The sequence below is a fragment of the Pseudophryne corroboree genome, chromosome 2, assembly GCF_028390025.1.
Source record: "Pseudophryne corroboree isolate aPseCor3 chromosome 2, aPseCor3.hap2, whole genome shotgun sequence".
Classification (NCBI taxonomy): Eukaryota; Metazoa; Chordata; class Amphibia; order Anura; family Myobatrachidae; genus Pseudophryne; species Pseudophryne corroboree.
This window is the reverse complement of record NC_086445.1, coordinates 1033648268-1033792446: the sequence shown is the minus strand read 5'-3', so window position 1 is coordinate 1033792446 and position 144179 is coordinate 1033648268. Positions and strand designations below refer to the sequence as shown.

General features: G+C 46.7%; 1 long non-coding RNA gene across 1 annotated transcript; it reads left to right on the top strand.

Annotated features, from left to right (window-relative positions):
• Positions 1–57081: 57081 nt before the first annotated feature.
• LOC134988412 (uncharacterized) lies at positions 57082–123497 on the top strand. Its single transcript, XR_010193890.1, has 3 exons — positions 57082–57301; positions 60803–60835; positions 122936–123497. It is a non-coding gene; the product is annotated as an uncharacterized LOC134988412 (long non-coding RNA).
• The last annotated feature ends 20682 nt before the right edge of the window (positions 123498–144179 follow it).

Genomic DNA, 144179 nt, shown 5'->3' with positions numbered 1-144179 from the left:
AGTTTCAGCACCATGGACAGAGCTGCAGCAGTGCTTGAGGCTTCAGCAGCCGTCACCACTGATACAGATTACAAGCAGACCTACAGTATATAATGATGATGCTATATATTTCCCACAGTGCTGTAAGATGCTGTATCCAATGGTAACCACGGAGATATTAGCTCTGCGGTGTTTAATGCAAGTTAGGCTAATGAAATGAAACATCAGGTTGGCTGCTTGTTACAGCGCAGCTTAGTTCTGTGATATGAAATAATAGTTATACCGCCTTTAGCACAAATCTGGTGTTATGAAATATATGTAGGCAGTGCTTAGGTTATAGACCATCTATGGGTATTGGAGCTAAAATATATCTATTTAGCTTTAAATATATCAATGGCACTAGTCTGCAGTGAAAATAATATTTAAATGCTACGGAGAACACCGGTATTTGTTGGGGCTGGGGGTGAAATGAGTCTTTCAGCAGAATAAGAGATACAGAAGAGAAGAGATATATATATATATATGTATATATATATACACACAGTATGATACTATTCTACAAGTACAATGAGCAGAATCTAGGACCTAGAAAGGAGGGCAGATGAGACGCGGGTTCCAAAATCTAAAATGTGAAGATTATGATAAAACCTATTTGTCCTAATTCTCAATGGGGGGTTCTCCAGAAATGTGACTAACAGTCTGCAAATGATACAAGTGATTGCATTATCTATTTTTCTCCTATGTTCCATTTTACAGATGATTTAGCCGCCACCACACAAGATACGCTGCGTCTTACCGACACAGCAGTAAATAGGAAAATTACAAGCAGCGGTATATTCCATTATTACACCATATTTATATGCTACCTGTACACTACATATAAACACACATGCTGACCGTGGAAAGTAACCGGCAGGTGTAACGATAGATGCTCATGAGCAATGGCTGCACGCTCCGCTGATAGCATGCAATCGCAGGCTAAGCCCTTATTACTGCAGGAAGAGGAAGATGGTAGGTACCAGAATAAGACTACAGCTTCTGTGATGGAGGATGATGATCAGCACATCTTTGGATGAAAATGATCTGTCAATCACTAAATTATCTGCAATGTATGGGCAGGGTCGTAGACAGCCTGCTTGGGCCCCAGTAATACAGGGGGTGTGGCCTAGCCATGGAGGTGAGGCCATACCCCTTTTTATAAAATCTTTAAAAAAGTATTGTAAATGCGCCTGCACAGAAGGCTGACGTGAGTCCCTCAGACAGGGACAGATTCAGCGGAGGGGAAGGGTGGGTGGATATGTGTTTTTCGCTAACCCCCCCTGCAGGCGGGGGAGACTGCTGCACTGTAGTGGGAGCATCCTCCCTACACCCACCACAGCTCAGCAAGCAGCGTGTGCTGGGTTGGAAAGAGAGGCTGCAGGGCCTGACAGGTAAGAAGAGGGAGGGGGGAAGCAGACCAAGGACCCCAGCAGGCCCAGGCAATTAGTAACTGCCCTTTCAGCGCCATTGCATAAGGGTATATTGGAGAGTCATTCAATTGGGGAAGAAAACACAGAATCTGTGAATATATTTTTTTTTTGTAGTTGCTGAGGTATTTGCCCCTTAAGTGCTGGTGGCCATTGCCTAGGAAGAAATTATACTCACCAACCAACCGTTGTTGAGTATATGCAATTGCCACATACTTTTACATATTGTATCTAAGCATATTCTAGGACTAAAAAAAAAGAACATCTAAGATTACACAGCACGGGCCTTACTACTATATGCTCCTTCACCATTACTTAAGGATGCAATAATGAGAGAAAACAAATGGCGTGTGTGTGGCAGAGCTGGGTGAAGGGCAATTGCTTTTACAAATGAAGTCTGGTGACAGTGAGTGCGTGATGGGCTTCTCTCAGGTCTGCGTCCATTCAGCAATGCACAGTCGCAGTATATAAGCCAGTGTGAGACCATTACATGTAACTGCGTCCCTGGTGGGATCTGTTTATGGAAATGGGTAGATGGTGATGTGGTACCAGAGACCGCTTACCACTGCTTGCCCACCTTGGCCAATATTGGCAGCAGCCTCTGAATATAAAGGATATCGCACAGGAGGTTGATCAGGTGCACCAATAGGGGGTTGGGGGGCTTACTGATTATCCGGGCTCATCTGGGGCCCTGGATTGGGCCTAGGGCAGCCATGTTTGAGGTGGTACGAGCCCCATCTAGTCACACGCCACTGTGAAGCATATATTGTGGGCAAATGATATGTCTCGGCGACCCTGAGGTCGATACTATGTCTACAGTGAGTCTGTCGACTTCACAATGCTGGAACTGGGATCCCAACATGAGTGTAATGCTAAATACAACATTTAACCTGGGCGGGTGTTCCAACTTTAAACATGTCTGCCTCTGTTTCTCCATCCTGGCTTGTTCTGTTCATCTCTTTCTTCTTAACCTCCCTCCCTGATTCTCTCCCCCCCCCTCTCTCTCTCTCTCTCTCTCTCTCTCTCTCTCTCTCTCTCTATATATATATATATATATATATTATCGCTGCAGTGCACTCATCAGTCCCTGTATTGTTTTCTAATATAATAAATGCTGGAATACAGCTGGAGGATAGGGGATGCTATTTCCGTCCTGACACCCTCTCAGTTATCCCTGTGTCTTGGTACCGTAGCCAGAGGCGCACGCAGGGGAGAAAGAGGCTCTAAACTGTACAACATTATAATAACGGCTGGTGTCCTGGCTGGGAGTAGAACTGTCAATCAGCGCTTCTTCCAAAATCACACAGAGAAGACCAGATCATTAACACCGTGTTCTGCTTCACTCCACCAGCAGGAATATAATATCCGTTATAGCATAATATGCCGTAACCCCCTCAAAAGAATGACTTCATTAGTATACCAGGAACAGTGATAATATTGGGCCTTCTGCAGAGGTGGACACAAGGACAGTGTTTGTGCAGATAGTAACACAGGGGGTCATTCCGAGTTGTTCGCTCGGTAAATTTCTTCGCATCGCAGCGTTTTTCCGCTTAGTGCGCATGCGCAATGTTCGCACTGCGACTGCGCCAAGTAAATTTGCTATGCAGTTAGGAATTTTACTCACGGCTTTTTCATCGTTCTGGTGATCGTACTGTGATTGACAGGAAGTGGGTGTTTCTGGGCGGAAACTTGCCGTTTTATGGGCGTGTGGGAAAAAACGCTACCGTTTCTTGGAAAAACGCGGGAGTGGCCGGAGAAACGGGGGAGTGTCTGGGCGAACGCTGGGTGTGTTTGTGACGTCAAACCAGGAACGACAAGCACTGAACTGATCGCAGATGCCGAGTAAGTCTCGAGTTACTCAGAAACTGCACAGAGATGTCTTATCGCAATATTGCGAATCTTTCGTTCGCAATTTTAAGAAGCTAAGATTCACTCCCAGTAGGCGCCGGCTTAGCGTGTGCAAAGCTGCTAAAAGCAGCTTGCGAGCGAACAACTCGGAATGACCCCCATAGTAATTGAGGTTGAAAATAGGCAAAATGCCCATCGCGTTCAACCTGTATTTTGTATTACGTTGAGTTGATTCAGAAATTCATCCAATACCTTTTTTAAATGCATTTACAGAGTCCGTCATCCTGATTGCCCTAACAGTGAAGAACCCTTTCCTCCGTTGCGTACGGAATTTTCTCTCCTCCAGCCTCAGCGAGTGCCCACGTGTCCTATAGAGTTCTTTTAATAAATAATTCCTCTGATAACTCTGTGTAGTTCCCCTTTACATATTTGAAGACATTAATAATGAGAGATCATTTGCTACTGGGCATGCCTGAAAATCCGATGAAATCCGTACTGCCCACACGAGAACCAAAGTGTGCAATGGCATTTGCGTACAGTGTTGCTGTCAGGGGTATATTAATAGAGTAGGGGGCCCGTGTTCAGTCTCCAACCAGGCCCCCCTCCTCTCTCTGACCGACGGCAGGGCAGTGTAGTCAGTGTCAATCTGAGTGACGACGCCAGGCACAAGTAGACTCTAAAGTAGTGCTAGAGTCTACTGCATGTGTGCAGGACTTCAGGAAAATGGCGCAGCAGCCATTTTCCCGGAGATTCTCCTACTGTCCTCTGGCTGAAATACAGCAAATGAAAATGCTGGTCTTATCGACAGCGGAAGCAGTGTTTAGCTGACTCTGCACACACATTTGTAATTTCAGGCCCAGAGAGGGGCATATTAAGAGGCCTGTGTGCTGTCTCTGTCAGAGTCCCCCCCTCTTTAGCTGGCTGTGCAGTAGACTGGACACGACACTGGCCAGATCCCATAGCAACATTTTTTTTTTTTGAGGGGGGGGCCTAGCAGCACTATTCAACCTTGTTTTCGACTTTACTGCGCTTGGCTGCCCCAGGAGACATGTGTGGCTGCACTGCCGGCTCCAGTCACCGAGGAGAATGTCGGCATTTTAGTGTCGCCCCTCGGAAAGTGACACCTGGGTGAGGCCCACATCCCCCTGGTGATGCCACTGCCGTTACCGTCTGTCTCAATCATTACAACACCTTTGTGCGCACTAAATGAACATCTGCATTGCTTGCGAATCGCATACAGCTCTGACTTATAGAGTGTAAGCTCCAGTGGGGCAGGAATTTGAATGATTAAATATACGTACAGAGCTACATAGCACACGGCTATACAATAATGGCAATGAATAAATTACCGCTGTCCGCCTCACACGCAGATTACCCTGACCTTCCAGAGCAGCTTTAGGAATCGCTATATTCCAACCATAAGGCAACAACAACAACAAACGAAAATGAACAATGGGCCTAATTCAGACCTGATCGCACGCTAGGTTTTTCCGCTGCGCTGCGATCAGGTCAGAACTGCGCATGCGTATGCACCGCAATGCGCAGGCGCGACGTACAGGTACAATGCGGATCGCTGCTGTGCGATGGATTTAACGAAGAATCCATTTGCACAGCCGATCGCAAGGAGATTGACAGGAAGACAGCGTTTGTGGGTGTAAACTGACCATTTTCTGGGAGTGGTTGGAAAAACGCAGGCGTGTCCAAGCGTTTGCAAGGCGGGTGTCTGACGTCAATTCCGGGACCGAACAGGCTGAAGTGATCGCAGCGGCTGAGTAAGTTCTGAGCAACTCAGAACCTGCACAAAACTTTTTTGTACCGCTCGGCTGCACATGCGATCGCACACTTGCAAAGCAAAAATACACTCCACTATAGGTGGCGACTATCTGATCGCAGCGCTGCAAAAAACAGATAGCGAGCGATCAGGTCTGAATTAGGCCCAATGTTTCAAAAATCACCTTACGCTAATCAGATCAGTAAAATCAGACGACCACCTATCGATTACAAAGTGAATTCTGCTCTTTGAAGAGTGTTCATGTCTCCATGATGTGTTTGTATGATTCTTCCTTCCACTGTGCCGCACTGAATCCTCATACAGATCCCAGCTACACACGTGTGATATGCTGCATTGTTTTAATTGCCCGATGAGTCTTTGTGGCCCCATTAATTCTCCTCGTCCCCACTTATGCTGGCTGAATAATGGGGCCTGACGTCCTTGTCTTATTGCTGTTTTAGCTGGGGGAGATCTAGCAGTCAGCGAGGAAGGAGAGAGGCTGCATTCTGTCTTTGGAGAATAGGATTCACTATAAGTTTCCAGTTATTCCTGTTAGATACAGAACACGACAACTGTCATTATCGTCATCATCACTGGAGCAGCTGAAATGGAGCAGCTGAACCTGGGATGTAACTGGACAAGACATGCGGCAACAACAAGCTAAGTGCTGTATCCTTGTTCTACTAGTGTGAATTCCCCCGGCTCAGCATGCACAATGTTACAGCCAGACCAGGAACGACGAGGATACAGTATGTCATGGAACAGTCCAAAAAATGTATCTCCCCCTCTCAGCATGCACTCACACCCCTGATTGCTGACTGATATCACCTCCCCCCCCCCCACCACCACCACATGTGACATCATGGAAGTGAGGGGTCAGGCCATCAGGAGCACCCAAGTGAGTGACCGTCGATAGCTTTAAAGCATCGGTAGAAACCCATCACTGGTTTAGCCATTGATGAACGTGTGCTGTACATACACAGACCTCGGCCATCGGACTAGCACCACTGATATTTTTCCCCCCGAAATCGATGATGCGGCATTGATGGCAAAAACCACTTGCCACCAGCCATGGACTATCGATTGTTGCAAAACCAATGAGGGTCAATGGCTATCCCTAGAGTGTGCCCATCTAAACAGTGGCACAGAACCACTGGAGGAGGGGCGGCGATGGTCAGGGTGATGGGCATACCAGGTTGGGGATTAAATGCTACGAGCGTTTTTAATTTAGATAAATTGAAATGATCGACCGTGCTTACTCGGAGATGCCCATAAGTTTGTGGGTTAGCACACACTTGTGAGTGTCAGTTCTGGACCTGTTCCGTTAGACACACGCTGCACACAGACCGCTAGACAGACCTTACGTTAACGTTTGACAAGCTGTAATGATTTCAAATGGGCTCTCAAGAGCAATTTCTTCATCACAACCTTCCAGCTCTCATCCTAACCCAATGCTCCATGCCCAACGCTCTCTGTCTCCTGCCTCTGTGTCACCCCTGTCTGGCTGCCCCTCCCCTTTAGACTGTAAGCTCTCACGAGGCGAGCCCTTGTGCCTGTGTCCTCCCCACCGTCTGCAATGGCACCTAGCCTTTGGGTTCTGGCCAGAGTTGGACTGGTCCACAGGGGGTAAGCCCCAATGGGCCCCACTGCCTGGGGGCCCTCCTCTTCCTCTAGGGATCAGGATCCAGACTGTGCACTTGAATTATACATATGTTACATTATACTGCACAGGACTATGGTGTATTTTCTATAGCAATCCTGTTAGTAATAATAGCAGTACTTACATATTTATCAAATGGCCCAGACCATGCACTCTCTAATGGGTAGCCAAGCCTCGTCGTTGGCTGGTCACAACCCCTCTGGAGCCTGGCCACACCCATAAGCCCCTAACATGCCCACCCCCCCCCCCCCCCTGGTGGGCCCTTCATGCCCCAGTCCAACATTGGTTCTGGTGCCCTCCTGCTTATTTGGGAATTATACCATATCCATGTCCTGCAATGCTCTGTACTGCAAGTCACTGTTTTCTTGTTTTATTTATTCTGTTTATGTACTCTATATTGTGGCGCCACATAAAGGATAATAATAATAATAATAATAATAATTATAATACTTTACATTTTGCAACATTGTGGAGTTTGCATGAGCTCGGGAAAGAGAATGCTTAGAGTTGCTTATTAAAGTAAAACAAAAGCAGGATTATTCTCTCCAAAAAATGCTGAGATAGTGATAGCGCTTCACCGGCGCGGAGGAGTACCCTGCAGGTGGTCTCTTAGCCGGACCCCCGTGGGTGAGCTAAATTGACAGCTTCTCCATAGTCGCAGCATAAGAAGATTTTCTCTTTCAGCTCTCAGGGCCACTAAATAGGCAGTTATAGTCCTGGAACCGTACAGTGACTGGTGCCACATACAGCTGGCTGGGGGTTCCGCCAACCAAGATTAAGGGGTCTATAGATATCTATTCATGAGAGAGAGAAAGTGAGATTGTATGTGTGAAAGAGAAAGGTAGAGAGAGTGAGGGGGAGAGAGAGGTAGAAACAGAGGGAATGAGAGGGAGAGAGTGGGGAAGAGAAAGGAAAAAGAGAGCATGATAACTCAGAGAAACATCCGTCTCCTTGGCCGATTATGAGAATATCGCTCAGGATTATGACATTCCAGAGGCAGAAAGAATATATAAAGTGTGAGGAAAAAACCAGCAACATTGGCGTACAAGGAAGGTTCCCGTAAAGTCAGCGCCATCTGATCTGAGGCTCCGGCGTTGAATAATGCATCGGCCATAAATCTAGCCGTCTCCTGTAAGCACATCTGAGAAGATGGGAGGGAAGTAATAGCCACTGTCCACACTTATCACTAATAACAAATAGCAGCGCTCAGCCAGGTGGCAGCGATTAATGTAAATCTCACCCCCAAACGCTAAGTAAAATAAATAGAGATTTTGACTTTCCAAAGGGTCATCGCTGCTTCTGCTGAGCTGTATGACAATACTGCTGCTCCTAACCTCTCATGCATGGGGGTAGAAGGATGCCCAGGCCCGCTACACAGGAACCTGGTGGGAAGAAGAACGATCCTCAGATTGACCCACAAAGTCATATTAGGATAATTATATTCATTTAACATTTGTTATAAATAACAGTGCAGAGGGAGGAAGGAAGGAGGGAAGGAAGGAAAGAAAGAAAGAAAGAAAGAAAGAAAGAAAGAAAGAAAGAAAGAAAGAAAGAAAGAAAGAAAGAAAGAAAGAAAAAGAAAGAAAGAAAGAAAGAAAGAAAGAAAGAAAGAAAGAAAGAAAGAAAGAGAAAGAAGGAAGGAAACTAGTTAAGTATGAAAAGAACGCTGTCTGAGCTTTCACTTCCCAAATCACATATAACACCTATCAGTTGTTTTTACTTAATTGCAACAATGTTTGCTTGCACGTTGCAAGACATTAACCCTGAGAAGGAAACCTATAGACCTTCCAAAGAGTGGCGATCTGGGCAAGTGAAGTTGCCCAACACAAGCAGGGATGTGGGGGGTTCCAGTTGCCGGGAAGCAGCCTGCACTGGCCGGATGCTCCGGACAGACTGCTGTACAGGCTGCAGGATACATGTCTGGATGCTTCAGGCAGTAGGCACCACAGCAGCGACACTGGCTACAGGTTGACAATACAGGCAAAAGTTGGGAGTCCTTGGTTATAATAATAGCTCCTTAAACATAGAAACATAGAATATGACGGCAGATAAGAACCACTTGGCCCATCTAGTCTGCCCCTTTTTTACCATATTTTTACCTCAAACCTTATTATTTCTTTGTAAGGATATCCTTATGTCTATCCCATGCATGTTTAAATTGCTCTACTGTCTTAGCCTCTACCACCTCTGATGGGAGGCTATTCCACTTGTCCACTACTCTTTCTGTGAAGTAATTTTTCCGCAAATTTCCTCGGAACCTCCCCCCCTCCAGTCTCAGTGCATGTCCTCGTGTCCTATTGCTTCTCTTCATTTGGAGAATGTTTCCCTCCGGGACGTTGTTAAATCCCTTGTGCAACAACATTTACCTGCAGAAATATAAACGTTAGAGGAAAACAGACATTTGTACAGTAATAAAGCGCAGCCAAGAACACACAGAGGAAAATGGAACATTCAGGAACAGTGCGGCAGTGACGGTTACGCCCAGAGGACCCTGCGGTCTGTGCGACAGCTCCTCTCGCAAACCCCTAGTTACAACCTTGCCTATCATTTTGTGTCATTAATAAATACTACATAGGTTGCTATGGGAAACTTACACACCTCCATTTTTTTTAAAAGGTTTTAATGCCTTTGGTCGTTAATAAAGGCAGCCATTAATTAGTGGTTCTGCAGAAGGCAAAGCACCGTGTCTAGTGCAGCTCTGGGCAGGAATACAGATATTTTCCATTCTCCTCTGTGTTTTCTTGGCTGCGATTATTACTGTACAATTGTCTGTTTTCCTCTAACACGTATATTTGTGCAGGTAAATGTTGCTGCACAGGGAGCTATTATTATTATAACCAAGGACTCCCCACTTTTTATAAGAGAGGATGCCAGATATTTTACTCAGAATTGGACAATCACCCCTATGCCGTGATACATAATACATTGGCACTAGGAAATACTGCAAAGGGTTATTATTGTGTCCAGCCTACGATCGTGCGCTCTTCCAAATAACCCCGGGCCCTGGCGTGCAAGTAGGTGTGTTACTTCTGACCCAGTTCTTCCAAGTGCTGATATGTAATGTATACCGTATCTCACAAATGGCCTCTCATCTCTCTCTGTTTCCACAGACATCTTCCAATTAATTGCTGCCTCTCCAGCAGCCCTTCCCTCGGGAAGCATACGCTGAGAGATGATTTGGCCATTTCATGTTACCTGGATAGTGAAGTGCGTGTGGCCCCCTGCCCCGGTGTAGCTGAGTGGCTGCGCTCACTGCTGCCATGCTGTATTTATAGATGAGAGCGCCGCTCATTGCAGTGGGATGATGTGTACTGGCACCTGGTGCTGTCTCTGTCCTCTGTATGTGACTGTAGCGGTAGGATATAGACGCAGGGAAAGCACTGGGGACAGCTGCCAGGGTGTGGCGGGTGCTTGGGCACCCACAATGTTTGGTATGGCATGTGCATGGCATTTTTGGGTCATATGATGGGTGCAACATGAGCGCTCCCTGGGGCTAATTCAGACCTGATCGCTCGCTAGGTTTTTTTTTTGCAGTCCTGCGTTCGCATAGTGGCCGCCCATAGGGGAGTGTATTTTCACTGTGTAAGTGTGCGATCGCATGTGTTGTACAAACAGATCTTGTGCAGTTTCTGAGTAGCCCAGAACTTACTCAGCCGCTGCGATCACATCAGCCTGTCCGGTCCCGGAATTGATGTCAGACACCCGCCCTGCAAACGCTTGGACACGCCTGCGTTTTTCCAACCACTCCCAGAAAACGGTCAGTTGCCACCCACAAATGCCTTCTTCCTGTGAATCTCCTTGTGATCGCCCGTGCGAATGGATTCTTCGTAAAACCCATTGCACAGCAACGATCCGCTTTGTACCCATGTGACGCGCCTGCGCATTGCGGTGCAGTTCTGACCTGATCGCAGCGCAGTGAAAAAACCTAGCGTGCAATCAGATCTGTATGACCCCCATAATCCAGTTACCCGGTCAGAGGTGAAAAGCCCTCAACATATTTGTCAAACTTTAAACACTTGTTATACAGTGACACTGGCATGTTCCAACATTATGGGGTCTATTCATGAAGCAGTTAAAAGAGCAGAGGTGAGCAGGTGGGTAAGTTGCCCAAGGCAACCAATCAGCATTGATGTAACATTTGTAATTTGCATACTATACAGTTGTACGTAGCAGCTGATTGGTTGCCATGGGCAACTTCTCCACAGGCTCACTTCTCCACTCTTTTCACTGCTTTATGAATAGACCCCATTCTCTGTTATCTCTCCCTTCCCATCTCTCTCTTTTTTATCTCTGTCTGTCTACCTTTTAGGGATAAGTTTGGGGCGCAGGACCCTCTGGGTTGGTGTGATCGGGCTGCTTTGGGACATCACTTTATAATACTTAATCTAGCACTGTTTTAGCACTTATTTTTCTACCTATGTGACACCTTTTAACATTCTAATTATTACTTCTCACCAATGTAACACTTACACTTTAACCTCTCAAAAGTGTGGTGCCTTGGGGTGGTTGGCCTGTGCTGGCCTGTGGGGGTCCCTTGCAGGGCCGGTGCTAGGGTGTTCGGCGCCCCCCTGCAAACTATAAATTTGCGCCCTCCCATATTTTACAAAGGGACAGTGAGCATTGAAAAAAGGGAGTGTGGTTTCAAAAATAAGGTGCATGGCCACACAATAGTACCCCGCCGGAATCCCGATAGCTGACAATGGAAACAGCTGGAATACCGGCGCACAGAGGCTATTCCCACTCATGGGTGTTTATGACACCCATAAAGTGAGAATAGAACCTGTGGCTAGCGTTGTGAGTCACTGAGCCTGCAAGGGGAATCAAAATGCTCACCTAGATGCTGGCATTCTGGCAGCCGGGAAGCTGCTGTCGGGATCTTGACAGCTGGCATCCTGCCCGCCGGTAATTAGTATGTATTCCACATTGTCTATAGTAGGATGGTATCTAATATGGAGGAGGCTACATACAGCATACCTCCCAACTTCTATAGAGGGGAACTTGGGACACCCTCGCACGGTGAAGCTGCGCCCGTATGAAAAGGGGCGCGGTTTATGGAAAATGGGTTGTGGCTTCACTGGAGTACTGCGATCGCGAGCCACGCACCCACATTTCGTCACTATGGGGGCATGGCCAGCGCTCTGTGAGCTGCTGGCATGCCCCCAGTCCCTCTCGTCTCCGAGAATAGACACTGTGCGCATGCGCACAGCGTCTATTTACAGCTGCTCTGCTACGCAGGGCAGCGAGTGACAGGAGCCTCCCAATGCCCCCCCACACGCGGGACACTGCGGCCCGTGGGTGGGACAGAGAAAATCGGGACAGTTGGGAGGTATGCATACAGTACAAGTGTAAACCTCCCTGCATGCAGTAGCAGATGCTGCATTCTCTGCCTGAGCAGGGAAATGAGGACTGGCAGCCATGGATTTTATCCTCAGTCAGCCCCCAGACAGGGATGTTAATAAGTTGCAGGACAACCCCCCTTGGGTGAGTGGTGGGCAGGAGGAGGGGGGTAAGATGGCAGGAGGAGGGGGGGTAAGATGGCACCAGAGATTGCTGTGTTTTTACTACTCCCTCCCCCCCACCCCACACAATAACACACATACTACACACACAAACACCCTGTTTTCCCCCTCTCCTGCTTACAGTACCTCAAAATCAGCAGAGTACTGCGGGGCAGATGTATTAACCTGTACAAGGCATAAGGAAGTGATAAACCAGTGATATGTGCAAGGTGATAAAGGCACCAGCCAATCAATTCCAATATGTAAATTAACAGTTAGGATCTGATTGGCTGGTGTCTTTATCACCTTGCACATATCACTGGTTTATCACTTCCTTATGCTTTCCCCAGGTTAATACATCTGCCCCTGCATTCTGTCCTGTCCTCTCAAGCAGGGCCGGTTCAAGGGCGCTCTGCGCCCCGGGCAGGAAAAGGGACGTGGCTTAATACAGGGGGCGTGGTCAGTTACGCCCCCTGTACATTGCTTGCGCCGCTTGAATGCTGAGCGGTGCGCGATGACGTCATCGCGCACCGCACAGCAAAAGGTCCTCTCCACGAAGGGAAACTAGACGCATAGCGTCTAGTTCCCTTCGTGGAGAGGACCTTTGCTGTGCGGTGCGCGATGACATCATCGCGCACCGCTCAGCAAAGTTACTCTCCACGAAGGGAAACTAGACGCATAGCGTCTAGTTCCCTTCATAGAAGGCGGACGGGGACGGCAGCGGGCAGCGGAGGCGGACACAGCGGGCAGCAGTGGCTGAACATGAACAGTGGCTGAACATGAACCTTAGAGTTAGGGACCCACCAGATGAGGTCAATTGGTCACAGTTGGTGGGTCCATATATTTTTGGCCAAAAATTATGCTAAGCACGTTAATTTTGGTCTATGGTGGTCATTCCGAGTTGTTTGCTCGACAGGAAAGGGGCATTTCTGGGTGGTAACTGAACGTTTTCCGGGAGTGTGCTAAAAAACGCAGGCGTGTAAGGTAAAAACGCGGGAGTGTCTGGAGAAACGGGGGAGTGGCTGGCCGAACGCAGGGCGTGTTTGTGACGTCAAACCAGGAACTAAATGGACCGAGCTGATCGCAATCTGTGAGTAGGTCTGGAGCTACTCAGAAACTGCAAGAAAATATTTAGTAGCAATTCTGCTAATCTTTCGTTCGCTATTCTGCTAAGCTAAGATACACTCCCAGAGGGCGGCGGCCTAGCATTTGCAAAGCAGCTAGCGAGTGAACAACTCGGAATGACCACCTATGTTAGATTGCAGAGATTATGATTATTCTGATTAGCAGTGCTTGGTACTATAGAGTGTGCATCTGCATTTTCTTTTTTTTCTGTGTGTGACAACAAGTCTCAGCATGAATGTACCTATTATTATGTTTGGAATTAGGGTGTGCAGTCCAGGGTCCCTTCACTTCCCCCCATATTGTCTTTATCAAACCCCGGGCAGAAATCACCAGGACACTGGGAACATGCTTCTGATTGGCTGTTGGCCATGGGGTGTCCAGGGGAAACCTGGCCTTGATTAGCAGCAATCGGAGCAAATGTGTATGTCAGCCATTTATATTGTGCTTTATGGGGATCAGGAAAAAAAAGAAGGAAAGAGTAAAGAGATAGGTTAGTTTGTTTGTTCTATTAATTATTTAAAAATTGTGTTATGTTGTGTTCTGGTTTGGTTTCATAAGCTGGGGTCTTAAGCATAAGCTGCAGGGGTTCTAATCATGTAACCTACAGTACCACAGGAGTTCGGGAAGAGTATTTGCGCTTCTCAGCATCAGCTGGTAACCATGGCAGCCACCCAGGGGGTTAGTTGAGGATTTTGCGAGAGTTCCATCCATTTTTTTTTCTAAATCATATATTTATTTTAAACAGTGTTGTTAAGCTCAATGCGGACGTCCCTGCAAGCCTTGGCATGCCTAAAGTGTTTTGTTATGCCGGTGCTGGTAGAACTACAAGCACCAGCATAACAATGATTGCCAGAGTATTCTACCACTTGTAGAATTACAGTATAAGTTCCTTTTTTTGCCCCTGTAGGTTGCAAGCCGTGCACCTCTAGGTCTAGGTGAGTAAAGACATCTAGAATGACTGGAAGAGGGTCTGTCTTAGGAAGTGACCCTATTTATCACATCATATTCATGGGATATTCCCTAACCACACCCCAAATATTAAGTATCTCCCGAATGTACCATAGAGGGACTGGTCCCTCTATTTCTAAAAGCAGCTAATGCCATCTGAAGATAGCATTGTGCTGCTGTAGCCTAGGGGCTGCAGAACCCTCCCCAGCAATGGCCGCTGCAGGTGGGTGGTCAGTAGACCGTGCATGGACACAAGTCACGATAAAGGAGTGAAGGGACTGCTAATGTGGTCACTTCAATCCGGATACATCGCAGGGACGGGCTACTTTCTGGGCGACTGCCCCTGAATGTGTTCTTTGAAACATTTGGGCGGCATATCATTTTTTTTAAATGCCCCTGATATATTTACCCCTACTGTATACAATGAACTACTTGGATCTGCAGGATGTAGGATCATAAACAATATTTCCACATACACTTTTTGTTGGTCGCTACTAAATGCCCTATGGGAGCCTAAACATCTGTGTCTGTAAGGACAACTGCACATGTATAGATGTGTTGCACTGTGCAAGTGTCGCTCTTCAGATGATATCCAACACCTTCCCGTACAGACAGCGCAGAAGGAATATCCAGCGCACACATGGGTGCAGCTAAACTGCCATGAAGGTGCAAGTAACACTATTAAATAACAAGGAACACCGCCATCAGGGGCGTTTTAGGAGAGGAGGAGGAGGCCGGTGTGCAGTCTTATGCATCAGAGGCCCCCTCCACTCTGAGCGAGGCACAAGGTTTTAATACTTACCTCTCCGGAGTCCACCGGCGGTGCCATCCTTCTCCGCAGCGGCAATAGAGGCTGATCACAGACTCTATTGCGCATGCGCAGACCTCCGGGAACACAGAGCGGCGGCCATTTTCCTAATGCGCATGCGCAAAACTTTGGAAAAATGGCTGCCGTGCCACGTTTCCGGAGTTTTCTGCAGGCGCAATAGATTTTGTTCCCCCTAGTGTTCATACTCTATCGTGCTGCAGAGAAGGGATGGCTCCGACAGGGGATTCTAGAGAGGTAAGTATTAAACAAAACGGAGCAGTGAGTGCGGATGGGCCCCCCTGGACCCGTGTGGCCCTCACAAACTGCACCCATTATAGATACGCCAATGACTGCCATGATACACTGTGCACCGCTGCCTACCATACAACACTAATATGTTTCCTAGCAGCTAACGACATGTGAGCCTCTGTATACAGGAAACTAACCCATATACTTACATTCTGCACATGCCTTCAGGTGACCGTCACGTTAAATTGGGTCTTTACCTCCCACTAATTCCATGTGGCACCCAGTGCTAAGTGTTTTGCAGCCCCTCCTACTGTTAGGCAGTACGGATGGTGTAGTGGTTAGCATTACTGCCTCACAGCACTGAGGTCATGGGTTCGATTCCCACCATGGCCCTAACTGTGTGGAGTTTGTATATTCTCCCCGTACTTGCGTGGGTTTCCTCTGGGTACTCCAGTTTCCTCCCACAATCCAAAACTATACTGGTAGGTTAATTGGCTCCCAACAAAATTAACCCTAGCGTGAATGTGTCTGTGTGTACATGTGATAGGGAATATAGAGTGTAAGCTCCACTGGGGCAGGGACTGATGTGAATGGGCAAATATTCTCTGTAAAGCGCTGCGGAATATGTGTGCGCTATATAAATAACTGGTAATAATAATAAATAAATATATGTCTGTCTCTTGTGCTGGTTCTCCTGACAACATTCACACATAAGAGTCTTCCCATGGCTTTGACAGGTTGCACAAAATGGGGAGAGGTCCCCCTGCTCCTTGCTCATCCTATAACATACGTGCGAGATATAATATACTTGGTGCGTCAATTTCCTCACACAGTACATATACTGATGATAGGAGAGGTGGCATAACTTAGACAACGTGTGTGCGTGTTATGCCCCGTTGGACTGGCACCCTGGGTACAACAAGCACCACTCGCACAATCCCTAGTCACAGCCGTGTAGCGAGTGCACACAAGTGTACAGTAGGCTGGGGCCACTAATAGTCACCATTATAGAGGTTTCATTGTATTTCTGCAAATGAACAATTCCCTGGAAATCCTGTTTATTGTCTCACAGGAATATTTCTCATCTCTTAGAGTTCCGTCTGATCCAGATGTATAATTGTTGCATAGCAACTATGAAGTACTAATATATTTGTGAGGATATGATATGATATGTTATAGTTTGGAAATACAGTTGAAAATGAACCCGCCGTGGCTATAATTCTGTTGGGATGGAGAAAAGAACAATGTTAACTAGAGGGAATGATCCTCTGGCGCGACAGCAGGTTCTCCAAATCCCACGACGGGATAACACTCATGAATCTTCCAACTGAGGCCATAGCAGTATATCCTGGGGCTCGAAGTGTGCACTACCTCATCATACAGTCATTCAGTTTCGCACTGCAGTGATCTGCTGTATTCAATGAATGAAGAGGAGGTTCTCCAAAAATATGCGCAAATGATCATGATGTCAAAAAGATCAATTTTTTCTGGCGACAATACTAGCCTACCGAAACGCAGGTTAACGGTCCCAGATCAATCAAATAGGTCAACCATCGATGCTTAGCAGCCATCGTTGATTTTCCACCAATGGTCTGTTTTATTATAGCTTTTTTTTAACTGAAGTCTGAGGTGCGTGCTTTAAGTATCCAGCGCAATGCAAGAACCGTACTGGGGGCATTGGACTTTGGACCCTCTCCAAAAGAAGTAGATCCCTGTTACTCCCCATTACCTAATAGCCAGAAAGCCAATGACAGGAAAAGAAAATCTACAGGTTCCCTCTTGCCAGTGCTCAGAGGAACCCCTTGAGTCCCCGACCCACAGAGCCAAAAGGCCACCTGGGGATCATGGGTCTTCAGGCTTCCATCCGCCGTTAGGCTTGGAGGTCACCCCTTCTTTCCCAGGGTTGGCTGAAGCTTCCCCCTGTGACATAGATTCTTCAGCTCTCCCCAAAGGGAGAGAACCTCAGAAGACTAGAGGAGAGGGTGGCCCATAAGAGAATCACTCAAAACCTCCACAAAAATATAACACACTCACCAGTATTTGTTACACAACATGATACAAGACTGAGGATGACTACATTTGGAAAAACCTGTGGAATGAATCTCAAGTCCAGTGGTTGGGTTACAATTGCAGTGAGTTGGTTTAAAAGGAAAATCAACTATAAAAAATTCAGTATGGGTGTTCTTGTATCTTGTAGAGGCCGCCCACATTCTCATTATAGGTTTACACAATTATCCTACAAACCCAAAGACTGAAGGATCCACCCTCATGCTGGAAATTGTCGGTATAGATATGCAAATCACGTCTTGGAAGCTACAATCCCGGGATTGAATCCCTGCCAATGTTAGGCCTAAATCCCAGGATCCCGCCGATCCCAATCCCGGGATTGGCCACCCTACTTCTGCGTTGCAGAGCTTGGAGAGTACAGTACAATCATCCTGCTGGCTCCCTGTAGCTCACCCTGTAATAATAACAGAGCTATTTTCCAAGCACTATACCACGGAGGCCATTCATCCATATTTTGTCCTGATCACATCTGGCAGCCAAAGTTCTGCATCTCTGTCTATAGTTATGCAATACCGCCAGCTGCCATGTACTGTATACAACACAGGCATGCATTAAGCATGTTCCAGATTTATTTCCATGTTCCATATCTCGTTCCATATATTTTTTTTTTACTTACTTTTCTAGGCTGTATAATATGTATATTTCATTTCATTGATTATACTTTTGCTACTTGTGATATAATGATAATTTTTCAGCTTGGTACTGGGAGACTATGTTGCTATAGAGATCTTTTATGCGATAATATATACAATTATCTATAGTTATATACATTTATTTTACATAAATTGGACTAGGAAATTCTGCTTTGTAGGCACACAGTCAGTCACAGGGAGAGGGAACTTAGCAGTTGCAATATGGCCGGGATTTTAGTAATTAAACATATTTTTGTTTTCTGACTGTTTAGAATTCTGGCGCTACAGTTACTTGGATGACACCCAAACAGCCCGAACTGCACAAATTGCTCACACTTGTGTGTTGCTCCTCATTACACACTGGAAAGATCACAGACCCCTCCGTATATTTTACTGTATGTAAACTGAGAATACATTTTGTTTGGCGGCGGTGGGGAGGGGATCAGCATTTGTTGATTTTATTTGAGCGCCAGCTGCGGTACGGAAACGCGGTCAGAGAGAGGGGAGCGCGCAGTATAATATAAGTGAGTCATATTTGTTATCACTACTTGTGAGGAATGATGCAGGGCTGCATGAGAAGCCACGTTCGGCGAAAAGTTTTGCTACTGCGCACGCGCGGAAATCCCTAAAAACTCCTACGGCGCTGATATGATTGAGATGGACGGTATCAGAATGTCCTGGAAAAGTGACGGGCAATTCTGGACGGTTACTGGGAGGTGTTCTGTCTTATGATCATGTGATGGGTGTGTCACTGAAAGCTTAACGCTTTCAGACGCTTAACCGCTCACATTGGAACTCATACTCAGATGGAGATACTGTACCTGCTCTAGGGATGTCCTCCACTGATGAGTCCATGAGAGATCCCGTTTAGATAGACTGCAGAGAGCCCCCAGCGAATAGGGGGAGAACGCACCGAAAAGAATCTCAGTTTGCAGCCGCCGCACTACTGAGTCCCAGAGACTGCGCAGGTATGTAATGTAATGCTGTCCCATCATTGTTTATGTGGTTATTGCCATTGAAGCAAATGAAAGGAAAGGCTAACCTGATGTAACCCATATGAATATTGTGCTGGAGAGGAGAACAAGAAATGACATGTGATTGTCGGGATAACCCTGTCTGAAATTTAAATAAACTGCTTGCTGTTTGTAATGAGATGCACTGGCGTTCAATGCTTGAAATCACTGACGTTCAATGCTTGAAATCACTGACGGACCTGGCGCTGCCTGGGTATCACAGAGACAGTGTAGAAGTCAGACAGAGAGACAGTCACTGACGCAAGTGAGTGTTAGCTCTTGTGGTGAGAGTTGTAGACCCTGTAGAGATGACCTGGTGATGCGAACAGTACTGTTATACCTGTGATATCCATCATCCAACCTGGCTTTCATGTTTGAATGTGCGAGGTACTCTTTCCACATTTTCCTCACTGAATTTTAGGATGCAGGAAAGACCGAGCCTGGAGAATCCTGGTTAGGTGCATCTGTGGAGAGCACTTAAATCCTGGGCTGCTGAGACATTGGACAGGCCCCGAAGCTGGGTGCAGGTGAGTGGGTGTAGCCATGGCATTTTGGTGGTGTGGTTACCCTTCCCTTGACCTTGCCTTTAGAGAGGCCTATTCTGGGGATTTTATATGGACCCCAACCGTCTTGGTGCGCCTGCTTGCATCCTGCACCGATGTAAAAGGTGCTTCATCTGTATGTTTTTACACAAAATACTGCAATGCGTAGTCTCATCCCCTTCCCACCTGTATTTTGTCTTATTTTTTACATGTCTTTGACTATGGAGCACTTTTTTGCATTTATTATTGAATAGCAGGAAATGACACACAGGAAATGATGTGTGCTAAGCTAGCATAACCTTGCCTACATTAATCATTTTGATCCTGATGAAATGTCGACATGATTAGAATGTCAACAAAATGTTCCTGGCGGTCTACAGCAGATCTAGTGGTGTCTTTTGAGTCTAACAGTAACGTCCCGCTGATTGCTAGCACCTCCTGTGGAGCTTCTGGTGGTAAATGTTACTAGCCCTAGTCACTAACCAAAACCCTCCTGTAGCCTTACCCTACCCCCCACCTAGTGCCTAACCCTCCTGTAGTCTAACCCTAACCTCCCAGTGCCTAACCTAACATCCACGCTTGTAGCCAAACCCTCCTGTAGCCTAACCCAAACCCTCCCCCTAGTGCTTAACCTTAATCCTCCCCCTAGTGCATTCCCCTAATCCTTCCATCCTGCAGTGTAATCTTTACCCACACCCTAGTGACAAACCTTTATCCTCTCATAGCCTAAACCTATCCCTCTCCTAGTGCCTAATTCTAACCCATCACCTAGTGGCCAAAGCCTATCCTTTCTGTAGCCTAACTCTAACCCTCCCCTAGTACCTAACCATCCCCCTAGTGCTAAACTCTAACCATCCTGAATCCTAAACCTAACCCTCTCCTAGTGCCTAACCCTAACACTCCCCCTGGTGTCTAACCCTAACCTACCCTAGTGCCAAACCTTTACCCATGCAAAGCCTAAACCTGAACTTCAGTAGCATAAACCTAACCTTCACGTAGCCTAACATTATCCCTCTCCTAGTGCCTAATCCTAACCCACCACCTAGTGCCAATGCCTATCCTTTCTATAGCCTAACCCTAACCTTCCCCTAGTGCTAAAGCCTAACCTTCCCATAGCCTAACTCTAACCCTCCACTGCCGGTTAGTGCAGAATGTCAAACATTTCACATGTTGTCATTCTACAGGTGCCAACGCGCTCAATGTCAACATTTCAACAATATCAACATCGTAAAATGTCGCCATTGCGGTGTCGGCATTATGACTACATCTCATTGCCAAACAATTATTCCAATCACAGCATCACAGATTATTTCTGTCATGCGCCCATGTGTATGCGGGTCTGTGGCGGCCATCTTGGTATGTGTGATGTGAGTCTCCTGGCAGACTAATGCGGGGAGATTAGGGGGCCACACCGCAATACATTACTATAAGTTCATGCAGCGATTAATAAACTACCATCTACGTCTGGGTCGGCAGAAACAGCGTCTACCCACAATCCTCTGCCCTTCGCTTGGTTGTTTAATTTCACTCATGAAAAGGAACGTTCCTTTCTCACGGCCTCATTTGTTCTGTGACAATAAGACAGATCGCAGCCCATATTCACAGTTCTTGGAAATGAGTTGACAAAATCCGTTTCTCAGAACAAGAAATTAGATAGTCTCAGGGGTCATTTCCTGTAGAATTGTGCAATGAAACTGCAGAACTCCGCGCAGCCTGTGATTAATCTGTGCTGCAGTCTGGCTGGTAACACAAACCCACTTTCTCTTACGTTTCTGGGCTCGGTTCTCACTTTCTCCAACACACAGGAATTGGGGTGCGTTTCAGTGCGTACACATACTCCCCAAGGGATGCAGTAAGAAGATCTACACCGTATAGGTAGACAGTCATTAGGTCAACTAGGTCAAAAGGTTGACAGTGTCAAAAGGTCATGAAAATGGTTGACACAAAAAAGGTCACCCAACGCAGGCACGTCGCAAGCGTTCTGTGGGCACGTCGACGCCAGCAATTGTGTCTTTGTACGACCTGGCATCTTAGTTTCGACGGACATTCTGAGCAGCCGTAGGGTTTGATGGTTCATTCAATTCTGCGTCTTTGTACGCAAGCGGCGGATGAGGGACGCCGTTGGTCGGCATCTCTACAAAATTTAGTGGCTGCGACATTAACATAATTTCTCAGCACAAAGGAGTAGTCGCGACGGCAGATCCGGCCCTAACCAATATGATGCCCTAGGCAAGAGTTTGGCTGGTGCCCCCTAGCACCACCGCTAGTTCCACCTCTGACCCTGTACCCCTTTCCCAGCACCATCACCCCTCACCCATAGCAGTCCTCATTTTTGGTGTTCCTTCCCCCTATATTTAAAATAGGAACAGTGCACACAGTCGGCGCACAGACCAAAAAGGGGCGGGTTCTTGCTGGGAAGGGGCATGGCCACACAATAGTACCCCCAATTCAAATCACGCCACACAGTAGTGCAACTTTACTCACATTTTATCATGCGATAGTGTCCCTAATTCAGGTTACATCACACAGTAATACCACTTTACCTTATATACATTACTAATCACAGTAGTGCCCCTTATTCACATTACACCACACCATAATGCTCTTTATTTACATTACACCACACAGTAGTGCCCTTTCTATACATTACGCCACACAGTAGAGCATCTTATACACATAATGCCACACATTAGTAATGCCTTTATACACATAATACCACGCAGTAATGCCCTTTACACATATGACACACATTATTAATGTCCTTATAAACATATATCGTGGCTGTATCTGCATACAAAATGCTATGTTACAGTGATTACCAGGAAAAAACTGTAACATAACATTTTGTGTGCAGATACGGCCACAGTCACACACAGAATATAGGCATGCCGCATAGCATTAAAATCAACAGAAGCTGCTTGTGCCCCTAGGCATGCCAAATGCCCTATGCATTTGTCTAGTTTGCCTATGCCTAGGGCCGGCTCTGCGCGATGGGATTATCGCCCTCTGTGTTTTATGTACAGTATTACACATGAGAGCGAAGTGTTTTAATAAATGCAAGGCCTGGGAACAATATAGGTGCAACGCTAATGATTACAGCTGGTGAGGTAAGTACATGAACGGCCAATCAGAAACGCCATCATCACCACGCACAATATCTTTACGCAATCCCTCCTACATTTGCCACAGATTTCTCCTAAGAGACACACAGGCGAACTGGCCATTTGGCAAATGCCAGAAGGTCTGATGGTGCATCTAGAGATGGAAAAGCTGCAACGGGCGTCTCAGTTTTCATAAAACGCTTTCCTAGCTCAGGGTGCTATACCTTCCATAGGTCAACCAGGCGTCAGTCGGAGCAGCTGCGTTGACCAGGCACAGCCCTGGCTCGTTATAATCCACGCTGAGACACTGCTGGAAGAAACGTGCTGGTTAACGCCTCATTATTAGTTATATAATAGAAGAAGTACGGTGACATCTGTAAGCAGGCATTGGACAGGCGACAGAGGCTCTCAGTGATCTGCATACATACTGCCGCTAATAAGCCACCGTTAACAGGTTCCGCTGTCTGGCCAGCCGTTAGGAGGCATCTCACCCAGCAGTGGGCAGTGATGGAGGCATATCTATATCCTGCTAATAGCCTGACACCCAGTTAGCAATGCAGACGCTAATTGCAGCATTGAGTGACGAAAAAAGTGAGTGAGTCTCGTGCAATCATTGCTAAAGGGGGAAGAATCATCTCCAGTGGTTGTCTGCTGTACAGAATAACAACAAAATGCTATGTATACGCATGCCAGCTCTGGAATCAGCGTCTCATCGGTAATAGCCCTGATATAATTGGATTAACCATTTTGCTGCCAAGAGCCAGAGAAGGGAAATGGATTATAAGGAATCGCTAAACTAGACTCCAGATTACAACACGATACGTGGCACAAATCTGTTTAAGTGGATCTAGGATGACAGGCGGTGAATTCAAGCAATAAGGCTGAGTCTGCGACATAACAAGTGCGCCGGGGATCAGCGTCGCAGTCTGTGTTGTGTGCGCTACTGAACGCCCTGGGGGTGAAGAGGGATCTATGGGAAGATGCGTCCAAGTCTGTCTGGCTGGGAAACGACAGTGATATTACTGAGGCAATGAAGGAAGAGAAGAGAGTGTAACATAGATATAAGTCATTAGGGGAGATTATTGAACGAGATTTTATAGAGAAGCATTGCAAACACCAGGCCAGGCTTTTAGCGACCGTGCATACACCCACCCGGAGGTGTTAGGAAGCTGGGGTTGGGGTTCTTACTGAGCAGGCACCACCCAGAAAGGACATTAAGCTTTCTGCGCTGTGCAAGGAGGATTCCTACAACTGCCCTGGTCCAATCTCTGCACGCTGTGGTCGTCACTGGATAGGGATAAGCGATAGATCACACACACGCAGGGTTTTGCAGCAGCACGTTCGCCAAGTTCCAGCGACACAGTCTGCAAGTCCTGTTTTTCCCATTCTGCACCATATTTGCTAATTAACATTTGCGAGACACTGTATGTTTAGAGCAGTGCGAAGTGTGGAGCAACGGACCAGTGGAGAAGTTGTCCATAGCAACCAATCAATCAATCAATCAATTAATTAACTGATACATCCCGCCCTATGTTCCCTAACTACGGGAGGGAGCACAATGCAATATGAACCGCTCAGACTCTTCTCAGAAGTGATTTCATTTGCATTTCACATCGGAGGGCCCTCACTAGGTATGGCCATCGACCATCGATGATTCAACATCATCGTTGGTTTATGGCCGATGTAGAATACGTTTGCCATTGATGGGGGAGAACCAGATGGTTTCCCTCCATCGATGGAAAGGTATAACTAAATACTTTTTTCTTTTTTTTTTATGTGGTGCCGGGACACAGAGCTTAGCTCCGCCCCCGCGACACTCGCTAAGCCCCGCTTTTTCATTGGTCCGTGGACTAGCCTGCACCTTTAATTGGTGACTATCAAGTGGTGCAAACCATCGATGGTTTACCATAGATGGTTTGTGTACCATTGATGGTCATTGTCGATGGTACCATCGATGGACACCCCACCGATGGCCATCCCTAGCCCTCACACAGGGCCAGAATAAGAGCCGCATGGGCCTGAGACTGAAATGGGTCAAGGACCTATTGTGAGAAGGAGCTGTGACCAGTGATGTGTGGGTGTGGCCAGTGATGTGTGGGTGTGACCAGTGCTGTGTGGGTGTGGCCAGTGTCACATGGGCGTGTACACCCACTAAACTACCAGCCCCAAATGTCTCCCTAAATATGTAAAACAAAAGTGAGAAACACTGCATCATTTTTTGTGGAAAATATAAATACAATTTAAATACTTAGAGGTAAATTTACTAAGGGCGGGATGTACTAATGGATATCGCCGCCCAGCACCACGGTGCTAGTTACATATGTACTTACATATGCGATTAGCATTGTGGAGGACAGCTCTTCCGAGAAGAGCTGTCCTCCGCCATCCTCAGCGGCTTGCCTGACTTACAGGATTCAGCCCGGAAGTCAGTCTGCACATGTGCGCAATGACAGGGGCGAGCGGAGGCATGCAGGGAGGGGTCCAATCGGATCCCTCACACATCGCTGCGGAGAGAAGCCCTAAAGCTGGCGAACCCATCCACGGCGTTGACCTGCCGGCTGGGGGTTAGTACATTAGGAAAATGCGGTAAATGGGAGTTTACTGCATTTTGGGTTTAGTACATCCCGCCCCAAAGCTTCTGAAACAGAGAATTGGTGATGCTGCCCATAGCAACCAATCAGATGCTATCATATTCTAAAAGGCAATAGAGAAACGATAGTTAACATCTGATGGTTGCTAGGGGCAACATCACCAATTAACCTTAGTGGGTAACCTTAGTGATTTATCTCATCCTTTCCTGGTCTTCCAGTCATCCCGTGCAAAATTTGTTCCCTTACACGGACGCCTCTACCCCACCTTATGCTCTGCAATGAGCCCCGTTCTCCTGAGCATGCTCGCAGGATGCCTCCCCCATCCAGCGCATGTGGCCCAGTACAATTGCGCTATATTACAGACGAGCTACAGATTGCCATCATCATAACATCATCTCTGTCTGTGTCCCCTGCCTAATATCTGAAACTCTGTGTGCTCATTTCATCTGGGAGACGGTTCCCCGCAAGCCGCGCTCCTGCCAGAGAAGAAATTCATTATGCATGCGTACTCCACTTCTTTCATCTTCTGCTGGCTGCATTTAAATAAATGTTGACAATAATAATAATAACTTGCAAAGCTTTAAAAAAAAAATAAACATAGGTTGTGGCTGATGAAAAGCGTTAGACGCTACTCCCATTGCCCCCGACCAGCTGGTGCGCTGGCGGAAACCCAAGGTGGTGCGCGGCCCGGAACAGCCAAGAATCCCGGGGAGGCGCAGGACAGGGAGGGGGGCTCTGTCTTCTAGTACCCACAGTGCCGTCTTAACTTCAGCTTTTCTATGTGTGTGTATATACAGGTGGAGCCATGCTTATCTAGCCTTCTCTGCTGCACCTAGGTGCACCAAGGCTTATTAGCATAAGCATTCATCTATTGTTCTCAGATGCAATACAATACAGAGAGAATAATACAGCAGAGGATTAAGTCATTACAGCAGGGTATTAAGGGGGTAATTCCAAGTTGATCGCAGCAGGAAATTTTTTAGCAGTTGGGCAAAACCATGTGCACTGCAGGGGAGGCGATATAACATGTGCAGAGAGAGTTAGATTTGGGTGTGGTGAGTTCAATCTGCAATCTAAATTGCAGTGTAAAAATAAAGCAGCCAGTATTTACCCTGCACAGAAACAGTATAACCCACCCAAATCTAACTCTCTCTGCACATGTTACATCTTCCTCCCCCTGCAGTGCACATGGGCCCTCATTCCGAGTTGTTCGCTCGCAAGGCGATTTTAGCAGTATTGCACACGCTAAGCCGCCGCCTACTGGGAGTGAATCTTAGCTTCTTAAAATTGCGAACGAAAGATTCGCAATATTGCGATTACACATCTCGTAGCAGTTTCAGAGTAGCTTCAGACTTACTCGGCATCTGCGATCAGTTCAGTGCTTATCGTTCCTGGTTTGACGTCACAAACACACCCAGCGTTCGCCCAGACACTCCTCCGTTTCTCCAGCCACTCCCGCGTTTTTTCCGGAAACGGTAGCGTTTTTTCCCACACGCCCATAAAACGGCCTGTTTCCGCCCAGTAACACCCATTTCCTGTCAATCACACTACGATCGCCTGAGCGAAGAAAAAGCGGTGAGTAAAAATCCAAACTTCATAGCAAATTTACTTGGCGCAGTCGCAGTGCGGACATTGCGCATGCGCACTAAGCGGAAAAACGCTGCGATGCGAAGAAATTTTCCGAGCGAACGACTCGGAATGACCTCCATGGTTTTGCCCAACTGCTAAAAAATTTCCTGCTGCGATCAACTTGGAATTACCCCCATAGTCCGACTGCCCTGGCTCAATTAATCCTATTAAAGGGATAGATGAGCAAGGCTCCATCTGTGTATATATATATATATATATATATATATATATATATATATATATATTGTGTGTGAGATGTTTTCTTGTGTAAAGAGCTTCCTCCCTTCCCCAGGAGGGCTTAGGGCTACCACAAAGGAAAGAGATAATTAATTTACGCAAGTGTTGCTCCTTTGCATTACAATTCCCAATACATTAAGTATTCCCATTAGTGGTGATTAATCGCTGCCTCCACTCATTCATTAGAAGGGATGGTCTCCCCCGTCTTTGCACGGCGTTGTAAACATGTGGAAGTATTGATTGCATAGATGTGCCGTGATCAGTACACTGAACCCGTCAAGAGGCTCGCTCAGCAGTTTCTTGCAATTTGGAGAGCGCCTGTTGCCATACAAGTAGGTGGTTGAACCATGAAAGCAGATGACGAGGGCGATGTGTCAAGCCTTGGGGAGAGATAAAGTCATACTTACCGACTTTGTGGCTGCTCTCTCCGGGAGAGAGCAGCCAGGTCGGCTAAGGGGCAGTGACGTGATGAGCAGAGGGGGGCGGACCAGAGGCGGGACAGAGGTGGGGTGGGGGTGTGGCTGATGTAACGCGTCATTTAAGCCATGCCCCCCCCCTGTGTAATGCCACTATGATGATGCGATTCAATGAGAATCGCGCCATCGACTGCCCGGACTGCCCACTTTACTTGCTAAGTGGGCGCCCGGGCAGGGAGGACCACAGAAATCGTGAGACTTGCCTGCTCTTCCGGGGAGAAGGGGGGGGGGGATTTTCGGGAGCCTCCTGGCCATTCCGGGAGAGTAGGCAAAGTATGGATAAAGAAACCAGCCAAAATAGTGTCTAACAGACATTTTACAGGCTGTGTTTGAAAAATGACAACTGGGAGCTGATTGGTTGGTATTTTATCTCTCTTCACGGTTAGACAACTCATGGCTAATAGTCACAGGGCAATGGGTCAGACAGAGTCAATCTGCAATACTTAAAATGGCCGCCTCTGTTGTGTGTCCTGGACAGACAACTAGACCTAAAAAACGATCCAGTTCACATAAAATAGTTATCATCAGTAGCATTCCCAAACATGCATGCAAAAAACGTTTCAGGAGCTGATTAGAGAAAAAATATCTGAGGTAAATATCTGATTATGGGGAAGACATTTTGATACACACAGCATACTTCCTGTCAGTAATCCCATTGCAGGACACAGACAATTGTCCAACTTTAGCCACTCGTAGCAGAAAATGGATGATATGATAAATGAGAGCAATAGCTTGTACAAAGCTGCACATCAAATATAACTTTGCAGTTATCCAGGTACGCCTTGGTGAATTAAGGGGGTAATTCCAAGTTGATCGCAGCAGGATTTTTTTTTAGCAGTTGGGCAAAACCATGTGCACTGCAGGGGAGGCAGATATAACGTGCACAAAGAGTTAGATTTGGGTGTGGTGTGTTCAATCTGCAATCTAAATTGCAGTGTAAAAATAAAGCAGACAGTATTTACCCTGCACAGAAACAAAATAACCCACCCAAATCTAACTCTCTCTGCACATGTTATATCTGCCTCCCCTGCAGTGCACATGGTTTTGCCCAACTGCTAAAAAATTTCCTGCTGCGGTCAGCTTGGAATTACCCCAATTATCAACAGTTTGTAGCCCTGTCCCCTGTTTTTGATGTTGCGGTTAGTGGTGGTCATTCCGAGTTGTTCGCTCATTGCCGATTTTCGCTATGCTGCGATATGTTGCTAAAAGCACATGCGCAAAGCACATAGGGCGCATGCACATAGTTATTTAACTAAAAACTTAGTAGATTCGCTGTGGATTCTGCGGCGCTTTTCAGTCGCTCTGCTGATCGGTGAGTGATTGACAGGAAAGTGGCGTTTCTGGGTGGTAACTGAGCATTTTCCGGGAGTGTGCTAAAAAACGCAGGCGTGTCAGGGAAAACGCGGGAGTGTCTGGAGAAACGGGGGAGTGGCTGGCCGAACGCAGGGCGTGTTTGTGACGTCAAACCAGGAACTAAACGGACTGAGGTGATCGCAATCTAGGAGTAGGTCTGGAGCTACTCAGAAACTGCAGGGAATTATTTAGTAGCAGTTCTGCGATCCTTTCGTTCGCAATTCTGCTAAGCTAAGATACACTCCCAGAGGGCGGCGGCCTAGCGTGTGCAATGCTGCTAAAATCTGCTAGCGAGCGAACAACTCGGAATGAGGGCCATAGTGCAGTATTAACGCAACATAGGTGTACGGTGGCAAGTAAGAGTCCCGGAACAGTACGCCTGGAACAGTCCACCAATGAGACGACGACTGCTTCTTCCGCTCTCATTATTTCGGCTTCTCTCCAACTTTCACGGAAGCAGACAGCCACTGAATGGAACCATTACTTACATCTGTGTTACTCCCTAAAATACAGTGTGGATTTAGTGGCTAGAACTGCAGTGCCCCCACGCTCCTCTCACCGCCCACTCCTTCCTTTCATACATTATGTTTTGTTTAATTGACTTCTCTGGTGATTTAAAGTAATTACGAATATGAGTCTCTGAGCTAGTGGAGACTTGGGATCCTGAAAGCACCAGCTCAGCAATACTCCCTACTGTACTGTCACGCCGCAGACATGTTCCAGAAGTCCTGACTTCTCATCCGTGTCCCTTCCAGTTTTCTATCGCGCTGAAGTTTGGACCCGATAACTAAGAATATATTCTCTTTTACTTTCTAACTTTTCCACTTTTGCTGCCAAGCTTCCATCTCTGCCGTTTCTTGCCTACCTAGCTTCTGACAGCCTCAAATAAGTGTATAGAAAAGTGCACATCGGCCGTACAGTGCAGAGCATGCAAGAGCGCGGCCAGCCGGGGGGAGAGTCTGCGTTATGCAGAAGCAAGGTTATCGCTTGCACTGATACCGACTAGTACGGTGTGGAACTTTGCTTTGAATTAGCCTTTTGTTCTAACTACGAGAAAACCAGTGTAGGCATGCAACGGCGCAGAATTATGTTCTTAAAAGAATAATATTTTATGGACAGTGGGCCTGATTTAGATTTGTGCAGTATTGCACAGCCACAAGGTAGCACTCGGACTGTATGCGTAATCTGAAACTTGCACAGACTAGCCGTCGGAACCCCTCTGTCGAGTCCAGGAGGTGCGCGTAGAACGCAGTGTACCCATCATCGGATTTGCATGTACTGTAAACCTTTGGGTTTGCGTACAATCTGAATCAGGCCCAGCGATAAGTAGCCTCTTTAGATAACTGGTCTCTTTATTTAGAACAATCCTAATGGTGCAAATGTCAGATAACATTATCTACGAGCAATGGAAAATGTGGAGAACGTAGCAATTTGCCATTGCACGCCTCCCCCCAGCATGACGTTCTACCTCTGATTGGTCTGAGTAACGAAGGATGTAGAATATTCACACACCACATTAATCGGAAATGGGTAACAATCCTAATCACATTTCTATTGGAAGTTCAATGTGACCATCTTTAAAGCCCTTTTTCTGTTCTCTTCTCCAACCTTTAAGTACCTGTAACCTACCTGAGACAGGATTGCGGTACTAGAGAGAAGAGGAATTAGTTTCATAATCTTCAACTGTCGGAATCTGTGTCATTCAGGCAGTAATCCCACTGCTACTGTTAATGAGCCCTAATTCTACGTAATATGCACAGTGACATCCATGCCATGGCAACCACAGTCACATGGCACACAATGCAGTAAGCAGAGAGGCTTGGGAATGCCACATGGAGCTCTGTCTGGACTGTAACATCCTCCCCCTCCTTCTTCCCCACATGTACATTTCATGACACGATGAGAGACTGTGAGCTTGTGTCTGTGTTGCAGACTCTGGGGTATATTTACTAAGGTCCCGATTTTGACCGAGATGCCGTTTTTTCATCAAAGTGTCATCTCGGTAATTTACTAAGCAAAAATCACGGCAGTGATGAGGGCATTCGTAATATTTTGGAAGTTCTAGGAAAAAAACACGAATCAATACACCATCGGTCAAATACGCCTGCAATTTGCTAGAAATCGGTCATTTACTAAAAAGTGCAAAACACAAACACTGCCGACAATAGCCAAACACTGCCGTGATAAAATACAGATCGTGAAAAAGTGCTAAAAAAAAACAGACCTGCTTTTTTATCCCGTGTTTGTATAGGCATGCACGGATCCATGAGATCCGTGCATGTTTTTCAGTGGGAAGGGGGGGGAAATGTTCTAAATTTTCGGAAAAAAAATTGCGTGGGGTCCCCCCTCCTAAGGCAAACCAGCCTCGGGCTCTTTGAGCCGATCCTGGTTGCAGAAATATGGGTAAAAAATGGACAGGGGTTCCCCAATATTTAAGCAACCAGCATCGGGCTCTGCGCCTGGTCCTGGTTCCAAAAATACGGGGGACAAAAAGAGTAGGTGTCCCCCGTATTTTTGAAACCAGCACCGGGCTCCACTAGCTGGACAGATAATGCCACAGCCGGGGGTCACTTTTATACAGTGCCTTGCGGCCGTGGCATCAAATATCCAACTAGTCACCCCTGGCCGGGGTACCCTGGGGGAGTGGGGACCCCTTCAATCAAGGGGTCCCGTCCCCCCCCAGCCACCCAAGGGCCAGGGGTGAAGCCCGAGGCTGTCCCCCCCATCCAATGGGCTGCGGATGGGGGGCTGATAGCCTTTGTGATAAGTGTTTGATATTGTTTTTAGTAGCAGTACTACAAGTCCAAGCAAGCCTCCCCCGCAAGCTGGTACTTGGAGAACCACAAGTACCAGCATGCGGCGGAAAAATGGGCCCGCTGGTACCTGTAGTACTACTACTAAAAAAATACCCCAATAAAGACATCACACACACACCTTGAAAGTATAACTTTAATACATCCATCCACACCTCAATATACACATACTTACCTTATGTTCCCACGCAGGTCGGTCCTCTTCTCCAGTAGAATCCATGGTGTACCTGTAGAAAAAATTATACTCACATAATCCATGGTTGAAGGCTCCTCTGTTAATCCTTTTGTAATCCACGTACTTGAAAAAATAAAAAAACGGATACCCGACCACGAACTGAAAGGGGACCCATGTTTTCACATGGGACCCCTTTCCCCGAATGCCAGAAACCCACTCTGACTGATGTCTAAGTGGGTTTCCTCAGCCAATCAGGGAGCGCCACGTTGTAGCACCCTCCTGATCGGCTGTGTGCTCCTGTACTGTCTGACAGGCGGCACACGGCAGTGTTACAATGTAGCGCCTATGCGCTCCATTGTAACCAATGGTGGGAACTTTGAGGTCAGCGGTGAAGTCACTTTCGGTCAACCGCTGACCTGAAAGTTCCCACCATTGGTTACAATGGAGCGCATAGGCGCTACATTGTAACACTGCCGTGTGCCGCCTGTCATACACTACAGGAGCACACAGCCGATCAGGAGGGTGCCACAACGTGGCGCTCCCTGATTGGCTGAAGAAACCCACTTAGACATCAGTCAGAGTGGGTTTCTGGCATTCGGGGAAAGGGGGCCCATGTGAAAACATGGGGCCCCTTTCAGTTCGTGGTCGGGTGTCCAGTTTTTTTATTTTTTCAAGTACGTGGATTACAAAAGGATTTCAAGCAGAGGAGCCTAACACACTGGATTATGTGAGTATAATTTTTTCTACAGGTACACCATGGATTCTACTGGAGAAGAGGACCGACCTGCGTGGGAACATAAGGTAAGTATGTGTATATGGAGGTGTGGATGGATGTATTAAAGTTATACTTTCAAGGTGTGTGTGTAATGTCTTTATTGGGGTATTTTTTTAGTAGTAGTACTACAGGTACCAGCGGGCCCATTTTTCTGCCGCATGCTGGTACTTGTGGTTCTCAAAGTACCAGCTTGCGGGGGAGGCTTGCTGGGACTTGTAGTACTGCTACTAAAAACAATATCAAACACTTATCACAAAGGCTATCAGCCCCCCATCCGCAGCCCATTGGATGGGGGGGACAGCCTCGGGCTTCACCCCTGGCCCTTGGGTGGCTGGGGGGGGGATCCCTTGATTGAAGGGGTCCCCACTCCCCAAGGGTACCCCGGCCAGGGGTGACTAGTTGGATATTTGATGCCACGGCCGCAAGGCACTGTATAAAAGTGACCCCCGGCTGTGGCATTATCTGTCCAGCTAGTGGAGCCCGGTGCTGGTTTCAAAAATACGGGGGGACCCCTACTCTTTTTGTCCCCCGTATTTTTGGAACCAGGACAAGGCGCAGAGCCCGATGCTGGTTGCTTAAATAGGGGGGAACCCCTGTCCATTTTTTACCCATATTTCTGCAACCAGGATCGGCTCAAAGAGCCCGAGGCTGGTTTGCCTTAGGAGGGGGGACCCCACGCAATTTTTTTTTAACATTTAAACTTTATTTATTTTTTTAACAAAGTGCACAATGAAGCCCAGCACGGATCTCTCAGATCCGGCCGAGATTCATTGTATTAAAGTCGGCAGTGTTTTACAAGTCACTCACGTAAAACACTGCCAAAAAAACCGAATGACATCGACATCGGAAAACCCGAAAATGCAGAATACGGCAGCTTAGTAAATTAGTCGTAATCAATTCAAAAAGTTGCATATTTACACTTTCTCTATCGTCCTAGTGGATGCTGGGGTTCCTGAAAGGACCATGGGGAATAGCGGCTCCGCAGGAGACAGGGCACAAAAAGTAAAGCTTTAGGATCAGGTGGTGTGCACTGGCTCCTCCCCCTATGACCCTCCTCCAAGCCTCAGTTAGATTTTTGTGCCCGGCCGAGAAGGGTGCAATCTAGGTGGCTCTCCTAAAGAGCTGCTTAGAAAAGTTTAGCTTAGGTTTTTTATTTTACAGTGAGTCCTGCTGGCAACAGGATCACTGCAACGAGGGACTTAGGGGAGAAGAAGTGAACTCACCTGCGTGCAGGATGGATTGGCTTCTTTGGCTACTGGACATTAGCTCCAGAGGGACGATCACAGGTACAGCCTGGATGGTCACCGGAGCCTCGCCGCCGGCCCCCTTGCAGATGCTGAAACAAGTAGAGATGAGCGCCTGAAATTTTTCGGGTTTTGTGTTTTGGTTTTGGGTTCGGTTCCGCGGCCGTGTTTTGGGTTCGAACGCGTTTTGGCAAAACCTCACCGAATTTTTTTTGTCGGATTCGGGTGTGTTTTGGATTCGGGTGTTTTTTTCAAAAAACACTAAAAAACAGCTTAAATCATAGAATTTGGGGGTCATTTTGATCCCAAAGTATTATTAACCTCAAAAACCATAATTTACACTCATTTTCAGTCTATTCTGAATACCTCACACCTCACAATATTATTTTTAGTCCTAAAATTTGCACCGAGGTCGCTGTGTGAGTAAGATAAGCGACCCTAGTGGCCGACACAAACACCGGGCCCATCTAGGAGTGGCACTGCAGTGTCACGCAGGATGTCCCTTCCAAAAAACCCTCCCCAAACAGCACATGACGCAAAGAAAAAAAGAGGCGCAATGAGGTAGCTGTGTGAGTAAGATTAGCGACCCTAGTGGCCGACACAAACACCGGGCCCATCTAGGAGTGGCACTGCAGTGTCACGCAGGATGGCCCTTCCAAAAAACCCTCCCCAAACAGCACATGACGCAAAGAAAAAAAGAGGCGCAATGAGGTAGCTGTGTGAGTAAGATTAGCGACCCTAGTGGCCGACACAAACACCGGGCCCATCTAGGAGTGGCACTGCAGTGTCACGCAGGATGTCCCTTCCAAAAAACCCTCCCCAAACAGCACATGACGCAAAGAAAAAAAGAGGCTTTTTACTGATATTTGGTGTTTTGGATTTGACATGCTCTGTACTATGACATTGGGCATCGGCCTTGGCAGACGACGTTGCTGGCATTTCATCGTCTCGGCCATGACTAGTGGCAGCAGCTTCAGCACGAGGTGGAAGTGGATCTTGATCTTTCCCTAATTTTGGAACCTCAACATTTTTGTTCTCCATATTTTAATAGGCACAACTAAAAGGCACCTCAGGTAAACAATGGAGATGGATGGATTGGATACTAGTATACAATTATGGACGGGCTGCCGAGTGCCGACACAGAGGTAGCCACAGCCGTGAACTACCGCACTGTACTGTGTCTGCTGCTAATATATAGACTGGTTGATAAAGAGATAGTATACTCGTAACTAGTATGTATGTATAAAGAAAGAAAAAAAAACCACGGTTAGGTGGTATATACAATTATGGACGGGCTGCCGAGTGCCGACACAGAGGTAGCCACAGCCGTGAACTACCGCACTGTACTGTGTCTGCTGCTAATATATAGACTGGTTGATAAAGAGATAGTATACTCGTAACTAGTATGTATGTATAAAGAAAGAAAAAAAAACCACGGTTAGGTGGTATATACAATTATGGACGGGCTGCCGAGTGCCGACACAGAGGTAGCCACAGCCGTGAACTACCGCACTGTACTGTGTCTGCTGCTAATATATAGACTGGTTGATAAAGAGATAGTATACTCGTAACTAGTATGTATGTATAAAGAAAGAAAAAAAACCACGGTTAGGTGGTATATACAATTATGGACGGGCTGCCGAGTGCCGACACAGAGGTAGCCACAGCCGTGAACTACCGCACTGTACTGTGTCTGCTGCTAATATAGACTGGTTGATAAAGAGATAGTATACTCGTAACTAGTATGTATGTATAAAGAAAGAAAAAAAAACCACGGTTAGGTGGTATATACAATTATGGACGGGCTGCCGAGTGCCGACACAGAGGTAGCCACAGCCGTGAACTACCGCACTGTACTGTGTCTGCTGCTAATATAGACTGGTTGATAAAGAGATAGTATACTCGTAACTAGTATGTATGTATAAAGAAAGAAAAAAAAACCACGGTTAGGTGGTATATACAATTATGGACGGGCTGCCGAGTGCCGACACAGAGGTAGCCACAGCCGTGAACTACCGCACTGTACTGTGTCTGCTGCTAATATATAGACTGGTTGATAAAGAGATAGTATACTCGTAACTAGTATGTATGTATAAAGAAAGAAAAAAAAAACCACGGTTAGGTGGTATATACAATTATGGACGGGCTGCCGAGTGCCGACACAGAGGTAGCCACAGCCGTGAACTACCGCACTGTACTGTGTCTGCTGCTAATATAGACTGGTTGATAAAGAGATAGTATACTCGTAACTAGTATGTATGTATAAAGAAAGAAAAAAAAACCACGGTTAGGTGGTATATACAATTATGGACGGGCTGCCGAGTGCCGACACAGAGGTAGCCACAGCCGTGAACTACCGCACTGTACTGTGTCTGCTGCTAATATAGACTGGTTGATAAAGAGATAGTATACTCGTAACTAGTATGTATGTATAAAGAAAGAAAAAAAAACCACGGTTAGGTGGTATATACAATTATGGACGGGCTGCCGAGTGCCGACACAGAGGTAGCCACAGCCGTGAACTACCGCACTGTACTGTGTCTGCTGCTAATATAGACTGGTTGATAAAGAGATAGTATACTCGTAACTAGTATGTATGTATAAAGAAAGAAAAAAAAACCACGGTTAGGTGGTATATACAATTATGGACGGGCTGCCGAGTGCCGACACAGAGGTAGCCACAGCCGTGAACTACCGCACTGTACTGTGTCTGCTGCTAATATATAGACTGGTTGATAAAGAGATAGTATACTCGTAACTAGTATGTATGTATAAAGAAAGAAAAAAAAACCACGGTTAGGTGGTATATACAATTATGGACGGGCTGCCGAGTGCCGACACAGAGGTAGCCACAGCCGTGAACTACCGCACTGTACTGTGTCTGCTGCTAATATAGACTGGTTGATAAAGAGATAGTATACTCGTAACTAGTATGTATGTATAAAGAAAGAAAAAAAAACCACGGTTAGGTGGTATATACAATTATGGACGGGCTGCCGAGTGCCGACACAGAGGTAGCCACAGCCGTGAACTACCGCACTGTACTGTGTCTGCTGCTAATATATAGACTGGTTGATAAAGAGATAGTATACTACTAATATTATATATACTGGTGGTCAGGTCACTGGTCACTAGTCACACTGGCAGTGGCACTCCTGCAGCAAAAGTGTGCACTGTTTAATTTTAATATAATATTATGTACTCCTGGCTCCTGCTATAACCTATAACTGGCACTGCAGTAGTGCTCCCCAGTCTCCCCCACAATTATAAGCTGTGTGAGCTGAGCAGTCAGACAGATATATAATACTAGGTGCTTCATCGCGCCCTATGGGCGCTCTTCACACCGTCGGAAGGGGCTACGCCCCCTTAACCCCTGCACGCCTTTCTGGGGTTCAATATATGGAGTATTACCTGCATTCCTAGTTTTGTTAGTGTTTGAATATTGCACAATGATAGGGCGTCCGATGGTAAAGGGGGCGTAGACCCTTGCAACAGGAAGGGGTTTGGGGAGTGGGGACCGCGGATGGGGGAGGGGGTATGAAGGCGCTGTGGGTGGGGTAGGAGCAGAGGTGTCGCAGGTGGGGGATGGCAGCTGCAGGGCTGTTGCGGATGGAGGAGGGGTTCCGAAGGCGCTGCAGATGGGGAAGGGGTGGGTGCGGGTGTGCAGTGGATGGGGGAGGTGTCCAGGGGGCGCGGTGGGTGGGGGAGGGGTGGATGCGGGGGGTAACGTGGGTGGGGGAGTGGCGGGTGCGGTGCTGTTGCGAATGGTGTAGGCGATGCGGATTGGGAAGGACCTGCTGCGTGGGTGGGGTAGGGGATCCAAAGGTGCAGCGGGCGGGGGAGAGCCAGATGCGGGGTGTGGCGGATGGGGGAGGGGCTGCTGTAGATGGGGGAGGGGTTTGGAAGACACTGCGGGTGGGGTAGGGGGTCCGAAGGCACAGTGGGTGGGGGTGCCATGGGTGGTGGAGGGGCAGGTGCGGGGGTTTGCGGGGGATGGGGAGGGGTCCAGGGGCGCTGCAGGTGGTGGAGGGGCAGATATCAGTGCACATAGTCTCTGTGGTAGTTAGTGAGGGTTGGTGATGGTGTGAGAGGGGTGAAGGCCAGTACACAGACAGGCAGTTAGAGAGCAGGATGAGGGTGACAGGGCATAGGGAGTACTTAGCAGATATAGGGGTGGGCTACAGGTGTGATGTCAGAGTGTGTGTACCTTTGCTCTCGTGTGAGGTATGTGAGGTATATGTCAGGTGTATGTGAGGTATGTGTGAGGTAAGGATGTGCGGGTCGTGGTGGCCACTAACCTCCAGGCTGCTGCTGTGAGATGGTGACTGCAGAGGGAGGGAGCTCAGACCCAGCAGCAATGGGTCGTGGTCAGCATTCCTTCCTGGCCCCGTTCCGCCGCACACTGTCCGCCCCGTCTGATGGGCGTCATTCCTCCATCCTGCATGGCAGCGTCAGCTGCTGTGATCGCGGAGCATAGGTAAGCGTCCGGAGCCCTGTGGGCGGGCAGGCATGGTGTTTCCCTGGAGAGGTGCGGCGCGCGTCCTTAGGCTGCAGACGGAGGGAGCTCCGGTCCAGCAGCAATGTTGATTAGTGCGTGTCCCGTCCTGGCGCTGTCCCGCTGCACATGCTCCGCACCATTTGCCGCCGAGCATGGCAGCCCTTGTCTGTATGCTGCAGATGCTGATCTAGCGGTGCCTGAGCTAGCGCCCTCTCCCTGGGGTGTGGGTGTCAGGCGGCAGGTATGGTGTGTAGGTGGGAGAGGAGCTGCGGGCGGCGACTCGCTGCCTGCAAGTACCCTCCATATCAGCGCTGTTCCCCTCCCTGCAGATAGTGTCAGTGGCCGTGGTGTACTTTTGCTACTGGTGGCCAGGGCCGGTGCTAGGGTGTTCGGCGCCCCCCTGCAAACTATGAATTTTGCGCCCTCCCATATTCCTTTGTTGTGCATCGGGAAAAGTGGTGTGGTCTCACAACTAAGGGGCATGGCCACACAATAGTACCCCCATTTAAAATTACGCCACAATGTAGCACAATCTTATTCATCTTATACGTAATGCCCCACCCGTAGTAGTAGCGTCCTTATACGTAATGCCCCACCCGTAGTAGTAGCGTCCATATACGTAATGCCCCCCCAATAGTAGTAGTGTCCTTATACATAATGCCCCCCCAGTAGTAGTAGCAGTTATATGTAATGCTCCCCAACAGTAATAGTAGCGTCCTTATACATAATGCCCCCCAGTAGTAGTAGCGTCCATATACGTAATGCCCCACCCGTAGTAGTAGCGTCCTTATACGTAATGCCCCCCAGTAGTAGTAGCGTCCTTATACGTAATGCCCCCCAGTAGTAGTAGCGTCCTTATACGTAATGCCCCCCCAGTAGTAGTAGCGTCCTAATACATAATGCCCCCCCAATAGTAGTAGGGTCCTTATACATAATGCCCCCCCAGTAGTAGTAGCAGTTATATGTAATGCCCCACAACAGTAATAGTAGCGTCCTTATACGTAATGGCCCACCCGTAGTAGTAGCGTCCTTATACGTAATGCCCCCCAGTAGTAGTAGCAGTTATATGTAATGCCCCCCAACAGTAATAGTAGCGTCCTTATACGTAATGCCACCCCTGTAGTAGTAGCATCCTTATACATAATGTGCCCCCAGTAGTAGTACCGTCCTTATACATAATGCCCCCCAGAAGTAATAGAGTCCTTATACATAATGCCCCCCCCAGTAGTAGCGTCCTTATATGTAATGCCCCCCAGTATTAGTAGCCTCCTTATACGTAATGCCCCCCCTATAGTAGTAGCGTCCTTATACGTAATGTCCCACTATAGTAGTAGCGTCCTTATACGTAATGCCCCCCCCATAGTAGTAGCGTCCTTATACGTAATGCCCCCCCATAGTAGTAGCGTCCTTATACGTAATGCCCCCCCTATAGTAGTAGCGTCCTTATACGTAATGCCCCCCCATAGTAGTAGCGTCCTTATACGTAATGCCCCCCCTATAGTAGTAGCGTCCTTATACGTAATGTCCCCCCTATAGTAGTAGCGTCCTTATACGTAATGCCCCCCCTATATTAGTAGCATCCTTGCATGTAATGGCCCCCCTATAGTAGTAGCGTCCTTATACGTAATGCCCCCCTATAGTAGTAGCGTCCTTATACGTAATGCCCCCCCTATATTAGTAGCGTCCTTGCATGTAATGGCCCCCTCAGCAGTGGCGTCCATAAAGTGCGCACACACAGACATACCTCACACACACACAATTCACACATATATACACACACACACACACCCCACCATATATACACACACACACACACACACACACACACACACACACACCCACTATATACACACACGCACACACATTTCTCTCTCACCCTCCACTTACCAAGTCTGGCTGGCCGTCACTGCAATGCTGATTCCACCACTGTTCAGCTGTCTGGTCCCGTGTAGCTCCGCCCCTCTATTCCGTGTAGCTCCGCCCCTCGTGACGTCGTAGCTCCGCCCCCTTTTCGGGATCCGCACTGCACAGCACACAGCCCGCTGTCACAGGTGATTGGGGGGGGGGGGGGACAGGCACAGCAGCCGGCAGCTAGTGGCCATCCTCACCTCCTATACTGTAAGGTAGGGACTTGCACCTGACTGCTGCTGGCACTGGTTATGGGGTAGCTCCCTGCAGCAGATGCAGTTGACTCCGCCCAGCTCTGTGACTCCGCCCAGCGTTACGAGCACAGAGTCACAGATTAAGGCAAATATATAGGAGATATATAGATGATGCAGCACACTGGCCTGAGCCTGAGCAGTGCACACAGATATGGTATGTGACTGACTGAGTCACTGTGTGTATCGCTTTTTTCAGGCAGAGAACGGATATATTAAATAAACTGCACTGTGTGTCTGGTGGTCACTCACTATATAATATATTATGTACTCCTGGCTCCTGCTATAACCTATAACTGGCACTGCAGTAGTGCTCCCCAGTCTCCCCCACAATTATAAGCTGTGTGAGCTGAGCAGTCAGACAGATATATATAATATTATATATAGATAATAGATGATGCAGCACACTGGCCTGAGCCTGAGCAGTGCACACAGATATGGTATGTGACTGAGTCACTGTGTGCTGTGTATCGCTTTTTTCAGGCAGAGAACGGATTATAAATAAAACTGGTGGTCACTGGTCACTATCAGCAAAACTCTGCACTGTACTGAGTACTCCTAATGCTCCCCAAAATTAGTAAATCAAGTGTCTCTCTAATCTATTCTAAACGGAGAGGACGCCAGCCACGTCCTCTCCCTATCAATCTCAATGCACGTGTGAAAATGGCGGCGACGCGCGGCTCCTTATATAGAATCAGAGTCTCGCGATAGAATCCGAGCCTCGCGAGAATCCGACAGCGTCATGATGACGTTCGGGCGCGCTCGGGTTAACCGAGCAAGGCGGGAAGATCCGAGTCGCTCGGACCCGTGAAAAAAAACATGAAGTTCTGGCGGGTTCGGATTCAGAGAAACCGAACCCGCTCATCTCTAGAAACAAGAAGAAGGTCCAGAATCGGCGGCATGAAGACTCCTCAGTCTTCTTAAGGTAGCGCACAGCACTGCAGCTGTGCGCCATTTCCTCTCAGCACACTTCACACGGCAGTCACTGAGGGTGCAGGGCGCTGGGAGGGGGGCGCCCTGGGAGGCAATGAAAACCAATTTTTGGCTAAAAATACCTCACATATAGCCTCCGGGGGCTATATGGAGATATTTAACCCCTGCAGAATCCGTTAAGAGCGGGAGACGAGGCCGCCGAAAAAAGGGGCGGGGCCTATCTCCTCAGCACACAGCGCCATTTTCCCTCACAGAAAGGCTGGAGGGAAGGCTCCCAGGCTCTCCCCTGCACTGCACTACAGAAACAGGGTTAAAACAGAGAGGGGGGGCACTAATTTGGCGTTAGAAATATATAAAAAAGATGCTATAAGGGAAAACACTTATATAAGGTTGTCCCTATATAATTATAGCGTTTTTGGTGTGTGCTGGCAAACTCTCCCTCTGTCTCTCCAAAGGGCTAGTGGGTCCTGTCCTCTATCAGAGCATTCCCTGTGTGTGTGCTGTGTGTCGGTACGTGTGTGTCGACATGTATGAGGACGATGTTGATGAGGAGGCGGAGAAATTGCCTGTAATGGTGATGTCACTCTCTAGGGAGTCGACACCGGAATGGATGGCTTATTTAGGGAATTACGTGATAATGTCAACACGCGGCAAGGTCGGTTGACGACATGAGACGGCCGACAAACAATTAGTACCGGTCCAGACGTCTCAAAAACACCGTCAGGGGTTTTAAAACGCCCGTTTACTTTAGTCGGTCGACACAGACACAGACAGGGACACTGAATCCAGTGTCGACGGTGAATAAACAAACGTATTCCTTATTAGGGCCACACGTTAAGGGCAATGAAGGAGGTGTTACATATTTCTGATACTACAAGTACCACAAAAGAGGGTATTATGTGGGATGTGAAAAAACTACCGTAGTTTTTCCTGAATCAGATAAATTAAATGAAGTGTGTGATGATGCGTGGGTTCCCCCCGATAGAAAATATGGGCGGTATACCCTTTCCCGCCAGAAGTTAGGGCGCGTTGGGAAACACCCCTTAGGGTGGATAAGGCGCTCACACGCTTATCAGAACAAGTGGCGGTACCGTCTATAGATAGGGCCGTCCTCAAGGAGCCAGCTGACAGGAGGCTGGAAAATATCATAAAAAGTATATACACACATACTGGTGTTATACTGCGACCAGCGATCGCCTCAGCCTGGATGTGCAGAGCTGGGGTGGCTTGGTCGGATTCCCTGACTAAAAATATTGATACCCTTGACAGGGACAGTATTTTATTGACTATAGAGCATTTAAAGGATGCATTTCTATATATGCGAGATGCACAGAGGGATATTTGCACTCTGGCATCAAGAGTAAGTGCGATGTCCATATCTGCCAGAAGATGTTTATGGACACGACAGTGGTCAGGTGATGCAGATTCCAAACGGCACAAAGGTGTATTGCCGTATAAAGGAAGAGGAGTTATTTGGGGTCGGTCCATCGGACCTGGTGGCCACGGCAACTGCTGGAAAATCCACCGTTTTTACCCTAAGTCACATCTCTGCAGAAAAAGACACCGTCTTTTCAGCTTCAGTCCTTTCGTCCCTATAAGAGTCATATCTGCCCAGGGATAGAGGAAAGGGAAGAAGACTGCAGCAGGCAGCCCATTCCCAGGAACAGAAGCGTTCCACCGCTTCTGACAAGCTCTCAGCATGACGCTGAGACCGTATAGGACCCCTGGATCCTACAAGTAGTATCCCAGGGGTACAGATTGGAATGTCGAGACGTTTCCCCTGCGCAGGCTCCTGAAGTCTGCTTTACCAAGGTCTCCCTCCGACAAGGAGGCAGTATGGGAAACAATTCACGAGCTGTATTCCCAGCAGGTGATAATTAAATTACCCCTCCTACAACAAGAAAAGGGGTATTATTCCACACTATATTGTGGTACTGAAGCCAGAAGGCTAGGTGAGACCTATTCTAAATCTAAAAAAATTTGAACACTTACAAAGGTTCAAATCAAGATGGAGTCACTCAGAGCAGTGATAACGAACCGGGAAGAAGGGGACTATATGGTGTCCCGAGAATCAGGGATGCTTACCTCCATGTCCCAAATTTGCCCTTATCACTAAGGGTACCTCAGGTTCGTGGTACAGAACTGTCACTATCAGTTTCAGACGCTGCCGTTTGGATTGTCCACGGCACCCCGGGTCTTTACCAAGGTAATGGCCGAAATGATGGTTCTTCTTCGAAGAAAAGGCGTCTTAATTATCCCTTACTTGGACGATCTCCTGATAAGGGCAAAGTCCAGGGAACAGTTGGAGGTCGGAGTAGCACTATCTCGGATACTGTTACAACAGCAGGGGTGGATTCTAAATATTCCAAATTCGCAGCTGATCCCGACAACAAGTCTCCTGTGCTTAGGGATGATTCTGGACACAGTCCAGAAAAAGGTGTTTCTCCCGGAAGAGAAAGCCAGGGAGTTATCCGAGCTAGTCAGGAACCTCCTAAAATCAGTGCATCATTGCACAAGGGCCATGGTAAAAAAAATGGTGACTTCCTTCGAAGCAATTCCAGTCGGCAGATTTCATGCAAGAACTTTTCAGTGGGATCTGCTGGACAAATGGTCCGGATCGCATCTTCAGATGCATCAGCGGATAACCCTATATCCAAGGACAAGGGTGTCTCTCCTGTGGTGGTTACAGAGTGCTCATCTTCTAGAGGGCCGCAGATTCGGCATTCAGTTTTGGATGTTGGTGACCACGGAGGCCAGCCCGAGAGGCTGGGGAGCAGTCACACAAGGAAAAAATTTCCAGGGAGTGTGATCAAGTCTGGAGACTTTTCTCCACATAAATATAGCTAAGGGTAAATTTATAATGCTCTACGCTTAGCAAGACCTCTGCTTCAAGGTCAGCCGGTATTGATCCAGTGGGATAAAACATCACGGCAGTCGCCCACGTAAATAGACAGGGCGGCACAAGAAGCAGGAGGGCAGTGGCAAAAACTGCAAGGACTTTTCGCTGGGCGGAAAATCATGTGATAGCACTGTCAGCAGTGTTTCATTCCGGGAATGGAAACTGGGAAGCAGACTTCCTCAGTAGGCACGACCTCCACCCGGCAGAGTGGGAACTTCATGGGGAAGTTTTCCACATGATTGTAAACCGTTGGGAATTACCAAAGGTGGACATGATGGCGTCCCGTCTGAACAAAAAACGGGACAGGTATTGCGCCAGGTTAAGAGACCCTCAGGCAATAGCTGTGGACGTTCTGGTAACACCGTGGGTGTACCAGTCGGTGTATGTGTTCCATCCTCTGCTTTTCATACCTAAGGTACTGAGAATTATAAGACGTAGAGGAGTAAGAACTATACTCATGGCTCCGGATTGGCCAAGAAGGACTTGGTACCCGGAACTTCAAGAGATGCTCACAGAGGACTTATGGCCTCTGCCGCTAAGAAGGGACTTTTTTCAGCAAGTACCATGTCTGTTCCAAGACTTACCGCAGCTGCGTTTGACGGCATGGCGGTGGAACGCCGGATCCTAAGGGAAAAGGCATTCAGGAAGAGGTCATTCCTACCCTGGTCAAAGCCAGAAAGGAGGTGACCGCACAACATTATCACCACATGTGGCGAAAATATGTTGCGTGGTGTGAGGCCAGGAAGGCCCCACGAAGAAATTTCAACTCGGTCGATTCCTGCATTTCCTGCAAACAGGGGTGTCTATGGGCCTCAAATTGGGGTCCATTAAGGTTCAAATTTCGGCCCTGTCGATTTTTCTTCCAGAAAGAATTGGCTTCAGTTCCTGAAGTCCAGAAGTTTGTCAAGGGAGTATTGCATATACAACCCCCTTTTGTGCCTCCAGTGGCACTGTGGGATCTCAACGTAGTTCTGGGATTCCTCAAAACACATTGGTTTAAAACCAGTCAAATCTGTGGATTTGAAGCATCTCACATGAAAAGTGAACATGCTCTTGGACCTGGCCTGGACCAGGCGAGTGTAAAATTGGTGGTTTTTTTCTCAAAAAAGCCCATATCTGTTTGTCCATTCGGACAGGGCAGAGCTGCGGACTCGTCCCCAGTTCTCTCCCTAAGGTGGTGTCAGTGTTTCACCTGAACCAGCTTATTGTGGTGTCTTGCGCCTACTAGGGACTTGGAGGACTCCAAGTTGCTAGATGTGGTCAGGGCCCTGAAAATATAGGTTCCAGGACGGCTGGAGTCAGGAAAACTGACTTGCTGTTATCCTGTATGCACCCAACAAACTGGGTGCTCTTGCTTCTAAGCAGACTTTTGCTAGTTGGATGTGTAATACAATTCAGCTTGCACATTCTGTGGCAGGCCTGCCACAGCCAAAATATGTAAATGCCCATTCCACAAGGAAGGTGGGCTCATCTTGGGTGGCTGCCCGAGGGGTCTCGGCTTTACAACTTTGCCGAGCGGCTATTTAGTCAGGGGCAAACACGTTTGTAAAATCCTACAAATTTGATAACCTGGCTAAGGAGGACCTGGAGTTCTCTCATTCGGTGCTGCAGAGTCATCCGCACTCTCCCGCCCGTTTGGGAGCTTTGGTATAATCCCCATGGTCCTTTCAGGAACCCCAGCATCCACTAGGACGATAGAGAAAATAAGAATTTACTTACCGATAATTCTATTTCTCGGAGTCCGTAGTGGATGCTGGGCGCCCATCCCAAGTGCGGGTTATCTGCAATACTTGTACATAGTTACAAAAATTGGGTTATTATTGTTGTGAGCCATCTTTCAGAGGCTCCGCTGTTATCATACTGTTAACTGGGTTCAGATCACAGGTTGTACAGTGTGATTGGTGTGGCTGGTATGAGTCTTACCCGGGATTCATAAATCCTTCCTTATTGTGTACGCTCGTCCGGGCACAGTATCCTAACTGAGGCTTGGAGGAGGGTCATAGGGGGAGGAGCCAGTGCACACCACCTGATCCTGAAGCTTTACTTTTTGTGCCCTGTCTCCTGCGGAGCCGCTATTCCCCATGGTCCTTTCAGGAACCCCAGCATCCACTACGGACTCCGAGAAATAGAATTATCGGTAAGTAAATTCTTATTTTCGATGTCATTCGTGATTGAACTTTGACCTCAAACGGGAAAACACGAATCTTAGTAAATTTACCCCTCTGTCTCTGTCTGGCAGCCATACTTGTTTTCCTTCCATAGAGATTCTGAAAAGGAGATAATGATAGCTTAAAAAAATAAAAATAAAAATTGCATGTACTGTAAAGTCCCTCTCTCTGTCGCTCAGGAAGATGTAAGAATTCATTCACCTTTAGTTCAGTCATTTCCCATAGTTTGCAGCACAGTGACTCAATGAGACTGGCCAGACACTGCAGAAACGTGTTCCAACATCAGTCATTTACTTTTACAGCCCAAAAACTGTTACAAACAAACCTTTATCATCTCTTTAGTGTTGGCCTGACAGGATCTGTTACATTTAGGCCAAACACATGAGAACATCGACAGCTTATGTCAGTCGGCCTGCTGACGGAGGACGACAGATGCCAATGATACATTCTGATAAATTGGCGTCAGACTCCGGGATGACAGACTGTGTGTAGCAGATGTCACGGCAGCTAAAGAAACATTAGTTTGTGCCATTACATAGGCGGCATATGAGGCTCTATTCTTGTACGAGAACCTTATGGGACAACGCTGAGTTACTCTGTCTATATAGGATCAGTTCATGAAATAAGCTTTGTGCTGGAAATACAAATTACATAACATGCAATCTTTTTGCAGAAAGAGTCTCGGTTGCCAAGGACTATTAATGCTTTATTGAAATAAATGACAGTACAAACTTCCCATACAAGTGGGGTGGATAAATCAGCATATAGCAAAGAATGGGTTAACTTGGGTCTCCTTGCAAAGCATTTTGGAAGGGGTCTCCCTATACCGGCAATTAGGAAACAACATGTGGTCACTATGCAACTAAAGAGTGAAGCCACGCAGTGAATGCCTATTAAAAGAATTAGCATATATGCATACATAAATGTATTATAAATAAGCAAACCCTATAAAATAAAAGTTCAATAAATCACATAAAATATAAAACATGTATGAGAGACATTAATGACCAACAAATTAGGACGTTGTAGTTGCGATAATGTGCCGGGTGATGCCCCACAGGAAAAATAAGAAAGTGTTGCAAGATTAATTAATTGGGATTCAAGGGGTAGGAGTTGGAAATGATGTGTGTGCAGGTGTTAATATTGCAGAGTTAGAAAGGCACACATCAGCAGATGCTCACACTATGAACAGCCCAGTTACTTAACCCATGTAATTGGTTTATTGAAAGATAGCCAGTATAGCCGTACTCAGAGGCGGAACTACCTGCAGTGCAAGCAGTGCGTTGCACTGGGGCCCGTCTCTGTCCAGGGGCCCAAGCATGTAATGAGTCAAACTGACTCATTACATGCCGCTGCGCGCCCGGAGAGGAGAGGAGCAGCGGCACTGACGGGGGAAGGAGGAGGAGGGAGGTGAAGGAGGGAGCCGCAGCAGCGCTTTGTTACTGGTGGAGGCGCTGCTGCTGCTGCCCCTCTGCTTCACTATAGGCTGTCTTCCGAGAACAGCTTATAGGGAAGCAGAGGGGCAGCAGCAGCAGCGCCTCCACCAGTAACAAAGCGCTGCTGCGGCTCCCTTCTTCACCTCCGTCCTCCACCTCCTCTACTGCCCGGGAATCGTCTGACGCGGCTGCACCGAGGAGACTGAGCCGGCGGAGAGGGTAAGTATAATTCTTCTTTCTTTCTTTCTTTCTTTCTTTCTTTCTTTCTTTCTTGGGCCTGCCTGCCGCTATGTGTAAAAATGGGGGACTGCCTGCCGCTATGTGTAAAAAGGGGAATCAGCCTGCCGCAATGTGTAAAAATGGGGGACTGCCTGCCGCTATGTGTAAAAAGGGGTAATCTGCCTGCCGCTATGTGTAAAAATGGGGAATCTGCCTGCCGTAATGTGTAAAAATAGGGACACTGTCTGCTGTAATGTGTAACATGGGCACGCTGTCTGCCGTAATGTGTAAAAAGGGGACGCTGTCTGCCATTATGTGTAGAAAGGGGATGCTGTCTGCCGTAATGTGTAACAAGGGCACGCTGTCTGCCGTTATGTGTAAAAAGTCTATGCTGTCTGTATGTCGCTATGTGTAACAAAGGCACGCGGTCTGCCGTTATGTGTAAAAAGGGCACGCTGTCAGCCGTTATGTGTAAAAAGTGCACGCTGTCTGCTGTTATGTGTAAAAAGTGCACGCTGTCTGCCGTTATGTGTAAAAAGTGCACGCTGTCTGCTGTAATGTGTAAAAAGAGGAATCTGTCCGCTGTAAGGTGTAAAAGGGTCTCTACCTGGTGTAGTGGTGCTACTGTGCGGCGTAATTTGAATAATGGAGACTACTGTGTACCGTTTTATGAATTGGTATTATTTTGTGGCCACACCCCTTCCCCACGAAGCCACGCCACTATGTATTTTTGCGCGCGCCTACAGCGCGCACTGCCCCTGTTTAGCATGCAGGGGTGGGGCTCCGATGCCGTTTCTTGCACACTGTGCTAAAATGTCTAGTTACGGCACTGTTGCTAGGTATCCATTTCTCTGGCCCTGAGCAGGTCCTCCTCACCAGATCCTCTCCAGGGGTGAGGGGGTGGACTTGGATTTGATGTGTGTGGGGGGGGATGTGAGGGGGGGGGGCAAAGCATTTTGTCGCACCTGGGCCCACCGCTCGCTAGTTCCGCCACTGGCCGTACTCACTGTTACATGTACACAGCCGTACTCACTGTTACATGTACACAGCCCTACTCACTGTTACATGTACACCGCTGTGCCCTTGTTACATGTACACAGCCATACTCACTGTTACATGTACACAGCTGTACTCACTGTTACATGTGTCACACGCCATAGGCGGCGTTCACCGCGCTTACCCCTGCGTGCCTGCTGGTCTGTGTTGCGGCCTCCGCCTTCGATGGTCCACGGGCTCCGGCGTCTGGCTGGCGCGGCTCCCGGTGGTTCCCCGGGGCAGGGGCGCCGCCATGACACCCGGCATCACGTGGGCGGGGAGCAGGTGACGTCATCAGACTGTTCCGCCAATCCAGCGGAGGCGGGAGATTCAAAGGCAGACGCCGGGCAGAGCCTCGGCGCCTGAGTATCATCTTTTCCCCTGAAGTGAATGCCAGTGCTCTTGTTCCCGGCGGATCTCTCTGCAGTCGTACCCCAGTGTCTCCGGCACTTCCAGGTGCCAGTTGCTGCACAGTTCCAGCGTATACAGCGGCTGGTGTGTTCCTCTGCAATCCAGTCACCAGTGCTTCTTGGAGTCAGCGTGGGCTGCGGGCTAAACGCCGCTCTCAAGTTCTACAAGTCATCAGTGTCTTTAAACACCGCTCTCAAGTTCTACAAGTCTTCGTTGTCTTTAAACACCGCTCTCAAGTTCTACAAGTCTTCAGTGTCTTTAAACACCGCTCTCAAGTTCTACAAGTCTTCAGTGTCTTTAAACACCGCTCTCAAATTCTACAAGTCATCAGTGTCTTTAACCATCGCTCCCAAGTTTTGCAAGTTACCAGTTTCTTTAACCACCGCTCTCAAGTTCTACAAATCATCAGTGTCTTTAACCACCGTTCTCAAGTTCTACAAACCATCAGTGTCTTTAATCACCGCTCTCAAGTCATACAAATCATCAGTGTCTGTAACCACCGCTCTCAAGTTCCACAAATCATCAGTGTCTTTAATCACCGTTCTCAAGTCATACAAATCATCAGTGTCTTTAAACCACCGCTCACAAGTTCTATAAATCATCAGTATCTTTTTAGTCACCGCTCTCAAGTCATACAAATCATCAGTGTCTTTAACCATCGCTCTCAAGTGTTTCAAATCATCAGAGTCTTCAACCACCGTTCACCAGTTCTTCAAATCATCAGTATCTTTAAAAACACCACTCACAAGTTCTTCAGTCACTATTATCTTGTACCAACTCTCACAAGTACTTTTTTCCTGGAATCTTTACCATTGCTTACAAGTCCTCCTATAGGCCTGGACATTCCCCCCCATACGTTCCTTCTCTGCTATGTGACATTGTGTTGCTCCCTTCCTGCAATAAAGTTCTTTAATATTTTCACCAAGCTTTACTGTCAGAGTCCTGTATGAGGAAGACCTATATCAAGCCATCCCTGTTCCGACCCAACTGTGGTTCCTCTCCCCTACCATCGGGAGAACCCCCGAGTTCACAACACCCCCAACCTAGGTCAGTGACAGTATACTCAGGCCTCATGGACCCGGGGGATCGGAGCCCAGAGGCAAGTCCCATCCAGGACTTGATTTCTCGAGTACAAAGTCAGGAAGCAGCACAGGGCCAGGTGATGCATTATCTCCAGGAATTATCTGGCCGGCTGGATCAAATTCAGACTTCTCTGGCTTCAGTAGTACCGGCCCCAGCTCCAGTATCCGCTCCAGTGGTTGTCTCTAGTAATGTTCCATCCTCCTCTGGAACCAGGTCACGCCTTCAGCTCCCTACTCCTTCTCGCTATAATGGGAATCCAAAGAATTGCCGTGGTTTTCTCAATCAGTGCGAGGTACACTTTTAACTTCTTTCACATAACTTCCCTACTGATCGGTCCAAGGTGGCATACATTATTTCTTTGCTCGAGGGTTCAGCGTTGGATTGGGTGTCTCCGTTATGGGAGCGATCTGATCCATTGGTTTCTAGTTACACCAATTTCATTACGTCATTCCGGAGGATCTTTGATGAGCCCGGCAGGACGACCGCTGCCTCTGCAGACTTGCTTTGTGTCCGACAAGGCTCTCGTTCAGTGGGACAGTATGTGATTAATTTTCAGACCGTAGCCTCAGAACTGCGCTGGAATAATGATGCCCTTCGGGCTGCCTTTTGGAACGGGCTCTCCGATCGTCTAAAGGACGAGTTGGTCACTAGAGATTTGCCGGATTCTTTAGAACAGTTGATCTCGCTCTGTGTAAAGGTGAATCTTCGCATGCAGGAACGAGGTGGCGAACGTAGTCGGTCAGATCGATCAAGGGTCCGATCTCTTCCGTCTAAGCAAACGGTTATTCCAAGTCCTGATGAACCCATGCAGATTAATCGATCTCAGTTGTCCCCAGAGGAACGTCAGCGTCGTCGTGAGAGTAGAGTCTGCCTCTACTGTGGAGCCGCGGATCATTTTCTCAAGTTTTGCAAGTCTCGCCTGGGAAACGGGCAGTCCTAGCTTGTTCTGGAGGAGTCGAGCTAGGGGTTTCTTCTAAACCTTCTCCGCCAGTGGACTGTATACTCTCCGTGTCTCTGTTCTCCGAGTCAATAGCCAAACCCGTTAAGGCTCTGCTGGACTCTGGGGCTGCAGGGAATTTTATTTCCCTTTCCTGTGCCCAGGATCTGGGTTTTCAGCTACGGTCGGTCGAACGACCTATTACGTTGACTGCTATCAATGGTACCCAAATTTCTAACGGTCTGATTTCAAGTTGTGCAGTACCAATCAAACTGCAAGTGGGAGCTCTGCATCAAGAACACCTGGAGTTTCTAGTGATTCGGGAGATGCCCCACGATCTGGTTCTTGGCCTTCCTTGGCTCAAACTTCACAACCCTCACGTCGACTGGAGTTCGACACAAATAACATCTTGGAGTCCTTTTTGTCATTCAAATTGTCTCACCCCCGTCTATCCGCTCCGTGTATCTTCCAAGTCAGATGAAGGGCTCATTCCGGAGGCCTATCGGGAGTTTTCTGACGTGTTCTCGGAGCAAGCGGCCGATCAGCTACCACCGCATAGACCCTGGGACTGCCCCATTGAGCTCATTCCGGGGAAAATGCCACCTCGGGGTCGGACTTATCCCTTTTCATTACCCGAGACCCAAGCTATGTCGGACTATATCAAGTCTAATCTGCAGAAAGGATTCATCCGCCCCTCTACCTCCCCGGCGGGGGCGGGTTTCTTTTTTGTGAAGAAGACGGACGGGGGGTTAAGACCATGTATTGACTATCGTGGTCTAAATGATGTCACCATTAAGAATAAGTATCCTTTGCCGCTCATTACGGAGCTTTTTGATAGGGTTCGCGGAGCCCGAGTTTTCACCAAGCTTGATTTAAGGGGAGCTTATAATTTGATACGTATCCGACAGTGGGACGAATGGAAGACGGCCTTCAATATCAGGGACGGGTATTACGAGTATCTGGTAATGCTGTTTGGCCTCAGCAACGCCCCTGCCGTCTTCAAGGGCTTCATTAACGAAGTCTTTCGGGATATGCTATACCTAAGTGTAGTGGTATATTTGGATGACATTCTGATATTTTCTAAAAATCTCACAGAGCACAGAATACAGGTCAAAGAGGTACTTCTTCGATTGCGAGAGAATCATCTTTATGGCAAGATTTCCAAATGTACTTTTGAGGTTCCTTCTATTCCATTTCTTGGTTACATCATTTCGGGCACGGAGCTTCGTATGGATCCAGAGAAACTCACTGCCATCCGGGACTGGACTCAGCCTCTTTCCTTGAAAGCGGTACAACGATTTCTGGGTTTTGCAAATTACTACCGGAAATTCATAAAGGGATTCTCTACCATCGTGGCACCTATTACTGCCCTAACCAAGAAGGGTTCTGACCCAAGTCATTGGTCCTCCGAAGCTGTAGCAGCGTTCGCTCAGTTAAAGGAAGCCTTTATGTCCGCTCCAGTACTTCAACAACCAAATTTTTCAAAACCATTCTTTTTGGAAGTTGATGCTTCCACGGTAGGCATAGGTGCCGTGCTTTCGCAGTACGCTCCAGATGGGAAGTTACATCCATGTGGTTTCCATTCTCGCAAATTCTCTCCTGCGGAACAGAATTACACCATTGGAGACAAAGAGCTTTTGGCAATAAAAACTGCCTTGGAGGAATGGAGATATCTTTTGGAAGGTGCTAAACACCTAATTACAATTTTCACTGATCATAAGAATTTGCTGTACCTCAAGACGGCCCAGTGCTTGAATCCCCGTCAAGCTAGATGGGCGCTCTTCTTTACTCGGTTTTCGTTTGTTATTAAGTACCGGGCTGGGACTTTTAACACCAAGGCTGATGCTTTATCCCGTTCCTTAACAGCTTCGGATGAGGAGAATTCCGTTGAGAGGGCTTTGATTCTCAGTCCAGTTTCTATTTCAGCGGCTCCCTCCGCTCTGGGTCCTCCTCCTGGGAGAATGTCTGTGCCAGCTAAATTTCGACCAAGGTTGTTGCAGTGGGCTCATATTTCCAAGTTTTCCGGTCACCCTGGAGTTCAAAAGATGTGGGAGTTTCTACGAAGGTCTTACTGGTGGGACACTATGAAGAAGAATATTCAAGATTATGTCAACTCATGTCCTCAGTGTGCTCAGCACAAAATTCTTTGTTTGCCTCCTGTGGGGTTGTTGCATCCACTGTCCATTCCTCAGAGGCCTTGGACCCATATCTCTATGGACTTTGTCACCGAATTGCCCCTCTCCAAGGGTCACAATACTGTCTGGGTAATTATCGACCGTTTCTCTAAGATGGCACATTTTGTACCTTTGATCGGGTTACCATCAGCTCCCAAGTTGGCTTTGTTATTTATCTGAGAACATTTCCGCCTGCACGGCTTACCTCAGGAAATCGTCTCTGACCGGGGGGTACAATTCACTGCAAGATTCTGGAGAGCTCTCTGTACGGCCTTACAAATAAAACTCAAGTTTTCATCCGCTTACCATCCACAAACCAATGGGCAAACTGAACGTGTCAATCAAGATTTAGAGACTTCTTCTCCGTGTTTATCTCTCTCCCTCGCAAGATGATTGGGTGGAACTGTTGCCATGGACCGAGTTTGCCCATAAACTTCTGTACCACTCTTCGACTGGTGAGTCCCCATTTTTCATTAATTATGGGTTCCATCCTCAAGTTCCTGAATTACCCATTTGTTCTCCGGAGGATGTTCCTGCTGCAGCCTCTACTCTTCGGCACTTCAGCCAAATTTGGAGTCGAGTTCATGCTAATCTCAAGAGAGTCTCCGGCCGCTATAAGTTCTTTGCGGATAGGAAGCGACGAGCAGCTCCCCAATACAAGGTTGGTGACAGGGTATGGCTCTCCACCCGCAACCTCCGGTTAAGGGTGCCCACTATGAAGTTCGCCCCAAAGTTTATTGGTCCTTACCCGTGTTACAAGTCTTGAACCCGGTTGTCTGCAAATTGGGATTGCCTTCCCACCTCCAGATACCAAACTCCTTTCATGTCTCTCTCCTTCGCCCCCTTATTTTAAACCGGTTCCATTTAAAGTCCCCGAGGCCAACCTCTGCTGAGTCTGAAGCTGGAACTGACTTTGAAATCAAAGCTTTTCTTGACTCTCGTTATCTTCACAAGAATCTACAGTATTTGGTGGAGTGGAAAGGTTTTGGCCCCGAGGAGAAGAGCTGGGTCAAGGCTACTGAAGTTATGGCTCCCCGACTGGTGCGGATTTTCCATTCCAGACATCCAACAAAACCTGTAAAGTGTCCGGGGGCCACTCCTGGAGGAGGGGGTACTGTCACACGCCATAGGCGGCGTTCACCACGCTTACCCCTGCGTGCCTGCTGGTCTGTGTTGCGGCCTCCGCCTTCGATGGTCCACGGGCTCCAGCGTCTGGCTGGCGCGGCTCCCGGCTGTTCCCCGGGGCAGGGGCGCCGCCATGACACCCGGCATCACGTGGGCGGGGAGCAGGTGATGTCATCAGACTGTTCCGCCAATCCAGCGGAGGCAGGAGATTCAAAGGCAGACGCCGGGCAGAGCCTCGGCGCCTGAGTATCGTCTTTTCCCCTGAAGTGGATGCCAGTGCTCTTGTTCCCGGCGAATCTCTCTGCAGTGTCTCCGGCACTTCCAGGTGCCAGTTGCTGCACAGTTCCAGTGTATACAGCGGCTGGTGTGTTCCTCTGCAATCCAGTCACCAGTGCTTCTTGGAGTCAGCGTGGGCTGCGGGCTAAACGCCGCTCTCAAGTTCTACAAGTCATCAGTGTCTTTAAACACCGCTCTCAAATTCTACAAGTCATCAGTGTCTTTAACTATCGCTCCCAAGTTTTGCAAGTTACCAGTGTCTTTAACCACCGTTCTCAAGTTCTATAAACCATTAGTGTCTTTAATCACCGCTCTCAAGTCATACAAATCATCAGTGTCTTTAACCATCGCTCTCAAGTGTTTCAAATCATCAGAGTCTTCAACCACCGTTCACCAGTTCTTCAAATCATCAGTATCTTTAAAAACACCACTCACAAGTTCTTCAGTCACTATTATCTTGTACCAACTCTCACAAGTACTTTTTTCCTGGAATCTTTACCATTGCTTACAAGTCCTCTTATAGGCCTGGACATTCCCCCCATACGTTCCTTCTCTGCTATGTGACATTGTGTTGCTCCCTTCCTGCAATAAAGTTCTTTAATATTTTCACCAAGCTTTACTGTCAGAGTCCTGTATGAGGAAGACCTATATCAAGCCATCCCTGTTCCGACCCAACTGTGGTTCCTCTCCCCTACCATCGGGAGAACCCCCGAGTTCACAACACCCCCAACCTAGCTCAGTGACATGTACACAGCTGTACTCACTGTTACATGTACACAGCCGTACTCACTGTTACATATACGCAGCTGTACCCTTGTTACATGTACACAGCCGTACTCACTGTTACATGTACACAGCCGTACTCACTGTTACATGTACATAGCCGTACTCACTGTTACATGTACACCGCTGTACCCTGGTTACATGTACACAGCCGTACTCACTGTTACATGTACACAGCCATACTTACTGTTACATGTACACAGCTGTACTCACTGTTACATGTACACAGCCCTACTCACTGTTACATGTACACCGCTGTACCCTTGTTATATGTACACAGCCGTACTCACTGTTACATGTACACAGCCCTACTCACTGTTACATGTACACCGCTGTACCCTTGTTATATGTACACAGCCGTACTCACTGTTACATGTACACTGGTTTCATATAGCTTACCAGCCAGTAGTGGTTTGGGGATGATGGAACAGATTTATAGCAGGTATTAACCAGGTCTCTCATGGGAGCTAATCAGGAGACCTCTGTCTTCTGCAATGTCACTATACACAGGCAAGATGCCTGCACACAGAGCCGGATTAAGGGGGGGGCCCAGGGGGTACATTACCCTGGGCCCCCCTCTCCAAGGGGCCCCCCGTCCCTGCCGTACACCACAGGGTGTGTGGACAGTGCTCACTCCGGCTGCTACTGCGGGGCGAAAGTATGCAGTCTGTGTGACGGTGCAGGGTTGCGGCTGCCATGGCCCCGGACTGTCTTCAGGGGCCGCCGCTCCTCCTGTACCATGTCACACTACACTCACTGCATTGTGCATTTTCCTCCTCCTCTCCCCGCGCACCGGAGCATTCCCCGCACCCCCGCTGGAGATCTGAGATGCCCGGCTTCAGTGGCCCCGCCACCCTGCCTCGAAGCACCTGACGGTCTAAATGTTTTTATGAGACGGAGACAGTTCTGTCTCCGTCTCTACACTGACTGGAGCGGCCAGGTCCGGAGCTGCCGCACATGCGCGGCAGCTACTCGATCATTCAGTCAGAGAGCTCTGATGACTGTCAGAGCTCTCGGTGCTTTAGATTGGAGATGGCTGGATAGGTGCTGCTGCACATCCTGTTTAGTCTCTCGGCTCTCTCCTTCTCCTCTTCCCCCGCCCGAAGCAAGCAGCAAACATTGTGCGGCACAATCAGGGGCAGTGCACACTACAGGAAGTCCCCAGGTACGGCCAGCTGTGGCTTGCAGAGTATTCTATTTGCTGCCTGGCTATATATATAATTTTTTATTATTTTTTTATGCAAGGGGTCAGGGGTTTACATATACAGTATGTACCTTATATATATTGTATATATACACAAATGTATCATATATGTGCCTTATATATATATAGATATTTATGTATATACATATATATATATATATACATATATATACTTGGTGTGATTTATTGAATTTCTGTGGCAGTCCTTTGAGTACCATCCCACGCTTGCAACTACATGTGTGTGTATGTGTGTAGATATGATATATACGTGTCTGTGTGTGGAACCCCCCACCTACAAATCCTGCTCCTCCAGCAGCTGCCCTGTGGTGGGGGTGAAGTAGTTACCGGACACCGTTCCAGAAGTGTCCTCGACTCAGCCTGTGTCGGGGTCCGCGGGCCTGCCCTCACTAGCTGTGACTGACCAGAGAGCCCTGTGGCCTCCTACCCCTCACCCACCTGTGTGTGGCCCCATGTACCCCCCTGCCGTGTGTGTGTGTGTGTGTGTGTGTGTGTGTGTGTGGCACCCTCTACCCCCCTCAGCCTGGTGTGTGCCCCCGTGTGTGTGTGTGTATGACCCTTGTGCCCTCCTGCCCCCCCCCCCCCATCCCCTGTGTGTGGTCCCTCTACCCCGTGTCTTTTGTGTGTGTGGCACCCTCTACCCCCCCTCATCCTGGTGTGTGGCCCCCTGTGTGTGTATGACACCTTGTGCCCTCCTGCCCCCCCCATCCCCTGTGTGTGGTCCCTCTACCCCGTGTCTTTTGTGTGTGTGGCACCCTCTACCCCCCCCCCCCTCAGCCTGGTGTGTGGCCCCCTGTGTGTGTATGACACCTTGTGCCCTCCTGCCCCCCCCCTAACCCCCTGTGTGTGGCCCCTCTACCTCCTGTCTTACGTGTGTGTAGCACCATCTACCCTCCCCCCTCACGTTGTGTGGCCGTCTGTGCCCGCTACCTGTGTGTGTGTCACCCTGTGCCCCCCTACTCCTGTGTGTATAACATTCTGTGCTCCCCCATGTGTGGTGCATTGTGTGTCCCCTGTCCCTGTGTTCGTGATACCCTGTGCCCCCATTCCCCTACGTTTGATACACTTTGCACCCCCTGCACCTCTGTGTGTGTGGCGCCCAGTGAGATATATAGCAATGCAGGTGGCACTCAGAGACTAGTAGCATTTAGTGAAAAAAACTGAAATGTTATTTCAACGCTTCCCGGATCGAGTCCCCTTCGTCAGGAAACGCAGCATTTATAATTGCTACAGGTTTCTGAGTGCCGCCTGCATTGCTATATATATATCTATGAAGTGACACTTCAAACTAGAGCGCACCAGAACAAGATAATTTATAGCAGAGGGCAGAGTGCCGGAACAAGCCTGATTTTATATATATATATATATATATATATATATATATATATATATATTGCAGTATGTCCAGCACTCCTGTAATAATGTTACCTTGACCCGGTGCCTACACAACATGAGGTAAATGTATGCAGGCAGAGGTGCGGCACTCTGGGCTCAAAACCAAAGATGAGACAAGCAACAACCAAGTCTACAACGTTTCAATCTTGTTAAAAGATTTTCATCAGGCTACAGTGCCGCACCTCTGCATGTATGTATATGTATGTATATATATATATATATATATATATATATATATGCTTTTATTTTAGTCCATGGGGGCCCCCTGCTCTTTTGTGCCCCTGGCCTCCCAGAGCCTTAATCCAGCTCTGCCTGCACATGCTAAGTAGATATCTTGGCAGCCATCTTGGCATAGGGCATGAAGCCTCCCTGGAGAAAAGGAAGACTGGAGTCTGCTCAGTATCACACTCCTCTATTAACATGGAGGAGGAGCATATGATGGGGGGGGTGTGTGTGAAAAAAGAGCATTGATAGAACAGAACTCGGTTTTTACATGTCCTCAGAGGCCTGACCCTATGCTTTAAATGTGATATATTAAAAAATGTTTATAAATGCAAAAATATTATAAGTGTACTGCGGCATGATCCGTTTAAGACATAAATGAAGCAAAAAAGCATATGCAATATTTTTGGAAACATTTTAAAAATTAAAATGAATGGGGTGGGGAGGGGGCTGCTAATTTGGTGGCAGGATGACCTTGGTACTGCTGTTTCTACTCTTCTAACATGAACATTTGTAGGCCGTCATAAACCTTGTGCAGAAGAACGCAGGATGCATGAAATTCCGAGATCAGGAATGAGGATGTTCTGCGGGGGTGTCATGGATACGGCGAACGGTTAACGACACTTTTACATACACAAATATATGCCCCCTTCTCCCATATATTGCATCTCTGAGGAACCACAAGCACAACGAACCAATACCAAATCTCGCTCGTAGAGAAGTGTTTGCATGAAAAATGACTTAGAAGGACATGAAATTTCATTTGTGCTCATAACACATGGCTCCGTGTTTATTTACTGCTCTGCTGCAGATTATAAATAACCGTGTCATTTATGGTTATTTTCAAAGACTTTTTGCATTAAATCTGCTTCCGAGCAACAATAGTTTCTATGAGGCCATCAATTTTATTGTTAAATTATCATCTAAAAATGTCTGGGGACACACTGGCGATCATTTGCAAGTGGATGAAGCATCCGTGCCAGACAGGACCCCTGCGATCAATCAGACAGGGACGCTGATCTCACTTAAAGGGTCAAAAAGTATCACTCCCTTCCAGTGGTCATGGTAGAGGTTGTTCTTGGGTTTACAAACAGGGGACCAATGGGGAGATGACATTCCTGGTACAGGGACCTTTTAATGATGGCTGTCAATCAGGTCCACCAGAAAACGTTGTCAGTAGTCGCCACCTAAATGAATTCCAAATGAGAAGCTTTTACATTAACAGGCGAAGGAATAAGTTTGATCCCTGCATCCGTTACACCCCAAGGCAAGACTGCCCTCTACCCCAGCACAAAGGTAGTTGGCGAATGCTTACTTGCTACAATGCGAATGCTTACTTACTTGCTATGTTCCTGATCATACAACCTCCATTCCCCCTGCAGCACACGCATGTGTCGGTCTCAGCTGACCTGACGTTTCATGCTGTATTTGGCATAATATCTCGGGAAACTTTTTGAGACCAGCAAAGAAAAAAAAGTTTCCTCATTATGAGGCATACATACACAGAGCAGAGCTTTTCTGTGCTTTTCATCCAAGCCTATGATAGATTTTAAAAAAATCTTTTTTTTTTTTTTACTATTTTGACGGAAGCCACATAAAAATAAGTAAATAAAAAAAGTCATTTCTGCGAATCACAAAGGAGACCGGAGGACTAATTTGATTCCACATGATGTTTGTCTGATTTATGGGGCTCTGATTCTTTACATTTCTTTTCTCATAGAAAATGTTGTCCGTCTTAATGGGAAACTGTGAGCTTAACTGTGCGGCACAAAGGAAAACTAGCGTAACAATAAATAATAATACGATCGTACTGTTACTCTTCTACAGATGCCGAACATAGAGCAGATGCGGGAGCAGCAGGTGAGGGAAAAGTAGAACATTATAAATTATAAGTTTAATGGTGGTCATTCCGAGTTGTTCGCTCGTTGCCGTTTTTCGCAACGCAGCGATTAGGTGGAAAATGCGCATGCGCATGGTACGCATTGCGCATGCACTAAGTACTTTCACACAAAACTTAGTAGATTTACACAAGGCTGACCAACGTTTTTTCATCGCTGGAGGGATCGTATTGTGATTGACAGGAAGTGGGTGTTTCTGGGCGGAAACTAGCCGTTTTCAGGGAGCGTGCTAAAAAACGCAGGCGTGCCAGGTAAAAACGCAGGAGTGGCTGGAGAAACGGGGTAGTGGCTGCCCGAACGCAGGGCGTGTTTGTGACGTCAAACCAGGAACTAAACAGACTGAGGTGATCACAAGGTAGGAGTAGGTTTTGAGCTACTCAGAAACGGCATGAAAATTTTTCCGAGCAGTTCTGCTAATCTTTCGTTCGCACTTCTGCTAAGCTAAAATACACTCCCAGAGGGAGGCGGCCTAGCGTGTGCAATGCTGCTAAAAGCAGCTAGCGAGCGATCAACTCGGAATGAGGGCCAATATCCAATGCTTCCTGTTTTATCAAACACACACACACACACACACACACACACACACACACACACACACACACACACACACACACACACACACACACACACACACACTATAAGGCGCTATGGCCGAGTAGCTAGGGCAGACTCAGTAAAGGGCTGCAGAGAGTCCCCGCCCCATTCCCTTACAGCACTCACTGGCTGCCTGACCTAGACCTACAGGATCTCCTTTCCACACACTAGCAGACACCATGGGGTAAATCTACTAAGTTGGGAGATTTTTAGAACTGGTGATGTTGCCCATAGCAACCAATCAGATTATATCTATTATCTGCTAGAAGCAGCTAGATAAATGGTAAGTAGAATCTGATTGGTTGCCATGGGCAACATCACCAGTTCTAAAAATCTCCCACCTTAGTAAATTTACCCCCATTGTGGGACATGCAATACAGCAGCAGGTATTGACAGAGCCGGCGGTAGTGTCAGTGACCTTGCCCCTGGGTGTGATGTAATAACATCACAGGCAAGAGGGGATATATATATATATATATATTGTGAGGAGATCAGAGTAGGGGCACACTCTCCTGGGGTAGATGGGCAACTCCAAACACACAGCAGCCAGGAAAGCAGCACACCAGTCCTGGGTTTTCATGCAATCTAGCCGTAGCTAGTTTTATTGTGCAGAACTAAAACATAAAAATAAACCTTAGCCCATCTGAGCACTAACTAAGCATACTGCAATCAATTCCCTCTCTCATGGTGGTAGGACCGAATGCCCCTTCCACGAACACAGGCATAAGCACACTACTTACAGTCAGTAAATCACGGTGTATCATCACAGGCTTGCTGCCTGTTTCCCCAGGTAGTGAGACCCTGAGCAAAGTCCTGGCCCAGCTAATATCAACCTCCTACAGGTGCAAGCACTAATTATGTATATACAGTATACACCAGGGGTGGGCAGAATTTTGGAGTCGGCGATCTACTTTGAAAGCTAAAAAGCTTTTGTGATCTACCCAGGAGGAATAATAGCACACGCTGTAGGCGCGCGTGCAAAAAAATGGGTGTGGCATAACAAAAAAGTGGGTGCGGTATAAGAAAAAGTGGGCGTGGTATAACAAAAAAAGGGACGTAGCTTTGCTGCACAGAGTGTAATGACTGCCTCACACGAAATAACACATTGGCCCCCACAGGTAAAAACCTCAAACACATATGCCCCCACAGTGCCATGTGCCCACAGTGCCAGATATGACCCCACAGTGCCAGATATGACCCCACAGTGCCAGATATGACCCCACAGTGCCAGATTACAGATATGCCCCCACAGTGCCATGTGCCCACAGTGCCAGATATGCCCCCACAGTGCCATGTGCCCACAGTGCTAGATATGCCCCCACAGTGCCAGATATGACCCCACAGTGCCAGATACAGATATGCCCCCACAGTGCCATGTGCCCACAGTGCCAGATGTGCCCCCACAGTGCCAGATATGCCCCACAGTGCCATGTGCCCGCAGAGCCAGATATGCCCTCACAGTGCCACATATGACCCACATTGCCAGATATGCCCCCACTGAGCCATGTGCCCACAATGCCAGATATGCCCCCATAGTAGAGCTCACCATTGCTGTGTGGTGAGCGCAGCGCGTGCTTCTCCTGCCTGCCGCCCTGCTTTTCAGTCTGATCTCCAGCGGTGACGGCAGCGTGTATGTCTCAAATCAGGCGCCGGTCCGCGAGCTCTCATTGGCTAACGAACCGGCACCTGATTTGAGCCATACACGCCGCCGTCACTGCCGGAGAGCAGACAGAGGGGCAGGGCGGCAGGCAGGAGAGGCGCGGCTTCGGGTGACTGGGCGGAGGATCGCGATCGACTGGTCGCATGTCCGCGATCGACCAGTCGATCGCGATCGACTGTTTGGCCACCCCTGGTATACACAGTAGATGTTGTCAGTGCATAATGTGCCGTCACTTTTACGCTACAATACGTCTTTTTATTGGAGAAGGCATCCAGGGCTGACTGTGCTCCCAGCCTTTGAAGAGAACTCTCACTTAACTTCAAAGGGAATTATTAACGTATTACAAGATATGCTAATTACATGTGTCAGTATAAGGGGCTGCTCTACATATGCACTTATGATAATTATGTTTCCACTATTATTACAAGACAAACAATAGTCTAAATTAGGTGCATGCCGTAAGCATTGCATGACAGCGCGGCCGTGCCCGGTATATGATGCCACATACACCCAGCCCCCTATTTACATGTTCTGGACCACAGTAATATCTGTACTGGGATACAACGTATTATTACTGTAGATTCCCTATTTATAAAGCATGTGTCTTTACACATCAGATGCATGCCTATAGGGTGCCAGGACAATAGGGGGCATTTGGGGAACATGAGGTAAAGCAAATATATCAATGTACAGATGGAGCCCTGCTCATCTATCCCTTTAATAAGATTAATTGAGCCAGGGCAGTCGGACTTAATCCTCTGCTGTAATGACTTAATCCCCTGCTGTATTGTTCTCTCTGTATTGTATTGCAGCTGAGAACAATAGATGAAGGGTTTATGCTAATAAGACATGGTGCACCTAGGTGCAGCAGAGAAGGCTAGATGAGCCAGGCTCCATCTGTATATCAACGTTGCACTTGTGGACAGAACTAGACATTTGATGGCCCAGTCACAACATTCTGTGAGCGACCTCTTGTATCACCTAGTTGTATCACACGTACAGTGGGGCGGCGGGTATAGAAGAATAAAGTCACCTTCACATTACTTTCATTTATAAGTGTGTACATGCCATGAAGCAACATGTATTACTAACTACCTTCCTTCTATGCTTTCTAAGAATGTATTTACATCATCAGGCAGAATTGTTTCTTTCAATTACCCTGGCATATGACACTACCCTGCTACGGAATTAGTCTACCATCCTGATGGACAGGAAGCTGGTGGTCATGTGACTTGGGAGACCGGTGCCGGAACACCGACAGCCAACATCCCAAAGGTAAGTATCGGGGCAACTGTTAGGGTCCAGGGGAGTTTAGGCACTATGGGAGGTTAGGGTTAGGCACCGGAGGGGAGGGGGGTGTTAGCAATAGCTACCACCCCTGTAGGGTTAGGGGAGGGGGTACAAATACTTACCCCCTCCGGCGTCAGGTTCTTCAATATCATGATACTGGTGTCGGTCATGTAATATATAAATAACATTCGTCTGATGCTATAAATACATGTCTACCTACTGCAGCCGGCAAGAGAAAAATAATGGGGGGAATTTATCAAAGCTTGGAAGGAGATTAAGTACTGTACCAGCCACTCAGCTCCTAGCGGTCATTTTCCAAAAGCTGGCAGTTAGGTGCTGATTGGTTGGTACTTTATCTCTCTCAATTTATCTCTCTCCAAGATTTGCTAAATCCCGCCCCTAAGAATTGTAAAAAGTAAAAGTTGCATAAGGGGAAAACAGCCTAGAAGTGGTATTAAAATGCAGGTGATGTCCGACTGCGCACAGTCTGGTAGTGTATGTTACTCCGACATCACCAAATCTCCTGCATAGGGTCCAAGGGAAAAGTGTCGATGTTGGTAATTGCAGATTACTGGCATTGCCTCCCGTCCTGGCAGCGTTCCGACGGTAATGTGTGGACATCGCCAGCCACTGGATACCCCTGTAAAACCTCCATTCGAATAATATAAAAAAAAACCACTAAAATGATAACGACGGACTTGTAATAAGAGTGTTGTTAAGCTGCATAAAGTCAGGAAAGACAGAACAGACGAGGCCTTGTGTACGAGTATTACACCCTGCACCCACATATTCATATATTTAATCCATCCCTACACAGAACAAGGAGATATAACATTGTTATGTTGTCTGTAAAAGAGAGGATTACGCAAGAACTCGGGGCCGAGATCAAAATCCCTTTCCTGCGAGTCTCTAATTAATAGCTCAGCTCACCTCTCCCGCCTTCCCAGGCGCAGGGAAAAAGTGTGCATTTAATTGTGTGTTTGTTTTAAGCCGCGGCTCTGGAGAGAAGAGCGAATTTGCTTAGTTTGGGGAAAACAGGGAGATAAATATGTTTTGGGCACAGAATCTCAATCAGGCGACAGATGATTGGGAAAGAGAGTCCATGAGGCTGAAATATAACTCGAGCAGACATGCCGAGCAGCTGAAAATAACGGCGCAGCGGTTAAACGGTTAGCTCGTTCTCCTGAAAGAGCGATATAAAGCACGCAGCGCACCACAAATTTATGCTGCCGGAGACTTACAGTGTGGAGGCCATTAAATTTACAGGACAGGGCTGGCGCTCCTGTACTGCCGCGCAGCTGCCGCCGCGGTGTGCCTCCTGACTGCATGTGTTGGCGATAGACTGAATAAATGCCATGTGATGGCAGAGAGGGGTGGAGTCCTGGTTATTTGGTTTTCCCAAAGTATACCTTCACATGGCATTGATGGTAAAGAATGTTACTGGGTTTTTTGGCAAATCATTTTGGTAACATTACATTTTTATTTAGACCGTATATTGGGCCTTATTCACGTTTGTAATACTCCTTTCACACCGCCAATGCCGGATCCCACCCGGGAATTGGAAACGGGTCCTTTCCGGGTGGGATCCGGCATTGGGCGCTGCTGCTGGTTTCCCCGACCCGGCAATATGCCAGGCGAGTTGCCATAGTAGCGGGGGGCGGCGCTGGCGGCGGAGGCAGCGCTGGGAGATGAGAACATCTCCGTGCCGCCCCTCCCTGTTGTAGTGAATGGGTCCCGGGTCGCATCGACCCGGGAGCCCGTTTAAGCTGCCATTGACCCGGTATTCAACTCAGGAATAACACTGCTTTATTCCCGGTTTGAATTGCTGGGTCAGGCAACGCGAGATTTCAGCTATAACGCTTTCACACCGCACGCTGACCCCTGTCGATACCGGGTTATTTGTGCGGTGTGAAAGGGGTATAAATAAAGCAAAAAAAGCAAGCATACTTTGTGTTTGGAACAAACCATGCTGCAATCCAAGGGGAGCAAATACATCTATATTGTTTCTGTGCAGGGTAAATACCGGCTGCTTTTGCATGCAGCCCACAAATGTTAGACAGCTTTATTTTTACACTGCAATTTAGATTTCAGTTTGAACACACCCCACCCAAATCTAACTCTCTCTGCACATGTTACATCTGCCTCACCTGCAGTGCAATAAGGTTTTGCCCAGTTGCTTGCTTTTTTCCTTTATTTACAGACATGAATCAGAACTACAGTATAGTTAGGTCTACGAGGGCTCGTTGCCATAACTTATGTCTCTTGTGTATCTTAATTCATCTCCTCGTAGTTTGAAATCATTAACATGGATAAAAAATATACTGTATATTGCATTATAGATATTTAATTTCAACGAGTGGACCATTTTACGTTAATAGTATTTGCCATATAATGATTGGTTCATGTACTGTGTAATGAATAAAATGGATGTATCAATGCACCACAGATGTTTATGATAGATGAACGTTATGCAGTAGACATACTCTGTGCTGTGTGTCTAAAGCGGCTCCTGACAATTCTAATGGTCACTTTTCCAAAAATTGTTCCAATACAAAGTTTTCCAACTGATGATCTTTCAAGGGTTCGTTCTGGCCGCAAATCTAAAGTGAAATATTCCCAAAGCGCAAACTTTGAATAAATTATATGATGAAACAACACACTCTCTCTCGTAATTAGTGGCTACTCTGTACGCTGGACAGTGGCAGCCATTTTCTTGTAGCCCAACTCCTGCTGGCAAATACACTTAATGAACCAGGAGATGTGCTACAAGAAAATGGCCGCCGCATGCCAGCATGCAGCTTCTTCAGCCTGGTTTCATGAAGACTTCCAGACAGACCCTCTTGGGAGATCATGTGCTGCTGGATTTTGAGAGTATCCTGGACATTCTGCCAACAAGTTGCATCAAATTCCTTATTCCTATGCACTGAAAAATTCGATTTTGCGGGAAACGTGTAGAAAGTTTGGCGAGGCGCCCTTAAACTTTAGTTAACTTTAATAACAATATGAGAACTATGCTTTTAAATAATTATACAAGCAACAAGGTCACCCCCCACCCCAGACAGTCGTTTAATTGGAGCTGTAGCTAAGACGCTGGACCCTGTGGTCAGTTTGACCTTCGCGGCCAAGAGCTGAGATGCTGACTGCCAGACCACAGAGACCAGATATTTTTCGAAAGAGGAAACAAATGCGAGAGAGAGACGGATCTGAGGCTAATGGGAGAGATCAGGGGGAAAAAACAAGCATTGCAACAGAATGCAACAATCGCTCAAGTACTTGAAGAAGTTCAGTGGTGGAGCTATTCAGGCTCTCCTGAGAATTGCTGCTCTCTTCCCAGTAGCTGAGCAGTGAAACATTCAGGATGAGGATAATTAGGATTGCTTTCTCTCCTGAGATTGGACAAAGAAGGATTCTGCGGACGGTACCGGTAACTCTTTGCAGCCAGGCTGGATATACTGTACACAGAGCCCTTTCTTATCAACAGATGTAGCATTTTATACTGATTCTGTAAATGAAACATTGCCACATTATTCTAATGAGCATCAGACACATTTGATACATCTCCGCATTGTAACCTAGGCTTTCGGCACTCTTAAGTAGCATTTTAAAAATACAGATTGCTTTAAATACTATATGTACTGAACTTTAACCTATCACATATCATTATAAAACAAAAATTATTCTATGTCGTACAACCTGGTTCTCTGCATGATTTTGGACATCTATAGAGTCAAGAATTGTGCAAAAATTAGCTTTGTGTCTGGGTGGGATCCATTTGCTCATAATTAACATTCCCTTTGGATCGACGTTAGCCCTGGGCACAACCTAGCTAGCGCACCCCACACCTTGCATTGGGCGCCCACTGGGTAATTCACTGGCAGGAGGTGGAGGTGGCACTTTCTCCTACAGGGCATATTTACCTCATACTTGCCTACCTGACCCTCTCCATGAGGGAGAAAATTCTCTGTTCCTGGACTTTCCTGGTAATGTATGATTGACATCACCTGTGGTTAGCTAGTTAATTGATAAGAAAGGTGTTTCACCACAGGTGATGGCAATCATACATTACCAGGAAAGTCCAGGAACAGAGCATTTTCTCCCTCATGGAGAGGGTCAGGTAGGCAAGTATGATTTACCTACTGAAACGTTCAGAAGGTTCCCAAAATTTGGAAGATCCCCATAGACTTCTGGAGCAGCAGGTTACCCTCTTGGATTATGCTCTCTGCTTAGTGATTTAGGCGGCATGGGTGGCACAATGATTCAATTCTTGACAAGTGGCATTACCACAGAACTCTCTGTTCATTGCATGGTGAAGGAAAGGGGCTATGAAGCTGTGATCGCCCAAGAGTGGGAGGACAGTCCAAAGGTTGGCAGTGGCCCAATAGAAAGCTTGAAGGCAAGAGTAGGAGAAGATGATCAGGGAGTAGGAGATGAGGCATCAAAGTGTCTTGGAGGGTGTGTGAGTTGAGATAAGACTGGAGATGTAGTGGTAAATTTACTAAGGTAGGAGATTTTTAGACCTGGTGATGTTGCCCATAGCAACCAATGAGATTGTATCTATTATCTTCTAGAAACAGCTAGATAAGTGTTAAGTAGACTCTGATTGGTTGCTTTGGATGGCCAGATGGGAGTAATGCACAATAATACACAGTAATACAAGTAGAGAGGATGATGAGGATTTAAGTGATAAATGGCTTATTTTGGAGATTTATAGAGGTGGAAGCAGCAGAGAATTGCGATAAGAGCTGAATGTGGGGAGAACGATGGGGGGACTCAAGATGACTCTTAGACAACAGACTTGGAGGACACATGAGAGGGGACCTTTGCTGGGGAAAAGACGATGAATTATATTTTAGCCATGCAGTAGCGGATCTTGCTACGGGCACACATGATTTTTGCCCGGGGCGCCGCCTTCCGGAGGGCGCCGCCACCATGGCAAGATCTGCTACTGGTGGTGCCCCCCGGTGCTGTGCGGTGCTGTCACTGCTGTGTGGTGCGCGATGACGTCATCGGGCACCGCACAGCATTGTGGGACCGGCACATAGACGCTAGGGGTCATAATTGACCTCTAGTGTCTATGCTGTGCTATGGGAGAGACATCATGACGTATCTCCCATAGATCCAAGGAGGAGCAGCGCTGGCGGCTGGAGACAGAGTCAGCAGCAGTCGGGAATCAGGAGCGGGGATGGTGAGTATTGATTAATTTATTTTATTTATTTTTTTGTAAGCGGCGCAACTCTTCTGGGGGCACAAACGGAGCACAACTCTACAGGGGGCATAACTGACCACGCCCCTTTATGAAGCCAGGCCCCTATTTCCGCTCGGGGCGCCGCAAGGGCTAGAACCGGCCCTGAGCCATGTTAAGTTAAAGGAAATGCCTGGACATCCAGGTGGACAGATAGCATGCAACGTGGGGGAGAGGACTAGAGTGAGAAGAAAGGTAAATTTGTGCATGGTTAGCATACTGGTGGTATTGGACGCCGAATGAGCTGATAAACTCACAACCGAAGAGATAAAGAGAAAGAAGAGGAGGACAGAGCCTTGGGGAATACTGATGGGCTAGGGTTGGAGTTACAGTAGTTGTAGAGACAAAGAGGGAGTCAATGGACAAGTAGGAGGAGATTTAGGAGAGATATGTATCAAACATATGTGAAACAGACCAATCTGGTGACAAGTGTATAAGTATTGGCTAGAATAGAAACAGAACTCTGATCTTTGGCGGCTAGTGTACAGTACAAGATACCTCCCCTCTACTATCTGGGGGTGAGCCTATTACAGATCTCTGGTATCTAGTCTACAGTACAACGGAATTATTCTACAGCACAGCAGAATTATAATATCTGGTGGCTAGTGTACAACAGTCCTTTAATCTCTGAGTTGGGTGTAATGTGTATCAGATATCTAATCTCTGGGGGCTAGTGCATAGCAGATATCAATTCTGAGGCCTAATCTATAGCAAACCACTGACCGCTCTCCTATGCCGCACTGTCATTTGGAGAACCCACCAGGAATGTCTACATCTTTATGACTGTGCCCAGTAATGATTTCCTGGTGCCCTAGTGACATCAAAATACTTATTCAAGTGACTGTCCTGTACTATGAGCAATTCAGAGTTCTGAGAGCTGCCTGACGGGTCCTATCAGCACTGTCCCATAGCATTGAGCTTTCTGAGAGCTGCCTGATGGGTCCTATCAGCACTGTCCCATAGCATTGAGCTTTCTGAGAGCTGCCTGATGGGTCCTATCAGCTCTGCCCCATAGCATTGAGCTTTCTGAGAGCTGCCTGACTGGTCCTATCAGCTCTGCCCCATAGCATTGAGCTTTCTGAGAGCTGCCTGACGGGTCCTATCAGCACTGTCCCATAGCATTGAGCTTTCTGAGAGCTGCCTGACGGGTCCTATCAGCACTGTCCCATAGCATTGAGCTTTCTGAGAGCTGCCTGACGGGTCCTATCAGCACTGTCCCATAGCATTGAGCTTTCTGAGAGCTGCCTGATGGGTCCTATCAGCTCTGCCCCATAGCATTGAGCTAGTCTCGCAGCAGGCGATTGGGAATGTGATAGGTACATGGTGCACCCAGGGTTTACATCTTCGGGCCAACCTCCCCCGGCTGCACTGGCAACTCTATGCTCTGCTGCCACCTGATTGCGGCTCTGGATGTGTGACTTCCTGTCATGCTGTTTAAGTTACCAGCTGGAATCAACGGGGGAGATTTATCAAATTTTGGAGAGAGATAGCGTGCAGAAGTTGCGCATACTGTAGCAACCAGTCATTTTACAGGCTGTGCTAGACAAAATTACAGAAGCTGAATGGTTGGTACTTATCTCTCTATCCACTTTATCTCTCTCCAGGACTTGGTACGTCTCCCCTCCAGTTCTACTTTGGATCAATGTAATGGGTGTGTAAGACTAAGATTATACAATCCTGGGACACAGTTGTCCATTGCTCTCCTCCCGGGCTGCCGAGAGCTTAGTGTGGGCAAAGTCACTGTGGAGAAGATAGGGAAGATCCCTCCAGGTATCTGGGTATAAGCATTTGATGAGCTGTCTTTATATTCAGGTGCTGTCTCTTTATTAGTCCAAAAAGCAGAGCTATCTGTAGCGGCTGCCGGCGGCGGAAAGTTACCTGATTTCTCCGCTGACGCTCCCCATTTGTAAAAGGAGTAAATACTATTACTTGATGGAGTGTTGACTTGTCTATTCAGAGACCAATTACGGGCTGGGTTTACATTTCCACATGGGAAACTAAAAGGATGAAGGTGAGTTAAGCCTTTAATTAGAGCTTAGTCTGGTCTGGGAAGCTGCCAGGAATCAGCTGCACGGGGAGATTTGCAGAGTCAGAACACAGGCGGTTATTAGCACAGTGACAGCATCTAGCACATAATATTTCATACGCAGGTAGCGAGCAATGCAGCCGACGCAATTGTCCTTCCAGTGGGGCGATGGGACGGTAGAAGGGGTTTCATTTAAATAAATAAAGCAGTTACACTCAGTGATGCAAACATTTATTTTACTAGCGGAACAACAGAGATAAGAAAATAGAAACTTGTGTCGTCAGGATCGCTGTACGGGGCTTATTCTTATGTGGTGGCCTGGAGCCATTGCTCATCTGGCCCTGCTTATCCGCAATAGCCCTTCATACTGTACTTAGAAACAGGAATAGTCAGAAAACCTTACTTTATTAAAATCTCACTTTTGCCGTCCTTAAGGGAGCTCTCTGCCTGCAACATTTTTTTTGAACAGGAACCATTTTTATTTGTTGCCTATTTGTTAATAGTATAATTAGGAAGAATTCCTTTTCACCACCCTTTATTCCACTGGGATGCTGAATTGGTATCTGCCTCTCTTGAAGTTTATTTTGTCTCTGCCTACTGTATACATTGTGTAGGTAAGGGAGAAATGACACGTATGGAGACTGAGTATGATGTATGTACAGAGAGGCCTGACTGACAGCTGATCGGTGAAAGGAAACCACAAAGCACCTGCAAGATTCAGACATCATAAACAGGTTTACTTGTATCAGGCCTAAGAGAAACATTAGCAGGGCTTCCATCAGAAATTGTGGGGCCTGGGACCATACTTACCTACTCTCCCGGAAGTTGCGGGGGGCTCCCGTTTTTTGGGGTAGCCCCCCACACCCCCGGAAGAGTGGGCAGGTCTCCCGCATCCTGCTCGCACCCTAGTGATGCGAGCAGGATGAAGAGATTACCTCCGTCGGGTGGAGAAGGGGTTAAAATGACGCAAATTGCATCACTTTAGCCCCGCCCCCTTCCCACGGACTCGCGAATCGCGGCATTTCCCGATGCAGGGGCGGGGCTTAGTGATGTCACAGTCCGCCCCCGCCCCCGAAGACACGTGCAGCGTCTCCTCTCCGGGCTTCTCCCGGAGAGGAGAAGTCAAATGTAGGTAAGTATGCCTGGGACTGACAAAAAAAAAAAGATTGTTCCGCACCACAATACATCATACATCGTGACGTTACATATAGGTGGAGCATTGCGAACCTACAGGAACGGGTCACAGAGAGCTGATATGTAGGGGAAGCTTGTTTTAAGAAGTTCTCCCTGTGTATCAGCCCGCTGTTATTTCACAGCCTAGTGCAGCTCTCCTAGTAATGGTCGTAGAAGCCAGAGGTGGGCCCCCACCTCTATAAGGGTCCGGGACACCAGTCCCACAGTCCCACCCTGTTGGCTGTCCTGAACATAAGGCTCTTACAAGACCATATAGATATATTAGTAGAATAAGGAAGCATTGCAAAGGATTAAATTAGGGGTAAACCATTTTGCATGATTGCAGTCTATGGCTAAAAAGCACCATACACTGTGCAATAGGTATAACACCTATCCTGTACATACTGTATACGCTATATACACTCTCTAGTAAAGTACTATGAAATTCTCTGTATACCTGGCATAAACACCTAACAGAGATGTAGGGGAGTCACATGATTGACATGCTGGCACAAATATCACCCCATAAATCACAAGATGCCCCTCGTACTCCCCCCTGAGTGTCTCCCTCTGATGAGAGCTGACCGTGCCAGCCGCAATCATGCAGAACTGGGAAGTTGAAAAAAATAGTATTCTTGAAACAGAATTTAGAAAATAAAATGGTCAAATTTTTTTTTTATCTGGCTGCAGAAAAATTGCATAGTGTGTAACTATATTCATTGTTTTATGTGGGTGTCCAAAGTACTTAATGACATCTAAAAATATATTTAGCAGGACCCCAACCCCCGCATGTACTCTATGCATTTACGTATTACATAATCTTCACAGCAAAATGATTAACTGAGAACACGATAACGGGATGCATGGCAGCCTACAAATTCCCTGTTCTCTGTCTACAGGGAAATGCTGTATGGGACCCATGATGTATGGCAGCCTACAGATTCCCTGTTCTCCGATGTATGGCAGCCTACAGATTCCATGTTCTCTGATGTATGGCAGTCTACAGATTCCATGTTGTCTGATGTATGGCAGCCTACAGATTCCATGTTCTCTGATGTATGGCAGCCTACAGATTCCCTGTTCTCTGTCTACAGGGAAATGCTGCATGGGGCACATGATGTATGGCAGCCTACAGATTCCCTGATGTATGGCAGCCTACAGATTCCCTATTCTCTGTCTACAGGGAAATTCTGTATGGGGCACATGATGTATGACAGCCTACAGATTCCATGTTCTCCAATGTATGGCAGCCTACAGATTCCCTGTTCTCTGATGTATGGCAGTCTACAGATTCCATGTTGTCTGATGTATGGCAGCCTACAGATTCCCTGTTCTCTGATGTATGGCAGCCTACAGATTCCATGTTCTCTGATGTATGGCAGTCTACAGATTCCTTGTTCTCTGATGTATGGCAGCCTACAGATTCCATGTTCTCTGATGTATGGCAGCCTACAGATTCCCTGTTCTCTGTCTACAGGGAAATGCTGCATGGGGCACATGATGTATGGCAGCCTACAGATTCCCTGATGTATGGCAGCCTACAGATTCCCTATTCTCTGTCTACAGGGAAATTCTGTATGGTGCACATGATGTATGACAGCCTACAGATTCCATGTTCTCTGATGTATGGCAGTCTACAGATTCCATGTTCTCTAATGTATGGCAGTCTACAGATTCCCTGTTCTCTGTCTACAGGGAAATGCTGCATGGGGCACATGATGTATGGCAGCCTACAGATTCCATGTTCTCTGATGTATGGCAGCCTACAGATTCCCTGTTCTCTGATGTATGGCAGCCTACAGATTCCCTGTTCTCTGATGTATGGCAGCCTACAGATTCCCTGTTCTCTGATGTATGGCAGCCTACAGATTCCATGTTCTCTGATGTATGGCAGCCTACAGATTCCCTGTTCTCTGATGTATGGCAGCCTACAGATTCCCTGTTCTCTGATGTATGGCAGCCTACAGATTCCATGTTCTCTGATGTATGGCAGCCTACAGATTCCCTGTTCTCTGTCTACAGGGAAATGCTGCATGGGGCACATGATGTATGGCAGCCTACAGATTCCCTGATGTATGGCAGCCTACAGATTCCCTATTCTCTGTCTACAGGGAAATTCTGTATGGGGCACATGATGTATGACAGCCTACAGATTCCATGTTCTCTGATGTATGGCAGTCTACAGATTCCATGTTCTCTGATGTATGGCAGTCTACAGATTCCCTGTTCTCTGTCTACAGGGAAATGATGTATGGGACACATGATGTATGGCAGCCTACAGATTCCATGTTCTCTGATGTATGGCAGTCTACAGATTCCCTGTTCTCTGTCTACAGGGAAATGCTGCATGGGGCACATGATGTATGGCAGCCTACAGATTCCATGTTCTCTGATGTATGGCAGCCTACAGATTCCCTGTTCTCTGATGTATGGCAGCCTACAGATTCCATGTTCTCTGATGTATGGCAGCCTACAGATTCCCTGTTCTCTGATGTATGGCAGCCTACAGATTCCATGTTCTCTGATCTAAGGCAGCCTACAGATTCCATGTTCTCTGATGTATGGCAGTCTACAGATTCCCTGTTCTCTGTCTACAGGGAAATGATGTATGGGGCACATGATGTATGGCAGCCTACAGATTCCATGTTCTCTGATGTATGGCAGTCTACAGATTCCCTGTTCTCTGTCTACAGGGAAATGCTGCATGGGGCACATGATGTATGGCAGCCTACAGATTCCCTGATGTATGGCAGCCTACAGATTCCCTATTCTCTGTCTACAGGGAAATTCTGTATGGGGCACATGATGTATGACAGCCTACAGATTCCATGTTCTCTGATGTATGGCAGTCTACAGATTCCATGTTCTCTGATGTATGGCAGTCTACAGATTCCCTGTTCTCTGTCTACAGGGAAATGATGTATGGGGCACATGATGTATGGCAGCCTACAGATTCCATGTTCTCTGATGTATGGCAGTCTACAGATTCCCTGTTCTCTGTCTACAGGGAAATGCTGCATGGGGCACATGATGTATGGCAGCCTACAGATTCCATGTTCTCTGATGTATGGCAGCCTACAGATTCCATGTTCTCTGATGTATGGCAGCCTACAGATTCCCTGTTCTCTGATGTATGGCAGCCTACAGATTCCATGTTCTCTGATCTAAGGCAGCCTACAGATTCCATGTTCTCTGATGTATGGCAGTCTACAGATTCCCTGTTCTCTGTCTACAGGGAAATGATGTATGGGGCACATGATGTATGGCAGCCTACAGATTCCATGTTCTCTGATGTATGGCAGTCTACAGATTCCCTGTTCTCTGTCTACAGGGAAATGCTGCATGGGGCACATGATGTATGGCAGCCTACAGATTCCATGTTCTCTGATGAATGGCAGCCTACAGATTCCCTGTTCTCTGATGTATGGCAGCCTACAGATTCCATGTTCTCTGATGTATGGCAGCCTACATATTCCCTGTTCTCTGATGTATGGCAGCCTACAGATTCCATGTTCTCTGATCTAAGGCAGCCTACAGATTCCATGTTCTCTGATGTATGGCAGTCTACAGATTCCCTGTTCTCTGTTTACAGGGAAATGCTGTATGGGGTACATGATGTATGGCAGCCTACAGATTCCATGTTCTCTGATGTATGGCAGCCTACAGATTCCATGTTCTCTGATGTATGGCAGCCCACAGACTCCATGTTCTCTGATGTATGGCAGCCTGCAGATTTCCTGTTCTCTGTCTACAGGGAAATGCTGTAAGGGACCCATGATGTATGGCAGTCAACAGATTCCCTGATGTATGGCAGCCTACAGATTCCCTGTTCTCTGTCTACAGGGAAATGCTGTATGGGGCACATAATGTATGGCAGCCTACAGATTCCATGTTCTCTGATGTATGGCAGCCTACAGATTCCATGTTCTCTGATGTATGGCAGCCCACAGATTCCATGTTCTCTGATGTATGGCAGCCTACAGATTCCCTGTTCTCTGTCTACAGGGAGATGCTGTATGGTACCCATGATGTATGGCAGTCTACAGATTCCCTGATTTATAGCAGCCTACAGATTCCCTGTTCTCTGATGTATGGCAGCCCACAGATTCCATGTTCTCTGATGTATGGCAGCCTACAGATTCCCTGTTCTCTGTCTACAGGGACATGATGTATGGGACCCATGATGTATGGCAGCCTGCAGATTCCATGTTTTCTGATGTATGGCAGTCTACAGATTCCATGTTCTCTGTCTACAGGGAAATGCTGTATGGGACCCATGATGTATGGCAGTCTACAGAGACCATGTTCTCTGATGTATGGCAGTCTACAGATACCATGTTCTCTGATGTATGGCAGTCTACAGATGCCATGTTCTCTGATGTATGGCAGCCTACAGATTCCATGTTCTCTGATGTATAGCAGCCTACAGATTCCATGTTCTCTGATGTATGGCAGCCTACAGATTCCATGTTCTCTGATGTATAGCAGTCTACAGATTCCCTGTTCTCTAATGTATGGCAGTCTACTGATTCCCTGTTCTCTGATGTATGGCAGCCTACTCATTCTTTGCTGTATGGGACCCATGATATATGTCAGTCTACAAATTCCATGTTCTCTAATGTATGGCAGTCTACAGATACCATTTTCTCTAATGTATATGTTCTCTGATGTATGGCAGCCTACTGATTCCATGTTCTCTGATGTATGGCAGCCTACTGATTCCATGTTCTCTGATGTATGGCAGCCTACTGATTCCATGTTCTCTGATCTATGGCAGCCTACTGATTCCATGTTCTCTGATGTATGGCAGTCTATAGATTCCATGTGCTCTGATGTATGGCAGCCTACAGATTCCATGTTCTCTGATGTATGGCAGTCTATAGATTCCATGTTCTCTGATGTATAGCAGCCTACAGATTCCCTGTTCTCTGTCTACAGGGAAATGCTGCATGGGGCACATGATGTATGGCAGCCTACAGATTCCCTGATGTATGGCAGCCTACAGATTCCCTATTCTCTGTCTACAGGGAAATTCTGTATGGGGCACATGATGTATGACAGCCTACAGATTCCATGTTCTCCGATGTATGGCAGCCTACAGATTCCCTGTTCTCTGATGTATGGCAGTCTACAGATTCCATGTTGTCTGATGTATGGCAGCCTACAGATTCCATGTTCTCTGATGTATGGCAGCCTACAGATTCCCTGTTCTCTGATGTATGGCAGCCTACAGATTCCATGTTCTCCGATGTATGGCAGCCTACAGATTCCCTGTTCTCTGTCTACAGGGAAATGCTGCATGGGGCACATGATGTATGGCAGCCTACAGATTCCCTGATGTATGGCATCCTACAGATTCCCTATTCTCTGTCTACAGGGAAATTCTGTATGGGGCACATGATGTATGACAGCCTACAGATTCCATGTTCTCTGATGTATGGCAGTCTACAGATTCCCTGTTCTCTGTCTACAGGGAAATGATGTATGGGGCACATGATGTATGGCAGCCTACAGATTCCATGTTCTCTGATGTATGGCAGTCTACAGATTCCCTGTTCTCTGTCTACAGGGAAATGCTGCATGGGGCACATGATGTATGGCAGCCTACAGATTCCATGTTCTCTGATGTATGGCAGCCTACAGATTCCCTGTTCTCTGATGTATGGCAGCCTACAGATTCCACGTTCTCTGATGTATGGCAGCCTACAGATTCCCTGTTCTCTGATGTATGGCAGCCTACAGATTCCCTGTTCTCTGATGTATGGCAGCCTACAGATTCCATGTTCTCTGATGTATGGCAGCCTACAGATTCCCTGTTCTCTGTCTACAGGGAAATGCTGCATGGGGCACATGATGTATGGCAGCCTACAGATTCCCTATTCTCTGTCTACAGGGAAATTCTGTATGGGGCACATGATGTATGACAGCCTACAGATTCCATGTTCTCTGATGTATGGCAGTCTACAGATTCCATGTTCTCTGATGTATGGCAGTCTACAGATTCCCTGTTCTCTGTCTACAGGGAAATGATGTATGGGGCACATGATGTATGGCAGCCTACAGATTCCATGTTCTCTGATGTATGGCAGTCTACAGATTCCCTGTTCTCTGTCTACAGGGAAATGCTGCATGGGGCACATGATGTATGGCAGCCTACAGATTCCATGTTCTCTGATGTATGGCAGCCTACAGATTCCATGTTCTCTGATGTATGGCAGTCTACAGATTCCATGTTCTCTGATGTATGGCAGTCTACAGATTCCATGTTCTTTGTCTACAGGGAAATGCTGCATGGGGCACATGATGTATGGCAGCCTACAGATTCCATGTTCTCTGATGTATGGCAGCCTACAGATTCCCTGTTCTCTGATGTATGGCAGCCTACAGATTCCATGTTCTCTGATGTATGGCAGCCTACAGATTCCCTGTTCTCTGATGTATGGCAGCCTACAGATTCCCTGTTCTCTGATGTATGGCAGCCTACAGATTCCATGTTCTCTGATGTATGGCAGTCTACAGATTCCCTGTTCTCTGTCTACAGGGAAATGCTGTATGGGGTACATGATGTATGGCAGCCTACAGATTCCATGTTCTCTGATGTATGGCAGCCTACAGATTCCATGTTCTCTGATGTATGGCAGCCCACAGATTCCATGTTCTCTGATGTATGGCAGCCTGCAGATTTCCTGTTCTCTGTCTACAGGGAAATGCTGTATGGGACCCATGATGTATGGCAGTCAACAGATTCCCTGATGTATGGCAGCCTACAGATTCCCTGTTCTCTGTCTACAGGGAAATGCTGTATGGGGCACATAATGTATGGCAGCCTACAGATTCCATGTTCTCTGATGTATGGCAGCCTACAGATTCCATGTTCTCTGATGTATGGCAGCCCACAGATTCCATGTTCTCTGATGTATGGCAGCCTACAGATTCCCTGTTCTCTGTCTACAGGGAGATGCTGTATGGTACCCATGATGTATGGCAGTCTACAGATTCCCTGATTTATAGCAGCCTACAGATTCCCTGTTCTCTGATGTATGGCAGCCCACAGATTCCATGTTCTCTGATGTATGGCAGCCTACAGATTCCCTGTTCTCTGTCTACAGGGACATGATGTATGGGACCCATGATGTATGGCAGCCTGCAGATTCCATGTTTTCTGATGTATGGCAGTCTACAGATTCCATGTTCTCTGTCTACAGGGAAATGCTGTATGGGACCCATGATGTATGGCAGTCTACAGAGACCATGTTCTCTGATGTATGGCAGTCTACAGATACCATGTTCTCTGATGTATGGCAGTCTACAGATGCCATGTTCTCTGATGTATGGCAGCCTACAGATTCCATGTTCTCTGATGTATAGCAGCCTACAGATTCCATGTTCTCTGATGTATGGCAGCCTACAGATTCCATGTTCTCTGATGTATAGCAGTCTACAGATTCCCTGTTCTCTAATGTATGGCAGTCTACTGATTCCCTGTTCTCTGATGTATGGCAGCCTACTGATTCTTTGCTGTATGGGACCCATGATATATGTCAGTCTACAAATTCCATGTTCTCTAATGTATGGCAGTCTACAGATACCATTTTCTCTAATGTATATGTTCTCTGATGTATGGCAGCCTACTGATTCCATGTTCTCTGATGTATGGCAGCCTACTGATTCCATGTTCTCTGATGTATGGCAGCCTACTGATTCCATGTTCTCTGATCTATGGCAGCCTACTGATTCCATGTTCTCTGATGTATGGCAGTCTACAGATTCCATGTGCTCTGATGTATGGCAGCCTACAGATTCCATGTTCTCTGATGTATGGCAGTCTATAGATTCCATGTTCTCTGATGTATAGCAGCCTACAGATTCCATGTTCTCTGATGTATGGCAGCCTACAGATTCCATGTTCTCTGATGTATGGCAGTCTACAGATTCCCTGTTCTCTAATGTATGGCAGCCTACTGATTTTTTGTTCTCTGTCACCAGGGACCTGCTGTATGGGACCCATGATATATTGCAGTCTACAAATTCCATGTCCTCTAATGTATGGCAGTCTACAGATACAATTTTCTCTAATGTATGGCAGTCTACGGATACCCTGTTCTTTGGTGTATAGCAGCCTACAGATTCCCTGTTCTCTAATGTATGGCAGTCTACAAATTCCATGTTCTCTGATGTATGGCAGTCTACAAATTCCATGTTCTCTGATGTATGGCAGTCTACAGATTCCATGTTCTCTGATGTATGGCAGACTACTGATTCCTTGTTCTCTGATGTATGGCAGCTTACTGATTCCTTGTTCTCTGATGTATGGCAGCTTACTGATTCCTTGTTCTCTGATGTATGGCAGCCTACTGATTCCATGTTCTCTGATGTATGGCAGCCTACTGATTCTCTGTCTACACTGCTGTATGGGACCCCGCCACATTTGATAAACTGCTAATAACTATTGGCCAACTGATTCTTATATTGAATTTCAAATGATGCCAACATCTCAACAATTCTTTGGACAGTTGAGCTGTCAACCAATCAGAGCTAAATAAACAACTGTCACAGTAACTAAGATTATAAATTCGCCATTGTGGTCCTTGGATTTCACAAAATAGGTGATTCTGAGACGGATGCAAAGTGCGGTCATATACGAACACCTGTGACTGCCAGATATACTACTGCGACCAAACATCCAACTATGCAATTAGTATGAGCACTTACACCCTCCCATGCTGGGTGCAAAAAATCCACCTGAAACAGGTGCCTCATCTCTGTCTACATGCCTCAAACATGGGGAGATTATGTAGAAAACCTTGGAGAGAGATAAAGTTGAGTGACATAAAGTACCAATAAATCAGCATTTCCCTGTAGACAGAGAACAGGGAATCTGTAGACTGCCGCGGCTGCTGGACTTCCGGTACATCCCGCCACTTATCGCACTAATACATTGCGATACTAACCGCATATATTAGTATTAGTGCGATAAGTGGCGGGATGTACCGCGATCCTTTGGTACATCCCGCCAACAGCCTGTTACATGGCAGTTAGGAGCTGGTACTTCATCTCTCTCCACTTTATCTCTCTCCAAGGTTTGATACATTTCCCCCACGAGTTTGGAAGTCAGATTACACACCCGGTAACTACTCAGTTGCCCAGAACGTCCATTTCACGGAAACTGTATCTGCTCAAGGTCTAACTCGTATACAGCTCCTTGCTGCGGAAGATCCTTAGTGCGACACGCGTACAAGCTGCATTTGCTGTTTTCAGCACAAGAGCCGTTTGCAGGAAATTGCGAAGGTGCGCCCATATCAGTATCAAGCCCGGTGTGGGTCCCTGACAGTGCGCTCCTGCAGTTCTGCCAGTCAGGGGAGGTGGGGGCGGATGTTACAGTGCCCTTTAGTTCTGGATGGATAAATATTTGTACAGATCGCACAGAATGTATTCGAAGTGCCACTGGCGAAAATGTTATTTTTAACTGCAGTGTTATTCTTTATCATTAGCGGGAAAAGCGAAATCACAACAAATTATCAGGTATGACATTACTGCTGTGGGTATATGCAAAGCAGTGCATAATATTCTCATTTGCATATTAAATCAAAGCTAATGTTCCGCAGGAGGTTATATCTTCACTTTCTCCTGGCGCGGGAATAAACTCAGACTTGTTTCTACTAAGTCAGGGGAAAGTGAAGTTGTGTCGGAGCAGGTCAGCGGCTCTACCTTGATAAGTCACAGCTAAGCAGAAGAAGAATTGGGCTGGGAGGTAATATTTGCATTTTAACTGTCTTATCACAAGAGCTTCAATCAGAGGCCTGGGATCAAGTACTTTTATGTGTTTGTTTAAACATTTGGGCTCGGTGCTGCGACCGCTTAATAACTGGCGGCTCCCGCGTTACGCTGGAAGTTTTCTGCATCTCACGCTGAACATAATAATCTCTATTTACAATCCTATTTCACTCCTGACAGAGTCCTGTTAACACTTTAACCTCTCCGAGCGACAAATGATGCATCTCTATCAGAACATTACGGCGTCATCAAATTATACAGCACAGATCCAAGAACCTATAGCGAAGAGACGGCGAGGGCCCGGGCCGAAATACAGACACCTTGTATGATTTAATAACCTTTACGCACTCGGGGGGAGATGTACCAAACCTTCCAGAGAGAGAGAGCGAGATGTACAGTACAGAAGTTTCCCATAGCAACTAGTGAAAGCAGATCTGAGGGAAAATGTAACAACTGCCCCAGTCATGCAGGAAAAACCTCATGGTTCTGAAGAGGTTAAAGGGCTGCGCTGAGAATCTGCTGTTCAGTGCAACCTGGCCAGTTATTTTATTGTTTTGCTGTTTAGTGTAGGACACGGTCGTTTCCACGTGGCTCGGTTTAAAGAGAACAGATCAGGAATGTTTCATTTATTACAGATCCAGATCAATCACTACTAGGTACAAGAATCATTAGACTCAAGTCATTGATACTAAACAGTATTTAAATCTTATTGCCCACATACTATATTTGTATGGGTCCGCCCCCCCCCCCCCCCCCCGCGCGCATCCTAACCCTAACTCCCGCTCTATACTTACAGTCGGGATCTTAACGGCACCCCCATGTGCCTCAGTACCCCGGCATTGTGGGCCCAAGAAAAAAATTATATATCCATTGAGATAATATATATTATCTAGAGTTACACCATGACTTGCACAGCCCCTGGGTCCCCTCCACCATACCTGAGGCCCTTATATTTAATTTGTCATTTTATTAGTGGTTAGTGGTTATACCCATAGTAGTTTTTCTCTTCTCTTGTCCCTCAGGGTCCTATTGCAACTATTAGATTCTGAAATACTAATGCCCTTATTTATCAGTGAGTGATAAATTTCATTGTGAGTGATAAACTGCACCAGCCAATCCGCTCTTAACTGTCATTTTTAAAATCCAGCCTGTGACATGGCAGTTAGGAGGTGATTGGCTGGTGCAATTTATCACTCCGTGAAATTTATCACTCATTGATAAATAAGGGCATAAATATGTAATTTTTTACTTGTAAAGCAGCGTTGCTCCTGTGAATCCCGGCACTTCCGATATTTTGCACTTTCCGCATCTTTGGTTATTTTCTGTGAGATTTTTGACTTGTCAGCTGAAATTCGACCAGATTGCGCCAAACCCAAGTTTCCGTGGCCTCAGATACCCCCACCAGTGACATGGAGTTTCAAACATGTCTCTCTTATCTCAATAGTAATTTAAACATTACTTTGATTGGACTGTATAGGAAAAAAAAAAAAAAATATTCAGCACATGCCAAGGGCTGCGTTATACCGGGGGGTTAACGCAGCCCTTGGCATGTGTGCGTTATACCCCCCCACAGATACTGTATGAGGGAGTGTTGTATAGAGGGGTGGTATTCATGTGACCGCCGGTCAGCTGACCGACAGTCACATGACCTCCTCCACGAGCCCGACGGCTCACTTTCCCGATGGTCGGCATGCCGACCAACAGGGACTATTTCCACTCGTGGGTGTCCACGACACCCATAGAGTGGGAATAGAACCCGTGGCGACCGCAGGTCGCCACCGAGCCCGCAGCGTGGCGAGCGCAGCGAGCCCGCAAGGGGCTTGCTGCACTCGCCCCTCCCCGCCGGGATCCCGGCGTCGGTATGCTGCCGGGATCCCGGCGTCGGTAAGCTGACCGGCGGTCAGGAGACCGCCGGTCAGCCATACTACACCCGTATAGAGGGGGCATGATCACGTGAAGTTCATCATTTAAAATTTAGGGTGTGTTGCCTCCCAGTACCCAGAGCATCATAGTCTCTCTAAAGGATAAATTGACAAAAATTTCTAAAACAGAGAATTGGTGGTTGCCCATAGCAACCAATCATCTGAATGGTTGCTATAAGCAACATCACTAATTCTTTTTTTTTTTTAGACGCTTTAGTAAATTTACTCTAAGGAAGAGATTTGTCAAAGAATGGAGAGAGATAAAGTATGAACCTACCAAACAGCTCCAGTCTGTTTGATAAAATGACAGTTAGGAGCTGATTGGTTGGTACTTTATCTCTTTCCAATCTTCATTAAATCTCTCACTAAATAAGGACATATATATAAAATTGCACTGCTATTAGCACTCTGAGGTAATATTCGCACATGTGAGATGTTCTGCAGTAGCTCATTGTGCGGCTGATAGAAGCACAGACTATTGCACCCAGTAACGTCCCATGACAGGTACACCCAGGAATGAGAACTAGTGAGGATTGGTGAGGGTGTAACCTCTGGCAGATACTTTTAGAAACACCTCATCAAACGCCGGCAGCCACCATAAGAAGAACACACATCAAAGATTTCTTTTTTTTTGCGCAGAGTTTATATTCCCAGTATGAATTCTGTTTGATATAGGAAGAAAGGGCTTTGTGTATCTCATGGGGGAAAGGTCGCCCTAGATTCCCTGAGAGCCACTGATGTGCCGCGGTGCCTCGCCGCTCTCCCTGCATTGTCTGTCCGACACAATTACTTACCTAGTGGCATGGCACACTTGTCATTCCTCTGTCAGGCGGCACAGGCTGTGTGACGGCTTTGTTCTGGCTTCATCTGGACAGGCAATTAGGCCCGACAAGCGGTAGGGTTACTGCTCATTAGGGGAACTGCTAGGTACCTACATATTTCTAATGGGGGATAAGGCTGATATAAAACAAACACATTGATGAGGAGCAATGTCCCCTGTGTACCGCCATGCACCTGCGGCTCAGTCTTCCTCTCTTCGGGTATAAAACATCACCGTTTAATACATAACCCTTGATTCCTGCTCCAGCAGCTCCCTGGACAGCCCGCCGTGGAGTGCGTTAGCTCCTTGCAGGGGTCTCTGGTGAGAACAGGTGCTCACTTAGATGCACACAGTAGGAACCTGGCACACATAAGACAGAGAAATAAATAGGGCCCTAGAAGTCTTTTTTCTTCAACAATCTATCCAGGGGCCCCAATAACACCAACAAAGAACAAAAAAAAAAATTTGAATGACTATTTTCTGATTCTCTATATTGAAAAATAACCAAAGCCCTTGTTTATTTTTTAAAAACTTTGCTTTTGTTCCTTTTGCAATGATCAATAAATATTAAAGTTTTTGAATGACCATATAAGGAGAAGTGTGTTTTAGTAAGTAAGGGAGGGGACGAGCGGGGGGAAAGCAAGTGGTATTCTGACCCGTCATTACACGAAAGCAGTCTGTAACTAATCAGGAATCCATCTCTCAATGCACAGATAATGAGATTTCTGGAATTGTAAACCTTTTATTAATATAGACTGGAATGATTGTCCATGTAATATAGCTGCAGTTCTGCAGAATAGATCACTGTACATGTAACAAACAAGACAATAAACAGTGCACGGAAATAAGATATAAGTGTCTGGGGTAGAGGAGACTTAACACGGCTTGTCAAATTCCTAGCAAAAGTTTGTTTTATTTTTACATACAGTAAAGTTCCTAAATAGGGATATTTTCTTAAAATCCGCAAACTTTTTCGGGTAAAACTATTTTTTCTTTAATTAGTAATGTGGAAGAAATAAAAATCAGATATGCAGAACCCAGACTCAAAATTCGTGTTGACCGGCGTAATCAATGAATTTTAGCTGTTAAAAACTCGTAAATGTTATTTTCAGCTGCGGCTATTTATCATTATAGATAGCGAGCGTTGTTTTATTGCAGTGCTATATAATTTTCTTATGTGCATTAGAAATGTATGGGTGATGGTAATTAACAACGATCAGTATTTGTCACTTACTGCTCGCTGTCCTGATTGAAACTCTCCAGGGTGCAATAGCTGTTATTTAGCGCTGGCAAGCGCTAAAGTCCCAGCTCGCAGAGCCAGATTAAGGGTAGGGGGGCACAGGGGTGAGTACCCCCGGGCCCCCCTATCTCAGGGTGCGCCCCCTGGCCGGAGTTGCTCCGATGCAGGAAGCAGCTCTCTGCAGGTGTTACAGCTGTGCGGGTCCGCGGGTCAGTTGAGGAGGACATTGTCTCACTGGCAGAGCAGCGTCCTTGGCTTCCCCACCTTAGCCATCCTCCACTTCCTCACTCAGTATACACTGGCATCGATATGCGCAGAATCCGGGTAAGTATATTTATTTACCCTACCCTCTTACCTCCGTAACCAAAACCCTCCCTTCCCGCAGCCTAACTCTAACCTTGCCCCCCTCTCCACCCTGCAGCCTAAACCTAACACGCACACTTATGTTTGGGATGACGATGGTCAGGATTCTGCCGTCGGTATTTAAGCGCCGGCACACCGCCCCATCTGGGGTCCATAGAGCAAATTGCAAACCACTGCGCTTCATAAATGATACGATACGATACTTTATTTGTCATTAACAAAACAGCGATGACATGAACATATAAACATCCTGTAAATAAGCTGAATTACTTATTTCCATCATGGTGGTTATTATTACTTCAGGTAAAACGTTGATGGTTATATGCCGCAATCTGTCAGTTGCCTTTTGGAACAGTAACAACGATGTCTTCCCTTCTGTAACGCTGCTTTAAAATCTTCACAACCAGCGTCACAGGCGCAGCCGGCCGGACCGCCATCTTCAATATTTAATGTCTGTTTTTAAGCCTCCGTTATGGTCAATACTAAATAATTTCTGCACTTTCCCTGCAAACGCCGTCTTACAGCGCAGGCTCCCAGAGACACAGCAGCAGGAAGAGTATTTGTGTTCCGACCTCCGGAAATATGCCCCTTATGCCCCCACACTCACCCTCGCCCCCTGCACAGAATAATTACACATTCCGGCTCTATAGCGTGCCCTGTGCAGGTTACCCGGATTCCGATGCGCCCTGGTGATTCCTGCACATAGTGTATAGCATTTGCCTTGTGTATAATACAGACTATATATATACATTTATAGGACATATACGGTAGTTATAAGTAGAGATGAGCGGGTTCGGTTTCTCTGAATCCGAACCCGCCCGAACTTCATGTTTTTTTACACGGGTCCGAGCGACTCGGATCTTCCCGCCTTGCTCGGTTAACCCGAGCGCGCCCGAACGTCATCATCACGCTGTCGGATTCTCGCGAGGCTCGGATTCTATCGCGAGACTCGGATTCTATATAAGGAGCCGCGCGTCGCGGCCATTTTCACACGTGCATTGAGATTGATAGGGAGAGGACGTGGCTGGCGTCCTCTCCGTTTAGAAATTAAAATAGATAGGAGAGTGAGAGTGAGACACTTCATTTACTTACTGGAGCTTAGGAGGAGTTATACTAGTGACTGATGACCAGTGACCTGACCACCAGTGCAGTTTTATAATTTATTATTATTTAATAATCCGTTCTGTTCTTGTTCTCTGCCTGAAAAAAATGATACACAGTGACTCAGTCACACTCACATACCATATCTGTGCTCAGCCCAGTGTGCTGCATCATCTATGTATAATATCTGACTGTGCTCACACAGCTTAATTGTGGGGGAGACTGGGGAGCAGTTATAGGTTATAGCAGGAGCCAGGAGTACATATTAAACAGTGCACACTTTTGCTGCCAGAGTGCCACTGCCAGTGTGACTGACCACTGACCACTGTGACCAGTGACCTGACCACACTGACCACCAGTATAGTATTTTGTGATTGTCTGCCTGAAAAAGTACACTCGTCGTGTGACTTGTGTGGTGTTTTTTTATTCTATAAAAATTAAAAAACTCATTCTGCTGACAGACAGTGTCCAGCAGGTCCCTCATTATATAATATATACCTGTCCGGCTGCAGTAGTGATATATATATATTTTTTATATCATTATTTATCATCCAGTCTATACTAGCAGCAGACACAGTACGGTAGTTCACGGCTGTAGCTACCTCTGTGTCGGCACTCGGCAGTCCATCCATAATTGTATACCACCTACCCGTGGTTTTTTTTTTCTTTCTTCTTTATACATACTACATCTCATTATCATCCAGTCTATATTAGCAGCAGACACAGTACAGTACGGTAGTCCACGGCTGTAGCTACCTCTGTGTCGGCACTCGGCAGTCCATCCATAATTGTATACCACCTACCCGTGTTTTTTTTTTTCTTTCTTCTTTATACATACTACATCTCATTATCATCCAGTCTATATTAGCAGCAGACACAGTACAGTACGGTAGTCCACGGCTGTAGCTACCTCTGTGTCGGCACTCGGCAGTCCATCCATAATTGTATACCACCTACCCGTGGTTTTTTTTTTCTTTCTTCTTTATACATACTACATCTCATTATCATCCAGTCTATATTAGCAGCAGACACAGTACAGTACGGTAGTCCACGGCTGTAGCTACCTCTGTGTCGGCACTCGGCAGTCCATCCATAATTGTATACCACCTACCCGTGGTTTTTTTTTCTTTCTTCTTTATACATACTACATCTCATTATCATCCAGTCTATATTAGCAGCAGACACAGTACAGTACGGTAGTCCACGGCTGTAGCTACCTCTGTGTCGGCACTCGGCAGTCCATCCATAATTGTATACCACCTACCCGTGGTTTTTTTTTTCTTTCTTCTTTATACATACTACATCTCATTATCAACCAGTCTATATTAGCAGCAGACACAGTACAGTACGGTAGTCCACGGCTGTAGCTACCTCTGTGTCGGCACTCGGCAGTCCATCCATAATTGTATACCACCTACCCGTGGTTTTTTTTTCTTTCTTCTTTATACATACTACATCTCATTATCATCCAGTCTATAGTAGCAGCAGACACAGTACAGTACGGTAGTCCACGGCTGTAGCTACCTCTTTGTCGGCACTCGGCAGTCCATCCATAATTGTATACCACCTACCCGTGGTTTTTTTTTTCTTTCTTCTTTATACATACTACATCTCATTATCATCCAGTCTATATTAGCAGCAGACACAGTACAGTACGGTAGTCCACGGCAGTAGCTACCTCTGTGTCGGCACTCGGCAGTCCATCCATAATTGTATACCACCTACCCGTGGTTTTTTTTTTCTTTCTTCTTTATACATACTACATCTCATTATCATCCAGTCTATATTAGCAGCAGACACAGTACAGTACGGTAGTCCACGGCTGTAGCTACCTCTGTGTCGGCACTCGGCAGTCCATCCATAATTGTATACCACCTACCCGTGGTTTTTTTTTTCTTTCTTCTTTATACATACTATATCTCATTATCAACAGACTATATATACATTTATAGGACATATACGGTAGCTATAAGCCTTGTGCAATCATGTTGCTAAGCAGGTATCGTTTGCGGTGCTACTTATGTAGACGGCCTTGGCGCACTACAAGCCCCAGTATAACATCTTTACTGATTTCAATTAATTTAGGGCTTGATTCAGAGAAGGATGCAATGATGATGTCAGACGCAGCGGAGCTATTTTTTGCCACACGTGCATCTAAGACTATGGTCTTGCGTCTGCGTCTGCAGTGGGAATCCATTAGCAAAGTAAAATAAATGTAAAATACACTGGGCAGCAGTGTCAGACTGGGGCATGAAGGGCCCGCGGGGGAAATGCAGTGGTAGGTGCCCTTATGTAGATGCTAGGCTCACATACCCTCCAACATTTTACACAGAAAAATCCGTACAAATTCGAAAAGGGGCGTGGCCACGGCCCTTTTTCTATACTTTCAATGGGAGTTTGGAGAGCCAAAAATCGGTACAGACCATAAAAAAAAGTTCCTGTGCCTGCAAAAAAGGTGCAGCTGGAGGGTATGGGCTAACCATTAGAGCAGGGGTGAGGAACCTTTGGCCCTGCAGCTGTTGTTGAACTACACATACCAGCATGCCTTGCTACAGTGTTGCTATTTGGCCATGCTAAAACTGTTGCAGGGCATGTTGGGATGTGTAGTTCAACAACAGCTGGAGGGCCGAAAGATCCCCATCCCTGCATTGGAGAGTGCATGATCTGGTCCATACTTGCCCGAAATCGGGTGCTCCTCCCGGCCCCCCGGAAAGGTGGGCAAGTCTACCGCTTTCCCAGTCACCCCCCCTGTGCTCCCCCTCGGTCGCCCACAACAGAGAACAAGTGGGCGGTCCGAGGAGGATATGATGACGCGATTCGCACTGATGACGCATTCGTGCTGCCACACCCCCGGACTGCCTACTTCCCCCGCTGGTCACGTTCCCGGACTGCCCCCATTGCTGCCAGCCACGCCCCCATTAGCCTGCCATGCTGCCATCTCCCGGAGGAGGGTGCAGCAAGGTAGACATGTATGGTCTGGTCCCCTTGATAAATGTATATAGTAAATACTACTAGTGCATGCATGATAATGTACCAGATTAATAGCAGCAATGCAGTGTAGAGAATACACCATAGTCCTGTGCAGTATTAGGTAATTTATGCATAATGTATAATTCAGGTGCACAATCTAGAACCTAATCCATAGAGGAGTGGCTTGGGCCCCAGGATGTGGGGCCCACCGGGGGGGGTCCCCCCCTGTACCCCTATAGACCAGTCCGACCCTGCTGTGCATCTTTAACACGGTTTCCGACATGATCTGACACAGATTACAAGAGACTGTAGTGACATCACTGGCCCCGCCCACACCGCGCATTTATGTTTCTGCTCAGATAGGGAAGCACCACCCTCCTAACAGAGTAACCTACTGCACAAAAGTGACACAGCTCGGGGACATATTCAGGTCCATTCCTTTCTAATAAAATGGGGAGCAACTAAAACACCCCGTCCTCCCTTTATAGGCGCATGAAGTGGCGGCTCCAGAGGGTGGGGCAACAGCGCAGTCCAAATTTCAAATATGGGACCCGCACCGACTGCCAGTGAGTCAGTTGGGGATGACAGTTGGTGCAGCAGGTGCAGCTTCACTATTTGAACTTTGGACTGCGCTGCATCCCCAGCTCTGGAGCCGCCATTGGGCGCAAGCCACGCTGTGAAGGACTCACCACCCTTTAATGTGGCACAGCCCATTTCCTCTGCAAAGAAAACTGCCCAATGTCCCTCCACGTAGATAGGACATACCCACTGTCCATTATGGGTAAGTGCCCCACAATGACCACTTACACCACACATAGCCGCTGGTTAGTAGCACCTCCCTGCCAAGATGCGCCTCATTGGATAGCATTAAGAAAATTAGTAAGAACAGACAAACATTAAAGACATGAGCAAGGTTTGATGAGAGGGACTTTATAGCATCAGGCTTACACAGCTCTCATATAATGTAAAACCACCCGTTATATGTAATATAATCTCTTTGATACTCAGCCTTGTATATATACCAGTGATACCAAGCGCGGCCACCATTACTTGCCCTATCGGATCGCTGACTTTATCAGCTGACGTTCGTGGTATAAAGTATGACTTTTGCACATCCCACTTGCCATTAGAATCCGGCATTTATCTCTTCTTTATTATCTTCTCCCATCTACTTCACAATTTTTTTTTACTGAATCATAAAAAGTTGCATTTCTTTGTGTTCCTAAGAGGGAACGTATCTCTGCGCCGATATTCCTGCCATGCCTAATGAGCCAGAAAGTTTCACTCGGCGACTTTGTGCAGCACTCCTCCACCTCCTATTGTCGCGTTCTATCTTTCATTAGAGACCTTTCCCGTTCAGCCACGTCAGTCGTGGCATAGCCGGAATCTACAGGAATAATAGATCAAGGCTCGCGATGATAATGTGTGATGTGGAATATTCAGAATCTTAGAGAAGAAAAAATAAATGAAACTTAAAGCGGTGCTTCAGCCAAGATCAAAAATCCATGTTGGGGTTGGAGATTAAGGAGTTGAAAAAAAGAAAAATGTAAGAAATGTAATCATAATGAGATGAAGAGGTAGAAAGGCTTCAGCGGTGTTCAGGGGCGGATTGGGAACAAAAAGCGGCCCTGGAAAAATTTGTACTAGTGGCCCCACATGGGCAGCACCAGAGGTGTAAGGTCTAGCCATGGGCCATGGCAGCAGCACCCTCCCCCCAATACTTTCCAGATAGTGGGCATGTCCAGCATCAAGGGGGAAGTTAAAAAGAAATAAAATTAAATATTATGAGCACATTATATGATACACCTTCAGAATTTAGGAAACTATATCATTCTTTAGAAAGATATATTTTCTTGCTTATTACACCAACCGTATCCCAATCACTATTCACTCAATCTTATATGTCAGCCAAGCAGGCAGACAGAGCATACACTAGATCATCTGCAATCACAGGCTAAGTCATTTTCATATATACGCAAATTATTTAGCATCTTATTCATTATGTCTATAAAAAAGGACCACATGTCCTCAAACAAAACAGGCCCCACGGGTGAGTCGGCCCACCGGGAATCTTCCCTGTGGACCCTATGGCCAATCCGCCTCTGGCGGTGTTCATTGTCATCTACAACCATTCTTTTTCTTGGTCCAATGAAGACCAAATGTAAGGGGGCGTTGGGTAGACTCAACTTAGGTTGACAGTCATTAGGTTTTCTTCGTAAATTGACAGGGAACCCCAATTAGTGCACCGTGTCCCCTCGCATGGCTTGCGGCTTCGGGCAAGGTTCCTCACTCCGATTGTAGACCACGTGGATCGTAAAGTATGAAAAAGTCCAAAAAGTGAAAAATTTGTTGAAAAACTCATGTCGACCTTTTGACCTGTTGACCTAGTACATGTCGACCTAATGCACATGTCGACCTAGTACATATCGACCTAATGCCCATGTCAACCGTCAGTGGTCGACCTAATGACTGTCAACCTAAGTTGTGTAGATCTAACGGCCGTATCCCATGGTCAACAGCCACAAAGTTTTTTCAAGCTAGAGTCCACAATACTCCACTTTGCTAGCTGGGCAGCCAATCATAAGCGTTTTCTCATGGTGGTCTTTGTGATTGGCTGGCCGGTGAAGGAGTGTACCAGTTGCTCCAAGTTATAGTGATCTTATGTTGGACAGGTGTAGTATGCGGGTAATACGGAACTTCTGTTTTGGTATTTTTACCCAAATGGACAACTACATCACCAAGAAAAAACATATTGTACATCTGCCCTGCAACTATCAAAAGTATAAAAACCTACTTTGGGGGTCATTTGAGCATTTTCTTGAACGGCCTCATGCTGCGGACTTTTGTTCTATTATGCAACAAATAAGTATTTCATTCTGGATATTTGGCATTTACCCTTCGTTTATTTTATTTGCCAAGAATATTGCCATAACATCTTCCCGGCCCGCTCTATACAAAAAAAAAATCAGAATTTTCAAATACAGTGCAGAATGGATGGAGGTGAATTGGAACCCAGAGACCGTATCAGCGGAACTTTCCTCTATGGAAACTTTATTTGCAAGAAATGTTGCGCTGAATTAATTCTTTACGAACTCAGAGATGTTCTGTCCATCGTAAGGGCAGTCAGAAATAAACTCAGTTTACAGCAATTTAGCCGATGAAGGCCAAGAAAGAGGAAAAAGAAAGTACAGGGAGCATTTAGATCATTTTTGCTGAAATTTTTGCTGAAGGTCAAGTGGTTTAACTTGTGGTCTGATATTTATATAAATTGTTGTGCGACTTGAGGGGTTTTTATGTTCGGAACTTTCTGAGCTTTATCTAAGTGGACATAAATATAAAATCATTTTATGGCTGCTAGCTGTGCTGAAATATAGTTTTGTTAATCCGCACATAGTAGTTGACAGTATGTCTTCTGCGATTGCTAATAGGGATTGTGAAGGATGGATATATGAAGAGCGGTAAATTAAGAATAACGGGGCAAATGTATTAAGCCTGGAGAAGTGATAAAGCAGTGATAAGTGCAAGGTGATAATGCACCAGCCAATCAGCTCCTAACTGTCATTTTTCAAACCCCTAATGATTGGCTGGTACATTATCACCTCACACTTATCACTTCTCCAGGCTTAATACATCTGCCCCAATGTGTAGCGGGAAGGTTGTCAATGTGAATAATTCTGAGCAATACATTTGCCAAATTGGCTAATATTGGGGGTGCCAGATTTGGAGAAGCATTGCTGCAGTTTGGACACTCCAAGTCTTCAAGAGTGCAGTAAAATCCAGTGCCAACATATCACGCCACGCTGTATGCTGTGGAGATAATTATACAGAAAAGTTATGTACACTGGCATAGAACACAAAGTGGTCATTACCCTGCCTAACTGATCTTACAGTCTACGAGGTACAGGGAACCCTTTATACAAATTAAAGAGGTATAAGGGTCGGAGCTGCTTACGCAGGACGTGTTAGTGGCTACTGGGCGGTAAAGTTGGTGTAACAGCTGCCGTGTTGAGAAAGGGGAAAGGAAGATGCTTGTTTGAAGAACTTACTGTAGACTTCAAGGACCTGTTAAAGATTTGGAAGGCTGAGGAGAGTCTGAGAGGTAGAAAGTTCCATCACAGAGAAACTGGACACGTCTTGCCATCATACATGGGCTGACAGAAGGCATGCAGAGGGGACTAGGAGAGTATGGCCCAAATGTATTAAACCTTAACAAGCGATAAAGTGGAGACGGATAAAGAGTGATAAATGACCAGCCAATCAGCTTCCTAACTGCCATGTCACAGGATGTGTTTGAAAAATGACAGGAAGCTGATTGGCTGGTACTTTATCTCTCTTTATCCATCTCTATTTTATCTCTTGTTAAGGCTTAATACATTTTGGCCTATATATCATTGGGCTTGGAAATATATGTGCGGCAGGAGTTGTGTAGAGTCCATTGTTCTATTCTGACTTATGGGCACCAACTGAATGTACTGGCAAATAGGGGCAAAGGATGAAGAAGTGCAGCTGTGTTCCAGATACATTCATAATTGATTACAGGGAGGGTGATCTTTTCATTGGCAGCACATACAACAGGAGGTTACAATAGACAAGTTGGGTAATTATAAAGGCATGGGTCAGGACCTTTTTGGCATTGGGTGTGAGTAAAGGATGTATTATGGAAACATTCTGAATATGAGCAATAAAGGTGAGTGAGAAGTTGAAGGTGAGAAAGAGAACTTTAGAAGTAGGTAGAATGTTTAAGAGATATTAGGTTGTGAAGATGATGGAGGGAATATAAACCAGATCACTTTCCTTAACGCTTGGCTTTAAATGCCTTTCCGGCATTGAGCAGGTGGCTGGAGAACAGTTTGAGATGTTAGCTAATGCGGAGGTGTCATCTGCAAACAAGCTACCGGGGTCCATATGTAGCCACCAGTTTACCCAGAAAAGTAGTGTATACAGAGAGCAGTAATAGGACTTAAGTCCCTGTGGAATTCCCAGAAATAACATTGTTTGTGTCTTTGACCGTCTGTTCACAACGATAATTTGGAGATTATTAGCTTAATCTTCCCGGAGAGCAGCAGAAAATGATCATTCTCTAGCGGTCCCTTTGTAGCATATTCTGCAGATTATCGTGAAGTTATTATCATACAGATCAGGAATACACACAATCCCCTTCTATCAACATCTGCAGGTTTCAAAGTAGCCTTTCTGCAAATAAGTTTCTGCACAGACGCAATGTTTTTAAAGATAATCCAAAAGTATGTGAAAAGCTCACTGTATAAATCAATAAAAGCAGGTATAAAACCAATATGACTAGGGAAAGGATTCAATACTATAAAATCCCCAGTCACAAGGGATCCGAAAAGCAATTAATGGTCAACCAGGTGACCCAAATAAAGCGTTGTTTATAGTCTATCACTCACTCTATAAACCCATCCACAAAAATAGATCGCTCAGCAATGGGTCAACAGCTAACTGGTGCAATGGTCCTCTCAGAGTTCAAATTATCCCTTACATATGAACGCCTGTGACCACCTAGTTTGAATGCGTCTGGGTTACGTAGATGTGCGCGCTGGGCTGCACAGTAATGCGTCGCCAAACTGACAAAGGTGAGATAACAATTAGTAAATATAATGTTGAACTACTGATGTAGCCTCATACACCTAGTTTGCACTAAGGCACAAGACGTTTGGCGTGACTATGATGGAACGATTTCACACTTTGGGCCTAATTCAAGGTTGATTGCTAAACAACATTTTCCTCTAATGGGAAAAACCATGTGCACTGCAGGTGGGGCAAATTATTTTGTAGCCGCTCTGTGAACCTTTCGTTCGCACTTCTGCTAAGCCAGGCCTGGCCAACCTGTGGCTCTCCAGCTGTTGTAAAACTACAAGTCCCATCATGCTTTGCCACAGTTTTGCTATTAGGGAAGGCTAAAACTGTGGAAGGGCATGCTGGGACGTGTAGTTTCACAACATCTGTAGAGCCACAGGTTGGCCAGGCCTGTGCTAAGCTAAAATACACTCCCCAGTGGGCGGCGGCATAGCGTTTGCACGGCTGCTGAAAACTGCTAGCTAGCGAACAACTCGTAGTGACCCCCCCAAGTGCAGTGGGGGGGGGGGGGGGGGGGGGGAAACATGTGCAGAGAGAGTTAGATTTGGGTGGGGTGTGTTCAAACTGAAATCTAAATTGCAGTGTAAAAATAAAGCAGCCAGTATTTACCCTGCACAGAAACAAAATAACCCACCCAAATCTAACTCTCTCTGCACCTGTTACATCTACCCCCCCCCCCTCCCCCTGTAGTGCACATGGTTTTGCCCATTAGAGGAAAATATTGTTTTGCAACCAACTTTGAATTAGGCCCCTTATCATGAATTTAACATCTAATTTGCAACGTGGCTACATACAAAGTCGTTAAAAGTGTTCTAGGCGCTAGGGTTAGTATTTTTGATGCAAAATAATTAGTATAAAGTCGCAGGTTAGGCACAACGATGCATAGGTGGAAACATCTGTACATATGTACTACAAATCTTCTAGACCAAAGACCCACCCTCCGTCACCCAGCTCGTGTGCCCGACCCACCTCCTTTCATTTTCTGCCTAGCCTAATAATAAGTAAAACATATTTTTTTTATTTAAAAGATTTAACAAGCTGTACGCCTTACACCATGGGTCTTCATCCTGTGGCCCTCCAGCTGCTGTGAAACTACACATCCCAGCATGCCCTGCCACAGTTTTGCTATTAAGGTATGTTAAAACTGAGGCAGGGCATGCTGGGATGTGTAGTTCCACAGCAGCTGGAGGGTCGCAGGTTGAAGACCCATGCCTTACACTATATATTACGGATAACTCAGGAATAATGCTTTAGAGATGCAGATATAAGGAAGAGTTAATGGTGATGGATAGCACCTGCCCCGTTTTATCACGTTAAAACACCAATAGTAGATGAAATATTCACAGTCCTTCCCCATCTCTCTAGCCCCGGGTCTGGCGAGACTTTATCTGCTAATGTATCATTCTCATATGCCCTGTCCTATTATAAACCAATGTATGAGTTGACGATGGCCCATAAATGTAGCCATCTAGCTTTTGTTACACGACCGGATTACAAATTTCAGTCCTGAAATTAGTCATTTGCCATGATAAAGGCTTTTTCGGTATGCGGGGAAGAAATAGGGTAATACTAGCGATTATGAATCTCGTGATTTGTGGAAAGGATACGTTTGGGCAGAGAGTTCGGATCTTGCAGAAAAAATACAGAATAAATCTGTCCTGGATCAGCCGCCAAACGTCGCTCGGGTTATTATGCTCAGAGCCAGAAACTTTAATATCAGTCTAAAATAAACAATATGCAATCAGAAAGCGTCCATCAATTATCTATCAAACTTCAGCAGTAGCGACAGGCTGGGATATTGGCCCTCATTCCGAGTTGATCGGTCGCAAGGCGAATTTAGCAGAGTTACACACGCTAAGCCTACGCCTACTGGGAGTGTATCTTAGCTTCTTAAAATTGCGACCGATGTATTCTCAATATTGCGATTACAAACTACTTTGCAGTTTCTGAGTAACTTCAACCTTACTCTGCCTGTGCGATCAGTTCAGTGCTTGTCGTTCCTGGTTTGACGTCACAAACACACCCAGCGTTCGCTAAGACACTCCCCCGTTTCTCCAGCCACTCCTGCGTTTTTTCCGGAAACGGTAGCGTTTTCATCCACACGCCCATAAAACGCCGTGTTTCCGCCCAGTAACACCCATTTCCTGTCAATCACATTACGATCGCCGGAGCGATGAAAAAGCCGTGAGTAAAAATACTATCTTCATTGTTAAATTACTTGGCGCAGTCGCAGTGCGAATATTGCGCATGCGTACTAAGCGGATTTTCATTGCGATGCGATGAAAAATACCGAACGAACGACTCGGAATGAGGGCCATTATTCTATAGTCTACACAGCCTACATATCTGGGGAAACTTCAGGGATGTAATTCACTCATTCAGATTGTTGGTGTCACCAATGTTTTTTAAACAGCGGCAGATTAAATCTACCTTAGGTGGTCATGTATACCTACCCCTGTATGTTTCTCATAAGTAATTAAAAGTCAGATAAGACAAGGGACGTATTATCCATTAGGCTGCTTAAGGCCAGTACTCACGGCCCGATGCAGGAGAGATGTGTGCTGAGCGTGCGGGGGGAAACGGAGGGGCCGCTCACTTCACCCAGCGGGTGAAGTGAGCGACCCGCTAGATTGGCCTGCATGCAGGCCAATCTAGCACCGTGTGTAGCCCTGTTAGGGCTACACACGGAGCGATCTTGCTGAAAATCTAAGCAATCTAGTCAGATTGCTTAGAATATCGCACCGTGAGTACCCCCCTTTAGAGTTAGCATTTTCATATAAAGTATCAGATGAGGCACAACGATGCATGGCACGAGGCATGAGGCAGATTACCTGCATTGGTCCTCAGTCATTGGGCCTAATTCAGATCTGATCGCAGCAGCAAATTTGTTAGCAGTTGGGCAAAACCATGGGGGTAATTCAGACGGCATCGCTGCAGAGAAGTCTGAATTACTATGTGCAGTGCAGCCAGTAAGATGAGAAATCAGGCAGATGCTTTTGTATCTGTGCGGGGGAGGGGGGGGGGGTTCGGGCCCTGTGTCGGGTGTCCCCCCGCGCATGTCAGAGTAACTGATCGTAGATGTGCTAAATTTAGCACATCTACAATCAGGTCTGAATTACCCCCATGTGCACTGCAGGGGGGGGCAGATGTAATATGTGCAGAGAGAGTTAGATTTGGGTGGGTTATTTTGTTTCTGCGCAGGGTAAATACTGTCTGCTTTATTTTTACCCTGCTTTTTAGATTTCAGTTTGAATGGGGTAGATTGGAAAACATGACGCTTCACTGTCCCTCCCGCCTGCAGACCAGAGAGAGGTAGATGGAGGGAATATATTAACCCCCATGTCATTTTGAACTATTTAGATCATGCTGATGGCTGCTTCCTCTGGCATTTAGTTTTCATATCATGCACCAATCAAACAGTCTGATAAGGGTATGGATTGAACTGTCTGGAACGGAGACCTGTAATTCAATTAATCAGACATTTGATGGGGAGAACTCATCATCTTATGGCCAGGAGAATATTGGAAATAAATAAGTCATTGCGATAGCACCTTTGCTTAAATACCATCTTTTGCATATTTTCAATTTGGCAAAAAAAAAAAAAAAAGACAAAGAAAACTAGCACGGTGCACCCTGAGAAAGCATCGCTGCCTGGGGCCAGGAGCTTTCATCTGCTGCTGTTCTTCCAGTACATGTTCTAGGGTCTGTCTTCGCCCTAATAACAATACTAGTACACGTGTTATTATGTCTCGTTCTGTCTAAGTAGTGGGAGGCAGAGCAATGTGCGCAAAGTGAGGGAATTAATGAGCACACAGGGGAGAGGGGTTCAGAGAAGACTATTTCAGAGAGACTTAAAAAGTTAATTTGCCTAAAACTTCAGCTGTTGTCTTCGGCTGGCACAAGTTGCAAGGCCAGGGAGAGACCGCAGACTGTACTTATTGCTTATAATGACTCTCCTCTGCTTGGTCGCAAATGTCATGTTGACATTTTACATTACGTGATTTATCAGGGATATATATTTTTCTTTCCATTTCACAATCTCTACTATTAAAGTTAATCAAACATTTTTCCTGTGTGTTTTGTGGAATAAAATGCAAATTAATGTAAGAAATGCATTGTTAAAATAAAATGCATTATTGTAGCCATTGAAATGATTATTTTGTTTATATGTAGCAGGTTGTGAAAATGTCTGGTGTGACTGCTACAGTAGTGTGCCAAATCACCCAGCGTTGTTATGCCGTATGGTGCGAGACGCACGACAAGTTATCTTTAAATATGGCTTTTAGCTACTGTATGTTTTTATGAGAGTGAGAAAGTCTCAAAGTTCTGTCTTTCCCAACTTAACTCTCTGGTGAAATAATACATTGAATGCAAATTCGGGCTGTCTGCAACCCCTGTGACCAGGATTAATAAATTTAATTTGTGTTCCTATTATCACATTCAAGTTGTCAAATAACCAGGGTATCTGTATAAGAAAAGATTGGTGCGACCGAAGAGTAAGTGAACACACACACACAATTATGGTGTTCCAGCAATACTCTGTCTTTATTAGGCATACGTGGGGTTTAGATAGCTTCTTCATTGCTTATCATATTCAGAGCATGCGAAAACTTTTGCCAATAGTGTTATCAGAATCACGTACGCACTGTGAGCTCTTCTTGTATTAGCAGCAGGGGGCAGCATTGGCAAAATTATTAATAAGCGAATAACTACTAATTTCTAGATTTTTCTACTGTCCCTGAGAATGTGCAAATAGAAACATTTCAACAAATCCATTTGCTACATTTGTATATATATCTGCATCTGCAAACAATAGGCCAGAGGTTCCCAAACGCAGTCCTCAAGGCACCCCAACAGTCCTGATTTTAAATGTATCCATCCTTGGCCACAGGTGACTTAATTAGCACCTTAGTCAATTTGATTTAACCATCTATGCTGAGCCATGGATATACCTAAAACCTGGATTGTTGGGGTGCCTTGAGGACCGCGTTTGCGAACCTCTGCAACAGGCACATAGAACTCTTTGGTGAGAATGTGTGGAAATATATGGTACATTCCTGTCTCAGAATGTCAGCGTACATTTGAACAAGCCATTATTCATGGTTTAACTCTATCAGTATTATCATGTAGGGTTAGGACCACCACATCAGACATGCTGGGAAGTGTCTGGTAGCTTAACAATATCTTTGCAAATATATGTAACTGAGAGCTCTGTATTACTACTATCATAAAGGGTGTAAATCTCATTTACTGGTTAATTATTGTATGCCGAGGGAATCTTGTGTTTTTTCTTGTCTTGATTAGCCCCTACCTTGCAAACACCTGTAATGGACTAATAAATAGACTTGAGCAACTTGCAGTTTAAGTCTATCACTGCAGCGTATGCAGCCCAAGGTTCAGCACCGAGACTTCCATTTTTAAAGGGGGTCATTCCGACCCGATCGCTCGCTGCAGTTTGCCGCAGCGCAGCGATCGGGTCAGAACTGCGCCGGCGCCGCAGTGCACCGGCGCCGCAGTGCACCGGCGCATGGTAGCTTTCGTTGCCTAGTGATCACCAGAGGCAGTCGCTGGGCGGGAGGGGGCTGAACGGCGGCGTTAAGCTGCCATTTAGGGGGAGCGGTCCAGCCAACGCAGGCATGACTGGACCGTTGGGGGGGGGCAAGCCGCGGCGGCTGAGTGACGTCTCACGCAGCCGCTGCGGCCAGCGGCAGCGATAATTAACTCCCGGCCAGCCGCAGGTGCTGCACTGCCCGGGAGTTACTCCTCAAATACAAAGGCATCGCCACTGTGCGATGCGCTTGTATTTGTGCGCGGGGGGGGGGGGGGCACTGACATGCGGAGCGGACTAGCCGGCACCCCCCCCCGCATGTCAGGGAACATGATCGTAGCTGTGCTAAATTTAGCACAGCTACGATCAACTCGGAATGACCCCCAAAGACTCATGTCCCAGTGCAGGATAAAACTTGGAGGAAAGACATAGTCAGGGTGCAGTAACACACAGTCTGGGCTGACTATTACCGGCATCATCTTTGTATCAGGAACACAATCTCTGCTTCCCCGGGAAACCTGGGGGAAATCACCAAAAGACTGAACAACAGATTGCACCGAATGTCGGCAAAACAGACAATTCAGTATCCCAGAATTTAACACTAACAAAATAAGTGTCAAGTCTGAGCCGGACACACACTAGGGCTTATAGGCCGAGGAGGGTGGACAGTCTGCGTTAATGAACCCTGAGGGTTAGTTGTATGGAACCATGGAGAGAGATAAAGTAACAACCAATCACCTACTAAATGTCATGTTACAGGCTGTGTTTGAAAAATGACAATTAAGAACTGATCGGTTGGTACTTTACCTCTCTCTCTACTTTATATCTATCCAAGGTTTGATGCATCTCCTCCTGAGTCACAAGACGCTTTTTTCTTTATCTTAAACTTGGACACGTTCTTCCATCTGCTGAGTTTGGACATTTTTCATCCCAAACAATTAACCATTTAGATTGGATGTTGTAAATTTGCAGCGAGGGGGGTTTGTACTTAAAACGTGGAAATATTGTAAATAAGGATGATTACGGGCAGTATCCGTAAGCTTGTATTACAGTTTAATTGGCTGGGACCGGTGTTTGCTTGCTCCATCATTATTGATCTACAGGGAAGAAGCAAAACGATTTACTTAAACTTGTAACAATTTTATATGACAAGCGGTTATACATTATTTAGTGACTGTATAAAACAATGTTAGTTATCCCTACAGTATATCTGGTTCCTAACGCTTTGATGTCTATATACTAAGCCTTGGAGAGAGATAAAGTGCTAACCAACCAGCTCCTGTCATTTTTCAAACACAGCCTGTAACATGGCAGTTCGGAGTTGATTGGCCGGTGGCCTGTGGGGGTCCCGTGTTCTGGACCTGAATCTTAGGAATGTTAGGGACCAACCTGATTAGGTCACCTGGTGGTAGGTGGGCTCATATTTTTTTGACCAAATATTATGCTGAGAACCTCAATTTTATTCCAAGGTTAATCACAGATTGTATTATAATTGTGTGTCAGTATCCTTAGTGATTCAGGGGGAGATGTACTAAGCCTGAAAAGTTATAAATATCACTGTGATAAAGTACCAGCCAATCGGCTCCTAACTGCCATGTCACAGGCTGTGTTTGAAAAATGACAGTTAGGAGCCGATTGGCTGGTACTTTATCACAGTGATATTTATCACTTTCCAAGCTTAGTACATCTGGCCCTCAGAGTGTGCGCTGCATTTTATCTCCCAACCCTCCCACCTGCCCTTGGGTGTATTTAATTAGTATAGGGTCCTTGCATTTGCAGTCTACATATTGGAATAGGCACTATGAATGGTAAGTCCTGGATAAATGTATATAATACGTCAGTATTAGGAATGGGTTCAGGTGTGGGGCCCCTGGGTTGGTGTGGTCGGGCTGCTTTAGGCATCATTATTGGAGCACTTAATCTAACCCTTTTAGGTACCTAAACTGCTTTTTTCACTAATGTAACACTGTTTAGCACCCTAATTACTACTTCTCACCTATGTAACACTTTTAATGCTGAGCTGCTACTTTTTATTCATGTAACACCTTTTAACACTTACTGTAAAATTCTACTTCTCACTAGTGTGATGTCTTGGGGCGGTTGCGTTGTGCTGCCCAGGGGAGGGGGGGTCCCGTGCTCTGGACTTGAATGTTAGGCACCCACCTGATGAGGTCACCTGGCCGTGGGAGGTGGGCCTCTATTTGTTGTGCAAAAATTATGCTGAGAACCTCAATTTTACTCCATGTGAAAATGCAGAGTGTATTATAATTGTTCTGATTTCCTGTGTTCTTAATGTTTTAGAGTGTGCACCTGCATTTTCTCTTTTTTTCAGATTGGGGAGTGTCTAAGTCCCGTTGGCTCATTACTAAATCCTGCTTTTGATACAACGTAGTTGTGAAAAAGTAACTTAGAGGAGTAGTCAGCTGAGGCGGCTGATAGGAGGGCGTCGTAGATGTTAGCGAGCTTTTAAATCACAAAGACAACGCCGTCACGCTCCTAACAAGCTTGGCAGCCTCTTCCGCAGTGTGACATTCATTTGACTGATGAAATAATATTAAAAGGGATGAAGTGACACACTCCTGCCTCTTACATTACAGCGGCTCTGCCTCGGGGGTGGCCTGTTAGAACTGGGAAACAATCCTATTCAAACCATCAATAAAAGCCCCTGAGGAATAATCTGGGTTTAAACACCCTGCAGATCACAGGCAACAGACAGGACCTGATAGAATCCGAGAGTTATTGCGGCATCAGGGGATATGGTGTAATGGGGGTTTTAGGCACATATCAGATGAAACTGGTTGCTGTATATTACTGTCATCTCCTTATCCCACTGCGCCCTGAGCAGCATTAATATCCCGAGGCCCTTCATTGTATTCCAGCCGAGCGCGGTGCAAAGGGGGCCCAGACCAGGATATTTGTTACAGGACCTGAGATATAAAATATACAAGCAGGGAAATGCTCCGGGACAACCCGGCCTCTCCACATAATTAAAAAACAGCAGCTCTCACGGGTGCTGTGTACATCGTCATCCTATTTATAGAGGGAAACCAGTGTATTGCCGTACAGTATATCTCTCCTTATACACCTCCCCTGACAGCCTTATTAAAGCCATCATTTCTGCCGGACAGCGGCATTGCATTTTTCATGCGGCTGCAGCATTAACCTTGTTCCTAGGAATACCGGGTCTCAATGTATAACACATCAGGCGGAACCTGGAACCAGGGAAAGATACGGATATATGTCATTAAAATAAATGTCTTCCAGGCAATCCTGTCATTGTCACCTCTTCTTGCGCGCATTCTACGTGTTTATTACAACCGCTGACATTTATGCTGCGCCAGCGTCGTCCATCTTGTCCCGAGCTAGGCGTAGCCGGCGAATTGGCTGCAAAGTGAACTTAATACATGAAATAGAAATTATTATGTTCAGCAATATTATTATTATCATTGTGGATCAATCTATAACACAGCACTGCTGACCTGATATCTTTCTATGTGCAATTTGGAAGCGCACGGGTTTGGCGGTAGGATGCATAATTGTGATTGGTGCTTATATTGAATGCCAAGATCTGGCCACATACAGTATATATCAGAGTTTCTCAACTCCAGTTTTTAATTGCCACCAACAGGCCATGCTCTCTGGATTTCCTTAATCATGCACAGGTCAGTTACTCTGTTTTGCTGGGTCAGTAATTATCCCACCTGCTTCCAGAGACAGATATCCTGAAAACATGACCGGTTGTTAAAACTTGAAAGTTGAGGTTGACAACCGCTGTTATATACAATATAGAGATCCTTTTACTATCCTCAAACATTCTCCATGGTTAATTGTGATCACGGCTGTGAACGATCGGCACGTTTCACACAGATATTACCCTATAAGCAGTAATTGCCATGACCGTTCTGGACCTGGTGACGCCACAAATAATGTCATGGTACGCCGCGGTGATGTCACACAAAATCCCTTGCCATTAGGCAGAACCCACACACCAATGTATTGTCATCAGCACTCAATAAGATTGGCAGGAAGATGAGAGTAAGAGAAGGCAAATAATGGAACCTCTCTGGGATGACAAGCTCTGCTAGCAGTGTAACAATCACCATCAGGAAATCTAGATAAAGACGGCCATACACTTCTGTGCTGTATGTAGCAAATTGCAGCCACTTTATTCTCCAACATTTGTGTTTTTACGGAGAAAGCTTTGGGAAACAGGAGATTGCTTCCCATTCCGCGCGGCTCCTTGCTGCCTGTGTCTCTGCGCGGACGATCATTTCACAAGACTGCTTAGTAAGTAGAGGGGGAGGAGAGTTAACTAGGTCACCTTCAGGTCAATTAATCTCTGCCTCCAGGACACTGACCTATGAGGTGTGCAACCTCTGCGTTCCACCTGCTGTGCTCTTCATTAATCACTTTGTCACGCCGGATATAGTAAAGCGGTTGAGAAGCCGTCGCCTCTTCATCCATCCAGCTAAATGCATTCGTGAGAGCTGAGGGCTCGGCGAGGTCAGGAGCACAGGAGAGGTTCCGGCCAGGCCTATATGGTGCAATATGGCTGTCGTTGGCATGGGTGCGCTAAGTGATGTTTCAGTTCTTTCCTACGTTGCTGCAGAAATCAATCAATGCTTGCATAGAGTGTACATATAGCCATGCGCCATGTCTATCAGCTTTCAAGTAGTGATGCAGGGCCATAACTAGGGGCGTGCGACTGGTATCGCTGCCCAGGTGGAAAAGCTGGTGGGGCGATTCTGTGGATGCCTCAGTGGCTTCTCCGGCACCCAACACCCATCTGCATGTTCCCAACCTTTCTGTTATGTGGTGTCAGGGACACTCACATGTGAGGGGGCTGGTGCTATGTGGCCCTCTCTAACCTCACGTATACCACCATCGATGGTGATATCATTGGTGGTTTTGTGCATCTGTAGCAAAACACTTAAGAGCCTGGGTTTGATCAGGGTTGCTGGCTGACAGCTCTCTTTAAACAGCAGAAATCATCACCATCGATGGTAGAAGTATATAACATCAGCCATATACCATCAATGGTTTAGAACCATCGATGGACATTCCATAGCATATCTCACAACTGTCCTGGGACTGTCCCACCCACAGCCCGGCAGTGTCCCACGGCAGTGGGTGGGGGGAGCGCACACGTTGACACCCGAAGGCTCTCGAAACGGAAATCTAAAAAGTTGGGAGGTACGCCATAGCACACAGCCATTGACCTCAGCGCTTTTCACTGATAGCGCCCTGTTGACTAATCAAATTAGCCCAGACAACTGCAGTAGCAATGTAATACCGCATTCACATCGCAAATCCCTGTTCGCACCTGAGAATTGGAAACGGCATTGGACCCTAATACTGGCTTCCCTGAGCCGGCAGCATGCCGGTTCGGGTTGCCATTGGCAGCCGGGACCGCAGCATCATCAGGAGCAGAGGTGGGAGATGAGATCATCTCCGCGCCGACTCTCCCTATACAGTGAACATGTCCCGGGTCGCATCGACACTGCAGCCCGTTCACACTGCACTTGACCTGGTATTTAACCCGGGAATAACACTGCTTTATTCGAGGTTGAATTACCAAGTCAGGCGACCCGGGAATTCGTCATGGCCCCTTTCACACCGCACAGCGACCCGCGTCGACCCGGCAATATACCAGGTTGATACCGGGTTATTTGTGCGGTGTGAAAGGGGTATAAATGAGAAGTTCCGGAACAGAGTTCTTTGTATCAGGATTCATGTGGAAAACGTCTGCCACCGAAGTACTGAAACTGCAAATCACAAAATTATAATTATTTATTACCAGTTATTTATATAGCGCACACATATTCCGCAGCGCTGCACAGAGAGAATATTTGGCCATTCACATCAGTCACTGCCCCAGTGGAGCTTACAATCTATATTCCCTACCACATGAACACACATTCACGCTAGGGATAATGTTGATGGGATCCAATGAACCTACCAGTATATTTTTGGATTGTGGGAGGAAACCGGAGTACCCGGAGGAAACCCACGCAAGTACGGAGAGAATATACAAACTCCACACAGTTAGAGTCATGGTGGGAATGGAACCTATGACCTCAGTGCTGTGAGGCAGTAATGCTAACCGTTACACCATCCATACCATCCGTATAATGGGGGTCATTCCGAGTTGATCATAGCTGTGATAAATAAAGCACAGCTACGACCATTCACACTGACATGCGGGGGGACGCCCAGCACAGGGCTTGTCCGCCCCGCATGTCAGCGCCGCCGCCCCCCACCACAGAAGTGCAAAGGCATCGCCGCCTTTGCACTTCAAGGGTAGCTCACGACACGCAGCCGCCGTGGCCCGCCCCCCCAATGGTCCAGCCACACCTGCGTTGGCCGGACTGCACCCCCTAAATGGTGGCTTAATGCCGCCGTCCATCCCCCTGCCGCCCAGCGGCCGCCTCTGCCTCAGAGGCAATCGCTAGGCAACGCCGGCTAGCATGCACAGTCCCGACCCGATCACTGCGCTGCGAGAAACTGCAGTGAGCGATCGGGTCGGAATGACCCCCAATGTTGGTGATGTGATCCGAGGAACTGTGCAAATGTCTGGCCAGTGCCACCTGCAGCAGCGTCCGGCCGGATGTTTGCAAACAGTAGCCAGAGATTTTCACAGACGACACGACAGATTGCTGGGAACCAAATATCGCTGATAAAATACAAAACACGTGCACAATCTGGCGGCGATGAGGTAAGGAGTCAGATACGGCTACAAAATCAGCCACGTGCTCAAGACTTCATTTTTGACGCACTCTAGGGGCGGTGGGAGGGAGCAGGTGAAGCGGAACTGAGTGAAATTACTTTGCACGTGTATTTCACGGCTCTGGGAAGTACTACAATCATGGCTGAGGTTATAAATCAAAGAGCATATTGCTGAAGACAAGGCGGCGACCCAACACGTGTAGTACAGTAGTAAAAGGAAGACATAAAACTCCATCAATGTTTAAATAAAAAAATTAAATAAAAATGTACATTTTAATCTACAGCTATCATTTGAGCAGGTGGAGCGCAGTTTATTGCAATGAAGAACGCAGCTACGGAGGAACGGAAACACGGACAGTCTTTAAGGACTGAAAACATGTTATTGAACCTAAAGCAAATGAGTTGGAGGATGAGAAACCTGAGAAATTAGACTTCCCCAAATCCCGCTGACTCGGGAGCGTAAAGCTTTATTTGTTAATAGCCGTACTGTACCATTATCCAATTGTATCTGTTTAATGAAGCAGATGACATAATTAAGCTGGTTACAGATTGTGAGCTAAGTAGGAGTTTGGGAAACTGCAATATCAGGGGTGAAATAACAGCGAGATTCCTCCTTCCCCTACAGAGCTCTGGGCGTCATAAGAAAAGTAATAGTAGCATCATTATTAATGTGACTTGCTGCAAAAGTAGGGAGCTGACCCTGATCTACAAAGTGTAGAAAGCAGAGACTATAGAATGACAGACAATAGCCCGGTGATAAGGCTGGAAGCACATAACGTCTGGTCAATCACAGTGATTGATTTTTCTACCTGCTGTGCCCATTGAGGTTTGCTTCCAAAATTGAAAACCACTTGATTGCCAAAAGCGAAGTAAGAATCGTCTGGTAAGAGTTGCGAAATTAACCCCTTCAGTGTCACAAGAGACAGGCGGTGCTACAAACTGGCATCGTGGTCTTCATGCGACACAGCAGCCTGGGCGATGAGATAGGGGAATGGCGGTCATTGACGCTCTACTCTAGATCCTACATACAGGACACTACATTATACAGCAAAGGGGTCAGTGCTTGTTAACTTGCCATGAGGGGTTTGGCTTTTGTTATAAGCAAAGAGACAATTAACCTTGGTCTGCATCGTATTAACTACTACTATGTTTAGTTTACTCTTGAGGTATAGAGTATTTTACTCATTATACTCTATCTATTTAGTATTTTACTATCTACTTAGTATTTTACTTTACTGTGGCAGAAGTAGAGATGAGCGCCTGAAATTTTTCGGGTTTTGTGTTTTGGTTTTGGGTTCGGTTCCGCGGCCGTGTTTTGGGTTCGAACGCGTTTTGGCAAAACCTCACCGAATTTTTTTTGTCGGATTCGGGTGTGTTTTGGATTCGGGTGTTTTTTTCAAAAAACACTAAAAAACAGCTTAAATCATAGAATTTGGGGGTCATTTTGATCCCAAAGTATTATTAACCTCAAAAACCATAATTTACACTCATTTTCAGTCTATTCTGAATACCTCACACCTCACAATATTATTTTTAGTCCTAAAATTTGCACCGAGGTCGCTGTGTGAGTAAGATAAGCGACCCTAGTGGCCGACACAAACACCGGGCCCATCTAGGAGTGGCACTGCAGTGTCACGCAGGATGTCCCTTCCAAAAAACCCTCCCCAAACAGCACATGACGCAAAGAAAAAAAGAGGCGCAATGAGGTAGCTGTGTGAGTAAGATTAGCGACCCTAGTGGCCGACACAAACACCGGGCCCATCTAGGAGTGGCACTGCAGTGTCACGCAGGATGGCCCTTCCAAAAAACCCTCCCCAAACAGCACATGACGCAAAGAAAAAAAGAGGCGCAATGAGGTAGCTGTGTGAGTAAGATTAGCGACCCTAGTGGCCGACACAAACACCGGGCCCATCTAGGAGTGGCACTGCAGTGTCACGCAGGATGTCCCTTCCAAAAAACCCTCCCCAAACAGCACATGACGCAAAGAAAAAAAGAGGCGCAATGAGGTAGCTGTGTGAGTAAGATTAGCGACCCTAGTGGCCGACACAAACACCGGGCCCATCTAGGAGTGGCACTGCAGTGTCACGCAGGATGTCCCTTCCAAAAAACCCTCCCCAAACAGCACATGACGCAAAGAAAAAAAGAGGCGCAATGAGGTAGCTGACTGTGTGAGTAAGATTAGCGACCCTAGTGGCCGACACAAACACCGGGCCCATTTAGGAGTGGCACTGCAGTGTCACGCAGGATGTCCCTTCCAAAAAACCCTCCCCAATCAGCACATGATGCAAAGAAAAAGAAAAGAAAAAAGAGGTGCAAGATGGAATTGTCCTTGGGCCCTCCCACCCACCCTTATGTTGTATAAACAAAACAGGACATGCACACTTTAACCAACCCATCATTTCAGTGACAGGGTCTGCCACACGACTGTGACTGATATGACGGGTTGGTTTGGACCCCCCCCAAAAAAGAAGCAATTAATCTCTCCTTGCACAAACTGGCTCTACAGAGGCAAGATGTCCACCTCATCATCACCCTCCGATATATCACCGCGTACATCCCCCTCCTCACAGATTATCAATTCGTCCCCACTGGAATCCACCATCTCAGCTCCCTGTGTACTTTGTGGAGGCAATTGCTGCTGGTCAATGTCTCCGCGGAGGAATTGATTATAATTCATTTTAATGAACATCATCTTCTCCACATTTTCTGGATGTAACCTCGTACGCCGATTGCTGACAAGGTGAGCGGCGGCACTAAACACTCTTTCGGAGTACACACTTGTGGGAGGGCAACTTAGGTAGAATAAAGCCAGTTTGTGCAAGGGCCTCCAAATTGCCTCTTTTTCCTGCCAGTATAAGTACGGACTGTGTGACGTGCCTACTTGGATGCGGTCACTCATATAATCCTCCACCATTCTATCAATGTTGAGAGAATCATATGCAGTGACAGTAGACGACATGTCCGTAATCGTTGTCAGGTCCTTCAGTCCGGACCAGATGTCAGCATCAGCAGTCGCTCCAGACTGCCCTGCATCACCGCCAGCGGGTGGGCTCGGAATTCTGAGCCTTTTCCTCGCACCCCCAGTTGCGGGAGAATGTGAAGGAGGAGATGTTGACAGGTCGCGTTCCGCTTGACTTGACAATTTTGTCACCAGCAGGTCTTTCAACCCCAGCAGACTTGTGTCTGCCGGAAAGAGAGATCCAAGGTAGGCTTTAAATCTAGGATCGAGCACGGTGGCCAAAATGTAGTGCTCTGATTTCAACAGATTGACCACCCGTGAATCCTTGTTAAGCGAATTAAGGGCTCCATCCACAAGTCCCACATGCCTAGCGGAATCGCTCCGTGTTAGCTCCTCCTTCAATGTCTCCAGCTTCTTCTGCAAAAGCCTGATGAGGGGAATGACCTGACTCAGGCTGGCAGTGTCTGAACTGACTTCACGTGTGGCAAGTTCAAAGGGCATCAGAACCTTGCACAACGTTGAAATCATTCTCCACTGCGCTTGAGACAGGTGCATTCCACCTACTATATCGTGCTCAATTGTATAGGCTTGAATGGCCTTTTGCTGCTCCTCCAACCTCTGAAGCATATAGAGGGTTGAATTCCACCTCGTTACCACTTCTTGCTTCAGATGATGGCAGGGCAGGTTCAGTAGTTTTTGGTGGTGCTCCAGTCTTCTGTACGTGGTGCCTGTACGCCGAAAGTGTCCCGCAATTCTTCTGGCCACCGACAGCATCTCTTGCACGCCCCTGTCGTTTTTTTAAAAATTCTGCACCACCAAATTCAAGGTATGTGCAAAACATGGGACGTGCTGGAATTTGCCCATATTTAATGCACACACAATATTGCTGGCGTTGTCCGATGCCACAAATCCACAGGAGAGTCCAATTGGGGTAAGCCATTCCGCGATGATCTTCCTCAGTTGCCGTAAGAGGTTTTCAGCTGTGTGCGTATTCTGGAAAGCGGTGATACAAAGCGTAGCCTGCCTAGGAAAGAGTTGGCGTTTGCGAGATGCTGCTACTGGTGCCGCCGCTGCTGTTCTTGCGGCGGGAGTCCATACATCTACCCAGTGGGCTGTCACAGTCATATAGTCCTGACCCTGCCCTGCTCCACTTGTCCACATGTCCGTGGTTAAGTGGACATTGGGTACAGCTGCATTTTTTAGGACACTGGTGACTCTTTTTCTGAGGTCTGTGTACATTTTCGGTATCGCCTGCCTAGAGAAATGGAACCTAGATGGTATTTGGTACCGGGGACACAGTACCTCCAACAAGTCTCTAGTTGGCTCTGCAGTAATGATGGATACCGGAACCACGTTTCTCACCACCCAGGATGCCAAGGCCTCAGTTATCCGCTTTGCAGTAGGATGACTGCTGTGATATTTCATCTTCCTCGCAAAGGACTGTTGAACAGTCAATTGCTTACTGGAAGTAGTACAAGTGGGCTTACGACTTCCCCTCTGGGATGACCATCGACTCCCAGCGGCAACAACAGCAGCGCCAGCAGCAGTAGGCGTTACACGCAAGGATGCATCGGAGGAATCCCAGGCAGGAGAGGACTCGTCAGAATTTCCAGTGACATGGCCTGCAGGACTATTGGCATTCCTGGGGAAGGAGGAAATTGACACTGAGGGAGTTGGTGGGGTGGTTTGCGTGAGCTTGGTTACAAGAGGAAGGGATTTACTGGTCAGTGGACTGCTTCCGCTGTCACCCAAAGTTTTTGAACTTGTCACTGACTTATTATGAATGCGCTGCAGGTGACGTATAAGGGAGGATGTTCCGAGGTGGTTAACGTCCTTACCCCTACTTATTACAGCTTGACAAAGGGAACACACGGCTTGACACCTGTTGTCCGCATTTCTGGTGAAATACCTCCACACCGAAGAGCTGATTTTTTTGGTATTTTCACCTGGCATGTCAACGGCCATATTCCTCCCACGGACAACAGGTGTCTCCCCGGGTGCCTGACTTAAACAAACCACCTCACCATCAGAATCCTCCTGGTCAATTTCCTCCCCAGCGCCAGCAACACCCATATCCTCCTCATCCTGGTGTACTTCAACACTGACATCTTCAATCTGACTATCAGGAACTGGACTGCGGGTGCTCCTTCCAGCACTTGCAGGGGGCGTGCAAATGGTGGAAGGCGCATGCTCTTCACGTCCAGTGTTGGGAAGGTCAGGCATCGCAACCGACACAATTGGACTCTCCTTGTGGATTTGGGATTTCGAAGAATGCACAGTTCTTTGCTGTGCTGCTTTTGCCAGCTTGAGTCTTTTCATTTTTCTAGCGAGAGGCTGAGTGCTTCCATCCTCATGTGAAGCTGAACCACTAGCCATGAACATAGGCCAGGGCCTCAGCCGTTCCTTGCCACTCCGTGTCGTAAATGGCATATTGGCAAGTTTACGCTTCTCCTCCGACAATTTTATTTTAGGTTTTGGAGTCCTTTTTTTTCTGATATTTGGTGTTTTGGATTTGACATGCTCTGTACTATGACATTGGGCATCGGCCTTGGCAGACGACGTTGCTGGCATTTCATCGTCTCGGCCATGACTAGTGGCAGCAGCTTTAGCACGAGGTGGAAGTGGATCTTGATCTTTCCCTAATTTTGGAACCTCAACATTTTTGTTCTCCATATTTTAATAGGCACAACTAAAAGGCACCTCAGGTAAACAATGGAGATGGATACTAGTATACAATTATGGACTGCCTGCCGAGTGCAGACACAGAGGTAGCCACAGCCGTGAACTACCGTACTGTACTGTGTCTGCTGCTAATATAGACTGGTTAATAAAGAGATGTCTATGTAACTATGTATGTATAAAGAAGAAAGAAAAAAAAACCACGGTTAGGTGGTATACAATTATGGACGGACTGCCTGCCGAGTGCAGACACAGAGGTAGCCACAGCCGTGAACTACCGTACTGTACTGTGTCTGCTGCTAATATAGACTGGTTGATAAAGAGATGTCTATGTAACTATGTATGTATAAAGAAGAAAGAAAAAAAAACCACGGTTAGGTGGTATACAATTATGGACGGACTGCCTGCCGAGTGCAGACACAGAGGTAGCCACAGCCGTGAACTACCGTACTGTACTGTGTCTGCTGCTAATATAGACTGGTTGATAAAGAGATGTCTATGTAACTATGTATGTATAAAGAAGAAAGAAAAAAAAACCACGGTTAGGTGGTATACAATTATGGACGGACGGACTGCCGAGTGCAGACACAGAGGTAGCCACAGCCGTGAACTACCGTACTGTACTGTGTCTGCTGCTAATATAGACTGGTTGATAAAGAGATGTCTATGTAACTATGTATGTATAAAGAAGAAAGAAAAAAAAACCACGGTTAGGTGGTATACAATTATGGACGGACTGCCTGCCGAGTGCAGACACAGAGGTAGCCACAGCCGTGAACTACCGTACTGTACTGTGTCTGCTGCTAATATAGACTGGTTGATAAAGAGATGTCTATGTAACTATGTATGTATAAAGAAGAAAGAAAAAAAAAACACGGTTAGGTGGTATACAATTATGGACGGACTGCCTGCCGAGTGCAGACACAGAGGTAGCCACAGCCGTGAACTACCGTACTGTACTGTGTCTGCTGCTAATATAGACTGGTTGATAAAGAGATGTCTATGTAACTATGTATGTATAAAGAAGAAATAAAAAAAAACCACGGTTAGGTGGTATACAATTATGGATGGACTGCCTGCCGAGTGCAGACACAGAGGTAGCCACAGCCGTGAACTACCGTACTGTACTGTGTCTGCTGCTAATATAGACTGGTTGATAAAGAGATGTCTATGTAACTATGTATGTATAAAGAAGAAAGAAAAAAAAACCACGGTTAGGTGGTATACAATTATGGACGGACTGCCTGCCGAGTGCAGACACAGAGGTAGCCACAGCCGTGAACTACCGTACTGTACTGTGTCTGCTGCTAATATAGACTGGTTGATAAAGAGATGTCGTAGTAGTATGTATGTATAAAGAAGAAAAAAAAACCACGGTTAGGTGGTATACAATTATGGACGGACTGCCTGCCGAGTGCAGACACAGAGGTAGCCACAGCCGTGAACTACCGTACTGTGTCTGCTGCGACTGGATGATAAATGATATAAAAAATATATATATATCACTACTGCAGCCGGACAGGTATATATTATATATTATATAATGACGGACCTGCTGGACACTGTCTGTCAGCAGAATGAGTTTTATTTTTATAGAATAAAAAAAACAACAACACACAAGTGAAGTCACACGACGAGTGTTTAACTTTTTCAGGCAATCACAATATAAGTATACTACTAACTATACTGGTGGTCAGTGTGGTCAGGTCACTGGTCAGTCACACTGGCAGTGGCACTCCTGCAGCAAAAGTGTGCACTGTTTAATTTTAATATAATATTATGTACTCCTGGCTCCTGCTATAACCTATAACTGGCACTGCAGTGCTCCCCAGTCTCCCCCACAATTATAAGCTGTGTGAGCTGAGCAGTCAGACAGATATATAATATATATAGATGATGCAGCACACTGGGCTGAGCCTGAGCAATGCACACAGATATGGTATGTGACTGAGTCACTGTGTGTATCGCTTTTTTCAGGCAGAGAACGGATATATTAAATAAACTGCACTGTCTGTTGGTCACTCACTATATAATATTATGTACTCCTGGCTCCTGCTATAACCTATAACTGGCACTGCAGTGCTCCCCAGTCTCCCCCACAATTATAAGCTGTGTGAGCTGAGCAGTCAGACAGATATATAATATATATAGATGATGCAGCACACTGGGCTGAGCCTGAGCAGTGCACACAGATATGGTATGTGACTGAGTCACTGTGTGTATCGCTTTTTTCAGGCAGAGAACGGATATATTAAATAAACTGCACTGTCTGGTGGTCACTCACTAGTAAACTCTCTGCACTCTCTACACTTCTACAGTACTCCTCCTAGTCCTAAGCTCCAGTAAATCTCTCTCTCTTATAATCTAAATGGAGAGGACGCCAGCCACGTCCTCTCCCTATCAATCTCAATGCACGTGTGAAAATGGCGGCGACGCGCGGCTCCTTATATAGAATCCGAGTCTCGCGATAGAATCCGAGCCTCGCGAGAATCCGACAGCGTCATGATGACGTTCGGGCGCGCTCGGGTTAACCGAGCAAGGCGGGAAGATCCGAGTCGCTCGGATCCGTGTAAAAAAAGCTGAAGTTCGGGCGGGTTCGGATTCCGAGGAACCGAACCCGCTCATCTCTAGGCAGAAGAGGTACTTTGCCACCTGTAAGCTACACACAGGATCCTGGGGGTGGATGGGAAGTGTAGATGGACCAGGTTCCCATCCATTTGGCCCAGACCAGGTCTTATAGGCTTCTTAGCCCAAGAAGCTTCTTCATCAGCCAGCACCTGGGTGCTGGGTTTAAAGCAGAGTCTCTCCCATGAGTCAGGGCTCCTGAAGGCAGTTAGTGTCCAGGTGATAGGCCTGCTAGGGACAGTGGGTATCCGGAGGGCTGGGCACTAGTGTCAGGAATCAGGATGCCGGGACCTGAAGGGTTCCTTATTTAGTAAGAGGGAGTGAGGCAGGGCCTAACCTCCCTGGTAGTTTATACTAAAGACAGTGATCTTTGTTTTATGTATTTCTCTGTTTTTGAGCTACCTGAATAACAGGTATTTGTTGTTTTTGCACAAGCCTGGAGTCGGTCTTTGGTGCAATTTTTGTAGCAGAGCACATTCTAGCGAGTCTCCTGTTACACTACTTTATATTTTACTAAGCAAGTGAAGTTTTCCGCGGGCATTGCTAATCTCCCAGTGTGGCTCCATGACCAAAATAGGTTCTACACTATGGTTCCAACAAGGGGTGCCATCAGAAATGTTAGCGCCCAGGGCTGACAGAACAGGCAGGGCTCCGTCAGGGCAAATTGTTGTGCCTTTTACCCATTATGATTGTAAATGATCGGGGGGAAAAATTGCCCAAATAGTTGGCATACAGTATTCAATAAATAGTGACTAGCATATAAGTATTATAAATGAAAAAATATATAAAAAAGTAAAAATAAATTACATCGTCTCCCTAATCCTAAAGGTTTATGATATACAGTGGCATATAAGAAGGCTTAGATTCATTAGTAAATTGGAACAGGAGAGGAGTCTGGGATGGATAAGAGAAGGCTGACGGCCAATTACAATTAAATTAACATAATCTCTATAGTGCAGAGAGATGTGCAGGCCCCTTCTCTGTCCGGGCCTGGGACTAGAGTCCCAGCGGTCCCACCCTGATGGCGGTCCTGGTTCCAACATTACCCTACCCTTGGACTTGTAACCATCATTTGTAAAACAGTGGCTGGTCGGAGTATTTGGTGGTGCACCCATTTGCAGAGGAGCACTGCCGCTACAAAACATTGGTCGCAAATGGCCAAGCATAGCATTGGATACACTTACTAAGCGCCAGCTATTGCATGCCACTTCTCAAAACAGCCGGTTTTACTTTTAATATAACTGCTGATATAAATTTCAAGGTATAAAAGCCATTGCTTTATAAATAGTCCCTCTTTTATCTCATGTTTAGAGTGACCACAGGGAAGGAATGTAGTCACCTGTGTCCTATGCATTCCCGTGCAGCATTCTGCATAATCACCAGGAAATAATTTGCATACAGTACGGTGGAATTGGTAGAAGACATAATTAGCTCTTGCATAGATTTAAATCAATTACCATTGTTTTGCAAAAACAGTGGGATTCACATTGTTCTTGCAATCTGCTGAATTTTCTTGTGTTCGGGAGAACAATTAAAACCTGTCAGTCTCCATATGCAAATGTCTAAATAGTACAAAATTGCCTATCGAAATACAGCGATGTTGGGCTTACAGCACGCCACAATCCCGCGCAGCTTTATATAGTGTGACTGCATGCATAGACTCAGGGGTGACAAAAGGGGTGGGGGGAGGGGTGCGAGTGACTTAGCACTTTAATGTCTCCCTATTGGTCCCTATGGTTACCACCCCCCATGCAGCACCATTTTTTATCCGACGTGCCCCCAAAACAGGTGTGGTATTGAAGACCTAGATAGACAGTCATTAGATCAATCCCATATGATGGACATGCATTAGGTCAACAGGGTCAAAGGTCAACAGGTAAAAGTTAGACAGTGGGTAAGACTGACAGGTACAAAAGTTCGACAGGGTCAAAAGTTCGATATGACAATTGTCGACGCCAAAAATGTCGACTTTTTATGCTTTTTGGTTGTCATTTTGTATGTTTCACCATATCTAAACACAATTAGTGGAAACGTCTACCCTCCTGCGCTCGCTTCGCTGGCCACACTTTGGGTAAGGTTACAATTCCCAATTGTAATCCATCAAGCAAAAGTTGGTAAAAATGTGAACAAAATGTACTTAATTTGTGAAACCGATTTCTCTTAATGCACTTTTTTTACATATTGATGTTGAGCTGTTGCGTCTTGTGGAAATGTCGCAGGTGTGTCGCCGAAGCCGGTTGCCTACAGAGGGGCTCAACCGCTCATCTATGGGGCATTCCGACGCACAGATCGCACACCAGGGAAGGGCTCTGCGGTGGCATCAGAAAAAAGTCTCAGTCACGACTGCGACAATAGATGCGAGAAATGCCGCGGCTGTATCCGCATGGCCCCAGTGTGTGCTGAAGATAATACAGGATTTCCGTAGCGGAGCTTCCACCAGACAGTTAAACAAACCCAAGCAATCAGCTCGGGGATATTTCCCCCAGAACCCTGTAATGATTTTATTGGGCCTGTTCTGAGCTATTATTTATCATTTCAGTCTGATGTAATCCGGCGCTATGTTTCCTAACTAAGTAATTTACTCTTCCAGCCTCAGGACAAAAGTTCCCCGTCTACAAGTTGGTTACAATACTGTAATCTAATAGAAGGAAATGGATAGTTTAGTGATCCAGCAAATGGGAAAATAGTATTTGATGTGAGACATTACAGGCCGCCGCTGACACGTCCTATCTGCCAGCCTTGATAATGACTCCTGATAGCTGTAAATAGAGAGGGCTCCTCCACATATATATCGCTCCCCAGTGCTTTGTCATCTATGTTATTGGAACCTTTTGATAAATGGGAACGTAGCCTGTTTGTGACTTGCAAGTAATATTGTTTATATTGCTGGATGCCGATGAGGAGTTTGTACACGACGGGCGTCACAGAGAGGGTTACTTGTTGCTTTTAGGAACCATCAGCAAATATAGGTCAGTGGTTAAGGAGGTGATGGATAGTATTGCTGTGTATAGACCAAGTGTAGAAGATGCGTGAATGCCACACAAACCACATACAGGCATAGGGCCACTGAGACTTTGGGCGGGCCCGAGTGCTGAGTGGGCGAGGCCACTGCAGGGTACATGGCTGAATGATCACTCCGCCATGGGTTGCATACTTTATATTATTTGGGGATCAGTACTTTTTCCCAGAAAAGAAAATTTATATTAATGAATATAATAGAAACTCAAAGATTAAGAACATTAATTTCGAGCATTGCTGGGGATAGCGGTTGATTGTTCCATTTATTTTTTGGAGGGATCGTGGGACCTGCCACATCTGACAAATTGCGTTCTGGTTTTCCTTTGTGTGTCAAGTACGGATGGTGTAATGGTTAGCATTACTGCCTCACAGCACTGAGGTCATAGGTTCAATTCCCACCATGGCCCAACTGTGTGGAGTTTGTATATTCTCCCCGTACTTGCGTGGGTTTCCTCTGGGTACTCCAGTTTCCTGCCACAATCCAAAAATATACAGGTAGGTTAATTGGCTCCCAACAAAATGTGTGTGTACATGTGGTAGGGAATAGATAGATTGTAAGCTCCACTGGGGCACGGACTGATGCGAATGGACAAATATTCTCTGTAAAGCGCTGCGATATATATATTATATAAATAACTGGTAATAAATAAATAAGAGAATTTGATGGCATTTCACATAACACCTGTTGGTTGCCCGGCTTGGAGCATTTCATCCTACAAAGTGTCGTATCCAGTTTTGTAGTGAGATAGCTGGCATTTGCTCACCTCTAGCCTTGCGCGCCTCACCTGCGCGCTCCGGATTGTCCCTGGGCACACGGACCTGACTGGCGTTAATTATCACATACATCCATTTGCTTTCAGATTCCAGTCATAAAACCTTTTGTTGGAACATGAAATAGTCTTTACTAGAGAAACAAACATTGGAGCTTTGATTCGTGTCTGTGGGGCTTATTAATCAAGCCCCCGTAACTGCAGTTTCTGTATGATTTCAGTATCGGGGCTATTTAAAAATACCCTAACCGAAGAAAAAGTTAAATTAGCATTAAAATGTTAATGAGCATTATCACTGCAGACTGCAGTCCCCTGGTGATACTAGCCCGTGCCAGAATGGTTAACTCTTCGCTGTGCCAGCATCCTTGGTTGTGTACATACACAGCATGTGCGAGTCGCAGTGGAACCGGAAGCCGCATAGTTTGAAAATAGATATCACTTGTTGTACTGGTAAATATAATGCAGGTCTTTTTTTTTTTTTTTTTATGTATTCCGAGAACAAAGTTCTTTTATTCCGTTACTGCCGCCCGAAGAGGTCTATAAGAAAGATTCTAAATAGACGGAATTCCCAGTGCTTGGGCGAATCCTACCACCGGCTATGGTCAGCAGTGACCCAATTGGAGAATCTTTCGCTCACCGTCTGTTACCCACAGGGACGGACTGGGGCCACAATTTGGCCCTGGCATTCGCGATGCTTGCACGCACTTGGCACGGGGCACGCGCAGTCACGGCGCATTGGGTGTGCTGCAAGTTGGGGCATGGACTCATGGCACACCCTCATTTTTATTGAAATGAACACTACGTGGCGCCTCGTGGCGTGGACTTGCAGCATGCCCCCATATTTCTAAGACACAGGCCCGGCTCGGGGGGGGGCGCAACAGACAGAGCAGCACGGGGGGGGAGGGGGCGGACAAACAAAGAGCCAGCCTATCAGCCCTTCTGGCATTTGCCAGATTGCCAGATGGGCAGTCCGGCCCTGGTAACGCAAATCGTTTATAGGACCTGATTCACCTTCCAATGCAGGAAAAACACGTAACTTTGGGGTATATTTACTAAAGTGTGAGGTTTTTAGAAGTACATTTGTTGCCCATGGTGACCAATCAGAGTCTACTTATCATTCATCTAGAACCTTCTAGAAGATAATAGGTAGAAAGAAACTGATTGGTTGCCATGGGCAACTTTCCTCTTCTAACAAAACCTCACACTTTAGTAAATGTATCCATTTGTATCAGGAACAAACCATTTTGCAATGCAAGGGGAGCAAACACATATAGAATTTTTTCTGTGCAGGGTAAATACCGGCTGCTTTTGCATGTAGCCCACAAACGTTAGACAGCTTTATTTTTACGCTGCAATTTAGATTTCAGTTTGAACTCACCCCACCCAAATCTAACTCTCTCTGCACATGTTACACATCTGCCCCACCTGCAGCGTAGCATGATTTACCCTGATGCTTGCTTTTTTGGTTTGCTTCCATATCTAAATAACCCCAATACAGCGCCCTTTCTAATACATAATTACACCAAAAAATGAGCACTAAAGCTACAAATATGTAATTATAAGGCTTCAGGTCACCTCACTGTCGTGACTTATCCAGGTCATGAATGAAAGACAGAACCAGGATTATTTTAGCAGAAAAAAGAATTGCAACTAAAGAAGCAGATGGTTTAACTCCCTAAATTAGGTCCTAGGGCAGGGATGGGGAATCTTCGGCACTCCAGCTGTTGTTGAATTACACATCCCAGCATGCCCTGCAACAGTTTACCATGGCCAAATAGCAAAACTGTAGCCAGGCATGCTGGTATGTGTAGTTCAACAACAGCTGCAGGGCCAAATGTTCCCCACCCCTGCGCTCGGGACTCGGTAGTAAAACAAGTATATTACAGAAAGGCAAGTATCTTGCGCAGCTTCGCACCTTGTGGTTTGAACAGTACTGTAGATTACTTTTTTCTTTCCTTCTACAGAAAGCGTTCATGGTAATGAAGTGTTAACACGACTCAATTCCTGAATTCTCCGGAATTGTTCCTGATACCTTTGCAGTGGTGCCAGATTACAGAGAGAAAATCCAGGGCTGGAGACCCCCGAATCACTCTCTCGCTACACGTCTCGTCAAGCCTGACTCCCAATCTTCTTACATCTCCTCTGACACAAACCCTGGAACATTTTTTTTATCCTCTTAGAAAAGTGCGGAGAAGCTGATGTACAGAAATGAAAGGACAAAGCTTCCCAGATGATCACCGCCCCAATCATTCATTATCACATATTGCGCACATTACTGCTACGGTAGTTATACAAGAAAAGGGCAACGTTGTAGATTGTTAAACGGTCATTGTTAAAAAAAAAATAATAATTTGCAGAATTCACACATTTAAAAAAGGGAAGATCAAAGGGCAAATAAATCAAAATAGGGTCTTTTCTGAGAAGGTAGCGCCCATGAATAATTACTGAAGATGAACTCTGGTACGGGGAACATTTAGCTTCCTGATTCCAAGTAAAAAATAAATAAAAAATTAAATGTTAATGAAACCAGTGTCATTCGGCCTTTGTTTAAATAGAAAAACTTCCGAATACGTTATGAATTTGGAAATTGGTGATTTAAGAGGCCAGAGTAGGTCAGATGAATGGTTTCTGCAATGACGGAGAAGAATGCATTGAATACAAATATCTGAAGTTAGAATTCTGCGTAGAAATTAGAAGGTGGAATATTGTAGAACAATGTAGGGGCTACAGAGGTTGACTTACGCTGTACCCCTTCACTCCGCTTCCTACAGTGGTCATATAAGCCTCTAGGACCATGCTGCTTGTCCCGAAGGTCACTGAGTCGGCAATTTACGGATTGGCAATTATGTGGGGGCTCGTCCTGGTAACTCGGCGAGGCAGGAATAGTAGATGAGTGCAGAAGTTGGCAATATCAGCCAACCAGAATCTAGCTATCTTTTTATGCAATGTACTAGATAAAAGATAGCTAGAATCTAATTGGTTTCTATGTGCAACTCGTCTACTTGTATTCTTCAGAAGGTTTGATATTTTACATTTCCCCTTTAATATTTACAGTAATTTATAAGCCTCATGGCAGAAGCATCTGCAGGAGGTATGGAGGCACAGGTGGGGCACATACGCTCCTATATGATAAATGGCGCAGTGAAGTAATAATAATAATAATAATTTTATTTATATAGCGCTCTTTCTCCAATAGGACTCAAGGCGCTTAACAGATACATAGCATAATATAGTACAGAAAATAATGAAGTGTCTGTCACATGATGAAAACCAGGTCAGGCTGTGTAGTATTGGTGCTGGTGGAGGATTTGGAGGGAAGACTTGCAGTACAGCACTACTTGGACCTCCATGAGAAAGCAAAACTATTTCCATTAGATTGTAAGCTCCTTTGAGCAAGGTACCCATCCATGTATTGCATCATGTTCTTGTCGATGTTAAAATTCTAATACTGTGTGACCCAATTGCAATAGCACCTTTGTGTAATGTGTGCCCCATAGGGGTTTTCAGAATTTTTTGCGTGCGAGCAGCTGCAAATACTCGCTGAACTGCATGACCGTCGGCATTTCGTACGGCTATGAATCAGGCCCAGTCTCCTCTGTACATTTCTGCCTCTGTGCCGCAATCCTTCTATCTCAGGCTGAAACAGCTGCCGGGTTAATGAATGAAAGTAAGAGCCACGCACTGGCCGGCCAAGCCAATGTCACTTTAATCAACTTTTTTCAGATGGAGTAAGAAAAAAACGAAACCCTCCAACTTGTCCATTTTCTGCCGGCGCATTTTAGGCACTTAAGTGATTTGATGTCGGCGTAATGTCAAGGTTAAACTTTGCTCGCAATCTGATTCTCTTCCTTTGTGAGAGTTACAGTCTCGGGTTGCAGCCAATGGCGGCGTGCAGATTTAATAAAACATTTATTAGTGGAGGTCTGTCGAGCCGCATGTTCCACTTACTCCATCACCGGAGGAAAACAAAGTCACATTTGTGATCATTTACTTTATGGAACAGCAGCGGGGCCGGGGTGTGTGGGGGAGGTGAGGCACGGGTGCCGGGGCGGGTTAGGGGGCGGGAGGGGGGAGTTCAGCGTGTGCAGGGAAAGGTGATGGATGATCTAGGATAATAATTATTATGATAGAACTGCGAGCAATTTAGTTATTAGTTGTTATTTTCTTTTAAACCTCTGTAATCTACCATAGATGAGAAGTCCTAGTGACACATAATTAGTACGATGTAACTTCCATGATCCTCTCTTCAATGTGTAGTACGGGTCCTGTGATCACATTGCAGGGATGCGAACGCCTCTGCTATATTGACAGGGGGAAGAGTTCCAAGGGAGGGGTGGGGTCGGCCGGCGTTCGTAGAAACAGGGGCATGTCTCCCCCCTTTTTCTGGGAGTGGTGAAGCCAAGGACTGCGCCCCAGATGCAGTTTCCTTGGCCTCGCAAGCTGCACTGCGACTGCTAGTCTAAGTAAATTGAGGATTACTCAGCCTGCAGAGACAGATTAACATTGCATGCCATGGTTGCGATGTTCATCCAGAGCCGCAAATGCAGGAAGGAGGTGGTATGGAGGCAAGAGGTGGTATGGAGGCTTGAGGTGGTATGGAGGCAGGAGGTGGTATGGAGGCTTGAGGTGGTATGGAGGCAGGAGGTGGTATGGAGGCAGGATGTGGTATGGAGGCTTGAGGTGGTATGGAGGCAGGAGGTGGTATGGAGGCAGGAGGTGGTATGGAGGCTTGAGGTGGTATGGAGGCAGGAGGTGGTATGGAGGCTTGAGGTGGTATGGAGGCAGGAGGTGGTATGGAGGCTTGACGTGGTATGGAGGCAGGAGGTGGAATGGAGGCTTGAGGTGGTATGGAGGCAGGAGGTGGTATGGAGGCTTGAGGTGGTATGGAGGCAGGAGGTGGAATGGAGGCTTGAGGTGGTATGGAGGCAGGAGGTGGTATGGAGGCTTGAGGTGGTATGGAGGCAGGAGGTGGTATGGAGGCTTGAGGTGGTATGGAGGCAGGAGGTGGTATGGAGGCTTGAGGTGGTATGGAGGCAGGAGGTGGTATGGAGGCAGGAGGTGGTATGGAGGCTTGAGGTGGTATGGAGGCTTGAGGTGGTATGGAGGCAGGAGGTGGTATGGAGGCAGGAGGTGGTATGGAGGCTTGAGGTGGTATGGAGGCAGGAGGTGGTATGGAGGCTTGAGGTGGTATGGAGGCAGGAGGTGGTATGGAGGCAGGATGTGGTATGGAGGCTTGAGGTGGTATGGAGGCAGGAGGTGGTATGGAGGCAGGAGGTGGTATGGAGGCTTGAGGTGGTATGGAGGCAGGAGGTGGTATGCGCCTATTCCTGCATTTGCATTGCTACTGAATTAGGCTCTCTGTACTGGGTTGGGTATGCGTGACCTGCGGGGTGAGCGCAACAAGCCCCTTGCGAGCTCAGTGGCGATCTCTATGGGTGTCGTGGACACCCATGAGTGGGACTAGTCCCTGCTGTCAGGATTCTCAGGGAGCGGGATGTAGTGGGAGGTGTTGTGACCACATAACTACATCCCCACTGTACTGTGGACCTGATTCAGACCTGATCGCAACAGCAAACTTTTCCTCTAATGGGCAAAACCATGCTGCACTGCAGGTGGGGCAGATGTAACATGTTATTATTATTATCCTTTATTTATATGGCGCCACATGGTATCCGCAGCGCCCAATTACAGAGTAAACAAATAAGCAAAACATGAAGACAGTGACTTACAGTTCAATACAGTATAGGACAAGTACATGGTATATACACATGGCTGTGTCAGTAAACAGCACTGACATAAGTATCAGGGCGGCAGAAAACCGAGGGATTTGGTGCCATCAAAGGGAGTATTGAAAAGAAGATAGGTAAAGTAAGAGACGTAAAAGCACATGAGGGAAGAGGACCCTGCTCGTGAGAGCTTACATTCTAAAGGGTAGGGGCACACAGACAGGGGTGACACAGATGGGTAGACAGTGAGCATGGGCCACAGAAGGCTTAGGATGACAGACGGCAGGGTTTGGTGAAGAAGTGTGTCTTGAGAGCCTGTTTGAAGTCCTGTAGAGAGGTGTAGAGTCTGAGGGGGAGAGGTAGAGAATTCCAGAGAAAGGGAGCAGCACGTGAGAAATCTTGGAGGTAGGAGTGGGAGGAAGTAATCAGTTGGCAGGAGAGTTGGCGTGCATTAGCAGAGCGAAGAGGACGGGTGGGAGTGTAAAGCGAGATAAGGTCAGAGATGTAGATGGGAGAGGAGTGGGTGAGGGCTTTGTAAGTGATTGTGAGAAGCTTGAAATGGATTCTGAAAGGGAAGGGGAGCCAGTGAAGGTCTTGTAAGAGAGGAGAGGTGGACGTAGTGCGTTTGGTGAGGAAGATGAGCCGGGCAGTAGCATTGAGGATAGATTGGAGTGGAGAGAGGTAATTGTCAGGAATGCCAGTCAGGAGGAGATTACAGTAGTCCAGTCTGGAGATGACCAGTGAGTGGATAAGGGTCTTAGTGGCATCCTGGGTGAGGAAGGGTCTGATCCTGGAAATATTTTTGAGATGAAAATGACAGGTTTGTGAGTGCTGAATGTGTGGTGTGAAGGAGAGGGAGGAGTCAAGTATTACTCCAAGACAGCGCACTTGGGGGCTAGAGGAGATAGTAGTGCCATCTATAGATAATGAGATTGTGGGAGGTGAGGTTATGCGGGAGGGAGGGAAGATGATCAGCTCGGTCTTAGACTTGTTGAGTTTAAGTGTTGGTACATCCAGGAAGAGATAACAGAAGGACAGTTGGATACATGAGAGAGGAAAGCAGGAGAGAGGTCAGGGGAGGTAAGGTAGATTTGAGTATCATCAGCATAGAGATATTTTAAGTCAAAAGAGCTAATGAGGTCTCCTAAGGAGGGTGTAAAGAGAGAGAAAAGAAGAGGACCAAGAACAGAGCCTTGGGGTACACCTACAGTTAGTGGAAGTGGGGAGGGAGGTGGAGCCATGAGAGGAGACAGAGAAGGAATGATCAGGAAGGTAGGAGGACAGCCAGGAGAGGGCAGTATCATGCAGACCAAGGGAGTGAAGGATTTGCATAAGTAGAGGGTGGTCCACAGTATCAAAAGCAGCAGAGAGGTCAAGAAAAATAAGCAAATAAGCAAAAAGTAGTGACCCTTGTATTTAGCAGATAGGAGGTCATTGCATACTTTTGTGAGGGCAGTTTCAGTGGAGTGGAGAGGACGGAAGCCAGACTGGAATGGGTCCAGCAGTGAGTGTGAGGAAAGAAAGGCAGTCAGGCTGTTATAGACAATACGCTCAAGGAGTTTGGAGGCAAAAGGGAGGAAGAGAGATGGAACGGTAGCTGGAGAGAGTGTGTGGATCAAGGGTGGGTTTTTAAGAATAGGGGAGGCGAGTGCATGCTTGCAGGAAGAGGGGACAGTGGGGGTCATTCCGAGTTGTTCGCTCGTTATATTTTTCTCGCAACGGAGCGATTAGTCGCTAATGCGCATGCGCAATGTCCGCAGTGCGACTGCGCCAAGTAAATTTGCTATGCAGTTAGGTATTTTACTCACGGCATTACAAGGTTTTTTCTTCGTTCTGGTGATCGTAATGTGATTGACAGGAAGTGGGTGTTTCTGGGCGGAAACTGGCCGTTTTATGGGTGTGTGCGAAAAAACGCTACCGTTTCTGGGAAAAACGCGGGAGTGGCTGGAGAAACGGAGGAGTGTCTGGCCGAACGCTGGGAGTGTTTGTGACGTCAAACCAGGAACGACAAGCACTGAACTGATCGCAGATGCCGAGTAAGTCTGGAGCTACTCAGAAACTGCTAAGAAGTGTCTATTCGCAATTCTGCTAATCTTTCGTTCGCAATTTTGATAAGCTAAGATACACTCCCAGTAGGCGGCGGCTTAGCGTGTGCGAAGCTGCTAAAAGCAGCTTGCGAGCGAACAACTCGGAATGAGGGCCAGTGTCTGATGAAAGGGAGAGATTGAGCAGGTGGGCAAGATGGGAACAGGCAGAGAGAGAGAGGTAGCGGAGGAGGTGGGAGGGGATAGGGTCAAGTTAGGAGGTGGGGGGTGGAGGTGGGGGGTGGGGGTGGGGGGGGGGGTGAGGAATAAATGAGGGCCATGACTTCCTCACCAGATACATGGGAGAAGGATGTCAGAGTTGGTAAGAGGGAAGGAGGGGTGTGGTAAATGCAGAGAGAGTTAGATTTGGGTGTGGTGTGTTCAAACTGAAATCTAAATTACAGTGTAAAAATAAAGCAGCCAGTATTTACCCTGCACAGAAACAATATAATCCACCCAAATCTAACTCTCTCTGCACATGTTACATCTGCCCTACCTGCAGTGCACATTAGAGAAAGATTTTGCTGCTGTGATCAGATCTGAATTATGTCCAGTATCCTTTACAAATTTTCATGGCTTGTATATTTGATAATATTCCCATTTCCTTAATTTCCTTATGAAGAATACGGAATGCCGGAAACTGTTGCTTTAAATTTGTTCTGTATTGTAACATTCATTGCTTCACTATAAACATTCACAAAGAAAAAAAAATGCAAGTTCACTTACCTTCCCCTTTCTCTATGCAGTTTTATTACAGTTATCTTCCTATTTATTATACTGCGCTAGCGGGTCTATCTGTGCAGGTGTCGTTGCTGCTAATGAAGAGGTTTAGCGGGTGACTGAAATCTGCCCTCAGAGGGCAGATTTCAGTCACCCGCTAAACGGGTATGGCTCGTTGAGTCGACTCAACCTAGGTCAACCACTGAAGGCCGACATGGGCATTAGGTCGACATGCACTAGGTCGACAGGTGAAAAGGTCGACCTAAGCTGTGTCGACCTAACAACCGTATCCTGCAGAAATAATTACTTTATCTAATACATTGGACCTGTTCCAGGTGTGTTCCTGTATGCTTCTTTAGCCAGTTGCAGGGCATAGGCAAACGCAGGGGGGGGGTTTCCTGTTGCCCGGAAACCCCCCTTCTTTTGGCAAGTGGCTCACATTTTGAAAATAGCAACGGTATATAATAAGATTACTTGAGCTGCTGCCACATCATGCAGTGTGAGGGACAGAGCAGAGCTGCTGCACATGTCCAGTGGTAGCAGCTTCTTCTATCAAGTTTGCTGTGTGTGGATCTGAGCACTCAATCAGTGCACTGGACCAGAGAGCAGCTGCCAGGAAGAAGAGACAGGAGCCTTATCATGAGGTGGGAGAATGTGTGCAGTACTGGTTCCATTGTGTTTGCGTATTTATTTATTATGGTATGTTTAACCTTTTCATGACCACTTATTTATATTATTTAAATGTTTGAAACATTCTATACTATAGACCATCTATAGTGTTACATATTAATACTGCAGTCCATGTTCTGCAGAGTAGTAGACTGTAGATTATATTTGGAAACCCCCCTCTAGAAATCTTCTGTTTGCCACTGCAGGGGCAAACACAGGATGTTTTATAGAGGGTGAGGTGGGGTGTCCAAAATCTCTCTCTCTCTCTCTCTCTCTCTCTCTCTCTCTCTCTCTCTCTCTCTCCCCCCTCTCCCCCTCTCTCCCCCCCCCCCCTCTCTCTCCCTCTCTCTATTCCCCCCCTCTCTCTCCCTCTCCCCCTCTCTCTCTCCCCCCTCTCTCCCCCTCTCTCTCTCTCCCTCCCCCCCTCACTCTCTCTCCCCCCTGTCTCTCTCTCTCCCTCTCTCTCTCTCTCTCCCCCTCTCTCTCTCCCCCCCTCTCTCTCTCCCCCTCTCTCCCCCCCCTCTCCCCCCCTCTCTCTCCCCACTCCCCCCCTCTCTCTCTCTCCCTCTCTCTACCCCCCCCTCTCTCTCTCTCTCTCTCTCTCCCCCTCTCTCTCTCCCTCCTCTCTCTCCCCCCCTCTCTCTCTCCCTCTCCCCCTCTCTCTCTCTCCCCCCTCTCCCCCCCTCTCTCTCCCTCTCTCTACCCCCCCCCCTCTCTCTCTCTCCCTCTCTCTACCCCCTCTCTCTCTCTCTCTCCCCCTCTCTCTACCCCCCTCTCTCTCTCCCTCTCTCTACCCCCCCTCTCTCTCCCTCTCCCCCCCCTCTCTCCCTCTCTCTACCCCCCCTCTCTCTCCCCCCCCCCCCTCTCTCTCCCTCTCTCTACCCCCCCCCCCTCTCTCTCTCTCTCTGTCTCTCTCCTTATGTTCCCTTATAGCACGTAAGTTCTTAGCCCCAGCAAAATCAGTGTTGGATCATTTCTGCAGTATTATGTTCACAGCGGGTGTTACAGTATCTATACAAATATTGATTTAGCAAATCTCTCCCCGCCCATTCACCCTCACTCACTTACCCAACATCCAGCAGCAGCAGAGATCGGCTACCGTGTTATTAGACTCCTCCCCCTCACAACAAAATGCCGCAATCTTCAGGACTATCGTCATATTGGCCCCACCCCTCCCCACTGACCTGCAAATTGCAACATTTTGCTGCGAAGGGCCTCGTGCAAAAGACAAAAAAGTCTGTCAGGTGGGTTTCTGGTTACTCAGATGCCCCCCCCTCCCCCCCTCGTATGAGCCACTGGGTCCACGTCTGTGATTTTGCGCAAATACCGCTGCAAAGCCCCGTATGTACATCTGTGCTTGCTTCTGAATGCGCCAGGACTAAGACGCCCAATCAAATGGCTTGCAGCTTCTTTAGATTCCACCGTCCGTCGGTCGTGTGTGGATCATAGGGTCTACCACACTTAGGTCGACGTTCATTAGGTCAACCACTATTGCTCAACAGTGACTAGGTCGCCACCTGAAATAGGTTGACACAGTCATTAGGTTGACATGAGTCTTTTTAAAAAATTGCAAAGTGACCGGGAACCCCAATTAGTGCATCGCGTCCCCTCGCATGGCTCGCTTCGCTCACCTTGCTTCAGGCAAGGTGCCTCACTCCACTACCGTTGCGCTCGGCGCAGGTTACCGTTCCCAATTTTAGTCCACGTGGAACGTAAGGTATGAAAAAGTAAAAAAAAATGTATTTAAACCCCCCCCCTCATGTCGACCTAGTGACCCTGTCGAGTTATAGACCATGTTGACATAATGCATGTCTACCTATAATGGTCGACCTAATGACTGTCGACCTAAGTGTGGTCAACCTAGAGACCAGATACCCCGTCTGTCACACCATCAAAACTGTGAAGGATTGTGCGTCTGACCCCGTAATCAGTTCTGCGACACGCCCGTGACTCTCCCATAACACGCACATAAGACAGCACAGTTTGAATAACCACCGCCCAGTCACCGACCAGGAACGTGCGCCTCAAACTCAACTGCGACTCATATGTCTGTTACGCCGCACATGCATCCAGTGCACAGAGTCGCAGTTGCGATTGTGACGTAAGGACTAAGAAATGTATTGAAAATGTAATGGACTCAACCGCGTCTGACATCGGCAGTGCATCCGCCGAACAGTCAGGCCCATAATGTGCAATAGGGTTACTGTGCACCTAAGTGCCAGCAAAACTGTAAATCTACAATAAAATTGCAATATTCCAATAACTATACAAATATGGAACATGATATATTACTCATCCAATGTAACAAAGGTACTGATCACAGAGAGTTAAGGCCCGTGCACACTGGCCGATATATCGGCTGATATATTGCGGGTCCGTCGGCCAGTGTGTACGGGCGATATGTCTGTGAACTCGTCGATATATTGGCGCATCGCTATGTGTGTACCGCCCGCCCAGTTCATGACGTCAGTCCCCGACGGATCGGGCAGTGTGATCTGTCCATAGACATATCTGCAGATCAATTGATCGGCAGATATATCTATCAGTGTGTACCTACCCTTACAGTTTGGTCTCCTCAATGATGTCGCTCATCTAGGAGATCCTTGGTATTGCACATGTGAATATTAATCACGTGCAATACCCACATCTACACCTAGGTGGCGTTGGAAGAGCTCTGCAATCATGATAACACTAGTGTACATTCTGTGTTCTCTCAGGCCGGGTTCACATCTAGACCACTGGCAATTGTACCAATGGTCGGGGCAAATTCCCTTCGCCCCAGACCATCACAGATTGCCGGTACACATTACACAATGTAATGAATGATGGAACTATCTCTTGTTCCATCTTTCATTAATATGCATAGCCGCCCACGCGAATATCGTTTGACGAACCGTGCAGCGTGATTAATCTAACCACCTCGTATGTCGTCCACAGTAGCACGTAATTGAGGGCACACACTAGACGACGTAGGATGATTTGTCGCGCCAATAGGACAAATCGTCCCAATATCGTCCTAAAACAGTGGTGGGGAACCTGCGGACCTCCCAGGTGTTGTGGAACAGTTTTAGCATGGCCAAATAGCAAAACTGTAGCAGGGCATGATGGTATGTGTAGTTCAACAACAGCTGCAGGGCCAAAGGTTCCCCACCCCTGTCCTAGAATGTACCTGACCTTACATTCACCATGCTCACATTATTATTATTATTATTATAATGATCGCTTATTTATAGGGCGCCACGGCGCCTAGCAGAGGACATAAATGAGCAAAAACAAGAAAACAACGACTTACAGTATAAGAACAATGCAGGACAAGAACATGTACTATAAACAATGTTGCATCGGGTGTGGATCATAGAGTTGACCAGACTTAGGTCTAGGTCGACCACCATTGGTCGACAGTAACTAAGTCGACACATGAAATAGGTCGACAAAAGCATTAGGTCGACGCGTACAAAGTCGACATGACAAAAGGTGGACATGAGTTGTTGTTTTTTTTAAATTGGTATCATTTTCTTCATAGAGTGACCGGGAACCCCAATTAGTGCACCGTGTCCCCTCGCTTCGCTCGCCATGCTTCGGGCAAGGTGCCTCGCTCCGATACCGCTGCGCCACGGCACAGGTTACCATTCCCAATCATAGTCCACGTGGATCATACAGTATGAAAAAATTAAAAAAAGAAAGAAAATGTTTAAAAAAATCATGTCGACCTAATGCATGTTGACCAATAGTGGTCGACCTAGATCAGTGATGGCTAACCTTGACACTCCAGCTGTTGTTGAACTACACAACCCAGCATGCCCTGCTACAGTTTTGCTATTTGGCCTTGCTAAAACTGATGCAGGGCATGCTGGGATGTGTAGTTCAACAACAGCTGGAGTGTCAAGGTTAGCCATCACTGACCTAGATACTGTTGACCTAAGTGTGATGACCTAGAGAACAGATACCGTTGCATCAAGGGACAGGACACTGAAGTAATCATTAGGGTGGCTGAAACTGAGGGTTAGGTGCCGTTGATGGGGGTATGGAATTGGACATAGTCTAAGAGAGGCAAAAACACATGAGGGGGTAGAGGGCTCTGCTCTTGAGAGCTTACATTCTGAAGGGGAGGGGCAGTATCTATAATCAGTTATTAAGATAAATAAATCTGAATGGAGCAACCTAAAATACAAGTTCTAAAGTCAGAGAGGAAGACTGCACCCTCAGGCACACAAAGCACAATTTGGGAGGGGTGTAATAATAGTGCCATCCATCCTTCCATTAATCAAAAAGTTCCATAGGACTGGGCTCAGGCAGTGACATTTCAGAAGTCCCAATACATTATTCATATGCTGAATATGATATGCTACCCACCCTGAATATGATATGTTACCCACAGAATAAACCGGAGTCCTGCGCTCAACACGTTATTATTACTCTTTCCTCATTGTATTTATTTTTCTGCTGCCAATGGGAAAAGAAAAAAAGGAACGTTTCAAAAACCAATCTCATACCTAAGAATGAGTAATGAAGACAGAAAACAGGGACGTGAGACTGCGACTGATTTTGGAACGTCTACAATGGGAATCCCGGGGGGCTAGCACCCCTCCCCCAACCACCACCACCCCCACAGCCGGTAACTGAAGGACTAGCGCGACTAACGTGTGACTGAAGTAGACGCTCCCCGAAGTGCGTAGTTTATTGCAGTGGAGCCAACGCTTCGCCCTTTACAAGTGACCTTTAGCATCCCGACGGAAGGAAATAAATTTGTACGTTACAAGTGAACAGAAGCGAGTGCCAGAGGCAAAGCAATGAACCCGGATTCGCAGAAGTTCCTAATGCTTATCTGGATTTGAGAGAACGGCTGATGGAAAGGGAAACTGTGACAGATGAGGGTCTCCCATGGCATCTGTATTCATATGGCTGTACAGCCAGAGCGCAGTCTACAGCAGCACACCTGACGGGGGAATTACCTCTATTATTCCATCCGCCACGCTATGTTATATTAAACATCAGGCGCTCCCGACCGTTACACGAATAAGGTCATCCTCTGGATTTAGATGACTGTATTAAAAGCTGCATCAACAAAAGTACATTTGTATGGAGAGATTTATGCCTCTCGGATATAATAAATAGTTGATAAGTATAAAGAAATCTACCTATAGGGCGCGGGTGGGCACATTAGCCGTGGTACCGCTAGGTGGTCACCAGCCCCATAGTATTTGCAAGACATCAGTCATAAATGGGCTTCCCTTGCCTGTGTGCACACCTCAAAATAGCGCAGGGCTCAAGCTACAAGCACATCGCACTCCCGAGACAATACGGAACAGTCCGTGCGAACGCATTGTCACCGCCCAGTTCCCTCCCCAAAATGCCAATTTAAAGCACAGGCAGATCCAGTTAAGATCCATCCAAAATCCAAATCAGATGGAAATATGCAAAAATGTGCTTCTGCGCACGAGCTGCGGTGTTTGCTAAAGTTCACTATCTGTGTCCATGCAAAGAAATCCGTCCGATTCAGAATCAGACCCTAAATGAGTGACATCACATCTTTATTGTCACTTTGGCGCCACCGCTCTATATGCCGATCACTGACAATGCAATTTGCAGCATTGTACAGAGGAGGTGGGGCTACAATAACGCAATGAATCAAGTCACCAGACCACTCACCTCAATTCAGTTGTGGAACAGCCCCCGGAGAATTGGGTGAGCAGCTTAGTATACAGTACATTGTATAACAGCCACACACCATGTTTGGTATAATGGTCGCTAGAATGCTCTCTGTATTGTATACTGGTCACTAGCTCTCTGTATTGTATACTAGTCATTAGAATGTACTCTATATGGTATACTGGCCATTAGAATGCTCTCTGTATTGTATACTGGTCATTAGAATGTTCTCTCTATTGTATACTGGTCACTAGAATGTTCTCTGTATTGTATACTGGTCACTAGCTCTCTGTATTGTATACTAGTCATTAGAATGTACTCTGTATGGTATACTGACCATTAGAATGCTCTCTGTATTGTATACTGGTCACTAGAATGTTCACTCTATTGTATACTGGTCACTAGAATGCTCTCTGTATTGTATACTGGTCACTAGAATGTTCTCTCTATTGTATGCTGGTCACTAGAATGCTCTCTGTATTGTATACTGGTTACTGGAATGATCTATGATGTATTTAGTTAAGAGTGTGACTCTTGCCTTATATGTCTATGGAGGGGCACATTTGCTGTTTGTTTTGGGTAAAGAAAAATGTATGAATGTAGTTTATGAATGGTAATGTTATTTATGAATGTAGTATGTAAGAATGTATAACTGTGGTATAATTAGTCCCTATAATTAGTCCTTTGCATAAATTTGTTGATGCTTGCGCTCATTACTCTGTCGGCTAGTATATTGATTTACGGCGTCATTCCGAGTTGATCGCTCGCTAGCAGTTTTTAGCAGGCGTGCAAACGCTAGTCCGCCGCCCACTGGGAGTGTATTTTAGCTTAGCAAAAGTGCGAACGAAAAGAATCGCAGAGCGGTGTCAAAGTTTTTTTGTGCAGTTTCAGAGTAGCTCAAAACCTACTCAGCGCTTGCAATCACTTCAGACTGTTTAGTTCCTGTTTTGATGTCACAAACCCGCCCAGCGTTCGCCCAGCCACGCCTGCGATTTTCCAGGAAAGCCTGCATTTTTCCGAACACACCCTGAAAACGGTCAGTTGACACCCAGAAACGCCCACTTCATGTCAATCACTCTGCGGCCACCAGTGCGACTGAAATGCTTCGCTAGACCCTGTGCAAAACTACATCATTCGTCAAATACGCATGCGCAGAACTGCCATTTTTTAGCCTGATCGCTGCGCTGCGAACAAATGCAGCTAACGATCAACTCGGAATGACCCCCTTAATCCCAAATGTAAACCCGCTTAAGATATATATATACAGTGGCCCTCATTCCGAGTTGTTCGCTCTGAGTTTTTCATCGCATCGCAGTGAGAATTCTCTTAGTGCGCATGCGCAATGTTCGCACTGCGACTGCGCCAAGTAACTTTGCTATGAAGAAAGTAAGTTTACTCACGGCTTTTTCATCGCTCCGACGTTCGCATTGTGATTGACAGGAAATGGGTGTTACTGGGCGGATGCACGGCGTTTTAGGGGCGTGTGGCTGGAAACGCTACCGTTTCCGGAAAAAACGCAGGAGTGGCCGGGGAAACGGTGGGTGTGCCTGGGCGAACGCTGGGTGTGTTTATGACGTCAGCCAGGACCGAAAAGCACTGAACTGATCGCACAGGCAGAGTAAGTCTGAAGCTACTCAAAAACTGCTAACTCGTTTGTGATCGCAATATTGCGCATACATCGGTCGCACATTTAAGAAGCTAAGATTCACTCCCAGTAGGCGGCGGCTTAGCGTGTGTAACTCTGCTACATTCGCCTTGCGAGCGAACAACTCGGAATGAGGGCCAGTATACATAAGTCATATGGGCCCTCATTCCGAGTTGTAAAAAAGCCGATGAAAAAAAGCGATGAAAAAGCCGTGAGTAAACTTACTTTCTTCATAGCAAAGTTACTTGGCGCAGTCGCAGTGCGAACATTGCGCATGCGCACTAAGAGAATTCTCACTGCGATGCGATGAAAAACTCCGAGCGAACAACTCGGAATGAGGGCCATGATACGGACCATTATAACTGCAACAATGCTCAGATTACCTTGCACTCTGCAGCAGAACAGACTTATATCCTGACTGGAATCACTATCTGTTACCGGCAGAAGCGCGGGGCCCAGTGGCTCGCCACAGGTTATATTCTCACTCGGTTGGTGGTGTGGACCCACTAACTGAGTGGGAATACCCCACGGCTGTTGGGATTCTGTCCGGCGGCAATTTACCAGCTGTCGGAATTCTGGCGTCATCCTCGTGAACGCCGGGATCCAGACAGCCGGTATTTTAACTGCATTCCTCCTGACTACACATCACTCGGAATACCTGCAATGCCGTAAATATGGTAATATTATATGACGTCCTAAAATCAGACACTATGGAATCAATCCAATTAGCCACAGTTTACTTGCAGGAGCAAGATTCACAAATCTCTGGCAAAATAGGACCACAAGGGGGGCAAGTTGTGATGCCATTGCCAGTGTTTAAACACCATTGTAGCGGTTATTGCCCCCTCCCCATCTAGTGTGCGGTGGCAAGCTAATTGGAATGAGGGGGGTCATTCCGAGTTGATCGCTAGCTGCCGTTTTTCGCAGCACATCGATCAGGCTAAAATTCGGCAGTTCTGCGCATGCGTATGGGCCGCAGTGCGCATGTGCCAAGTACCTTCACACAAAACTATGCAGTTTTACACAGGGCCGAGCGACGCTTTTCAGTCGCTCTGCTGATCGGTGAGTGATTGACATGAATGGGGCGTTTCTGGGTGGTAACAGACCGTTTTCCGGGAGTGTGCTAAAAAACGCAGGCATGTCAGATAAAAACGCAGGCGTGCCTGGGCAAACGGGGGAGTGGCTGCCCGAACGCAGGGCGTGTGTGTGACGTCAAAACAGGAACTAAACTGACTGAAGTGATCACAAGGTAGGAGTAGGTCTGGAGCTACTCAGAAACTGCAGGAAAAGATTTTCGAGCAGTTCTGCTAACCTTTCGTTCGCACTTCTGCTAAGCTAAGATACACTACCAGAGGGTAGCGGCTTAGCGTTTGCACTGCTGCTAAAAGCAGCTAGCGAGCGATCAACTCGGAATGAGGGCCATTGTGGCCTTTTTCTAGCTGTGAGGCATTAATCTACCTGCAGTCTTTCCAATAAAATAATTTGCAAAGCATGCACCTGCAGCTATATCCCTGTATCCGCTGAATAATGATCCTGTTTAGGCCCTTTCTCTGTGTTGCAGTCGGTTTCTCTGCACGGATTGGGCAGCACAGCCTGCCCTCAGACCGGCGACAGGCAGAACATCTACTGAGCATACGGTAGCAGAGAACATGCAAACTCTATCATCCAGATTCTCAGAGAGCGCATTAAGAAGCACTGAATGTGGGGGCTTGTTGTCGACGCACAAGAACTCCCAGATGTGCCTGAATTCTGAAACATGAATCTCCTTTTATTTGTCTTTTATCATCTGAGGCCAGTGAGAATGTGCAGACCTAGGTGTTTCTGTTCTCAGACTCCTGTCTGTTCCTGGGCTGGGGTTTTCTAATCAAAGGAGATAAGGGGTTGGAAACACAGTCCGCTTAAACAGTAACCGAGCCACAGGCGTTCAGCGCTGGCGTTTTCTGCCGCAACAGCATTTTATCCCACTGCTGGCGGCACGTTAGTGATGCTGTCGCCTAATTATTATAGTCCCTGTAGCCATCTCTGTACAACAAGACGCTGAGTAGCACGGCCCCTGGGGTGTCAGTGTTTTGTCTGCAAAAAGAAACCTGTGATGGAAATACTTTGGTGTTTTTTTAATCTTTTTGTAATCTCTTGACTGTTAGGTTAGTTGATATAATGGATGGCACGCACGTAGATCATGTCAGGTACATATTGCAATGTGACGTACATGCGATGTTATGAGGCTGATTGAGAGAAATTGTTGCTTCAAAGGACTATGGGTAATTTCTGCTCTGTCACTGAGCCGCCGCTGTGATCAGAATGAAAGTCAGGATAGAACAGAGGTTTTTCATGTAGGCTTTCTCATTGGAATTCTATAAAACCTTTATAAAAATTACCTGTGACACATTTTTTTGTTCTTGCAAATTGTGCTTATTACTGGAAGAAGTTTTAAAGTAAAATTTTTACTGACGCAGTGAATACAGCCTATCCAGCCACTAGGAACCAGTGACATCACTGAGAGTGCAGCCTATCCAGCCACTAGGAGCCAGTGACATCACTGAGAGTGCAGCCTGTCCAGTCACTAGGAGCCAGTGACATCACTGAGAGTGCAGCCTATCCAGTCACTAGGAGCCAGTGACATCACTGAGAGTGCAGCCTATCCAGTCACTAGGAGCCAGTGACATCACTGAGAGTGCAGCCTATCCAGCCACTAGGAGCCAGTGACATCACTGAGAGTGCAGCCTTTCCAGTCACTAGGAGCCAGTGACATCACTGAGAGTGCAGCCTATCCAGTCACTAGTAGCCAGTGACATCACTGAGAGTGCAGCCTATCCAGTCACTAGGAGCCAGTGACATCACTGAGAGTGCTGCCTATCCAGTCACTAGGAGGCAGTGACATCACTGAGAGGGCAGCCTACCCAGTCAATAGGAACCAGTGACATCACTGAGAGTGCAGCCTATCCAGTCAATAGGAACCAATGACATCACTGAGAGTGCAGCCTATCCAGTCACTAGGAGCCAGTGACATCACGGAGAGTGCAGCCTATCCAGTCACTAGGAGGCAGTGACATCATTGAGAGTGCAGCCTATCCAGTCACTAAGAACCAATGACATCACTGAGAGTTCCGCCCATCCAGTCACTAGGAGCCAGTGACATCACTGAGAATGCAGCCTATCCAGTCACTAAGAACCAGTGACATCACTGAGAGTGCAGCCTATCCACTCACTAGTAACCCTGCGCTGCGGAACCCTTGTGGCGTCATATAAATAAATGATAATAATAATAATAATAATAACCAGTGACATCACTGAGAGTGCAGCCTATCCATTTACTAGGAACCAGTGACATCACTGAGAGTGCAGCCTATCCATTCACTATGAGCCAGTGACATCACTGAGAGTGCAGCCTATCCATTCACTAGGAACCAGTGACATCACTGAGAGTGCAGCCTATCCATTCACTAGGAGCCAGTGACATCACTGAGAGTGCAGCCTATCCATTCACTAGGAACCAGTGACATCACTGAGAGTGCAGCCTATCCAGTCACTAGAAACCAGTGACATCACTGAGAGTGCAGCCTATCCAGTCACTAGGAACCAGTGACATCACTGAGAGTGCAGCCTATCCAGTCACTAGGAGCCAGTGACATCACTGAGAGTGCAGCCTATCCAGTCACTAGGAGCCAGTGACATCACTGAGAGTGCAGCCTATCCAGTCACTAGGAGCCAGTGACATCACGGAGAGTGCAGCCTATCCAGTCACTAGGAGTCAGTGAAATCACTGAGAATGTAGCCTGTCCAGTGACTAGGGACCAGTGACATCACTGACAGTGCAGCCTATTCAGTCACTAGGAGGCAGTGACATCACTGAGAGTGCAGCCTACCCAGTCAATAGGAACCAGTGACATCACTGAGAGTGCAGCCTATCCAGTCACTAGGAGCCAGTGACATCACGGAGAGTGCAGCCTATCCAGTCACTAGGAGGCAGTGACATCATTGAGAGTGCAGCCTATCCAGTCACTAAGAGCCAATGACATCACTGAGAGTTCCGCCCATCCAGTCACTAGGAGCCAGTGACATCACTGAGAATGCAGCCTATCCAGTCACTAAGAACCAGTGACATCACTGAGAGTGCAGCCTATCCAGTCACTAGGAACCAGTGACATCACTGAGAGCGCAGCCTATCTATTTATTAGGAACCAGTGACATCACTGAGAGTGCAGCCTATCCATTCCCTAGGAGCCAGTGACATCACTGAGAGTGCAGCCTATCCATTCACTAGGAACCAGTGACATCACTGAGAGTGCAGCCTATCCAGTCACTATGAGCCAATGACATCACTGAGAGTGCAGCCTATCCAGTCACTAGGAACCAGTGACATCACTGAGAGTGCAGCCTATCCAGTCACTAGAAACCAGTGACATCACTGAGAGTGCAGCCTATCCATTCACTCTGAACTAGTGTCATAACTGGTATATGAATTTGTGTAACATCATTATTTGAACTGATTTTCAGTTCCCTTTGTCCTCCGATGCCCAAAAAGTTAAAATGAATGTAGAGGAAGATGCTATAGCTGTGCTTGGGTGTACTACTGCACAGATTCCGGAGCAGACTGCTGTTACAGGGGTGTTTGCACTGTGAAGTGCAGTTATGCTGATGCACAAACAAGATTTGCAGAACGACCGTCACATAAGAGTCCGCATCTGTCTCTCACACTAGTATGGATTGTGTGATTTATAGCATCTTACAAGTGACGGGACCAGATAAATAACTCACCTGCCGGTCTAGAATGGGAGTTTATAACTCAGGGTAATCTGGGGGAGATTATCACAGGTGCATCGGAGGGGCGCGAATTGCAGAAAAGAGATGTTGACATTATCCAGTTACCTGACGTTATCCATAAGACACAACAACCACAGCAACATGCGCCTACAGTCAGGCTTATTACAAGCGGGAGGAGAAGGAGGCCGCTGGGTCTTCTGTCGATAGATAGGTGATTACCGGGACGGTGGGACGTGATAGGCAGCCGAGGGTGAAATTACTTCTGACTCCATAATGACAGACATTCCTGTGCCAGATGGAAAGGACATCAACAACTCACAGACTCCTGTAATACTACACAATGTGCCGCATAATCACACACCCAATCTCAGTGTAATATCTGGGAGAGAATCATTACACGTATACAGGCTGATTCCTAGGCAGCACAAGCAGGTTCCCCACTATACTATAAAACAATCTGTAATTCAATCATTACCCTTAAATATAAGAATTTATAACTATCCTAAGTGCCTGAGCTGTGCGCTAAATCCAGCAGACATTGTACAGTCTCTGTACCACATGTAGATTTCCTGCTTCCAGCCAACTGTGGTGGAACTACAAAGTCCAGCATGCCCGGTCATTCTTTGACAGTAGATAAGCACTACAGTATATAATCAGCCTACAGTACCTTGTGCTCAGCACTGGCTCACAACAGAGGATGTTGGCACTCGCACAAACGGTAGACTTGGCCTAAACCTGTTTTTTTTTTCGTTTTTTTTTCTCATAAATTGCCAAATGGGCAATCCGGCCCTGTTCACATTGGGCAATCTGCCCTTGCTCACACTGGGTAATCCGCTCCTGCTCACATTGGGCAATCTGCCCTTGCTTACAATGGGTAATCTACTCCTGCTCACATTGGGCAATCTGTCCCTGCTCAAAGTGGATAATCTGTTGCTGCTCACAATGGGTAACTCGACTCTTCTCACAATGGGTAATCCGGCTCTGCTCACAATGGGTAATCCAAAACTGCTCACGATGACAGTACAAAGGCGCTCCAGTATAGTTTGCAGCATTAATGGGGCAGGTGTGCTACGAATGGGATCAGTGTTGTCTCATTTGTCGCATTATTCTTTTCCCCCCATGAGTTAAGGCCTAAGAATTCCCTAATCACCCTTTTTCTTCCCCCCTGGACAGGAGAAACGTCATTTCATCTGATTTTGAGAATTCTTTTAACTAGTATTAGTGTTACAACGAATGCAATATTCGCCTTCATATAGAGACATGTTACAGTAGTCAGTGGTTCCCAAACTCAATCCTCATGGCAGCCTTAAATTGGATAGACAAATAGCTGACGGTGCAACCCAGAAACGCTGCCATGCTGCATGCAACAATACCGCATTGTCTGCAATCATCCCTTTGGATGTGCAGCACATCTAATGGGACAAATGCGACCACCCGATTCATCAAACAATGAATTGGGTGGATGTGATGGTAAACACTATACAAAGGTCGTTGCGATCCATAGCAGGCGCAACATCATTCGATATACAGTATCCTATAGTGTGTACCCATGTTGCACTGCAAGGGGGCAAATTTATAACAAGCATACAGACTTACGGGGTAATCCAATTGGGAGATAATGAGGTAAAAATTCTTGTGTACCTCGCGCCCAATTTTGGATTATCGCGGGTATGCGCTCTCCCAATATCTGCAGTATCCACTTAAACAAAAAATAGTGAAAAAAATTATACTCACCTCTTTGGGGATCTCCGCGGCTCCTGGGTGCTTCCCCTCCATATGTTCACTGGGGAGGGGGCTATTGGGGGGTTCCGGGGGGTGCTGGGAGGCGCAAGGGCTGTTGGGAGTCGTAGCTCCCTTAGCGGTCAGATCCGGGGGGTGACATTGGACAGGGGGGTCATGCACACACCTTCCAGGGTTCACTCACATACACACACTCACTTACACACACGCT